Raw genomic sequence first — 144,179 nt, 5'->3', positions numbered from 1 at the left:
TTCAGCCTACAACGTCTAAACCAAGAAACCGAAGCCACGCAGTCACGTTCAACCGGCGCACGCCTATGCTGACAAAGCAAGAGACACCCAAGCAGACTCGCACTGGTCGAGCGGTCATACCTCCAACTCGTGTGGACTTGTGATTGCTTTATCTTGTCGGGTCACAATTGTTCTCGAACAAAGGGGGGGTGTCAGGATCGAGAGATGGCGCGCCGACCGTGCTCGCGTGTTTGACAAGAGCGCGGGAGAACTGCGGAGAGCGCAAGAGACGCACGGTGCGTGTAGTCCTATCCGGGACAACTCGCGTTATGTAATCAGTTCTGCTATTAAAACTGTGTGAAACTACGACAGCAATCGCTGCCTAATCACGATTGCGCGCGATGTGGATCCTGCGTCAGTGCGTTTTGGATATTATACAACAATATTGTGGGCTGTATTTATTTAACGTGCTTTTGCATTCCAGTGATACCGGAGCGGTATCTGAAAAGTGCCACCACTGCATTGCTTGGAGGACACCTAGACAGGGTAGTGCAAGAAAAAATGCCATGTGATGGTTGTCTGCGAGACCTGCAAGCTGAACGTTCAGCATCCTTGCTAACCAGCTTAATCTTTCATATTGACCGTGGTGGATTGAGCTATCCAACACACACGCATCTGTGGGGTTTCTTGTCACGCTTGAAGAAGTTGCCCACAAGCTGCTTACAGATGTCATGCAACATCCACAGCCACTGAAAAACTTCTTGAGGTACTCAACTTTGGTTTGGTTTTGGTGGTTTGGTGAGGACTTGCAAGCAGCATTTGTAACAGCACTTCCTTTTCTTTTAGACTTGTGCTTATTTTAGCCTCTCATTCAGACTCCCCAACCAAACTCCTGGCCTTCATCACTAGTCCAACTTTGTGCTTGGAGTACGGCCGTACTGACCCGAAAGCACTGCTATCAATGGATCCCAAGGCCGCGAAGTAAGGTATGATCAAGTCCGTCTTGAGCTCTGCTGTTAAAAAATCCTGTATCCACAAAGTCTCCATGACTATGTCCCGACAAAGCTTCCACCTCAAAGAAGCTGGCTTACAGACGGAAACAATGTATGCACACCTACAAAATCACCTCAATCCTCCAAAACCTGTGAACCCTGAATGACCAGTTAGCCGCTGCATTGTCCTACCCTTTTACCACGGTATTTCGCATGCCTTGGTAAAATTTGCAACCTCTAAAGGAATCAGGATAGCGTAATCTGCTCACAACAAGCTATCCACCCTCACGCCCTTCATGAAATCTGATCAAAGCCAGCAGTGCATCAAATCCCACACAAAGAAGTTCATAGACTGCAAGAAGTTGTGCATGTACCATATTTTCACAAATTTAGAATTACCTTTTTTCTGTTCTTTTTTTTTTTTCAAAATCCTGCGTTCCAATGTCGGGGGTCGTCTCAGATTCGAATATCCGTGCAAGGGGTGGGAGCGGGTAACAGGATTGGCACAATGGCACAGTGTGACCGATACCACGTGCTGTAGTTGTCGGCACCAGTCAGCACGAAACAAATGAAGCTGAGCAATGGGCACGGACCGTCAAGGAGTCATCACCTCTGCATTCAAACACAAAGTTATCCCTTTGGCCACTCAAGGTGGCAACCATTTAGCGGCAGCAAGGTGCTTTCAAGTATCAGAAGTAAATGTTAGAAGGTGGGTGAAGCAACAGGGAGAGACAAAGAACTGCGCCATTGCAGTGAATTGTGGATGCTTGGTGCAACGTGCCTAACAGCACTGTCGTGCACACTTTTAACAAATGTGGTTTGTTTAAAGCTTTGAATGGAATGGAGCACAACGAGCTGTGAGCAGACAGTGACAAAGAAAACAGTGGTGAAGAAAGTGGTGATGAAGAAATGGTATCGTGCATCGTTTCCAACTGTTATAGTTCCTGCCAATCTCTGTTTACTTTTTTTTCAAAGATTGTGTACCTTGAAGTCGGGGGGTCATCTTAAATTCCAGGTCGTCTTACATTCGAGAAAATACAGTACCTTGTACCACTTGTGGGGGCAGTGTGGGGGTTCCTATATTCGCTAGATTTGCCGGCGCCTGAACAATAGGCTTCGGGGACACGTTAAGAAAGTCAAAAACAAACCAAGTACTTCTGAACGTTTTAAACATCTGGAGGCCTGCTCAGGTTGTTCGGCAGACCTTACCAGAACCAAGTATATAATCTCATGCAAAGGCACACGGTCCCACACTCTACTAGAATCCTCCCTAATAGCAAACACAAAAGGATGTGTGAGCCAACCTGGCACTGTCCTCACAAAAGGTTTGGTCACGCTCCTTAGCGCCGTTACCCCGGGATAACTTCTCTGATCTTGGCTAATCCCACAGGAGAGACTCAAACACATTTTGCTTCATTACCTTGTAATCTCGTCAGTGTTATTGCGTATTTTTATACGTGTATTTCTTATTTACTATTAGTTACTGTTATTTACTTTTTACTCTTTATCTTTTTTTTTTCAAGTTTTGTTTCCTTGGAATACCTTTCCATTCTTTGCAGCCACACATGCTCCCTCGTGCAGTTTTCGATGCTACCACCGACCGTTAAGTGGTTTGTGTTCACATTCACATACGCCGATTTGCCAAAGTGTACACTTTCTTTTGACCCTGTCTCCCTGGAACACTGTGTATTAAAGCTTCATTGCTTGCTCATGAGTCTGTCGTGTGTTCTTCTCGTCCTGCGTTTTCCTTCAAACTCAAGGCAACTATAACATCATGTAAACTCCAGCTGGCTTGCCTGCTCCTGTTATGTTCAATAACAGCATGTGCACTGAAAAACTGTGCATGCCTTCCGACGACCATCTCTTTCTTTTTTTCTTTTCCTGTTCCAAAGTTACGCATGACGTTTTAGTCTCAGAGAAAGGTCAACTCTTGCTCTCCATAATTAAAATGCCACCACACGTGGAATGGTTTCCCTGCACCCAAAGGATATGCAGCAGCTATTGGAATACAACACAAATATGAGAATGGTTATGCCTGAGACACGATCAACGCGCAAAACTTATCGAGCAATCTTGTAGAAATACTTTGTTTCTTCAGCGGACACTTTTGACGGGCACCGACGTCTGTATCTGCAAGCGAACAGCAACCAATGAAGCGATAGTGCAAGCCGTCCAGGACCGTGAGGCGTGCATGCCAAAAAACTACTCTATGATGATCAGGACTTTGCGGCAGCAGAGATTTCTTGGTGTGCGCACAAACTAAGGAACTTCTGTACCCAGAACGGATTGAGCGACGAGGCATTCAGCTGCTGCACCGTTGTTGGGGACGCACATACAAGACACGATCAGGCAACTATGTCGGACAAAAATCACAGCGTTTCTACAGGCTCCGTGAGAATGTTGAATAAATTATTTTCTCTTCAAGGAATCACTGCGCTGTGCAGTCCGGTACACAACATTGTATAACAGAAAAGTGGATGCTCAATCTCGGGCATGTATTGGCCTAAAAATGTGACATTTGGTCATACTACGGATTTTCGGACGTCTCGTGACATATGTTGTAAGTAGGGCTGTGCGAGTAGCAAAATTTTCAGTTCGAGTCGAGTAGTTGGCGTCCCATTAAATGATAGGTAATGTGTAGAAGCAGGAAGATAGATATAAAATTTCAAGATGCTTTAGCTCCGCTTTTTGGATAACTTCCCCTTAAAAATGTTCTTTTGTGCCACAGTTGACAACAAAAAATGAAATGAATGAAGACTATAAGAGCTTTATAAAAACAATATGGCACCTAAGGACAACATTGCTAAATGAATCACTTAGAATGAATATTGCAACCTTTGCAGATTTATAAGTTATGGGTAGGAAAACTGGTCTTTCTACAATGTGCGGTTTAACACTTTCCTTACCGCCACAAAAATAGCCATTTTTGGGTGGTTTTACAAATGTACTTTTTGTGACTGACAGTATCACTTCAAAATATGTTGCTATATGGAAAAATGTAGCCGACTCAATGCCCTATCTAATGATGCAAGTTTCATAAACAAAGCTATCAATATATTTCCAAAAATGATTTTGGGACATCAAAAGATTGGTGCGAACAGCAGAAACCCTCATGAATATACGCCTGTATCTTGAACAAAAATATCAATCTACAAGTCCTAAATTTACAAAATGTGGCAACCTTTGTCAGAAATAATATCTAAAATATCAACCCTCCGGATCAAGAAGCTCATTTGTTGTGGCAAATAACGTGAACACTGCATGTTGTACATGTTACTGAGTGACAGAGTTCATTGAAGGAGTAAAACGGAAATTAACGTCGTAATTTCCGCTGAAAACATTAGTTTCAGGCTTAACTTTGCTGTTGTACCACCATATTGCTATTTCATTACTCTTCCATTCCTCCCGGTTAGTTTTGGAACAGAAAAAACAGCAATAGTGCAAGTTATATATGCCTACACATGCAGGACAAAAATCTGATTGTCTAACGCCTTCAGAGTCGTTATTTGTGTTGTAATAAACGAAATCGAATCAGAATATACTTAAAATGGGAGTACAGTCAACCCTCGATTTATGAACACCCTCGGTTCCCCGAAAAATCGTTCATAAATCGAGGGATTCATAAACCGAAAATTCAGTTAACTGAGTACTATCGAGCAAATGCAACAGTATTTCCGAGTTGGGATTGTGTTTATAATGCCATATATTGTGTAATTTTGCTTTTGACCATGCCTTCTGCTGTATCAATCTCACCAAGAACAGACGTTAGCGCATTCACACTCTGTTTATTATGCAATACTAAATTGTTTAATTTTGCCTTCCGCTGTGTCAATCTTGGAAATAAGGGATGTCCCCACATTCGCACTGGACTGGTCTCGGATTTCCTCCGGGATTTTTAACCTCAGTTTATTAATCTCCGGATGACCACCTTATTCATCAACTGAGGTCAGGAACACTTCGCACCTTGTGCGACCCCAGAAAACCCGTTTGTTGTTCGGATTTCGAGGGGTTAAGAACCGAGGGTGCAATACCTGGAAAACGTTTTGTCCGTTCAGGCGTCGTTGATAAGACCACAGAATTATCCCTTTGAAGGTTTCTGTTGACCTCAGAACGATCCGTTCATAAATTGAGGGCAAAAACGCTGAACCCAGAAATTCTGTTCATTATTCGAATATCGAGGCTCATAAAACGAGGGAAAAATGAATGGAAAAAGTTTGGTTCCCTGTGCTCGTGTTCATAAAACGAGGGAATTCATAAATCGAAGGTTCATAAATCGAGGGTTGACTGTATTGCGCATTTGTGAAAGACGAGGTCCATGTTTAGTTTAGCGGCGCCACTCGATTTGAGCCGTGAAATTTACATACCTGAATAAATTATCCAAGGTTCATCGTAATCCATAATAAATAAGTGGCGGTCGGTTTCAGAAATTCTTCCAGAGAGCATTCCCCAACGGAAACTTTAGGCGTCTGAGCCCACGACCATCCACATACGCCCATTGTTTACAAATGTGACGTTAGCCCGTCTTATTAGCGAGTCTTAGTAAGCCATTGCACCGGCTATCGTGCCTACCGGAGCCAGTCACAGTCGTGTGTGACTCAGAATCTTGTCCACTGATTGGTTCCCGTTGGTACAGTACCCGTCGAGTCGCATTACCAACAGTTTGCTGAAGACGGGCTGACGTCACATGGACGAGCTTATCAGGGACTTCAGTTCAACCAATGTCTGTCGTCATTCAAATTATGAGAAGTGTATTTCAGCCTCTGGAACCAGTTGCTTTCTTTCGCATCTTGTTCTGCGATGGCTGCGAGTAGAAGATGGACGAGCTTCGAACTCCATGATTCAATGAGCAACCAGGCAACAATACATTTTCTACAGTCCCTCGGGCTCCAGGCGACTTCACGAACGTGCCCACTGTGCGGCACTCAAAAGAACCTGAACAGTGATAGTGAGATCATTGACGGCTATATGTGGAGATGTCCGGCATCCACCAGCGAAGAACGGCCCAAAAAGAAGGCACGGCGGTCAAGATGCCAAGGAAAGACCTCCGTGCGCAAGTGGTCGTTCTTCGACAAATCGCATCTTCCCCTACGTACGATAGCCTTGTTCTCCCACTCCTGGGCTCTCAATTATCCAAGCCATATAATCGAGAGAGAGCTCAGAGTAGCGCATCAGACCGTCACCGACTGGGCCAGCTTTTGCCGTGAGGTAGTTATCAATGCTATGGTAACTCACGGCAAGACCACAGGTGGCGAAGGCAAAGTGGTCGAACTAGATGAAACCAAGTTCGGCCACAAGAAGTACAAGCGGGGCAGAGAAGTGGGTCTTCGGTGCCATTGAGCGTGGCTCAAACAAGTGCTTCCTGGTGCCTGTGCCTTCACGCGGCTCCGATGTACTCATCCCCATCATCCAACAATGGGTAAGGCCATTCGCTTGCTCATGTAATTTTCTTTGTTGTTGTATAATGGGTTCCCAGAAGGTTATATTTATCCATATGTGCAGGTCCTTAGGGACACGGTGGTGATGACGGATTGTTGGGTGGCCTATCGAGAACTTAGCAGGTCGCCCGACTACACTAATCTCACCGTGAACCACCGTATTCACTTCAAGGACCCAGAGACCGGAGCCTGCACCAACACCATTGAGGGCACATGGACATATGCAAAGCGCTATATCCCGGCAGGTAGGCATATAACTTTCAGATGCTCTAATATGTTTGAATAACCGTAAATTATACACACAGGGCGCAGAAACAGAGAACATTTCGTGGGCTACCTGGCGAAGTTCATGTTTGCCAGGTAGGCCGTTGCGCACCCCGTCTGGGACGAATTCAACGCCTTTGCCGCTGCCGCCGCTGAGCTGTACAATCCCAAACCAGAACCAGCTCAGCTGTCAATACAAGGCAGGGATTCCGACAGCGAAGAAGGCGATTAGGCGTGTACCGGAAGCCAAAGGCCACCAAGATCCACAACAGCGAAGGAGAGGGCTTGTTTTTAGTGTTTTAGTTTTTAATTTCACTGGCATCCCACCCCCCACTGCCTATTGCGGTTTTTATTTCACTGTCGTCCCACCCCACACTGCCTATTGCGGTTTTTATTTCACTGTCGTCCCACCCCTCCACTGCATATTGCGGTTTTTATTTCGCTGTCGTCCCACCCCCCACTGCCTATTGCGGTTTTTATTTCACTGTCGTCCCACCCCCCAATGCCTATTGCGGTTTTTATTTCACTGTCGTCCCACCCCCCACTGCCAATTGCGGTTTTTATTTCACTGGCTGGGACGAATTCAACGCCTTCGTCGCCGCCGCCGCTGAGCTGTACAATCCCGAACCAGAACGAGCTCAGCTGTCAATACAAGGCAGGGATTCCGACAGCGAAGAAAGCGATTAGGCGTGTACCGGAAGCCAAAGGCCACCAAGATTCACAACAGCGAAGGAGAGGGCTTGTTTTTAGTGTTTTAGTTTTTAATTTCACTGGCATCCCACACCCCACTGCCTATTGCGGTTTTTATTTCACTGTCGTCCCACCCCCTCTGCCGATTGCGGTTTTTATTTCACTGTCATCCCACCCCCCACTGCCTATTGCGGTTTTTATTTCACTGTCGTCCCACCCCCCACTGCCTATTGCGGTTTTTATTTCACTGTCGTCCCACCCCCACTGCCTATTATGGTTTTTATTTCACTGTCGTCCCACCCCCCACTGCCAATTGCGGTTTTTATTTCACTGGCTGGGACGAATTCAACGCCTTCGTCGCCGCCGCCGCTGAGCTGTGCAATCCCGAACCAGAACCAGCTCAGGTGTCAATACAAGGCAGGGATTCCGACAGCGAAGAAGGCGATTAGGCGCGTACAGGAAGCCAAAGGCCACCAAGATCCACAACAGCGAAGGAGAGGGTTGTTTTTAGTGTTTTAGTTTTTAATTTCACTGACATCCCACACCCCACTGCCTATTGCTGTTTTTATTTCACTGTCGTCCCACCCCCCACTGCCTATTGCGGTTTTTATTTCACTGTCGTCCCACCCCCACTGCATATTGCGGTTTTTATTTCACTGTCGTCCCACCCCCCACTGCCTATTGCAGTTTTTATTTCACTATCGTCCCACCCCCACTGCCTATTGCGGTTTTTATTTCACTGTCGTCCCACCCCCCACTGCCAATTGCGGTTTTTATTTCACTGGCTGGGACGAATTCAACGCCTTCGTCGCTGCCGCCGCTGAGCTGTGCAATCCCGAACCAGAACCAGCTCAGCTGTCAATACAAGGCAGGGATTCCGACAGCGAAGAGGGCGATTAGGCGCGTACAGGAAGCCAAAGGCCACCAAGATCCACAACAGCGAAGGAGAGGGCTTGTTTTTAGTGTTTTAGTTTTTAATTTCACTGGCATCCCACACCCCACTGCCTATTGCGGTTTTTATTTCACTGTCGTCTTACCCCCCACTGCCTATTGCGGTTTTTATTTCACTGTCGTCCCACCCCCACTGCTTATTGCGGTTTTTATTTCACTGTCGTCCCACCCCCCACTGCCAATTGCGGTTTGTATTTCACTGGCTGGGACGAATTCAACGCCTTCGTCACTGCCGCCGCTGAGCTGTGCAATCCCGAACCAGAACCAGCTCAGGTGTCAATACAAGGCAGGGATTCCGACAGCGAAGAAGGCGATTAGGCGCGTACAGGAAGCCAAAGGCCACCAAGATCCACAACAGCGAAGGAGAGGGCTTGTTTTTAGTGTTTTAGTTTTTAATTTCACTGGCATCCCACACCGCACTGCCTATTGCAGTTTTTATTTCACTGTCGTCCCACCCCCACTGCCTATTGCGGTTTTCATTTCACTGTCGTCCCACCCCCCACTGCCTATTGCGGTTTTTATTTCACTGTCGTCCCACCCCCCACTGCCTATTGTGGTTTTTATTTCACTGTCGTCCCACCCCCCACTGCCTATTGCGGTTTTTATTTCACTGTCGTCCCACCCGCCCTGCCTATTGCAGTTTTTATTTCATTGGCATCCCACCCCCACTGCCTATTGCAGTTTTTATGTCACCCCACTGCTTTTATTTCATTTGGTAATTTCTTTTTGCCCTCTCCTAGAAACAATCTCCGTATATAGCCATCACTTCTCTGACTATCACTGTTCAGTGACAATTGAGTGCTAAAAAGTGTACATGTTAGTGAACTTGCTAAGAGCCCAAAAGACTCTAGAAAATGTATTGTTGCCAGGTCATTGCTCATTAAATCATGGAGTTTGAATGGTTTGTGCATCTGCATTCTTTTCTTTCTTTGCTGGATTGGAGGGAGAACTCTACTGGTACACCTGTGAGCTATGGCAAGAAACCAAAAGATCATGGCATCATGGTTATAAATAAGAAAAAAAAGGAATCAACAGAAAACGAACGACGCTCATTTGGCTGACCGTAAACACAAGCAGTTATGGTTTGGCAGAAGTGGGTTTGCACACCTTATATACACGTGTTAAGTTGAATGGGAAGTACGAAACTATGTGTAAAATATAAGTGCCCATGGATACGCAAAAGGCTTCAAAAAAGACCTAGGCATTCCGCTGAACAAATAAAAGAAAACAACAGGAACTGCGCGATGAAAACACGCTTGTGCTGTATTCCTTTGCATAAACGACTTTAATGATCGTATCAGTCTGGCGTCTTAACGCGTCCCCTCCTTTTAATTTCTGCAGAATGTATCAAATTAGTAATCACTGCCTCACACACAACTTGGTTACCAGAAAGGCACCCCCACCTCCCCCCCTGCCCCACTCAAGAAATAAATAAAAATAAAATAAGTAACCACAGCCGTTACAAAAAAAAAAAAACATTCAAAGACGGGTAGCAGGCTTTTGTAAAAGATTACTCGTATCTGTTATCGAATTCCATCATCACAACCGTGTTATCGCCATGGAAATAATCCTTCGTTCTCGGAACACCAGTCACAAGATATTTAGAAAGTCTGCCCCTTGGATATGTAGAGCAGTAGAGCGACCACTCCATGTCCTTTGCAACACGGAAAACGTGTCACCTGCAGCGCCACCATGAACACCCTGAAAAGTAACACGGTTCGCAGCGAACTCGAGAAATGTGCACCAAGGAACGTGGTGGCTGTTATCACATGTTCCTTCCCTAGCCGGTAGCCAAACGAATTCCCTGGAAAAGGGCAAGGGGGTACAGGAGAGGGAGACAACAGAAGGAGTGCGAAGGCACACGTTTGTAAACAATGGGCGTATGTGGATGATCGTGGGCTCCGACGCCAAAAATTTCCGTTGGGGAATGCTCTCTGGAAGAATTTCTGAAACCGACGCCGCTTATTTATGATGGATTAAGATGCACCTTGGATAATTTATTCAGGTATGTAAATTTCAAGGCTCAAATCGAGTGGCGCCGCTAAACTAGACATGGACCAAAGAGGATTGCCGCGGGAACGCCATGCCGCAACCAAGATGACATCTCCACACTGCCTCCTTGGCGCAGGGCCAACTTGATAAATCGCTACCACAAAGAAAAGATAAAAGTGAAAATGGAACCCATTCTGTAGTGTTTATAGTATCCAACAAATGTGGCCGTTTGTCTAAATCTACTTTAGGATCCGAGCAGCGCCGCTCATAAAACGTCGATCACCGGTGATCGACTCTCTATGGGCACGGTAAGGAAGCGTTTGTACCGGAAATTTCTGTAAAGTAGTCCTACACAAGGCTTCCAGCCCTTTTCGGTTGTGTGCAGATGCACTTTCTTCACTCTTGTCAGACATCTCCAAGTTTTGCGAACCAGCAGAACCGAAATAGACTCTGCCGCCGAAGAAACGGAACTACGAAATGCGATGCTCCCATGTCGGATACGCCGATACGCTTCCGCGTGCGCGACACCTCCATGGCCAGCAGTAGCCAGTTGACGCCAGTTTGTCATTCATAGACACTACTCAGTAGCCAAGTCGAGGTTAGCCGAAGCTAATAGTGAAAACAAGATGGCAGAACTATGACAGCGATCACGGCTGCGCAAAATGCGTGTTTCCAAACGGTGGAACCGTTGTGACAGGTTATATCTTACATGTGATGGATTTTAATGTGGATCTAACGCGAGCTCGAAACGATATCGAGTACTCGAAAGTTGCGAGTCATCATTTGTCGAGTTGAGTTCGAGTCGAGTATGAGATGGACTCGACTCGAACTCAAAATTTCGGGTACTCGCACAGCCACTCCACTGTATTCAATTCGTATTCAATTCTAACCAAAATATCACTATACGGGCACTCGACTCAGCACAAAGCACACTTGTTGCTAGTCCAGTGTGCGTTTGTATAGTTCTATATTTCTTTTGTCTTTTCTTTAGAGCTAGTTAACCTTGCAGTTAGGTATGTACCAACAGGCCCAAATATTTATTTCTCTACAAAGCACACCACACATAACGTCAGTCACAGAAGACTGCATGTCTAAATGGCCCGTACCTGACCAATAAGTTGCAGGCGTGCTCGGCTGGGTTCAAACCCACAACAGAACATATCTTATTGGCCACGCTGCCATATAACATGCAGGTGGTGCCCCAGAAGCCAAATTTCGGAGTATACATAACATGCACATTATACGCGAAAAGCTATGGCACACAAATACACTAAGTTCACTGTTAGCATTTTTTAAATGTTATGTCAAAAATATACTCTCTACCCCTCGGGGCAGTAGCAAACATCAAGGTGAAGCCGAACATTCCACATAAGGCAGGTATAGTGGAACATTGATACAACTGGAACACGTAACGGGGTAGCTGATCCTGTCATCATTTGCATTAATGAGGCAATTGTGTTGGTGGTAGTATTTGTAGCCCAGTCATTTACTAGAACTGTACGGGGCTAAAAACATATTCCTGAGGACTCCTAAACAGAGTTAAGGTGCATCAGAGTTAAGGTACCAATCGGTCAATCGTGTGTAATATGTGTGTGCCAGCTTACAAAGCTGGCTCAATGTTGCTTGCAGCATAGAGGAAAAGCCCAAGCACTTACCTCTGCGCTTTGATCACTTACCTTCAATCTCCTGGTCTTGCATAGAGCCACATGCACAGAGCTTTAAGAGGAATATTCCACAGTGCATGTCAATGATCTCCATTGCACTGTGCTGCACACAGTCTGACACCACAGCTGAAAGAAACAGAACAAAATTGGACAAGCAAGAAAAGATATTAGGCACGAAATATGGTTTAACAAGGACACTGACATTAGACAGGGGCAAAGGTATCTCACAGAAAACATCCGATGAAGGTAATAAAGAACCTCAATGCACATCAAGGTTTGTAGAAACTACTGTTGCTACTGTAGTGCGCATAAGGCTATGGTTTGACAAAATTGAGGTGGCACCTAGAACACTGTTTTGAAACTGCAGCTGAATGTACATATATCAGGGTACGACTATGGTGATGGAAACGGTACGTTACTGACTGAAATTTGTAGCTGAAAATGGCAACAAAACTAAAACTCTTAGCACCATTCTCCATTACCAAAAATTTGGAATGAAAGAAAAATGTCTGGCCATTATTGAATTCAGCTAAGGGCTACTGCTATGCACTGGTAACAATTACCTTTTCTTCCTGTCTGACAAGTCTATGCCCTACAATATACATTCCCTAAGCACCCCAACATAGCAGGGGAAACACAGCATGAGATCCTTAGGACACACATAACTCGCCTTATCAAGATCACTGGCACAAACAGATGCAAAAAGGTCCGCCCATGAATAACACCATGACCCAACATTGAGGATACACGCTAGCAACCTTTTCCTTTGACCTTGGCATGAGTGCACTGCATTTGCAGAGTCCATTAGCTGCTACTAGCTATGGGGGAGACACTGGAGAGACGTCTTGTTGCTTCCGTGGAGAGTTGCTGGAAATTTCAGCAGAGCAGAGCAGAGCAGAAAACATTATCTAGGCACGCCACTACAGATGCGCTTTTAAATCCCAGCAGATGTACTGCACTTATGTGACGGGTGCACATTTTGGTACTTTACGGTAGTGCTTAGGCCAAGAGTCAGGAACCCACGGCCCAGCGCAGACAGGCACTCGACAAAAATTCACTAGTGCCTAGTTGTCGTTGGTTATGGGCTTGAGGAGAGGTTATCCAAGACTGGGCTGGTTTGGTAGAGGATGCAGCACGACAGGCTAATTCCTCAGGCAAAAGCGTGCGTGCTCTGTATCGCCTTTCCCGCTCTTAAAGTAGCACAGAAGTCATTTTTAACACCCAGTTTTCTTCCTATAAAACTGTTAAGTGTGCCAGTAAGATGCACCATACGAAGTAATTTACACCACAGAGTCATAATTATCGCAGAAACTGAATTTAAAATATGCCGCAAAAAGGCGACCGTGCGCAACGGTGGTGAAGAGCGGTACCAGCCTGTGATCTGCCTGGAACCTCGCCCTGACGCTATAAGGAGAACGCTCGCTGATTGGCCTAGAGAAATGTTGTCTGCTACTCCGCTGTCGTCTGCTACTCCGCTGTTCGGGGTTCTGATAAAGCCTTTCTCCTTGCTCGGTAATGCTTCGGCCGCTCTTTCTATCCCCAATCCTCCGGGAGAACTGGCAAAACAGGTTTACGGCGGCAAAGGGACAATGCGCTGACCCCCACTAACCGGCAAACCAGAACGAGTCTCCTTATGCCGTCATCGGTGACGTGCCATCATACCTCCTCATCCTCGTTATAGCTGGAGTGGCGAGTTAAGGGTGAAGGCGCGGAGCTATGTTTATGTGAGTTTTTTTCTGGGAAACAAATTGCACACATCAAAACCTTTCGCGCTATTCGGTATAATGACACACACACTTTCATCAGATGTCTTAATCTGAAATTTTTTTGGATGGCCCTCTGTACTCCTTTAATGAAGTTAACAAAACGTGCTTGGTGTACTCTCTTATTATAACTTTGTGAATGCAAAAAGCCACAGAAAATCCAAGCTTTCAGTACAGTACAGTACAGCTTAGAAAGTAATAGTTGAAGGAATTTTCAGCTGGTTTGACAGCTTAATAATTGCGGAAGGCTAATTTCGACTTCCTCTGAAATGGTTTCAAATATGTTGTGCAGCCCAGGGGAAAAAAAATCTATGACAGGGGGGATGAAATGTGGTGCTTACGATTGCAGAGGTTCCTGACCCCTGGCTCTCTAAGTTTGTTTCTCGTCCAAAGTTATTACGCCTCAACAGTTACTTCAATTTTGTAACAATTAATACTGTGCAAAATCAGACAAGAGCTGTGTGTACACCAGTTGTAGGGGCATCTCACTATGCTCCCTGGTTGTTGTGCGGTGCATGTTGCAGCTTATGTTCTCATGTAAATGGAGGTTCAGGTGATGTTCACCAGAGTGACAAGGAGTGTATTTATAATGGCAGAGGGCAAGAGTAAAACATGGCACAGTTCCACGAAATAGACATTGAGAACAACTTATGGAAACTAAAATTTCGATTCCAGCTTTGTTCAAAATAATATTATAAAATCAAAGTCGTCGAATGCCAGCCAAAGGAGTGGTACGATGTATCAAAACTAGTCAAGCACATCTTGGACATTGTGACATCAATATCTGTATTAATTATAGAAAGGTTAGGAACCCAAAAGTGCACGATTAGGTAAGAAGCAACCAGTTACTTCTCCAAAGCAACTTAGGAACATAAAGTTCATTATCCTTACCTCTAACTTTGCACATGAACTCAGTTCCTTTTGCTAACTAACTGCCTCATCACTGCCAGTCACATGCTTATGTCCTGCAAAATTGACACACAATTAGGAGAAGAGTGTGCAACAGGAAGTTCAAACCTAGCCTCAGCCATGGCAGGATGGCAGCTAGAAAAATATTCAGTGGGTTCTATATATGGTTACATGGGGGAGGAGGATTTCCTTCCCCCAAATGCACTAGCAAAGGTACAATTTTGGAGGGTTGAACCCCATAATTCCCCTGGCTACGCCCCAAAGTCAAAATTGGTTTCAGAAAAGTAACAGAGCTAGAGATAGCCTGTTTCGAAATTGAAAAGGGGAGGTAGCTATGGCTTAACCATTCACTTATTTATATCCTGTTCCACGTTTGAAGTGCCCCACTGGTGGAATTGTTGATTTGTTTTCCGAAGTGGCTTGCATTACAACAACAGGCACATATGTCAGCAGAGTCATCAAGTGCTGACGCACGTCCACAGTGCTCTGTGATCACCAGGTGGCGTGACGGCTAATACCAACACATGCAATGTGATAACCACGTTATTTGGTCGGATTGTTTTGAACATGTTGCGATGAAACCTAGTGACAAGTTTCGAACTTTCTAGGAGCGATTTTAAAACTCAGCTAGCCATGTTCATACTACACTGCTGTTCATAACCTCATGCAGTCAGTTTACGCACACCAGCCACACCCCTGATGGGAAGGAAGTGGAAGACTGCACTGGACAGCCTTCAACAGGAGAAGTTTCACCCAGTAAAATTCTTAGACTTGCCACTAACAACCAGACAGCTTTGAATGCTACAAGAGCTTGTAGCAGAATCTAAAGCAAAAGTGGCATTGTTTGAAAAGACCTTCCTAGGTGGTGAGTATCTTGTCTCGATCATGACAGATTTATGTTTCACACATAACAATCAGACTTATGTTTCAGTTATTCTTAACTCTTACAGAAGACGACATGGAGGTCTTTCCCAATAGGGCATCCTGAGAAGGCAGTTGACGACACAGTGTTGATGCATGGGCTGCTGCTCGCAATGCAGCAGAAACAATGGCTAATGTGACATGGAAACGCAACTTGTGAAGGGAAATACTGGATAAAGAGTGTGTAGCCTGTGAATCATGTCTCCACTGGTATGATGTCATCTGTTCATGTGTGCCAAAGTCAAGGCTCACAAGTGCAACCTTGTGGTTCTGTGAAAGTGCTAGGTTGTTCATTCGGTTTTGCTACGTGTGCACTCGTGATTGTCAATGTGGATGGACATATGTGTAGTGCAGGCCCTGTTCTGTACTACAGTACTACTCAGTTCTGTACGACTCCCTGTTCTGTTGCTGCTTAAGTCTGCCTCATGCGAATGAATTTCATTGTTGGACAATAAAACCTTGTTGAGTATACATATTCTGTTTTCAATGAGTAGTCTTGATCAATGAGATCACTGAGTGAATGTTGTTGAATGAGTAACTCCTTCTAAAGCACAAGTCTTAGAAAAACTGCAAAATTAATCAGCTACACTTGCTCAGCATTCGTAGAACTAGGTACAACAATTAATTACTCTGGAAATAACTAACTGCAGAAAGTTAATTATTTGTTAGTTACAGCACGGCTCTGGTTGCAATCACTGCAGCTTCTCGCATAGATTTGTTTAGCGTCAAAGGGCCATTCTCATTGCAACTTCAGTCACTAAATCATCGTGCATCACCTTTTGCAATCACGCGCTAAATGACTACTGCGAGTACCCTCACACAGGTTCGCATTCAATCACACAACGTGACGATAGTTTGGGCAAGTTGCTTGTTCCAAACACCGTAGCCCGTACTGCTGTAGTTCATAGGCCGTTCTCGATGTTGCAACGCAAACCATTGTTTACTTTTTCCGATACTTGTGAAATAATGATTATCAGAAAATCTTTCTGCCTCATTCTTTCATTTCGTGCGCCACATGCACTTTACATTTCAATGTCGTTTTGATTTCTTCTTTTAGCACGTGCCTGTGGGCGCATGCCCCTGCGAGATGCTTTCCAGGCATTAGTGGAACACAACAACGTGACCTAACTCGCAATATAGCCTTATACATCGATAAAACGCACTCTTTTTACAAACAGTATAACTGACAACTTGTAAAAACAAATAAAACAGTACCTTTTTACAGCGTCGCCAAAAAATTCCATTCTCAAAGCACGCCGCTGCAGCCGTCATGGTTGCCAACACCTTTCCCGCTATAAAGCTAACCGAAGTGCCGAAACAGCCAAAACCAAACAGATAACAGAGGCAATCGGTTGCCCCACGACCTACTTAATAGGTCGTGGGTTGCCCAGGGCCGACCTTCTTGGGAGAGGGGCAGTAAAGGCAATTGCCACCCCTATTGCCAATTGCCCGCACAAAAGGCGCGCCAAAAAGACACAGTTCGGGAAGCAAGATTGCGGGGGTCGGGGCGCAAATTTCCCACTGTTTCTTTCTTTAATTTTTTTTTTTCATCCTTAACGATGTGCTCCATCTTTCAATGTGCTCTCGTTCACACTCACGAGGCTTCCCATGCATTTTAATCAAACTGTCATCCCAAGTCATGCACGTCCCACGGAGATTGCGGATTAATGGTTTTACTATGCATTAGCATGAATGTCAATTTAAAAAATCCCGTCTCGCAACTTAAACAAATAACGAGATAGCACTTGATCGGCTGACCCGTTCCCTCAGCTGTTCAAAATGGTGCTCCTGTAATATCCGGCATAGGCGCCGACTGCGGGGGGGCGCGGGGGCCCTTGCCCCCCCGGAACATGAACTAGGGGGGGCGCCGCCTCCCCCGGGAAGTCCCGCTAAGAGGCTGACGCCAACCTTTGGGGCTCGGCGCGCCCGGGTCAAAAGAGCGAAGAGGCACAAACCCAAAAATGCATCTTGCAATTTGTAAAATATGTATCCGCCCACCATACTCATTATCACAGTAGAAGGTGAGGCGAAGAAACACAGAGGATGACACAACACATTGCCTGAATTTCGTCCAAATCAATATGATCAATTAAACGAAGCAGTCGAAAAGGTACCAGCAGCTGCCAGTGAGGTGTAACGGTAGGATCTTCGGAACGCATATTCGCTGGGAGCGGGTTCAACTCCCGCTGCTCCATTTTTGATTGACCATATTCATTGACCATATTCATTATATTGCGCGCATTTGGGGTCAAACACCTAGGATTCAATACATTTTGTTCTTTTTGCACTCAGTTTTCAAAGGCGTAATGCTTTCAGTTGTGCACATGTTCACTGTTTACGTTCTCTGTTTTTTCTTTTGTTTTGTCTTTTCTGTTCTTCCTTCCTCATATTTCTATACCAGTTGCGCATACATCATAGGATCCCGCCAGAGTGTCTGATTCTTCAGCTTTAGTTTTGTGTTCTTCATTTTTCTTTCCTTTACTTTCCTTCTTTTTGTTTTCTTATTTTCTTTGCCTCTTTTGACTTCCCCCTTTCACTTTTTTTTTGAATAACAAGCCGACATCCATCTTGCTTACCTTTCCTTTCTCCTTTTTTCTTAATAAACATATCCCCCCCCCCCCCCCCCCGCCAGAGTACTTATTTCGCGGTGCGCCCTTGCCCCCTCCGGGAAAATGAAAACTCTCCGCCTCTGATATCCGGGATACGAAAACATCGTCCCCGGAGAAATCGTCCCGGGTTGGGAACCTAGGTTAGAACCGGGTCCTAGGTTAGTTTTCAGGGGGTAGGTTAGCAGTGATGGCTAGTAGTTAACTACATGTAGTTAAACTACTAGGTAAACTACTATTTTAAGTAGTTAACTACAGTAGTAGGTTACTGAAGGTGCCAACTACACTTCCGATTTTGCCGCGAGCTTTACGGCACGATTGTGCTTCCGACTTTTACCTTGAGCTACTTGTTTGATGAGAACGGAGGTGCAGAGCAATTGTGTCGTGCACGTGTACTAAATCTTCACTTTTAATGCTTGTCTAATGTAGCCTCATTTGCTGTGAAATAATTCGGCGACTTAGTTTATTGCGTAGGCACAGAAAGAATTCCGCCGCAAGCTTTGTATTTGACGATCGTAGCAATGGCTTGAGCCAAAGTTTATTATTGCTTGTGATTCATATTTAGGTGTCGAAGAACACTACAAGAGATTGGTGTTGGTGGACGACGTTAAGTAGTTATAGATGTAGTTAAACTACATTGCAGTAGTTAAAAAAGTAGTTTTAACTACTGCCCGAAAAGTAGTTGAACTAATAGTTAAACTACTCAATCACAAAGTAGTTAGTAGTTGTAGTTAAACTACTGTAGAAGTAGTTAGTGGCCATCACTGTAGGTTAGTTTAGGCTTGTTTTTGAGAGTCCTCAGTCCATCGCATCGTCCTCATCGCATTATAACTGGATATTCCGAAATCCTAAGCTGTTATTTGAAGAAAGTAAGTGATAGCAGTACAAACATGAGTAAGAAACATCTACTCTGTGTCCTTTTATATTTCGTCGAATCGTTCCTCTTGGCATCCAGAAAGAAAAAAGTCTATGTTGGGAATATCGCGACTCCCGCTGCGAGGCCTCGCCACTCGACCTTTCAGTATCTTCCTTGGTTGGTTTGTTGTGTGTCGACCCGAAGCCTTTACCGCCCTTCACCTTCTTTGTACGGTTTTGCGATCTAGCACACCAAGGCGAGAAGAAAGGGAGTCCCCTGTCACTGGGGGTTATCGACTGGCATCATTTTTCTGAGCTGATGTAATGTGAAAGAAAAAAAAGGGGGGAACATGGGGGAAAGGAGTCTTTCAAATATCTTACTGAAGTTTCCGGGTAAGAAGTCTATTCTGCGACGAAAATTTTGAAAAGTATTTTGCACCAACGCCTTGTAAATGAATTCAAATATTTGATAATGCTTACTTACCAGAAATACATATACCAAAATGTCATTTTTGCATGAGTAATATAGGTTTTATCAATGTAAATTGCATGTAAACGAGGGCAGAAAAAAAAAGGGAATACAGTTTCGAGCACTAGTTTTTCCTCTCTGGCATTGTAAGCGCTGTGTGTCTATAGCCTAATTTACAGCCGCTGGGACATCCAGTTAAGAGTCTCCGAGATACCGACATCTCAGGCGAGCTTTGATAGCATATGAAGTTACCTTTCCCTGGCCATTTCCTGATTTCTTAATTGGCAATCGCCTTGTGCTCAGACTCACTGCTGGCAACATTCGTTTATAATACCATCTGTGTGTGTACTGCACATATTGCCATCCGTACTATCCGATCACACTTGTACGTCGGCATACTGTAAGTATGCACTAGTACGACAATAGGAAGAGCAACTAAAAATTCCATAATCAGTCAGTACAGACACCAGTGACTCGTGAAAACAATAATTGTAGCATAAATATATAACAACAAAATAAAAATAATAAAGTACTCATACAGCAATAGGAGACAAGCAAAAAGACGTGAATGTCTTGAATCGAATTGCGGACCTTTCCTGTCAAAGTCCGACACTTTACAGCGCAGAGGGTACGTCAACCATGCACAGTGGGGATTATTTCGGAGTCGGAGGCGAACGGCGTGATAAGGACAGCGAGCCTGGCGCCATCTAGAATCGGGAAAATTTCCGTGTTTTTCTTTACCGCTTCTCGCATATTACAAATTGGCTTCATATGGGGCTGCGATAACTGCCGTTGCTTGCTAGTTGAAGCCTCTTAGTTCAGGTTATCAACAGCAAGCGCATAAAAGCAAGCCACGTTCAGGCAAGCCACGTTCTGAACGGTTTGCTAAAATTTTCTATCATGTTCACCCCATTTCACAATAAAGCGAATTAGACGCCCGCAAAACTTCCAGAAGAATGGCGATTATCTGCCGGAAACATCACGGATGTTTGCGCGACTCTACTCTTGGTGCGATGAAAGGAAACTTTGATATGACGTCCGTTGCTCCCTACCATCTTATCACCACAGTTTGCGATTGCACCTTTCTTCTTTTTTCTCGATTTCTCGGACTTATTTGAGCAGAGTTTACCGAACACCTCCAAGATAAGGAGAAGCCCTACGTCACACAGGAAGGGCCGCAGTTACTATTGTGGATACTGCTATGAAGTAAATGAAAGAGTGAACGAGAAGAAAGCTCGAAGCAGATCGCAAAGCAGGAAAGGCCCCCATAGTTGACGTAAGCGCGCAGGCCCGACGCTATCTATAGGAGGTGTTGGTTTACCAATAACTTTTTGCGTCGAACGTGACTCCGCTGCCACCTATAGATGTTCTGAAAATAAGCACTCTTCTGCTTGTTTGTTTGCTTATTTTCATTTTTTTTTTAGGGAGGGTGTTGGTAACTGACAAACCTTCTTGATGGTGGCGGGAAGAGACTGTAACACGCAAAATTTGGAATTAAGCATTGAAATGTCCTCATGATATGGCCAAGAACAAACTGAAGTGTATGATACAGTGATAACGGAGTAACGAGGTACAAGTAACAAAGTGTAGTGCAGTTACTGAATTCGTCTTCGTAGCCTATGGAGTTTACTTTTTTTTCATCATAATGTAGGTAATTTCTGAGGTATTCTTCCGACGCTGTCACACATAAACCGGCACAGTCCCCTTAGAAGTCGCCCCAGGACGCACATTTCACATCGTAGACGGCGTCCCCATTTCCCACAGAGAGAACAAAAATGGATATTAACCAGCCTTACGAGTGCCGGTTATCCCGTTCCATACGCTACGAGTAGCAGCTCAGCATTCTGAGCAGCAGTACAGCAAAGAAAGGCTTGGCAAAAGTTATCAGCGGTGATCACGGTTTCATTCTGCGTGATAGCCAGGCTCCGCGCGTAATATCTTATGTACAATCCATAACTTAAAAATCCGAGACTAGGGGACAAAAAACGACAAACACAGACAAGGTCTCAATGAGACCTTGAGAGGGGCTCCGGAACAGGGGGAGCAGGGAGAGCGACGGCTCCCCCACATTTACGAATGGGGGAGCACGGCTCCCCCAGTGTCAGCCCAGCGTCGTATTCTTCTACGGTCTAACGGAAAGGCCCGTGCATGTGTTCTTTCGGCGGCCATAAATTTATAGAGCAATAAACAGAGAGCCTACCACTGTCACTGTGCGGAGACCGTTTGAGAAGAGCTACATACCAAAGGTGTCAGGTTCACAGGGTCCTGGAGTTGACCATGGCAAGGTTTGTGGTACGAAGTGCACTGTCGAGGTTTCGAAGTGCAATAAATCAGTTCGAAAGTGTGTACCGGGAGGCGCGAGCATTACCAGACTCAATCCACGGGGTGGGGTGGGGGGACAGAGGCGCAAACGGGAATCGCGAAAGGCACGCAAGACACAAGACATCTGGGGGAAATAATTACAAAGATACCGCCCGGTTGAAGGTTGTTCTAGGGGCGGTTTGCGAGGCTCAGCCACAGATTTCAGTCGGTTGTGGCCAGGGTGCCCACTTCGAGCTGGCGTGTAAGACCTGTAGTACGACAATAGATGGGTAGAAATCCAGCGAACCGGTAGAGATGTAGGAAGGGAGTTGCCTCAGGACAGAAGCGGCTTCTGTCCTGAGGCAACTCCCTTCCTACTCCTGTAGTACGACAAGTGCGATTGACTGAGACGAAACGTCGTGCCGGTGTTGTGTTCACCTGTCGGCAACTGCAACGTCGAGGGAGCGCCATCAAGTTGTCGCCTGCAGAAGCGTTATATGATTATCAAACGCCATAGACATCGGAGAAGCCCACACCTCTGGTAAGAGATATGTTTCGCAGCTTGTTTGTTGTCTTCATATTATGTATATGTTCACTTGTCATAGTAAAATATTCTAGCTGTTAACCTGATTGCTGGCTCCTCACTTTCCACCGTACTGATGTCTCAAACAACCCGCTGTTGTCATTTACCCGGCTTTTCTTATTGAGTCGCCCTGGACTGATAACGACAGCGTGACACCCAGTCAAAGAGCTGGGTGTCAAAGGGACACATTCTTGCTGAGCTCCAGACCGCCCCAGGAAAGTCTGGTTTCTTCGCAGAAGGCTTGAGGATCAGACGGTATTCGCTTCCAGTCGCGGCACGCGTTCATGCCGCGACGACGATTCCCGGGGACAAGTCCCGGAAGTTCCTTACACATTACTTGTCATAGAGGTCTAGGCACTGCGCAGAAGCAAAAAAAGCCGGACGCACTGAACTCATACCAACTAGCCCACCATCAAGCGCTATTTAATTACAATACTTCTACAATGCTATTTTAGATCTACTGTACAAATATGCAGATGTCGTTTGCCTGGAGCACGTTTACAGTTTGTCTAGCAACCCTGTATAACACCAGCATGAGCCTCAAGGAAAATAAGTGATGATGATGATGTTTACGGTAGCACTTTTTTTCGCTCCCCCACTGGAAAAATAGTTCCGACGCCACTGGCGATCCAAGTAATAGGGCAATTGTAGTTTCCATAGAAAGCAGAATTTTAATGAGCTCCTAAAATTATAGTTTTGTAGTAGTTTTTCTAAACTGCAATGCAAGGTAGAAAATCATTAATATGGTAGGAATGCCATCATGTTCCCGTAAAGGCGTTCTGTCTTGTGCTTTGGCGTGCGCGAATAGAACTTTGCTCCCCGGCTTTCCCGCCTTTTTGCTCGCAATGCGCGAATGGAACTTTGCCCCTCGGCTTCCGCGCCTTTTTGCTCGCAGGTGTAGCCTCAGACAACGAATGTATGAGCATAGAAAGGGTCATGTATTACATAAGCCTGGAGGTGATGTGGAGTGGACTTACTTATTATTTTAAAGAGCCGTGGTAGTTTACTGTAATTCTAATGACCATGATGAGCCTTTGGGGTGAAAATCGTTAATATGCAGGGTGCTTTTTTGTTGAATTTTAATGAGAGAATGAATGTCATTAAGAGTAGAACAAAGGAAATAATCTTGCGATTCAATAAATAATAGGAGTCTTTGCCGCTATCTTCTTTTTCAGACAGGATGTTATGACGTCACGCAGTCTGTACCAATGCATTGACCGTTACTGGAAAAAAGTGTAGCAATAGAAAAATGGTGTGTATTGCCCTGGACAGATTTATGATGAGCACTGTTTTTGAATAAAATAAGAGGAGTGCGTGTGCTTAGAAATAGTTTGATACTGGTCGTCTTCTTTGTTTCTTTTCGCTTTTCCCCCCTTGTTGTCTGACAAACATGCGCTGACATGCTCCGACCTGTTCTGACATGCTTTCCTTCTACATGTAGTTTTTTTCTTTTTGTACGAGGAATATTCTTGACGATGACGATAGTGCTGCCTTGAATGGGAGTAGAGCTATTCTTAATAATTTTGCGATTCATTTAGTTCAGAGAGTAACCGCAAGGGGGAGAGGTGCATTGCTTTATCCAGTCGAGGAACGAAGCGACATTATTCAGTTAGCTGGCAGACTCTCGGAAGGGATGGACATGTCTCGATTAGCTCGTTGTATGCAGGCATTGAAGGTGTTAGGATATTTTGTTCTTTTGAAAGTCTAATTTAGTAAGACTTTGGGAATGAAATGCTTAATTCCTACAATCTTCTCTCATGTATGGTGCTCTTCTGCAATAGTTTCCTATGCAATCATTATAGTAGAATAAAGGAAATAATCTTGGGATAGTGATTCAATAAGTAACAGGTCCCCTGTCTAGAGCGTAAGCGTCCTTGAGCCGCGCACCTGCATGGTGACGTCATACCGCGACACTATTGTTTCAGGTTGACCTTGTCTAGAGGAGCATTAGTGGAAAAAAACAGTGTAGCATTGAGACTTCTCTCTTGGACACTGGCGGGTGTAGACACCGTAATTATGATCCTAGCAATTGCGTTGATCGTCAGTGGAAGAGCGCAGCTTAGGTGGGGTTCTGTCTGCCCCTGATGGGGTGCGGATGTGTGGTTCGTCACTGGTGAATGGTGTTCGACCATGCAGGTGGATTTTGTGACGAGCGGATTTACAATGAGGGAATGCTGTGAACGTGAAAAATGATGGTGAGTGTCTTTTCACTCTGTTCAAGTGTTTGTTGTCCTCTGTTGCCCATCAGTCGTGCAATTTGTCCTGACATCTTCTGATATGCCCCGATATGCATGCTTTCCTTTGTTGACGCTTTGTATTTTTTCTTTTTTGACAAGGAACATTGTTGTCTTGACGATAGTGCTGCCCTGAGTTCTGCACTCCTGGTTACCCGTACTCTGTGTTGATTTGTTGAGTGCCTAGTCCTCTTATTAGCCGTTGATGGAGTTACGTGTTAGGATATTTTGTTCTTTTGCAAGTCTCATTTAGTAGGACTTTGGAATTCCTATGATCAGCTTTCATGCATGGTGCTCTTCTGCAATAGTTTCCTATTCAATCGTTACAGAAGAATAAAGGAAATAATCTTGGGATAGTGATTCAATAAACAATAGGTCCCCTGTCTAGAGCGCACGCGTCCTTGAGCCACGCAGGTGCATGATGACGTCATGCCATGGCTTCATTGTAGATTGACCTTGTCCAAAGGAGCATTAGTGGAAAAAAACAGTGTATCCCTGAGACAATAGGATGACGTGGCGCTAGGAGCGCGCATGCGTAGCGGCCGCGGAGCGGCGTCCCAGTCAGTTTCTCGCTGGCTGTCACGGAGAGCAGTCGCATCGGTCTGCGCTCCTGCTGTGGTGAGCTGATTTGTTGTGTAACTAATGCTTTCGCCAACTTTGTTCCCGCTTTGTTTGCGATTTTCGTGCCAGTGCACGTCGGGTGCTGGCTGCTGTTGTCCCAAAGGAGCATTAGTGGAAAAAAACAGGGTAGCCTTGAGACAATAGGATGACGTCACGACCAATGAGAACGGCCAGCAGGGGGCGCAGGAATGCTCTTCTCTCTTAGCCTCTCGGAGGTGGTCGCCCCACAGGGCGCTAGGAGCGCGCATGCGTAGCGGCCGCGGAGCGACGTCCCACTCAGTTTCTCGCTGGCTGTCGCGGAGAGCAGTCGCTCCTTCTGTGGTGAGCTGATTTGCTGTGTAACTAATACTTACGCCAATTTTCTCCCCACTTTGTTTGCGATTTTCGTGCCAGTGCGCGTCGGGTGCTGGTTGCTGTTGTCCGGGCATCCCCGCCATTTTCTCTCTTCTTCTGCCTTGGGAACGGGAGTAGCGCTGGCGTGATTCTTAATAATTTTGTTGTGAGATTAGTTGAGAAAGTAACCGCTAGGGGGTGCAGCTGTGGGGCTTTATACAGGAGAAAAAGACTATTACGAGTCAGTTCTCTGCCTGGCTGTCGGATAGAGCAGTCGCATCGTTCTGCGCTCCTGTTGTGGTGGGATCGTTTGTTGTGTAACTAGTTCTATTTTCTTGTTAGCTATTGATGGTTTGCATATTTACCCTTGCTTTCCCAGCCTCTGTATTGCGAGTGTTTTTCTCCTTGCATGTCCAGAGCTGTCCTAACTTGCCCAGACATGCCATGATGACGTCACAGGATGTCCGGAACTGGTGGTCATAGCTGCGATGCTTTGCAACCTGCCTCCGTGCTCCGTCTCCACTCTCCAAACTCCTTCTCTCCACTCTATCTCTATCTTTTTATTTTATTTTCTACCTATTTTTTATTTTTTATCAGCTCAACTAGCCCACAACTCACACAGTGGTCTGGACACGTTCTAGATGCTCCCCAATTAGTGTAATGACTCCCTGAATTATCCTAATTACTATGGGGGTCCCAAATTTCTCTAATTGCTCATTAATGGCGTCCAGGCCACTGTGTGAGTTGTGGGCCAGTTGAGCTGACTATATACTACTAGAGTGCACTCCTTCCTGCTGTCTTCTCTCCATCTGTCCACATCGATACGCCGCTCATAGCCACAGTTGCTTCGCGACGCTAAAACGAAAATAATTGTAATCGTACCAGGACACTGCCCACGGAGAGAAAGGGGAGCGCGTCTCGAAGATTCCAGAAATATATCTGGTTGCATAAAGGTGTGATGAGAAAATGCAATTTGCTATTAAAATAGCCTAATAAAAATTGTATATTTCAGAAGCAGGCATTTAGCGGACTATTGCCGTGTCCGATTTGTAACGATAGCGGTAGTGGTTCTTCATTCATGTTATTTACAGTTTTGCTCGTTTCTCTTCACGTTAGGGCTTCTGTAGCGATCAGAAAGCGTACAAGGCATTCCCGTGACTTCCTATTGAAGCATCCACCCCCTTTAATGTGTGACGCAACCAGCTGAAATACAAAACTTGTAATGAAGATTCGGCTTGGTGCCCGATGAAGTGCCAGAAATGAATTTGAGGAGTTCGATGTTGCATTGCACTGAATAACCTAACAAGCTTCTAATCCGTTGTAGGGCCTGATTGACTCTTGTAACAGAGACGCATATCCGTAGCGCCAGCTGGAACGACGGTTTGACGAAATAAAACTAACCTGTTTTTAAAGTTCTGAATTGGTATTTGATCCCTCCTTTATTGGTATTTAATTTTCTGTTGTAGCTGTGACTTTCCCGCGGTTCGAAACATTCTGTGCCTCGAGTACACTTGGGGAAGAAAGATCCAACGGGAAAAAAGATCCATCAGGAAAGAACACCCAAGGGGGCACGTGACAAATGGAAAAAAGATCCATGCCGGAAGAACCATCCATAGGGGAAGAAGATCCACGCGGCAAGAAGGTCAATAGGGAAAGGGAATCCAAGCGAGGAAGCGCGTGAATGTGTATATCGGATCGAAAAGGATGCTTAGCGGGCCATCGTATCATACTGCCAGTTTGTATTAAGTTTAACTCGATATTTCCACGAAGACCGCAGGACCAGGGAACCGTTGAATCCCACTCGGTTGAAGGGCGCGACCTGTCAAACACACCAAACCGCCACGCGAAATAAAGACACTGCGGAATGTTCTGTGTCAACTGGTGTGTAACGTGTATTACACAGAGGAATCCCAGGAATTACACCTGATTCAATTAGATTCCACCAGAACTGGGTTGAGTCAGCTGAACCAGATTACACCCGTGACCCGAGTTATTGAGGAAATAAATAACCCTACTTGCTTCCCCCCCCCCCCCATGCTGCTGAAAACTATAACAAAAAATGTCAGGCCGTACGGCATATATATGCCTTCTGTCAGATTCGCAAAATTTGGAGCCACGCACATTAGAGTTTTGCAATAGTCCCCAGCTTCCTCTTCTTAAGAGAAGAAAATGCTCCATTGTGAATCGCCACTATTCGGACATGATTTGAGCAGTCTCTCGTTTTTCAGCAAGGTGTCATTGCATTCCGACAGCCACAAAGACATTTCAAAATATCCTTAACTTGCACACTGATATCAATAATTGAGTCAAAGTAGTTCACAACATCAGGAAACGTGGGGACGTGCTCTGCTACATACGTTGCTAATCTGTCCATCTCGGAAAGCAACAGACTGTTCCTCCGAAGCACGGTTGGGCACTGTGGTCCAGACTTGTACAAAATACTGCGCAAAAGTATTTAAAATAAGATACTAAATACTCTACAGAAAAAGTATTTAAAATAGAGTACAAAATACTCAAAGCTGAAAGTAATTTGAGTAGAGTACTAAATACTCTAAGAAGTATTTAAGATACTCTTTAAAATACTTTAGTATTAGCAGTAAGTGAAACGCGTATTCTGAACGTGGCCTTGCAAATTAAAGGAATAAACTTCATGAGCCATGCATATCTTTCATTTGCAACGTCTTGATGTCAAGTAATGTTTGGTGAACTTTGGTGAACCCAAGTAAACTTTGTTGATATATTCTGACCCAAAACTTCGTAATCCCTCCTGTATGTCGGTTCGGGTCTTTCACCATCTGGTACGTGTTTATTGCTTTGATGACCAAGGAAATAAATGCCGGGATTATCTTGTACCTAATCCCCTGGTGATTCACCTGGCAATATGAATAGGAACGGTTTTCTGACGAAGTTGGTTATTGACAAGCAAGGCCAGGCTTGGGACCAGCCTATTGTACAAGAGGATAAATGACAGATTCGCGAATTCCCGAAAAAAAGAAAAAGAAGAAAAAGCGGGTTAAATTCCAGTGAGCTGAAAATCTCGGCACGGCGGGCAGCGTGCTGGATATGGCTTGACGAGGAAGGAAATTATTTTGAGTACTGAGTAGCAAATACCGAAAAAAGTATTTTAAATACATTAAAAATACTTGTCGCAGAAAGTATTGAGTAGAGCACCAAAATACCGGAAAAGTATTTAAAATACTGTATTTTCAGTACGTACTCAAGATACGTACAAGTCTGCTGCGGTCTTCCTATGGCGAGGGGATCAAGCCCCAGAGCATGCATCTGACTCTGAGTGACATGCTGCGAGGTTCGAAGCCACTGCAACCACTCTGCCAAACTGGGGTGCCCCTGTCGGTTCGACTCAGTAGGCCGTTGTGTCAGTCTTCTACCATGTTCTTGATTCGAGGCTCGGTATCTTGAATTGACCCCACATGTCTTTGATGATAGCATTTTCGATCCAGAAGCTCTCGAAGTACCAGGAGAAGTATCGAGTGATGGAAATCGTTTCGACTGAAGTGACGGATTGTCATTCGGACAGGGAACGGCTTGTTGGCGGTATTAGCGACCAATTTTTTATAATTTCTTCCTTGTAATTTACATATTAAGGATATATTATTACTTATTATTATATGCTTGTTCTAAAAATATTGATTGTGAAGAATTCATGAAGTACAGTAAGCAACAACAATAACAACGAGTGCTTAGGGTACTTCGTTTTCTGGTTAGACCCAATTTTTCACGATAGTTCCGTCCCGAACAAGTTTTCAAGAATTCAGATAAAACCCGATATCTACCTGAAATTCTTGTGGTCCTTTAACTTGTCGTTCTCTGTAAACTGTCGCAAAAGTAAATAATAATATCAGCAAAGACAGCTATTTGTGACAACCTATTTCTCCTCTATTTATGATCACCTCCTGCAGGAGTCAAAGACAAGCTTTCGTGGAGCTCGGGCAAGTGTTTGAATACCTCGGGCATTCACTACCCTAGTTCCAGGCGGAAATATAAATATTCTTGCTTCTCGTCCCCGTGTCACAGCAGCGGCTTGTTTCATATGCCTTTTGTTTCACCCGAAACTTCCCTGGTGATATATCAAACAGAGATCATGGCGCCCGATTTCTCACCGAATTCTCGGTTGTAAATAACACTGGAGCACCTCGCCTCAACACACCGACCAAGTCGCCATATATACACCGATGGCTCAGTAACCCCAAGATAGTTCGAGCGCGGCTTTCTACGTTCCGGATGAAGACCTGGGGCACTGTTTCAAACTCCCCTATACAGTGTGCTCGACAGAAGCCGAACTGTTTGGTATCCTGGCACCCCTGGAGCATATTACCGAATCCTGGCACGGAACGTGGGTCATTCTTACCGACAGCAAGGCATCACTAGATATGTTGTCGTCATCTCGCCCCAGCATAATAAGCGATCTGCATACCATGACGCTGTTCAATTAACTCTTCGCCACTGGTTACAACATCACGTTTCAATGGGTCCCTGGCCACGTAGGCGTGTATGGAAATACCCGAGCAGACGCAGCAGCGAGACGCGCTGGGTCTGATGACTCTTCGGCCCTGGCACCTCTGCCGCTGACAGCCTCCACATGCCGTCTATACATACGCCGTCGGTGTGCCACATGTACTCCGCAGTTCCGTGCCAAAACTACGAGTTACAACTCATTCCTACGGTCTATCGACCCATTGATGGAGTTCGTCATCACTTGCCCCCCAGCCGTAAAGAAGAATCCCTTCTCCACCGCCTACGACTCAATGTTGCCCGTACACCCTCACTTCTCTTCAAGATGAGTCGGCTAAATTCACCAAACTGTAAGGTAACATCTCATTACGGCTGAAGTCTCATTACGGCCGAAAATCCTTTAATCCCCAAGTGTCTCGTTACGGCCAAAGTCTCAATACGGCCGAAGGTAGTCTCATTACGGCCGAAGATGTCTCATAACGGCCAAAAAGCAAAAAGAAGCATCCACCATATTAGCTGTGTATATACTGTGTTTTATGCTTCCCAAAATGTGTCCGAGGCGGTGTGCCCCCACGGCTTGTGTCACACACAATGGTTCATGCATACAATATTGCGACAGTGTTTCATGCATCCCTCGTGAAAAATGTTTTTATTGTCATATGTGTCACACGATATTTGTATTTGTTACGCCATTTTCTCTCAGTATTCGAGCAACATCCTACTCGTTGGTTCTGTGAGCAAACTGTGTGTGTGTGTGTTCTGAAAAGTACTCCACAAGGGAGCCCACTGGGAGCTCCAGGAGCCATATGACCTATGACCATGATCTTCTCCCCCACTAGCTGCCTTCTACAATTTACGTCCACCTGAAATTTAAAAAAAGTACATAAGGCACTGAACAAAATGACATATGCTCTTGTTTGATGATGGCCATAAGACATATGCTGTCAAGCAGACTTTTTCCCATATATTCAAAACATATTCAAGGATTATGGACAACAATGACAATTACGTCATAATGATGCAGTGCAGCTGCATAGCCAGGAAAATATTTCAGGAGGTGTTTTATGAGGTTTGACATGGGGTGGAGGAGTCCCCCTCGTCAGTGCTTTATCCAGACCCCCCTACACCCCGCTAACTTTTTTGCCTGTGCACCCCGTACAGGGGGTGCCCTTGCGATTTCAGCTTCAGATACGTCTGTAATGATATGTTAAGCTGTAATGACGTAACTATAATGATGACCTCCCCCCACAATTTTTTCCAACACCCCTCTCGTGCTTGGGATTCTGGATAAACCACTGCCCCTTGTTCATTTTCGTGGGGTACTACATTAGAGCTTATGCCACTGCACTGATGTCATAATGTTATAAGTGTGTGTCACTCTGGGCATTCGAAATTCCTCTAAGCTACAATATGTAAATTCAGAATATCCGAAGGGTACGCATCAGATGTTACCTGCAGGCTTCATGCTGAAACGCGTCTACGCAAAACACTTCCGCCGTGGTGGGCGACGTCGTTAGTCTAATCATACACGCAAGACAATTTCGGGCACATGGAGTAGTGGCAGCAACCTGAAAACTATACATTTTCTTGTTATATATGAGTAACCAAAAATATACATTCCCACATGTTTCGTTTTGTCGTTTGTAGGAAGCGCTAGTACGGGAACAGCACTTGCTTGGTCACATGCAAGCCATAGTGCGAGAGGTGCCGATATTTCGATTACGCGATCAAAAATTAAAAGTCTAGAACCATGCACACTTCCCCATGCAACTACTTCCCCGGCATCGTGAGACATGACAGCCATGACATGACACCATGTATTCACGTATAGACCGTTTACAGCAGAATTATCTGGGCGCCGCCATCTTAGCGCACGTGACCTTGCGCGCCACTGCTTGCCTTCTCTTTCGGCTGCCTGTTGGCACGACGCACGTAGTACGGCGGTGCAACTCAGAGACGCTTTCTCCGAGTTTAAATTTTTTGCAATGAATTTCGGATGGAAGGATGACACGAGGCTTTGGCCGAAGCTTCAACGGTCAGGTAAGTGCATTTGCTTGATTTAGAGTGATATTTCTGTCCTCGTGCGTCCCAGATGATCGGCCCCACTATGCTCAAGTTACTACATATTTCGGCGGGGTTTTTTTTTTTCCTCTTCTTTTGTTGCGCGTACGTTACGTTGTGGGTACGTTCATAATGCAATATCGTGAGATGGTGATTTCTTGCTTTTTCCATCCATCTGAGTGTTAGCGATCAGTTGTAGTTTACGACGCAATAATATTATCTATCGATTTGTAGTGCTGTAACGTGCAAATTAGCGGACTTAAGCAGCACTTTATTTTCCGTCGTTGTCTTTCGAGCAGCGCGTATTGTTCCGGTGAAAATTGAGTTGAATGAATCGTCATAGTCCCAACGTATATCGCGAGCGCTGTGTTGACCAAGACCGAGAACAAAGAATTCTGGTGAGTTATGCTTTCGTAGACTGTCTGGCTTAGTAGTGTGTTATCCACACATAGTTGCATTCTCATACGAGTAATTTGACTGAATCAAAACAGCCGAAGTGTCTGTAATAGATGTAGGTGGGTATGTGTTAGTAGATTTGCACCGTTTGTGGTTCGTTGCGCGTTTAGGAACAACAAATTCATTCGAAGTTAAGACACCGATAATGCCGCACCGTACAGCAGCATTTATCATTGTGAGCCATATTTCATTTGTTAAAATTTGTCGTCATATTTGTTCAAAAATAAAAGCACAAGTCGGCATACTTGATCTCCTCGAATTGCTTACCGCGAACATCTGCAAATGTTGCGCAGGCTTTTGCACTGTACTAAGCGCAAAAGCATATATGATTACAATAAATATTTCAAGAGGAAGTCATTTAAGTACATTGTTATTTATAGCTATTTTCCATTTCAGTCATGTTATGTGGGTACGCGAAGGATTCCGAAAAAAACAACGTGGCTAACAGGATGTTGCTGCCGAGGGAGTCTTGGCTGAATTGAGCTGTTAAGATTACCAATTGTATCATACGGTTCTGTTGTGAAGTGAAAAATTGTGTATAGTAGTGCACGAGAGTTAATTCGTGCACTACTTTTATAAGAAGAGAGGAGAAAAGGAAAGTCATGCATGCATCATTTTATGAATTGTAATGTATCACTGTTTCATATTCACATGTTTCCATTAAGTGAATGAACTAATGCAACTAAATTTATCTCATGGTTATGCATTGTGTTTACCTGGAAGTCACTTTTTTTTTGTCTAGATGAAGGTTTATGTTAGCCTTGTATGAAATAACAGACACATATCAACATGTATGCAGATTGTGCACATTAAAACCAGTCATGTAGAGTCAAATGCCTGTTTGTTTTTAATATTCTATCCTATTCACGGTTGCTCTTTGCTTATTGCAGGTCTACTCATTCCAGAAGCAAGAATTGTACCATTGTAAAGCGAATGGAAATAAACTGACGTCGACTGAGATAGGTGTTCCTTCTTGGCCAATGACTGTAGGATGTCTCAAAAAAACGTCACAACAAAGCCGATGTTCATCTAGCGCTCCACGAGCAGCTAACTCCACCTAGTAGCCTGCTACTTCACAGCAACATCAACACTACCTTTGGGGTGTACACATTGCACAATATGCTGCATTGTGCTGTGGTATGATAACATACTGATTGTCACACAATATGTTAATATATATGATAAGGGCCCTAAGGGCACACTGCATGGCTTATATCCTCTGGAATGTATATCCATACCTGGCAGCAACATTGCATGTCAATGCACGTTACAATGCACATTTTGACTTTTGGCCGTTATGAGACATCTTCGGCTATAATGAGACACTTGAGGATTAAAGGATTATCGGCCGTATTGAGACATCGGCCGTAATGAGTAATGTAATGCCCGTGGAGTGGAAGCTGACATTCCACACCAACTCCTGTATTGCCAGCAGCACCTTCAACATAGGGACACCCTCCGCTGCCGTCTACTCCAGATTGGCTGTAACGACTTTTCGTTGGCCGCTCTTCTTGGCCCCGTCTTGCACACCAACCGAGTGGGCTCAGAGCTATAAACAGCTCTGAGTGGGCTGTCACTGGAGCTCTCCTCGGTTTTCTTCGAGTCTCAGGGCCAGAGGTGGGGAGTAATGCATTACAAAGTAATGCATTACCGGTAATGCATTGCTGTTGAGTAATGAGTATGGTAATGAATTACATTTTGCCAGCAAGTAATGAGTAACGGTAATGCATTACATTGCGACTGAGTAATGCAGGGTGGCATTACTCATTACTTTTGTCGAATGTTCATTGAGCTACGTGAAGATTGGGAACATCCAGGTTTTCTTCAACCCGCCTTTAACAATGAGCACAGGGCAACAAGGAAACAGAAAGCAGGGTGTCGAACCGAACCCGAACCCGAACCAAAAGCCGTACCTGAACCGTTATTTTTGCCGGAACCGAACCCGAACCCGAACCGAAATTTTCATGACACTGTTGAACCCGAACCGGAGCAGAACCGTAAAAAATAATAGCGGTAACCGGTTCGCAACAAAACGGTTCGGAAATAAAAGAAGTCAGCATAAGAGTTCCTCTCTATCCCCGAACGAAGAAACATTGGTATCATCATCACGCGCCTATATCATAAATTTCAGAAATGTTCACCTAGCAGTCAGACGACGACGTATAGTAAGTATACTTTCAGCGTCTTTTTAACATGTTGAAGCGCAGTTGTCCTTGTGAGTGCCGCGGCTAGCGCCCCACGCACGCGGTGCGGCGTCTACTCTTCAGAGACCAGGTGCCACGCGGACGAATGAAACACGAATGGAGTAGGCCAGTTATATAGCTCTACAGGACGAATATGTGATCAAATAAGCGCCCAAGATTTCCCTTTACACGTGAGCAGCACAAATTAAACAAGTCAGAAACACGAGAACTGGAGAAGGAGCTTACGCAGAACGGTGCCTGTTTGATTGGTGGTGCTTTGAAAAGTAAATGTGGTTCTGCTTATTGGTAGCGCAGTTGTGTCGTCGTGACACATTGCCGTTGTGTTGTGGATTAACAAGTACACTGCTGTGAGCTCGGACAGAGTAAGGCTAGCAGGCTTATTTTCGACATGCTTCAGTACGGTTTCAGATCGATTCACGCTGCGAAGGCAGTGTGCCGGCAAGTACTGTCGTCTATGTTACGCTGTCCATCTTATTAGGCTTCCTTTAAGTGTATCTTGCTGGCACTGTGCGCGTGAAAAAAGATATTTTGGGAACAGAAAGTAGCAGGACTACACCGCTTCAACAGCGTGAACTCTAGTTGCAATAAGTGTTCATCCATTTCTCATTTCTCTCACTAAAGGGCTACCTCACTGCTAGAGACGTCAATGCAGACAACAGCAGTATGCTATTAGCCACGCATTTCCTGATAAAAGCAGTTTTATGGAACATATATAACGGAAGCGTTGAACCGGTTCGCGAACCGGTTCGGGGCTGCGAACCGGTTCGATTTCTGGCCTGGCCGAACCGGAACTGAACCGGAACGAAATCAAAACAACGCGAACCCGAACCCGAACCGAACCCGTATTTTTTGCGGTTCGACACCCTGACAGAAAGGCGTAGCCTGGGGAATTCTGCAAGGGTTGAACAGTCGCCGGCGTGTGTCACAAGTGTCTACATGATGATATCACCGATTTTCTCCTGTGTGCATTTGGAGTAAAGGATAATCAGTGAAATAGAAACATGGCCTCTATGAAGGTATCACGTAACATTTGCTGCAGTGATTCACTGTTTTGGTATGGTACCGTGTTAGTTTCTCTTGTGCTGTCAGAGGTAGTTTTTCTGCCAGTTTTTCTGTAGGCTGGGCTTCATCCGCCGGCTCCATAATGCTAGAAAAGGCATCTGCAATAAATCTTATCTATAGTTTTTGCCTATCAGACTTGCTTCTGCAGGGATTTACTGGTACCAATTTGCGGATACTCGGGTGGCTATTACCTATAGCAAAAAAAGCAAAGGGAAAAACTTATGCATAGCATCTTTGAGGCTTATACCCTAAAACGTAAATGTAATGCCACAGTAATGCCATTACTTTGTTAAAGTAATGACATTACTAATGCATTACTAATATCCAAAAAGTAATGAGTAATGTAATGCATTAGTTTGTTATGCAAGTAATGAGTAATGGTAATGCATTACAAAATAAAAGTAATTTCCCCACCTCTGCTCAGTCAGGGCTCGTGAACTGCACGTAACGTTGTGCTAGTGTTTATTCTCTTCTTTCTTTATTTCCTTTTCCTTTCGTTTTGTTTCTTGTTTTCTTTCCCTTTCTTTTCTTTTTGTTGCTTTTTGTTTTTCTTTCCTTCCTTTTTTTATTCCCCCGTGTTTCTTTTTTCTTTCCTTCCTTTGTTTCGATTCCCCCTTTTTTCTTCTTCCTTCCTTTTCTTTTTTGATTCCCCTTTTTGTTTTTTTCTTTCTCCTTCCTTTTCTTTTTCGTTTTCCCCTTCTCCCTTTTTTCCTTTTTTTCGGAATAGCAAGCCGGCTCTTTGCCTGGCTAACCTTTTCTTTCTTTTTTCTTAATAAACATATCCCCCCCCCCCCCCCAAGCGGGAGCGGGAGCAGTTCCGCACATCCATGCAGCCAAGCATGTATCGTGGTTAAATATGCTGCCTTTCAGATTGCCAACGCACGGCAAACCACAACACAAATCGGGAACACAGTACTGTTGCGTCGTTGGCTACCATAACAGATTCCAAAACGTCAAAAAATAAGGTTTTATCGCTTCCTCGAAAAACCTTGGGAGACAGAAAGGCGGAAAGCGTTAATTGCGTCTGTACAGCATAAAAACGCCGCGAAGTTTCCGCTCTGCATTCCACCTCGAGATAATGTTGAGTTATACCCAAACAACTTGTAGTAGCAATTTATTTGGATATATCACAAATTCTGCCAAACAGTTATTACTTTCTAGCATACCGCATGCAGATTAGAGGGAAATATGAAAGGCTTACTGTGGGCATCGACTCGCGCCGGTTCTTCTTACTGCTATGTTCGAGGGTCTTCGTGCAGTGTTTACTTCGCAAAAAGCAATGACGTTACTTACTTATTACTTACTTACTTATGTTATCCAAGAGACACGCTATGAAGCTACCCCCTGGTATTTTTGTAGGAATGATATATTGGAACACCGTGTGTGTCCCTCTCATGACCTTTAGGAGATCACTTGCTCTCCCGTTACTCCCACGACCATCTCTATAATACACGACCATAACAGTCGCACCTAGCCCCAGCGCCACTGATGTAGTTTCGCCAAGCGGCCGCCGCGCGTTTGTGGCGCTGAATACGGGACCCTCGGCAGACGACGCATGCTATGCGGATACCGTTGCTGCCGTCATTCGCGTTAGGTTTTTGCTATTTTCACGCGGTGGACAGTGTTTGTCTCCAGTGCATGGTTTGTGATGGTTTGTGCATGGTGCAGACGTGATGGTGTACGGCATCGTCCCGCTTTGCAAACCGAAGAAAGCAGTGTCGAACACAAGTATTTCATTCCACGAGTTCCCCTCAAATGCTGTCATTTGAGGGGAAACTTCATTGGGAATTGCGATTGTTTCGTTTCATATATGGTGCCCTTTATGGATGGCAGTGTGTACCATAAATAGTTTTATCTAATATAGCTGTGTACTTTTTACGCATCTCTCTCCGAAAAAACGAATAATGAACCGTGGCCTCCGACCAGGGGTGGACATAAATGAATTTTTAACTATTTAAATATAATACTTTCTTGAAAGGGGTGTTTAAATACTTTTCCATGGGAGTATTTAAATATACAATATACAGTATTTAAATGCCCTAACTGGTACCATAAATACTGTGATGAAGATGTCAGCAATAACTATGATCATGACAACGAGTCAGCAAGGAAAAATAGCATTTATTTGTTAGATTATCACGGTAATTTTATTATTAGAAGTTTTTGACTGCATCACTTAGGATTCTTGTGTTCGGCCGTATAATCAGATTCGCAAAGGAGAACAGCATCTTCACTGGTGCCAATCAGCAAAGGCTTGCATTAAATTTGATGAAGATGCTTCGCACAACAAAGTAATCAGCCGCGACCATTGTCTGCAACAACAGCGAAAAACTCTCCATCTAAAATCGTTTTTCGCCTGCATGGTAGCTCGAACTCTGCGTGTTCTCGGCATTTCAAGGCCGAAGACTTTAGCATCGGCGCAAAGCGCAATATTCTCAGACGTGGCACCGTGGCTACGGTACCTACGTGTAGTGATCACGAAGTTTACACAGCCTTGCATCTCCCGGGAATGCAAAACGAACACAAAACAGGCACCAAAAGATAGCGTCGCAGAAAAGCCACCATCAAGAAAAATTCTCAGAGTGGCTTCTATCCGAACAGCATAATAAAGGTTAGCAGAGCATCGTAATGCAAACCGCAAAAGAAGAAAAAAAGTGTCAAAGTAAAATAAAAAGGGAACAATAAGTAGGAAAACAAAACAAGCAACTGCTGATTTAAAACTGAAGTGCTTGCTTATACAACGAATTCTGTTGGACATCGTAACAGGTGTCAGTCATCTCTTTGCCAAGAACAGTTTCTTCTTACGGTCGCATTCACCCATTCTCTGTAACTGCCCTGTATGTTAACACGGAACGCCTCTCACGTGAAACGTAAAGTCTGAACGCGCTTGCGGCAATCATAAACGCATGATAACTGGCCCAACACACAAGGTGCTGCTCCCAAGTTTATGTGTACGATGTACGGCACATAGTGCGCGAGTTTCACAGTTTTACATGCCACCTACGCTTCAGAGCACAGCCTATTTCTGAGTATTTAGTTTCAGAACTCTTAGCTCTACATGAACAGAGAACCTGCGACAATACACAAACGTGTACGCACGAAGAATTAACCACAAGGACCGCTCATATTCCACACAGCTGAGCTACAACAGGCGCTCTTCTGGGTCCCGCAAGTAGCGCCCCTAGCGGGCGCTCCGCGCGTAAATATGGCACTTCCGCTCCTCGAGGCGCGGACGGAAGTCCCATAGGCGAACGGGCGAGTGTTATGGTCGTGTATGATAGAGATGGTCGTGGTTACTACATTGTGGAAAATGCCATTCAGAACCTCTTTACAGTCCCACTGTAAGGCCCCCCTCTGTTCAGACTCCAGGCGTTCCTTTTGCAGAGGGGAGACATTTGGTTGATACCACTGATCTCGATTGTAAAAGGCTGGATCGCGGATAGGGAGCGCGAGCGTGAAGAAACCGGCCGCCATCTTACTGTACCCACAACAGTCGCCGCAGCGATCATGGCAACTTCTTGCAATTACGGTCGTACCAACCGTACTGGCATACAGGGCCTAAATTTATACAGGTGAGTCACTCTTTATCGAGGAATAAATAGGCGTCCATTCTGTATATTTAGTTGACCATTATGAAGTGTTTTTTTGCCCAAAACGAGCACTGGATGCAGGTTGCTTGATCATTCTTCCGAGGTTCAATCGAACACACTTGCATTTTACCAGGCGGCAAAAGCAGTTTGAGTGCATAATATGCTTGGGAGAACGTGGTACACTACACTGGTGATGTTGTCGTCAATATATGTGCGAACACTCGAGCGCTTTTCTGCATGCATTGGCTACCCTGCTGGAAATAGTCCAATTCAAAATAGCCCAGAAATCTCATTCGGTTTAAGTGGATATCACATTTACAATTCCTATTGAAAGGAGCCAAAATTTCCCATTCCGAATCGACAATTTTGGACAAATACCATATTGAAAACTACTGGAATTTAATGGGTTTCAAAGAGAAATCACTGTAATTGTCAATGGGGATGAAGTGGAACCACGCTTAATCACAACCATTGGAGGCCAGTCTAGTTTACCATTGGCCAATGTGCCGTAGCCCAGATTTTCCCATTAAAGTCACGTGGAAATTCTCATTGACGATTCACCTTTTGAATGTGTAATAACATTCGATTCTGCTGCATCGAATGAGCAGAACGCATGTTTTTGTTGTAGAAAGGAGTTACACTGGATGCCGTTTCTGCGTGCACATTTATTTCTTCACACATCACAATACAGTAGATATTAAAATATTACAAGTGGGACATATAAAGGTGAAAGTTATTTCAAATGTTCAAAAGTGTGAATATTCACCAATCAGTTAAAAATCGCTAGCAAGACAGTGAACAACAAGAGTAAAAACTCGATTCAGCACTTACATGTTTTGAAAGCATACAGTCCATCACCAACACACACAAAATAAATCCACAATCAGTATCTTCATAGTGGTGTGTCCCCAACGTCCGTACAGCGTCGACGAACAAAACAGAAGGACTTGAAGCACTCAACCATCATGGTCTTCTGTGCTTCGTAGGTGATTCGCGATGTCCCGTCCAGCTTGCGTTTCATGCGTGAAAACTAATCTCATCCAACTTCGGTAAGATTCCGTTCTGGCCACCTGCTGACAAATGCCTATGCCAGCTGCGTCGCACCAGCCTAACCTTCGAGAAACACAATTTTTAAAAGATACAAGAACAGCAGCATGTCAGTGTGAGTGGGTGTCAAATATATTACATACCGTTGCTCACAGCGCGGGAGGTAACACTGACTGCACATTTCGCTCTCCTCCCATCACCGGTTGTAATGCCTACGAACAGGGATAAAAACATGCGAGCCTGTGTAGAAAGAACGGGTATGTTTCTAACATCGATTACATACCTTACAAAGGGGAAAAAAATCCTCAAAATGACGCCCGAAATACGCCAACTGCTTGTGAACCACGGCGGGACAAGGCGCGCATCCGAACACGTCGGCATTCCGTAACAGACTGACTAATCCGTTGAAGGTTTGAGGAAACGCATGGACTTCCGTGCACTGGAATGTTATAAGAATGCAGAAACAATAGCTTAAAGTGATTGGTGCGTATGAACTTACCGCGGCACATGTGCTTTTGAGTATATGTTCACGAACATTTGAAATAACGTAGCGAACTATTTTCAACGCGGACGAGCCACTATGCGGTGCGGCACGGAAACGTGTTACAACGCGCCCACTTCGGACTCTGCCTCTGCGAGCGGCGACATCGGCGAACGGCTTGCTCAGTTGATTTGTTCGGAATAAATTTTCATTTGCTTCATTAATTAATTTATACTATGTCTGATTGTCGTTCAATTTTCGCTTGCAATATATGTCGATACGGTGCGTATTCTGGAGTTTCATTTGTTTGAATCGGACGCGTTCCTCCAATTAGTTCATGTTCTACACGGACGTACGGCGTTCTTCCTAATTATATTATTACTTAATTTGAGAGTGATGATGTACTATTGGTCACCATTACGCTCGTTCCTTCAGCAACTGGCTTCTCACCTATTGTATTGGCGGCCATGCAACATGTTGGATCCCACTAAATCAATTGGAAAGCAGTTTCTCATTGGTACACATTAGCCCAATTCCTCATTCCTTCTATTGGTGCAGACTGTAATGCACAACATGTTGGATCTCATTAAATCAATTGGAAGTCAAAGTTTCTCACTGACGACCATTAAACCATTTCGTTCAATTGGTTCCTTGCTTCGTGACGTGGTCTTCGCCACACAACACGGCAGAGCCCGGTTTCGCGAAGACAGCTTCCCTGCTTAACTTCGACTTCAGTCAATGAGAAATAGTCGGCTTTTACACGTTGAACGAATTCGCAGTCTGATTTCTCATTGAATCTCATTAAAATTGCGGGGAGAATTCAATGAGATCATGCCGAGTATTTCCAGCAGGGTAGCATGGTACACGGTGTTCTCTGCAGAAGCAAGTGCCACATTCATTTCTTTGAATTACCTTTACGCACAAGTTCGGTATTACGTCATAATGAGACCACGATTGTGCTGTGTGTGCCCATAGAAAACAATGGGAGGCAACAGAGATTGTGAGTATTTATTGCGCTGCAGGCGTTGATCGTTGTTTGTCGTCACACAATTTTGTAAGGTGCCAGTATACTGATGTATCCAAACAGTGTTTCACAGGTGTCCTGCCGTTCGATTCTTAATTACGTTATGTTTTGCATTCCGAAACTAGACCGTCACCGCAGTGCAGCGCTGGGGATTGTACTACAGCACGTTTCCCAGCCAATATTTCAATAAGAAACGACTTGAGGTTAACAACAACTATGTATATAATATCCCGTACTGCGTTCTGGACAAAAATTGTTCCATAAAGAACGATCCGGAAAAAGATATACTCGCATGGCAGAAATATATAATTCTGTAGAATCACAGCCGTTGTTTTAGCCGTGTATGCGTTTAGTATGATTTATATCAAGCATCGCCTTAGAAAGAGTCTTTTAGTAAACGACAGCGGTGCTTTGCCTCGCAAATATGGACACACCGAAGCAGCCCAAATAATTAGTTCACGCAATTAGATCACACTCGTTAGGACAGTTAATCAGGTAGTGATGTAAGCTTAATCAATTAAGTTACTTAGAAAGTGGTAACACCTCCTTGAGACACAGGACTTATCTCTTTTTGAAGTACAGCCCTTCTATGTTTGTTTGCTTCTTCCTTTATTTGTTCTGATTATTTGCAGGCGCGGTTGAGCCAAACTGAATGTCCTTCTCCAGCACTCACATGCTTTTGTTGAATACAACTGCAGCGTGAGAAAAGCTGCTTGGGGACAGGGTCCTGCTATCCAGTGCTGACTTTGTCATGCTTGTTATGTGGAGCATGTTCCAAAAAATGCAGCTCCACGTATGGTCTTCAAATTTGCAACAGGACTATTTGGAGCTTGAAACAGCTGTGATTTTGTCATTTTGGCCCTCGTGTACCCAGTCTGTGAAACGCAAACAAAAACGTCTAACACGTTGTGCTTTTGTAATGAAGATCACTGATGATGAGTAAAGAGAATATACGAGTTCAAGTTTATTCAATATTTTATATCATTCATTATATTATTGAACATTTTATGTCAAGTTTATACAACATCAAGTTTATTCAAGTTCAAGATTTATTTCTTGCACTTATGCGTTTCAGGATACAATAAACGTGCAGGGAGGTCGCAAAAGACTACATTTATTGTTTTGTGACCTTGCTACAATGGCAATATATATTTTAGGAATGACAATGGTCAGGTACGCTCTCTAAATTTGTAGCACTCAATTTTAGGTTGGAATGAGCAATGAATAGCAACTTCACTCCTGATATTTTCTCATATATGCTAAATTTTAAATTTAATGTGATCGAATATGTGATAATATAATATTAATATATAAGAATATAATATGTGATAAATGAATGTGATCAACAGTAGATGTAAACAACATGAGTAGCCAGAGAAGTGCATTCTCAATAAATAATTTTCTTCTTATAGCGTATATGTGCATGCCTATTAACTGAAACAATTATCACATTTCCCTGACAAGTTTTAATTTCTGAGAGTGTACTGTAGTAGCTGCTTAGATCTACAACAGTTCATACTAGGTATTATATACTGTGAACGCGTTTAAAAATCCCATGTGACACATATGCCTTTACTTTCTGGAGGTGCTGTGGTAGTCAAAGTTTGTGGGCATTACGCAGGTTCTGCACCCATTTCTTGAGTATGTCGAGGCAGCTGTGAAGTAACCTGCATTGATGATGATTATTCTAATTTTTATGGTGCATCAACAAGAAAGGAAATAATACATCAGAACATTGGTTTGGGTGCAACCAGTTAAAAATGAATATGTTGTTTTATAAATGCATTGGACAAATGTTAAAACATCAGTTTAAAACATGGTTTACAATCCCTGTATCTTCTAATAATTAAAAAGATTAAAAACTATTCTAAAAAGAATATGGGGAACTCTTCTAAAAAGAATTATAATCTCTAATTATTATATTGCTGGGTTAAGGAGCCTAAAGTGTAAGGTGTGTTTCTGATGTGAACATGTAAGAAAATATGCAAAACTGAGAGAGGCTAACCACAGTGCGTGCACTGAGGTTGTTCCTTCCTGTAAAGTAGAAACCAGTGGATGAGGAACGTGATACTTACCTGTACACCCAGCCGTATCACACTGCACAGATTATTCACTGGGTAGCCCTCATGACGAAACCTGTATTGAGAGACGACTTTGCCTTAAAAACTGCTACAAATAGCACGACACGCTACAAATTATTACTATCGTAACAAGCTGACGATACAGCTCAGACACAAAGGCGTTATTCAAGTCGCGCCACACCACCGTTACGTAGGATTCTTTGTCACAAATCAAACCAAGGCACAAAAAAATACCAATACATGAAAAAAGGTAACAATCGTGGTCTCATTATGACGTAATACCGAGCTTGTGCGTGAAGGTAATTCAAAGAAATGAATGTGACACTTGCTTCCGCAGAGAACACGGTGTACCATGCTAGCAATGCATGCAAAAAAGCGCTCGAGTGCTCGCACATATATTGATGACAACACTACCTGTGTAGTGTAACGTGTTCTTTCAAGCATATTATGCACTCAAACTGTATTTGCCGCCGGGTAAAATGCAAGTGTGCTCGATTGAACGTCGGAAGAGCGATCAAGCAACCTGCATCCAGTGCTCGTTTTGGGCAAAAAAAAACACTTCATAATGGTCAACTAAATATACAGAATGGACGCCTATTTATTCCTCGATAAAGAGTGACTCACCTGTATAAATTTAGGCCCTGTATCCTTGCCAGTACGGTTGGTACGACCGTAATTGCAAGAAGTTGCCATGATCGCTGAGGCGACTGTTGTGGGTACAGTAAGATGGCGGCCGGTTTTTTCACGCTCGCGCTCCCTATCCGCGATCCAGCCTTTTACAATCGAGATCAGTGGTATCAACCAAATGTCTCCCCTCTGCAAAAGGAACGCCTGGAGTCTGAACAGAGGGGGGCTTACAGTGGGACTGTAAAGAGGTTCTGAACGGCATTTTCCACAATGTAGTAACCACGACCATCTCTATAATACACGACCATAACACTCGCCCGTTCGCCTATGGGACTCCGCGCCTCGAGGAGCGGAAGTGCCGTATTTACGCGCGGAGCGCCCGCCAGGGGCGCCACTTGCGGGACCCAGAAGAGCGCCTGTTGTAGCTCAGCTGTGTGGAATATGAGTGGTCCATGTGGTTAATTCTTCGTGCGTACACGTTTGTGTATTGTCGCAGGTTCTCTGTTCATGTAGAGCTAAGAGTTCTGAAACTAAATACTCAGAAATAGGCTGTGCTCTGAAGCGTAGGTGGCATGTAAAACTGTGAAACTCGCGCACTATGTGCCGTACATCGTACACATACACTTGGGAGCAGCACCTTGTGTGTTGGGCCAGTTATCATGCGTTTATGATTGTCGCAAGCGCGTTCAGACTTTACGTTTCACGTGAGAGGCGTTCCGTGTTAACATACAGGGCAGTTACAGAGAATGGGTGAATGCGACCGTAAGAAGAAACTGTTCTTGGCAAAGAGGTGACTGACACCAGTTACGACGTCCAACAGAATTTGTTGTATAAGCAAGCACTTCAGTTTTAAATCAGCAGTTGCTTGTTTTGTTTTCCTACTTATTGTTCCCATTTTATTTTACTTTGACACTTTTTTTTTCTTTAGCGGTTTGCATTACGATGCTCTGCTAACCTTTATTATGCTGTTCGGATAGAAGCCACTCTGAGAATTTTTCTTGATGGTGGCTTTTCTGCGACGCTACCTTTTGGTGCCTGTTTTGTGTTCGTCTGGCACTTCTGGGAGATGCAAGGCTGTGTAAACTTCGTGATCACTAAACGTCGGTACCGTAGCCACGGTGCCACGTCTGAGAATTTTGCGCTTTGCGCCGATGCTAAAGTCTTCGGCCTTGAAATGCCGAGAACACGCAGAGTTCGAGCTAGCATGCAGGCGAAAAACGATTTTACATGGAGAGTTTTTCGCTGTTGTTGGAGACAATGGTCGCGGCTGATTATTTTGTTGTACGAAGCATCTTCATCAAATTTAATGCAAGCCTTTGCTGATCGGCTCCAGTGAAGATGCTGTTCTCCTTTGCGAATCTGATTATACGGCCGAACACAAGAATCCTACGTTATGCAGACAAAAACTTCTAATAATAAAATTACCGTGATAATCTAACAAATAAATTCTATTTTTCCTTGCTGACTTGTTGTCATGATCATAGTTATCTCTGTCATTCCAGATGACATCTTCATCACAGTATTTATGGTACCAGTTACGGCATTTAAATACTGTATGTTGTATATTTAAATACTCCCATGGAAAAGTATTTAAACACCCCTTTCAACAAAGTATTTTGTATTTATATTTAAATACTTGAAAAATCATTCATGTCCACCCCTGGTCGGAGGCCACGGTTCATTATTCGTTTTTTCAGAGAGAGATGCGTAAAAGGTACACAGCTATAGTAGATAAAACTATTTATGGTACACACTGCCATCCATAAAGTGCACCCTATATGAAACGAAACAATCGCAATTCGCAATGAAGTTACTTGTGTCAAGACGCCGCGGTATATTTCGAGCCACTTCTCCTGTAAGACAGCATTTGAGCGGAACTCGTGGAATGAAATACTTGTGTTCGACACTGCTTTCTTCGACTTGCAAAGCGGGACGATGCAGTACACCATCACGTCTGCACCATGCACAAACCATCACAAACCATGCACTGGAGACAAACACTGTCCACCGCGTGAAAAATAGCAAAAACCAAACGCGAATGACGGCAGCAACGGTATCCGCATAGCATGCGTCGTCTGCCGAGGGTCCCGTATTCAGCGCCACAAACGCGCGGCGGCCGCTTGGCGAAACTACATCAGTGGCGCTGGGGCTAGGTGCGATTGTTATAGTCGTGAATTATAGATATGGTCGTGGTTAGTTGGCCCGCTGTACGTATTTGGGACACCGTCAGGAGTGAGGACGCCATGGCGAGTGAGGGCATGGCCCAGTACGTAATGTCCGTGGGGGAGGCTATAGGGCTGTTGCGCTAAAGTATGAGGAGGGCGACTGGAGCGCCACTCTGACCCCTACCGTCGGAATGCTACGACACGCGGCCGCTCTCGCCCCGTTTACATAACTGATAGCAACGGGTAGGTCGGTAGGACGCGTCAAAGAGTGCGGGGTTATTTTTTTATTTTCTCCGAAATCGAACTCTACTCGAATGGAATCGAACTCTGCTAAAAATCGCAAACTGCTGCTGTGACGTACGCATAGCAGCAAGAAGATGGCTACGGCAAAAACTTGCCGCCCAAGAAAAGTCCCCGGAACAGATGTCCCCGAAAGAAATGTCCCCGACTGGCAGCGCTATTCCGGCTGCCGGCGATATGCAGACGGCTGTATTATTTTTTGTACTCCAGAACTAGCTAATTCTTAAAATATGAAGCCCTGAAATAATTATTCCTGACTGCTGCCGCCGTTTACCGTTTTCAGTCATGGACTTACATTGCGGCTATGTAATATCCACGTATAATTATTGCAGTATACAAATATCGGCATTCATTCTAATGAAATAGAACACAAAAACTTTGACCAGATATACTTTTTGTTTTCTTGTATCTGCTTTGCAGTTTTCTGCTTTTTATATTAAAAGTCGACTGTGCAGCCGATGCTTCGGATAATTGTCGCTGTGTGACCGTAAGATCTCGAATCTAGGGACGACGAAAACAGACACACACAGACAGAGTTTGGAGACATCTGTATGTGTCTGTTTTCGTTGTCCCTAGTCTCCGGGTCTTACTGTCATGAATTACACTCACCAACTGACTTGTTTTTATCAATTCTTTCACTGGGTCGTCGTCACCAGAAACTCCATATATACATATACAAGGAAAAAATATAGCCGCAGCTCTTTCGAGCTCTTACAAACATATACATACACAATATGTAGCCTCGTGTATATGTGCACAACCTTTGTTTCCGTACGCATTCAGAAAAAGTTAGACCTCTGTTTGAACGAGGTGGACATATGATAGCTGATTCCAAATCTAAATAGTCGAGAAGTTCGCTCAGAGGTCCCAGGAAAGAGCAACTATTTGGGTGTTGAACCACAAAACAGTTTGTGTTTCTTTTAGATGTCCCGTTAATATTGTTCAACACTCTTCAATTATAACGCCGAGCGTTTTGTTAAGTCCCCATTGAATTCGATGAGCACCCTGAGCCACGCACTTTGCCACGGAAAATCTTTGCCACGCACTTGTTAAGCCTGATTTTTCTCAGAATGAAATTTATACTTTTACTGGTGCACCCCCAGTGCACCAGAGAAGAACACTAAACACCCTAACAAACAGCGTCATTCGCGACATACACGCGTTATGCATATGTACATCGTGCAGCGCATTGTACACATGTTTCAGCGACTTTTTTAGAAAGAATTTGTCGATCCTTTTGACTTTTTTTCTATCCGGAAAACAGACTATAGACGACAACGCCACACCAAGTTAGCCAGCGTAGACTGAGTGTCGTCTGCTAGGGAGCGGCCGTGTGTTGAAAAGGTCGCCACTAGCGGCGCTGACACACAAGGTTTGCTGCGCCACCTGGCCCAGCGCAACAAGCCTATAGGTCACTCATACCGTGTGTTCGGGGATTTTTGTCCTTCTAGAAAACAGCACAATGTGCGAATGAGGGCATCACCACCCCCGTTACTTCAGTCTTGGAAGCCAAGAGAGAAATGAGAACACAAATTTGAAAAAAAAGTGATTTGTGACCCTCTTGCGTCACTTGACAAAGCCTGGTGTCTAAAGGGAACCCTTCAAATGCACCTTTAGCGGCAATTCTACTCCGTCATTCATTGGGAACTCGGGACAATGACTGCAGCGCACCAGACAGTTTTTAACGCGGAGTTTTTCACTGTCGTCGCTGAAGATGGAAAGTCGACGAACACAAGTAGAGGAGGCAAGCAAGCTGGTGTATACGATTGAACGGAAACATCTCCTTGAGTCCACTGATCTCTATGTATAAAGGCTGGATCGCGCATGGGAGAGGGGCTCGTGGGGGAGAGGCGTGCATTCGGGCCGCCATGTTGGGAGGCCCTAAAACGCAGTGTGCGCCCATAGAAAACAATGGGAGGCAACGGAGATTGTGAGTATTTATGGCGCTGCAGGCGTTGATCGTTGTTTGTCATCACACAATTTTGTAAGGTGCCAGTATACTGATGTATCCTAACAGTGTTTCACAGGTGTCCTGTCGTTCGATTCTTAATTACGTTATGTTTTGCATTCCGAAACTAGACCGTCACGGCAGTGCAGCGCTGGGGATTGTACTACAGTACGTTTCCCAGCCAATATTTCAATAAGAAACGATGTGAGGTTAACAACAACCATGTATGTAATATCCCGTGCTTCGTTCTGGACAAAAATTGTTCCATAAAGAACGGTCCGGGATGATATATACTCGCATGGCAGAAAAAGATCGTACTGTAGAATCACAGCCGTTGTCCTATAGTCGTGTATGGGTTTAGTATGATTTATATCAAGCATTGCCGCAGAAACAGTCTTTTAGTAAACGACAGCGGTGCTTTGCCTCGCAAATATGGACACACCGAAGCAGCCCTAAATACTTCACGCAATTAGATCACGCTCGTTAGGACAGTTAATCAGGTAGTGATGTAAGCTTAATCAATTAAGTTACTTAGAAAGTGGTAACACCTCCTTGAGACACAGGACTTATCTCTTTTTGAAGTACAGCCCTTCTATGTTTGTTTGCTTCTTCCTTTATTTGTTCTGATTATTTGCAGGCGCGGTTGTGCCAAACTGAATGTCCTTCTCCAGCACTCACATGCTTTTGTTGAATACAACTGCAGCGTGAGAAAAGCTGCTTGGGGACGGGGTCCTGTGCTGACTTTGTCATGCTTGTTATGTGGAGCATGTTCCAAACAATGCAGCTCCACGTATGGTCTTCAAATTGCAACAGGACTATTTGGAGGTTGAAACAGTTGTGATTTTGTCATTTTGGCCCTCGTGTACCCAGTCTGTGAAACGCAAACAAAAAAGTCTAACACGATATGCTTTTGTAATGAAGATCACTGATGATGAGTAAAGAGAATATACGAGTTCAAGTTTATTCAATATTATATATCATTCATTATATTATTCAACATTTTATGTCAAGTTTATACAACATCAAGTTTATTCAAGTTCAAGATTTATTTCTTGCACTTATGTGTTTCAGGATACAATGAACGTGCAGGGAGGTCGCAAAAGGCTACATTTATTGTTTTGTGACCTACAATGGCAATGTATATTTTAGTAATGACAATGGTCAGGTACGCTCTCTAAATTTGTAGCACTCAATTTTAGGTTGGAATGAGCAATGAATAGCAACTTCCCTCCTGATATTTTCTCATATATGCTAAATTTTAAATTTAATGTGATCGAATATGTGATAATATAATAATAATATATAAGAATATAATATGTGATAAATGAATGTGATCAACAGTAGATGTAAACAACATGAGTAGCCAGAGAAGTGCATTCTCAATAAATAATTGTCTTCTTATAGCGTATATGTGCATGCCTATTAACTGAAACAATTATCACAGTTCCCTGACAAGTTTTAATTTCTGAGAGTGTACTGTAGAAGCTGCTTAGATCTACAACAGTTCATACAAGGTATTATATATTGTGAATGCCTTTAAAAATCCCATGTGACACATATCCCTTTACTTTCTGGAGATGCTGTGGTAGTCAAAGTTTGTGGGCATTACGCAGGTTCTGCACCCATTTCATGAGTATGTCGAGGCAGCTGTGAAGTAACCTGCATTGATGATGATTATTCCAATTTTTATGGTGCATCGACAACAAAGGAAATAATACATCAGAACATTGGTTTGGGTGCAACCAGTTAAAAATGAATATGTTGTTTAATAAATGCATTGGACAAATGTTAAAACATCAGTTTAAAACATGGTTTACAATCCCTGTATCTTCTAATAATTAAAAAGATTAAAAACTATTCTAAAAAGAATATGGGGAACTCTTCTAAAAAGAATTATAATCTCTAATTATTATATTGCTGGGTTAAGGAGCCTAAAGTGTAAGGTGTGTTTCTGATGTGAACATGTAAGAAAATATGCAAAACTGAGAGAGGCTAACCACAGTGCCTGCACTGAGGTTGTTCCTTCCTGTAAAGTGGAAACCAGTGGATGAGGAACGTGATACTTACCTGTACACCCAGCCGTATCACACTGCACAGATTATTCACTGGGCAGCCCTCATGACGAAACCTGTATTGAGAGACCACTTTTGCCTTAAAACTGCTACAAATAGCACGACACGCTACAAATTATTACTATCGTAACAAGCTGACGATACAGCTCAGACACAAAGGCGTTATTCAAGTCGCGCCACACCACCGTTACGTAGGATTCTTTGTCACAAATCAAACCAAGGCACAAAACAATACCAATACATGAAAAAATGTGACAATCGTGGTCTTATTATGACGTAATACCGAACTTGTGCGCGAAGGTAATTCAACGAAATGAATGTGGCACTTGCTTCCGCAGAGAACACTACGTAGCATGCTAGCAATGCATGCAAAAAAGCGCTCGAGTGTTCGCACATATATTGATGACAACACTACCTGTGTAGTGTAACATGTTCTTTCAAGCATATTATGCACTCAAACTGTATTTGCCGCCGGGTAAAATGCACGTGTGCTCGATTGAACGTCGGAAGAGCGATCAAGCAACCTGCATCCAGTGCTCGTTTTGGGCAAAAAAACACTTCACAATGGTCCAATAAATGTACAGAATGGACGCCTATTTATTCCTTGATGAAGAGTGACTCACCTGAATAAGTTTAGGCCCTGTAACCTTGCCAGTGCGGTTGGTACGACCGTAATCGCAAGAAGTTGCCATGACCGCTGCGGCGGCTGTTGTGGGCACCGTAAGATGGCGGCCGGTTTCTTCACGCTCGCGCTCCCTATCCGCGATCCAGCCTTTTACAATCGAGATCAGTGCTTGAGTCCGAGGAGCAGCGGGGAGGGGGGGGGGGGACTGGACAGGACAGACAGGGGACAAGAATCGAAACCAGCAAATGAACAAATGAACACTTTATTCAACATAGAGTAAATGGAAGAGGCGATAATGTGTTCATTAGTTGGTTTTGAGTCATCGTCGGTTCTTGTCCCGTGTCCGTCCTGTCTAGACGGCTGGTGCGCTAAAGTTTGAGGAGGGCGACTGGAGCGCCACTCCAATCCCTACCGTCTAAATGCTACGACACGCGGCCGCTCTCGCCACGTATGCATAACTGATAGCAACGGGTAGGACGCGCCAAAGAGTGCGCCGATTTTTTTTTTCTCGAAATCGAACTCTACTCGAATGGAATCGAACTCTACTAAAAATCGCAAGCTGCTGTTGTATCGTACGCATAGCGGCAAGAAGATGGCTACGGCAAAAACTTGCCCGCCCAAGAAAAGTCTCCGGAAAAGATGTCCCCGAAAGAAATGTCCCTGACTGGCAGCGCTATTTTGTCTGCCGGAGTTATGCAGGCGGCTGTATTATCTTTTGTACTCCAGAACTAGCTAATTCTTAAGGCTACCGTCTCACGGCAGCCATCTTGAATTTACTGTGAGTGAGTGAGTGAGAGCACCTCTTCCCTTTCGATTCAGGGCAGACGTCTACGCGTCACAGGTGCAAAAATGAAATGAAAACAATAAAAATAGCAGTGATGGCCGCAAACTACTTCTACAGTAGTTTAACTTTAACTACTAACTACTTCGTGATGGAGTAGTTTAACTAGTAGTTCAACTACTTTTCAGGGGAGTAGTTAAAACTACTTCTTTAACTACTTCAATGTAGTTTAACTACACCTATAACTACTTAACGTTGTCCATCAACACCAATCCCTTGTAGTGTTCTTGGACTCCTAAATATAAATCACAAGCAATGATAAACTTTGGCTCAAGCCACTGCTACGACCGTGAAATACAAAGCTTGCGGGGGGATTCTTTCTGTGCTTCCGCGATAAACTGAGTTGCATAATTATTTCACAGCAAATGAGGCTTCACTGGACAACGGTGTTGCGGATTTAAATCCGGGGATTTGATTTAAATCCATCAAAGGGCTCGTGGATTTGATTTGGGATTTGGTTTACGGGGAAAATATGACGACGATTTGGATTTGGATTGAATCACATTTTTGACACATGATTTGGATTTGGATTGAATCACAATTTTGGCAGATGATTTGGATTTGGATTGAATCACGTTTTTTTTTTTTTTTTTCCCCGACGGAATTGGATGTGTATTTGGTCAAGCTTCTGAAGGGAAATGTTGGATTTTGACTGCTACAAAATTTGACGTTGACGGGCGGGCAGATTCTTTGTCAGTCGTATCTGAGGCCGTCTCTGTAATTACGTTTTTACAAGAGATTTGACTGCATTGCATTTCACATATGTTTACACATGATGCAATGCAACTCTTAATGAGGAGAAGGTCTAAAAAGTGCTTGGATTTGAGATGGCTTGCCTTGCATCCCGCCATCTGGGTTCCCAATGTCCCGCTAAAAGTTGTGTTTCGTTTGAAAAGAAATGCCACGATTTTTTGATTGCGTGAAGCAGTCTACGGATACTGTTTGTAGACTGCTTCAAGTTTAAGAGGTGGTTTGTCTGTCAGACAGACCACCTCTAAGGCATATAGCCATCTTCCCTTCCGAGCGCTAAAGGTACGTCATGCAATACTCTCACATGCACACATGCAATACTCTCACATATAATCACATGGGCAGTTCGATGTCTAATTCACAACGGTATCACAGCTTTCTATAATTTCTCAGAAATGGAACGCATTGGAGAAAGCGCACCACTGGTCCACTGAGCTCAAACAATGTACGTTCGAGAAAAGGACTACCATACACGTATTTTGCCTGTTTTAGTGGCTCTGAACTGCGACTGATGTCGCGTTCTGGTGTCCCAGAGATTGATAAAATAAGTCCCGAAATGTCCACATGAGAACCACTCGTATGAGGTCATTGTGTCCAGGAACAGGAATGTGAATGTTGGTTGCCCTTTTTCATAGAGGCTTGCTTATGGTCAACTCGGTGCCACCGCAGAACTCTTACCGCAAAAACGAACGACGAAATCCTCTATTTAAGCGTGTGTACAGTAAAGGATGATGTTGTTTCCCCTCTCTGCTATTGGATGTCCGCAGTGGCCCGCTACCCGCTGCTTTCGGAAGTAGCGAAACATGTATCTGCAGTACCTGCAAGTTCTGGAGCAGTCGTACGAGTGCTCTCTGCAGCCAGCCTGATCAAGACCGCGAAAAGAAACAGGCTGCACCAAGCTACATTGGAGCAGCTGGTCTTAAACAAGAACTTGAGAGAATAAGACTGCTTACGCGTGTTGGGCGGATGCACTACTGGGTTTGTGCGGTGCGGTGTGCGGTGTGCAGCACGCAGCCGTCACATTTAACACAACATAATTCCCGGCAGTTGGCTTTATCTTATGTGCCGAGTAAGCGTATTTGACAAATATGTTACTCCGATATCCACGTGAAAATAAATAAAATGTCAGTGTCAACCTTCGCATCGCTATGTTGGCTGTTCATACTCTTCGCTGCAGGTGAGATTTATATATGTTTATACCATGTCACGGGTATTATCCAGCGAATGCATTCAGTAACTGTACCTTGTAGACATGGTCAGCTGCATGCTACAGTTATTTCGGGAACTTTAGCCCCCGGATTCGTTGACGGATTTGATGAATCCTGATTTAAAACCGGATTTGATTTAGCACACCAAAAACAAATCCGAATTTAAAATGATATTTGTCGCCTCAAGTTCAAATCCAGACTTGATTTGGATTTGATTTGCGCTGTTCCGAAAAACATGGATTTGATTTAAATCCGATTTGACTCGTTAAATCCGCAACACTGCTGGACAAGCATTAAAAGTGAAGATTTAGTACACATGCACGACACCGTTCTCATCAAACAAGTAGCTCAAGGTAAAAGTCGGAAGCACAATCGTACCGTAAAGCTTGCGGCCAAATCGGAAGTATAGTTCGCGCCTTCAGTAACCTAACTACTGTAGTTAACTACTTAAAATAGTAGTTTAACTAGTAGTTGCCACTACATTTCTGCAAGTAGTTGATAACTACTTTTTAACTACAGTCTGGTAGTTTAACTAGTAGTTTAACTACATGTAGTTAACTACTGGCCATCACTGAAAAATAGCACAAAACAAGAAGAAGATATGTACAAATATTCACAAGAGTCACTGATTGTTCAAGGTCACCATCCGGTCCCACTCCAACAGGCGTCGCTTCACTTGCGTGATGACTTCTGTTTCGGTTTCGGTCTGGGCGAGTATGTCGGCGATGACGTTTTCCTCACTTGTTTGAAGAGTCCCGGGGTACGTTACGTCCATATTTAGGTCCTTGCACTCCAGGAGTACGTGGTACAGTGATTCGCGGGCGGACCCACATAGCTGACAATTCGGGTCGACGTCTTCGAATAAATGGCTTCTTCTGTGGTTGGTTATCAGGGATCCCGTCCGGGCTTGGAACAGCAGTGCGCTTCCCCTATCCCCTTTGTACGCGAAATATGGGGCCGGTTCCTTTTTGTATATGCTGTAGTGCTGGAGGCTTTGCTTTTTGTTTACAGCCCTTCTCCAGTCGGCCGTTTCAATCTCGTTGATTTCTTTTGCGATAATTTTTGTCCACTCTTTCTCATTTCGCGCTGTATGTCTTTTTGTTCCTGGGCTGTACTTTCGGTCATATTGGTTGATTTTGTTGATGAATCCCGATTTTAGGCCACAGTATCTCGCATGTTGGAACACTCTTCTTGTTATGGACGTGTCTTTTTGATGTATTAACCTTCCGAGGTAATGCGTCTTCGACTTGGCATCTCGCGCAGAAAAAGTGGACCAACCCATTTCTCCCTGTACGGCAGCATTGGCCGTGGCAAAATTTCCGCCAAGTAGCCACTTCCCTAGTTCATGTTGATGTCGATCAAGGCTTTTTAGTGTGGACGACGAGAATGGTAAAGCATCGTTTGCATACGTAAGGGCCGGCACCGCAGTTGTCTTCCACAATAATCTCCCCACGCTGTACTGATTATAGGAATGTCTCGCCAGGTTCCATATGTGGCCTTTTAGTCTATTAGACTTCCTTACGATGCTCGACTCGTGCTTTTCTAAGTAGTTTTCTTCGCATGTTAGGGTAACACCAAGGTACTTATATTCTTGTGTTCGGGCGATTGGGCAGTCCTGCAGTTTGAAGGCTGTGCTGTCCGCTTCTTTGTTACTGAAAGTCATCCACCTCGTCTTTGATGGGTTGAACTTGAACCCGTCTTTTTCTGCTTCTTCGGAGCATATGTTCAAAGTACGTTGTAGCGTTTCCCTTGTCGGCGCCAGTAAAACGACGTCATCTGCAAACGCTAGTGCGGGCACGTTTGTTTCAATTAATTGTCCAGTTGTTGCAATTGTTCTTAAGTTTATCCCTTGCGCTTCGCTTTGTATTCGTAGTAGTATATCATTGATGTAGATATTGAAAAGCGTAGGGGAGAGGGGGCAGCCTTGCCTCAAGCCTACCCTGATGGGCACCGAGTCAGATGCGTTCTTTTCCAGGGAGTAAACTGTGTGACATTCCTCGTATAATCTTTTAATAATTGTAATTTCATTTTGGTGTAGTCCTATTGAGCGGAGCTTATCATACATAATGTTGTGATCAACAGCGTCGTATGCCTTTTCAAGGTCTAGAAATGCGGCGATCATTTCTTCATGTCTTTGACTTGTTATTTCGATGAGCTGCGTTAATATGAAAAGGTTGTCACTTGCTCGTCGATTTCTTCTAAAGCCGCTTTGCACGTCACTATATATATTATGATGTTCGCAGTAGCTCTGTAGCCGGCTGTTGAGGATTGAGGCGAAAAGTTTGTACACATTGCTCTGGATTGCTATCGGGCGGTACGAGTCGATATGTGAACATGGTTTGCCTGGCTTGCAGACTAGCTTCGTTCTTGACATCTTCCAGTCCTGGGGTATTTCTTTGGACGACATGATGTCGTTATAGCATTTCCTGAGTGTCTCGAGAGCGTTGTCGTCCAGCGCCTTTAGCAATTCATTGGGGATATCGTCGGGTCCCGCGGCTTTTTTTGTTTTGAATTTTTTTATGTGTGATTTGAGCTCTCGGACTGTGATCGCGTCGTCCAGTTGGAAGGCATAGTTCTCATCCCGTTTCACTGTGGGGGTCTTGTTGTTCTGCTCTCTGTCCAGACAGGTCAAACTCCTCTTCCTTCTGCTGTCAAGTATCGCTTGTTGCTCGTTGAAGTAGTTTGTTAAGCGCACTTTTGCTTTACCGTTTCTTCCGGGAATTTGAACGTTTATGCAGTGTTCACCTGCGTCGTCGTCTTGTAGGGATTTGACGTACTGCCAGAAGTACTCGGCTACCTTTCGCCCCGATTTTTGTACACTGTCTTCGATGCGCTTGTTGTAGGCTTCAATTTTGCTTACCACGAGTCATAGGCGCCGACTGCGGGGGGGCGCGGGGGCCCTTGCCCCCCCGGAACATGAACTAGGGGGGGCGCCGCCTCCCCCGGGAAGTCCCGCTAAGAGGCTGACGCCAACCTTTGGGGCTCGGCGCGCCCGGGTCAAAAGAGCGAAGAGGCACAAACCCAAAAATGCATCTTGCAATTTGTAAAATATGTATCCGCCCACCATACTCATTATCACAGTAGAAGGTGAGGCGAAGAAACACAGAGGATGACACAACACATTGCGTGAATTTCGTCCAAATCAATATGATCAATTAAACGAAGCAGTCGAAAAGGTACCAGCAGCTGCCAGTGAGGTGTAACGGTAGGATCTTCGGAACGCATATTCGCTGGGAGCGGGTTCAACTCCCGCTGCTCCATTTTTGATTGACCATATTCATTGACCATATTCATTATATTGCGCGCATTTGGGGTCAAACACCTAGGATTCAATACATTTTGTTCTTTTTGCACTCAGTTTTCAAAGGCGTAATGCTTTCAGTTGTGCACATGTTCACTGTTTACGTTCTCTGTTTTTTCTTTTGTTTTGTCTTTTCTGTTCTTCCTTCCTCATATTTCTATACCAGTTGCGCATACATCATAGGATCCCGCCAGAGTGTGTGATTCTTCAGCTTTAGTTTTGTGTTCTTCATTTTTCTTTCCTTTACTTTCCTTCTTTTTGTTTTCTTATTTTCTTTGCCTCTTTTGACTTCCCCCTTTCACTTTTTTTTGGAATAACAAGCCGACATCCATCTTGCTTACCTTTCCTTTCTCCTTTTTTCTTAATAAACATATCCCCCCCCCCCCCCCAGAGTACTTATTTCGCGGTGCGCCCTTGCCCCCTCCGGGAAAATGAAAACTCTCCGCCTCTGCCACGAGTTCTTTTACTTTTTTCTTTTGTTCCACGTATTTTCTCCAAGCTATTTGATGTTCCTCTTGCTTGTCTCCGTCTCGAGTTGTCTTCCTTTGTTCTCTATTTAAAATCTTCCGCTTTCTTATCTCCTCCCGTATTTCTTCGTCGAACCAGGGGTGTTTGGTTTTCTTGGGTTCGCACCATATATGTCCTATTGCCGTCTCCGCCGTTTCCCTCAAGTCTTTTACGAGTTGTTCGTACTTGATTTCATCCTCTGCATCTAATATTTTTTCTAAAATCGCAGTGTAGGTCTTGACATTTTCTTCTGAGTCGAAATTCCACATTTTCCTTACTTTCCCAGAAGAGCGGCAGTGCCGCTGGGGCTTTGCTTTGTACTCTATTACTAGCTTAAGTCTGTTGTGATCACTGGTGCAGCTATATTGTTTTGATTCATCGATATGAAGGTGCCCAACTGCATAGTTTTTCTGGTTAGACGCGTCGTTTACTAATATGTAGTCGATTACAGTTTGTTGTGTGCCTCTGCTCCATGTGTATTTGCCTGTGCAGATATCCATCAAGTTGACCATGTGCAGGTTATTCTTCGAGCATAGTTTTTTCACGTAGCACACTTTTTCTTCGCGTCCATCCAGCTCCATTACGTGTTGGTTGAAATCTCCGGCGATGGTTATTGGGTGCGATGTTTCTATTGTGGCAAGATCCCTATTTACGCAGTGATAGATAGCTTGATTCCATCCTGCTGTCTCTTTCTGTGTGGCCATGTAGAGCACACACAAATGAAATTCCTGGTTGTTTACCGTCGCTATTGCCCATAAGTGCTCTTTGCAGTCATGGTTGACTTTTGTCAGTTTCACTCTGTCCTTCCGGTACATGATCCCTATGCCTCCTCTTTTCTTCTCCCCTGTGTGTCGGTTTGCGTATATCCATCCCCACTTGTTCTCCAGGAGCGGCGCTTCTTCATTTCTCATGTGTGTTTCAGTTAGCATATAGATGTCTATATTTTCTTCCTCTGCATTTGCTTGCAGTTCTTGCCATTTTAAGGGGCTCGATCCCTGCAGATTTAACAATCCGACAATGATGTTTTGGGGGAGGTGGGACTGATCGTTCCTCTTGCGTTTTTGACGTCGTTTGTTTCTGATGCGTCCGTGCTTCTTCAGGCATTCTACCACATCCAGGCCGGAGGCCTTAGCGGGTACAGGGGGCACGGGGGGTAGGCCATCATCGGTGAGGTCCACTGTTGAAGATTGTTCACATGCTGTTGCCAGGCCTGTCGATGTGGCGGACGTGGCGGACGTGTGATGTCCCAGCCGTTGTATGACGGTTCCCAGTTGCGTCGCGCACGGCTCGCTGTTTCGCGTGTCCGGTGTCTTTCCGTCGGTACCATGTCGGTTCTGCGGCCTTTCCTTAAAAAAGCTGACGTCCTTTTCGCTAGTTGTGTTGCTCCCGCATCACTCGCTGTCTTTGTGTAGTGCACGACATTGAACGGGTACCTGATCTTTTCTGGTATCCAGTGCATGTCAACAATCTCGGCGTTCGCGTTTCTTGCGGCTACGTCGATGAGCATTTCGTTTAGGGTCTTGAGGTCTTCGTGTGCTGCCTCCCCCAACTGTCTAGTCTCCGGTTGCGTACATAGTTTACTTACGGACTTGCTACGGCGGGGCGCCACCGTCGCGGTTTCCGTGGATGACCCGGTTAGGGAGAATCGCGCGTGGGACAGCTGTCCCACGCGCGATTCTCCCGACTGGACCCTTTGACCTTGAGTCTCTTCTGTATGCCATTGCCATTGTACCCGGTGTTTATACGTGTGTAGAAGGGAGGATTGTCTTGTAAAAGTTTTCTGAAACTGTCGTGCAAGACGGCGAGTTGATTTTCGTGTTTTCGTGGTTTGAGTAGCACCGGGGGAGCTGCCGCGCGCGTAGCGTGTGACGAAGACTGTGCAAAATATAATATATTTGAGATATATAAAAATATATATCTCAAATGCAAAATGGTCAAACAACCGTCATAAAAATGGACGCAAATACTAAATAATTGCAGTCAGCTGTGAAGAGTCTGTTCACGTGCCGATCGGTAGCACTTTTATCTCAATACAGGTTACAGAAACAGGATTTCTTGAAATGAATTATGAAAGTACCACTTCTGTTGAAACTAGAAGTTCAACTCACAGTACGCACACAAAATGATAAGAATCAAAGGAATGGCATAACCGAAGTAAAATAGGGAAGTCGACAATTATACGCTATGTAACCTGTCCGTATTCCGCATAGTAGCGGCCGTGACTAGTAGGTGAAGATAATTTTTTTTTTTTGTGCTGCGATTCGTGTTAGCGCTTTGCGAGATGACGAGAGGTGTGATCTTTCGCCACGAAATGTGGTCATTTCACTAGTTTATTTCAGTCGTCTCCATCGCATTACGCGGCGCTGATTGCCCACAGTTTGCCGTGAGACGATCGTTGTATTTGCGAGTAAACGGAGGATCCGTCTACAGATTTCAGAGTTCAATCCAAGAAATTGCATTTGCATTGCAAGATCGTTATCGTGCGACAAAAATTCCTCGTAGCAAAATGGATGCGACAGCACTCCTTCCCCTTGCCTACATAATAAACATGTACCCTGGTGCCCCTCCTTCCATGCTCCGGTTCTTCGTTCAGTTCCCCCACATGTAGAAAACAAAGAAACTAGTTAGAAAGAAAAAGGAACGAGACAAAGACGCGCGTGCTCTGGGGGAACCAGAAAAAATGTTCCCGGAAAAAATGTCCACGGAAGAAATGTCCCCTGGAAAATATGTCCCCCGGAAAAAATGTGCCACCGGGAAACATCCACTTTTGGTACGCGTGGAATTTTTGCGAAATCCCCGGTTGCGATATTGCAGGTCTTGAAGTCCTCCGGCTCAAAATAAATACTAAAATTCCTAACAACTTACTAAGGGTTTTTACTTTGAAAGCTCAACCTACTTTCACTTGCGATTTCTCGTAGGGAATACACTGCAATCAATTTCACGTTCGTTGATACAACGTGACACGGGTTCGAATCCTGTCACCAGGTGTGCTCTCTGAGGTTTTCCTTGGGTTTTCCGTCGGAATTTCCTGACGAATGTCGGCTCACTTAGCCCTGAAGTCAACCCAGGACGCATACTAGCCCCCTGTGACCCTCCCTCCTGCTGTCCTCTGTCCACGCCTGTACACCGCGTACAGCAATAGCTGCTTCGCAGCGCTAACACGGAAAAACATTTTCTCTGCTAATTAGCACAAATGTGAAGTGTCACAGAAAGTAGTACGACGTCGAGTTTCAACAAATCAGGAGAGAAGACGTCATTCGGACCAGGAGCATGTCAAGTTCTTTTTTAGAAGTGCGCAGATCGACGTGCACGGTGATGTGTAAAGAGGGAAATAAAAAGCGGGGGGAAAGCATCAAAATTGACAGACAAAAATATATTTCAATATGTCTAGCGGTGTCACATATCGGGAGCCCCATGACTGTGCAGGCCGCATTGTTGCAAGACACAAGGAAGTAAATTCACTAAAACTGACCCACAGCGACTACCTAGGCAAAGAAATGCTATGTGTGAATAGTCATTTTAAAATGGAATTGAATACGAATAAATTAAGCTACTCGTTGAATAACCGTAATTGGATATATATACAACATGTATTAGAATACAAACATGTACGGTACGTATATGTATGCGTAAGCATAGCGCTTACTCTTTTTTTGTTCTCCATGTACCGAGTCTCTTCAAATATATTCAAGTTAGTAGAAGCATCAATTCGATTTGGAATTCGAACATTGAATTCCATATTTGATTAGGAAATGGAATAGGATATACGATTACTCGCTTCGGTGCTCAAAAATCCAAACATTCACACCGTCCTGTATAGTAAAAAGTCAACGTCCGAAGTCAACCAGTCCACGCGTACCAAAAGTGAATTTTCCTCAGGGGACATTTTTTCCGGGGACGTTTCTTCCAGGGAACATTTCTTCCGGAGACAATTTTTTCCGGGGACATTTCTTCGTGGACCCGTGCTCTGGGGAAGGGGATTGGCTTATATTCTTTTCTCTCTGAGCAATAGTATTCACGCCTAGCGCTGACAATTATTTTGTAACAGCCTGCTTTCCGCCCCTAACAGGCTTCGCTGTCATAGAAGTTGTCAGGGGCACTGGGAGACCGAAGTTGATTCGTCATGCGCAGCGAAGGGCGCAGTTGTTATGATTCGAGCCTATTGTGATAATTGCAGTTTCATTGTGATACGTATTATAATAATAACGAATACAGTTCTATGACATTTGACAGCAGGCATGCTTGTCCGTCGCGTAGCGAAAAGATTGCAACGAGATAACTGTTGCAACGAAATGTAGCAACGAAATGCCGCAAGCGTTCATTGTACACGCACGCATTGCTTACTAGGGGCAAAAATAGGATGCTACGATTTTTAGTTCTGTACACAACAGTTGTTTCGATCCAAAGCCAATATGTTACTCTGTGGAAACCTTGCAAGAATGTCAGAAATACAAGCGAAGAGACACTCACGAGCCAAGCTCTAAACAACAGCTTTGTTGCGTTCCCCTGTGATTCTCTCTTACAATGAGAAATGAGATACAACAACCGAAGTAATGTCAGCGCGTGCGCATTCTCGTTGTTTTTCCTCGGTCGTTCGTCCTATGGCCATGTGTCACGTTGACCCGGTTGCAGCAGCACAGTGGATGCCAATCTCCCGTGAGGTGGTCTATTTCCAGGTCTCGTGTAACGGACTGTTACACTGGTTACACACTGGTCATTTCAGATCTATCCGCTGCGCCGTGGAGCACTACGTAGAAGGTAAAGAGCATGTTGGTTGGAACTCATCAAAGGAAGACGTCACCTTTGGCGAGAAACACGCTCCCGGGTAGCGGTAGGGAGGATTTGTGTCAAATAAACCTGGGTTGCTAGTTGAACGCCGTCCGTGTCTGTCGTGTTTGTGTTCGTCCACCACGATGCGTCGCCGAGAAAGCACGAATTCAGCAGAAATCGCCCGCAGAGCGCTGTCCTCGCTTCCGCACTTCGTTCGCAGACTATGGCGCAGACGATATCCCCAGGGTTCAACTGATTTCGGTATTATCGCTGCTGAGTAGACTTTTCATGCTGCTCTCATTTGTTTTGAGCAACGACCGCTCGTCAAAAACGCTTAGGAAACGTTCCTGGGTGGGTTTCCGCGAATCTGCAGTTGTGAATGTAGAAAGGCGCGTGTAAAAAAGGGAAAAATAGATTTCCCCCACTTCCTGTCTTTTTGCTTTTTTTCGCTAACAGAAAAATCGAGAACTCAGACTCCGTGAAAAGCATGGCGGCAAATGATGCGCAATGGTTCGTTGTGCTTTGTTTCTATGATGTTGTTTTACGCTTGATACACATAACCAACCAGCCAAGCAAATACAGTCGACACTACAGTACGAGAATACAGTAGCATTTTAGTAGTCATATTATTTTTCTCTTTTGAATACAGCGTACTGAGGAACGGACCGGGACAACGTCACACGCGAAATTGATACATTAGGGAAACGGCACCAGGAAATGTGACGGGGTTTTCATTTTGTCATTTCGACTGGGACATTTTACCCAACGCCGTTTCATCGAACGCCGATTTATCATCCCTTGCCTTTCGTCGTCCCTCGTCTCGGGATTTTGCTATCACGCAAAGACAATTCTCCAAAGCATCGCGGTGCACAACCGGTTATGAAAAGCAGAAAAGCGTGAACGCAAATACAAGAAAACGTACATCTGGTAAAAACGTCTGTGATCTTGCCAGCCTGCTGGCCGGCATGAGCCCCACGCCATCATCATGTCTTCGTGTGCGTGTGTTGTTGTGATCTTGTATTTTCGTTTCGTTAGAACGGATGCGGAAATGTTTTCTTCCCTGTCCCGCAATAATTATACTTGAGCCACTACTTGAGGGGTTCCTCGTGGCATTCGCACTTTAGGAATTGGCTAACTGTGAAATTAGCCGCAGGAATACCGCTGGTAGCCTGAATAACGCGGTCAGTCGGGGACATTTCTGGAGCTGGAACGGGACATTTCGGTGTGGAAGTTTCGGTGTACGGACTTTTTTTTTTTCCGGTGATATTGTTTCCTACAACCATTCTTCGCTGTTTGCGAAGGCAACGCCGATAGCTACTGTCATAATAATACTAATTCGAGGCTTTACGTCGCGAGACAACTGCGATCAGTTACTGTCATGAAACAGGTTCTCCCCTTTACTATATACTGAGCCTATACTGATATTATGACCATAACGTGAAGGTAATGGCAAATGCTATGAGCACGATATGGAGAAATGCAACGAAATCAAAGCAAGTTTCTCACAGACACGTAGCTGATTGACGTACTGTCAGTGTGACTTCCCTGAGAGAAACATGCGACGCATATGACACGCTACTGCTATTTCCTTTTCATGTTCACTCCCAAAATCGAAAATTCTCTTTCCACACCCAAGGTCATCGAGTATAGCTTTAGAACAGGTTTGCTAGCCAATTTTAGATAGCTTTTAATTGTGACACCCAAGTACTCATAACGTTGTACTCGCGCGCTTTAGGCGGCAACCGCATGGAGCAACTTTTGCCAACTGGATCGCGTCAACGGAGCGCCAACTCAGCGTGAACGGAACTTGTATCGAAGCTTGCAACCGCATGGAGCAGAATGTCCACGTTGGGGTTGTCATGGTGAAGCGTCAGCCTAGCGTTTACCACCGCTTGTTGCACGCGATGTAGCAATGCTTATTGTAGTAAACTGCTGTACGCATTGTGTAGTAACATAAATGGTATTTTAGCGGTTCTTGAAAAAGTACGGTGCTAATAACATCTAGAAATCAGGTGTTTACAAGAAATTTTGAGATACGAAGAGAATGTTGGCTTATGAGTGTTTCTAGCAATGCTCACTAAAGAAATATCAGAGTGCATTTTTAGTACCGTTATCTCCTCACACATTTCCGATTTGGCATGTGCCACAAATAACATTTTGATGTTTCATTTAGTCACCTTCGCCTTGCACACTCCTTGCCACCTCCTGCGGAAGGGTATATTTTAAGTTGATGTCCTTATACTGCACAGGTTTAACGTTCCAAAGGGGTGGCGTCTTTGAAACCTGCGATATCCACGTCGAAGTCCGCGCGTGTCCTTCTAGGAGGCAGGGCGAAGAAGGCAAAGCCCGAAAAAAAAAAAAAAAAAAAGAGCGGTCATAGGCATGAATACAGGTGACTTTGTCATGTGCGTGTGGCATTTCCTGTGAAGCGTGTTTTCATTGGCGCACACGGTTCCATCGGGTGGCGTCACTTCCTCTCCTCAGACTAAATATCTATCCTTGGCAGAAACCGGCTCATCGGTCCGTCGTTGGCAAAAGTGCTCCATGCGGTTAGGCCAATTGAAGCGCTATGTGTCGACCGAAATTCATTGAGGGGGACGAGGCCATAACCCACCCCCTAGATGCATGCCTGATTCGTGCATGAACCAATTCAGAAATGTGAGAATCGAAGCGGTGTACCATTATTGCCCCATACAGTCGTTTTAGCTGATTGTTCCGGTCACGTGTCCATGAACTCCCTCTTCTCAAATGCGTACTTTTTATTACGCTATCTAAATGAAAAACAAAACAAAAAAGAAAAATTCTCTTACACCACTTTACGGAATCCTGTATAATTATGAAATATTCCGTTCGCGTTTCTCTCTCTTCTCCATTCGCGTTTCTCAGGTTAGACTCACCTCACCTAACCAACCTAACCTAAACTGTCACCGGAAATCGCGAATGTTCTATGGGCATTCCCACTGACATGTTTGTCTTGCTTCCGCTTTTTATGCCGTGCTTGTCCAATGTAATCTTCGAAGTTTCTCATCTTTTGCGTGTTAGACAACTGGCGGTACCACTCCCGTTACTGTTCATTGCTCAGGTTTCCATCCTGTCATCTTCTCAGGAAAATCCGCAGGAAAAAATTAAAATGTCGTTCACCGACAGCGGCGCGCCGATCAGCAGAATAGGCGGCGAGCCAAAATTGCCGGTGTGTGCCGTGCGGCGGCGCGGCGCACAACTATAAGCTGTAAGCCGAGCACACGTCCATCCAATCCAAGCCGTGTTGTTGGAAGTTTGTTGTGATTGTGCGGGAATGTTCGTTCGCTGACTGCCGGTGCAAGAAAGGTATAGTATGTGTCATATTCTTGAGAAGTTGTGCTATTAACTGAAATCCTGAACTTAGATTTCTTCAAAATCTAATTCGGCTGTACCCAAGGCGAAGACAACGTAGCTTTTGCGACTTTGACGCAGCGCCTGTTGTTGCTTTGGTGTGGTTCTTGTGGGGGAAATGCTAGTTTAGAAATAGTCAAGCTACAACTAAATGTGTTTAATATCGTTACAGTTCATTTTTTCGGTTTTCGTGCTTTCATTCCGAATTTTGCGCGAGGTTGGCGTGTACGGTACATGTTTCACAAAGTTTGCGTCAGTGTCCATTCAGCTTCTATGCACACGATGCAACTTTGTTTGCATCACTCTTTCATACGGTACCACATGATTGCGTAACGTAATTGCGTACCACTAAAGTTGCATTGTGTGAATTTATTTATTTATATATACCACAAGGGCGATGGGGGAAGGGCGCGTAGGAGAAAGAGAAGTATAGGCAGCGTGTGCGTGTGCTAGTGTTTTTCCACACGCGTGTCAACTTGTATTCTTCGAAATCCGAAGTATTCCTCATATATATTCTTGATACCTTTAACTTTTTACTGCAGAACCGGTTCTGAAGCGTTGCGTGCCTGTACATTAGAAAATTAAAGGAAAAGCGAAAAACAAAAAAGCTAGGAAAGTGTACAGTTTGGTGGAAGATGCCAGAAAACTGTAATTGCGGGAAGACATTACATAAGAAATAGTTGTTGTACACGTATATTTTTCCTTTTATTAAATCGGTTGGACGTTTGTCGTCGTGGTGTATATCTCTCTCTTTCTTTGTGCTGTTTTTACACCGTACCAACTACCCCAAGTGTCTGCCTTACTTTGGATGCATTTGTAAATTTGAAACTGCGTGTGTTTTATTATTCGTCTCCGGCTAACCTGACACGATATACTTTCAGTGAATAGCAGCACGACGCTCTTAAGTTGACCACCTGGCCATGTTTTCTACCAAATTCTCCAAATTTCTGGATTCTGCAGAGGATTTGACAAACCCGGATTTGAAATGGGATTTGATTTGGCATGAAAAAAGGCAAATAAGCAAGAAAGATGCTTCACTTTGTTTTCCATAATATTAAACGGGCTAGTACTCGAGCTAAAAGGGATGCATACATTACTATGGTTCGCCCTACGTTGGATTGTGCATGTACAGTATGGGATCCGCCTGAAATGTTTTTAATTCAGGAGAGGGTTCAGAATATTGCGGCCAGATGAGTTGCATCACGACCGTGGTATAAGCGAGATAAAGTCAAGATTAGGTTGGGATAGTTTGTCGACAAGGAGACAACAATTTGCAATTGAACGTTTGCAATTTTCAGATAATATTATTCATGATAAAATTAGTATATGACAAAGGAACCTCCATCGTACATATCGAGATCGATCATTGCAGGAAAATTCAGCCCAACGGATGTATAGAGCTTATTTTTTCGGGATCTGAGTACCTGTTGTCTAAGAAATGTGTGATTTTTAATTTTTCTTTTTGTATGCTGCACTTATTGCTTACTTTTATTTGTATGTATCCCCGCCACAGTAATGTCGTAAGGCGTTGTTGCGTAAGAGCAGAAATAAATAAATACAGAAAAAAAAATAATTCTGGATACATAATGACTTCATTAGCTTCTCGAAAATAAAGACTTGACTTGAATCCGATTTGTTCCATCAAATCCATATCACTGGCGTGAGGTGCCTCATGATGACCCATGACAAACATAGCGGTGATACAACTGCTGACAAATTACAAAGTGCTTCGCATGCTTCAGATACACTTTCAACGTTTCGAATATGAGCGGGCTTCTATAGCCATGACGGCTTCAACCGGTTTCAACGACTTCAACCTTCAACACACAAACCCGGCCAACACACTACAAAGCAGGCAAAAAGTTCCCAGTATTTCAACAACGCGAAAAAGATCGTCCGTGAAACATTCGTGTGAAAGAACAGGCCTATTAATAAACAGTACAACAAAAATATATGAAATTGAAATAATGGCTTCATCTTTCCCGCGGAGGCAACTAGAATGCAAGGCATCCCACGCAGCAGCCAATGAAAAATAGGAGCTACATTTTTGCGCGGAAGCACCTGGAAGAGTGAGTGACGCGGCAATGATACCCCTCAGGATCTACCGTCTTGTCGTTGCATCAAATGCGTCGAGGTAAAACTTCTGTACAAACGTCAACTGCTGTGCATAATGTTCGCAACAAGTTTCTTCATAGCAGAAAATAACTGGTATTGAAAGCAGCAAAGCTTCTCTTCCATTCGAAATTAGAACTTATCACCACCACTGTGGCAAATCGGTGACAAATGCAAATTTGTACCGATAAAGGAATATCGGTTCGTATGCTTTGTCCAGAACTGAAAGGTACATTCATCAAAGGGGTAGGATATGCAGCCCAAAATGTGGCTGAGAAATGGAAGCAAAGTTTAGCCGATGTCGTTATTGAAATGGAGTAGACAAAAGAATTCAACGCCAAACTAGAAGGGTATGATGTTAGTGATTGCCTTTGAAACCATTTGCGAATTCCTAACATCACTATACCTCTTTGACATGACAACAGATCAGGAATGTTCGGAATTCCTAACTGGCGTTGATGTGATATAAAGTCGATGACTGACCTCCCAACCATGCTGAGGTCATCCTTCTATAAGTGCTAAGTACAAGGAAGCAAGGTCTGTGTCTCAAGATAGTGCCTGGCATGACCTATGGTCCATAAATGGGGCATTCCAACGGGAATTTTCTGTTTGAGGAATGGCAGCTGACATGACACCAAATCTACGGATTTTTTTCAGAATATGCCGAATTAAAAAAAAAAATTCGGTATGGTCTTTTTCTGACATTTTTCGGAAAATGTCGAAAGCCACAGAACCTACGTCTGAGGTATGCATGAACCTGAAACTAGAAGACTAGCTGAGAAAAGGCATGTTGCTATTACCGCACTGTCCCATCCCGGGTGTTCGGAGATATCTTCCACTTCAGAAACGTGTCCGGACTCATAAAGCCGTCCTTGGTCTGCAGTTGTACATTAAAAAAAGAAAAGGAAAAGCCCTGCTTCTTTAGGAGGTCGGAAGCCGCACCTCACTTTGACGCTGGCTGCATCGTTTGTCATTGTGCAACACAAAGAGCAGGCAGCACTCAGTTCAGTCGTGCCGATTTTCTCCGCAAGTGGCGCGTCAAATTTTTCCACGCACCCTCTGGTTAGCGCACGGAGCCTATACAAAGGCAATAGCAACTAACTAAAACAAAATCACTGTAATACAGCAAAACTGTTACAACATTAATTGCATGACTCAGCACAAAATACCTTGTGTCATTGCGTTATGGAACTGTTCGGGGTTGGTTACGGTTACAATGGATCCGGACAAGGAATTCCAGAGCACTGTGGATGTTAGGAAGGAAGATAATTAGAAAGATGTTCTTGCAGTGATGTGAGCTACCTTAAGAGAATGTTCAAGCCTGGTGGATGTGCGATTGGCTGGAATGACACAGGGTGGTCGCAGCGTGGTTGAATGATAGGTTTCGTGAACAAGAGTAAGGCAAGATACTTGCTTAATGGAGGAAATGCTAGAATAAGGGGAGTAGTCTGATGTGATGAAATGTGCTGTACATTTTTGTACTCTTTCGAGGTCGTTGATTAGATATCTTGTATTAGGGTCCCATACAGGCAGAAGCACGTTCAAGTTGTAGCTGAACTGAGGTTATGTAAGCGAGGCATTTAACATATTTAGGTGCGAATATACTTCAAGTTTGTCCCACAACATTCCTACCCTCGTTGAACAACTGCTTAACTGTTGCATGGTACCATATATTATACCAACACTTGTCAAGCTGTTGCAAAAAAAGAAGGAAAAATACAATGGGCTTTCCTGGTGAAAATAAAGTTCTACCATCTATCTATCTATATTTACCAACTTACGTAGGGCCCTAAATAAAATAAATAATTACTGCATTTTGACTGCCATCTACCAAATTCTGCAGTTCATAATGCCATATCAGGTGTCAAGTTGCCAAACAAAGTAGCCATTGTCGCAAAACACAATTGTTTCTGAATAACTGTATTCGTTTGTGAATATCTATTTCTCCAGAACTGCAGACAGTTACATGAGCCAGGAGTGCCGGTCGGACGGCAACAGGTAGTGAGAGGAAATGTAAATAGTCTACAAAATTGTAGAGAGAAAAAATGAGGTTTTGAGGAAAAGTAGATACTGTTACTAATTACTGATGCAGGTAACCACGTATGTTTAAAAGCTAGTCTCTCAGTGAGAGTAATTACTTTGTGTAGCTGGCTACTAAAGTTACTTCTCAAGACCGCTTCAGAACACTGCTTATTGTGTCTAATATGAGAAAAACATACATGTTTAGAAGATCAAAAGCCTGCATTTAGGTGTGCATGTTTAATTTAGGTCTGCCATTTGATTGTAACATCGAAGTCCACGTACATGAATGAAAATAGGAACACGTGGATCGGTATATGCCTTGAGCATTTTGAGCTCTGTTCCCGAAACTGTTCCAGGGACCATTCTCACACCGAACATGTTGGTAGCGGTGGTCATGTCACCTTTAAGCACACACTGTTTTTCTATTGTCTATTCACGAGGTCATTTCGTGGCATAACCGCCTAGCTTTCTGAAATTGCTAGCCTGTGCCTGCGCTATGTCCTGTGAGCGTTGCCACCCGAACGTGAGTGCCAAGAATCTAGCAGTTTTAGGGCCGGTTTGTCTAACACCAGTTAACTTTGAACCGAGGTCAAGGGTTGCTTAAACTAGGTTGACACTAAACTATTTTTTACCAAAGTTAGTCAGCGACGTGATGAAAGTTTCAATGCCAATAGCTCACGTCAATCAAGCAGACGTTTGCGTTAAATTGATGTTAAGGGACCGTTGATCTCTGTTCAAATGTTAAAGGGCACTAAACAGTTCCACGAATATTCTCCAATTATTATGCTCTATGAAAGAACGTGGTTCATGATATCCAACTATGAAATTTATTTACCTCTACAAGCATTTCTACCACAAAACAATGCCTTTCAAAGTGCATAATCCGCATGAGTCTCTCCTTCACTCCTACTTCACTCCTACTTGGTGACGCTCCTCTTGTGACGTTTGAGAATGTCATCCAATTTTTGACCATATGTGGGTTACTTAGTCAGATGTAGATGTTCAGCATTGTTCAGCTTTTATCCTTTATCACCGAACTCCTCATGTAAATATCTCATCCTGGATCACCTGATCGCTCACACTTGTAGATAGCTTTTAACTGCAATATTCACTTGTTATCATCATCCTCCTCCTCTCTCTCTTATCCTGGTCCATCTCATCGCTCATACCTGTAGAATGCTTTTAACTACCACACACACTCTCTCTCTCACATCATCATCTCTCCCATAATCATCTCTCACATACTCACCGTAGTTTTGGCGTTCTATGGCCTTTGTTGCCTTTGTGCCATTAAACCCATAATCTCTCTCTCTCCTTCACACCTACGTCACACGTCTCTCACGTGTAGCAAAGCTGCATTCCAGTCACTGGTGATGGGGGAGATTTTGGACTCCTAGCCAGTGATGAGCCTCGTTGACACAAGCAGCTGCATGTGGGGAGAACCGCTTCTGGAAACATCGCTGTGACCTTGCGGAGCAAGTGCAACATAGTGCAAGCAACATAGTGTGCACGTGAATTGCAATATTGTGGGGGTGGTGTTTGTTACCTTGTAAATATGTTTAGAACTGACCTCACTTCCCGATATTGCAACAAAATCAGTGTATATGCGTCCCGCGTTTTGACTGGTTGATGGTGTGGGACGTCAAAATGGTGTGTGGTTATTGTTGACAGGGCATTGCAGGACGGGGCATGAGCGCGAAAGCGTGCAGTGAATGTTCGATCAGTTTGGAGCTATCATTTACATTTTTGTGACAAAAATATTAGCTAAATGTCACTGTAGGAAACGAATCACACTGCATTAGAAAAAAGTGCACCTTGCATACCCGTTTATTGCCCCTTTAATCGGCATTGGTGAAACCGGCCTTAGTCGCTTGGATCATGCAAGGGGCATTGCGGGTGCTAGTGTCTTGGTTGCATCGTCTGCTAACCCATGTTACCTTCGGCATGCGGGTATAAGGCGAGCCAACCAGAGCCAATGTGGGCCCTTGCAGTGCAGATGTAAGAACACCGGATACAGTTGGGCAACGCGCTGCCTGGCCAGATTGGGAACACCATATGAGTCCCTTCGCACACATCACCCTCTTCTGCATATTTTTCGCCTGTCAGTCAACATCTGTCGTTGGCACACACAGCACAATATTGAAACACATGAGGGCCTACATACACTGTATATTCTGTTTTTGCTGAACTCTTATTTCTAAAGATTTGCCACATATCTATCTGAGGTCCTGTAAAACTTCCCATACTCCATGTTACACACGGTGACTATTTTTTTCCTTTACAGAATTTTTATAAAAAGTTACGAGGGCAGCACAGATGTCATTTTTACAGTTGAGTACAGTATTAGGCATATCTCTAACAAAATTTCTTAGGCATTAGTGAACTTGTCAGGACACGACAACGCTTTCCTCGTTCAGTGCTCCTAAGCTTATATTTTTTTTTGGCCATTCCCATATCGCTTACTGTGCCCCAGTCTGGGGTCTTATTTATAATTCTCACTTACGGGCAGTGCAGGGGTTGCAAAATTGTGCTATAAAAATTATATTTAGTTTACCATATCAGTTCCCTGTTTCCCCAGTGAAGAGTAATTACAGAATATTAAGTATGCAGCAAGTAATTTCCCATAATGTCTTACTGATCGTGCGGTCGTTACTGGCTGTTTAGAATCAGAAATGCTTAGTTATAACCATCTGATGGCAAAACGTCAAAGCAGGGCAGGAGCGGAGGGTCTGCTCAATCTACCACTAACAAAAACTAATTACGGTAAGCACTCATTTCTTTTCTGCAGTGTATGCGAGTGGAATCATTTACCACCTGAAATAAGGAGGATTGCTAGCCCCAGAGCGTTTAAACTACAAACTAAAAGCTTCTTGCTATCTTCTTTACCTATGTAATTGAGTTGTTATACGGATTGCTTTTTTGTGTACATTTAACTGTGTTACTGCTGCCGTTAGTGCCTTCTATCCGGTCTTCAGAAGCCTTCTAGAAGTGCGATGCCGAATTAATCTGATTTAATGCTTGGTGAACTGTCTTTGACGTATTTCTTATTCACTGGGGAGAACCCTTTAACAGTGATTTTGTTTCCTACTGGGTTCTCCACCTGTATGTAAATATGTATGTATTTTCCAATGGAGATGACTAATAATAAATACAATACAATTGGGGGATTTCAGGCAAGAGCGAGATGCAGAATGAGAAGATATCCTTCTTGAAAGCCGTTCCACGTCTAGCAAATCCTGAAACACGCATGTGCATGAAGATATCCACCCCCAAATTTTGAAAGGGAAATGAGGCAAAGTTGAACTGCTGCGACCTGGAACGCAGGGGGTACAGCCCTCATTTCATGTCAGAGGGCCACGTGATTTGAAGGAATGGAGATAATTAATAATGGTGTGGGCCGATCTGCTGGCCAGATAAGCCGCATTCCGACCCACATAAGTATCCGACAGCATGGTGGTAGTGGTGGTGGCGTGGTTTTTTGGTTTCAACTAATTTGTGTACTGAAATTCAGTGGTTAATATTTTATGGCACACATTGTTTTCTGGATTTTCAAAAGATAGTATGGCTTTCAACATGGATAGTCTCCCGTTCTATCTCGCTTTTACCCAACATTCCCTAATTAAAGAGTAAGTAATGGATTTTAGGTAACTAGTCAACTTGAAGTTCCACACTGTCTTCCACAGGGTGTTGGCCTGGCCATATAACTATATTGCAGAAGTGACATCTGTGCTGCTCTCATAGCTTTTTTACAAAAAAATTTGTAGTGGGTAGGAATAAACATCCTGTATGTTTACTTTACTCGCTGACCATTTGGTGTACCTACTATAACTGCGAAATGCAACAATATTCGCCTTGTAGGCAAGGCTGAGAGATGGGCGACGACACATAAACAAAGCATAACATGAGCCCTCGTGTTGTGTTTAGTTTATATTTGTCCCTTTTGCCAGAGTCAGCTGAGTTCCTTAATTTCTGGACATCGGAGGCTTACATGTCTGTAGTTCATATTTGTGGCTGCCCCCGCCAGTTCCTGTTGTTTATGTTGAACACATCTACAAACAACAACTTTATTTTGGATAAGGGCCACACATCTACAAGGGCTAACACATCTACTGTTGCAGGCATGTCATACATTTTCTTATCTGTACATAATATGAGTGCACACGCTGAATATAAAATTGAGGATGGCCCCATTCTTCTTCTTTTTTTGAAAGACTGTTCAGTGACCTTATCCTCATAAATACACGTTTAGCTTATACATGTAATTACATCATCTTGAAAAGTTAAGGAAAAAGTAAGAAACTAGCATGGATTTGAGCGCTCCTCTCTGTTTTCGTAGCATAGCTGCTGAGCTACATTACCAGTTTTGAAATTTTATACGGAAGCTAGTAGCAGAGTTGTACGTAACACGTTACTAGTAATTGCATTACTAGTAATCAATTACTTTTTTAGTAATTTTTAACATAATCAATTAATTTTTTGAGCAAGTAATTTTTCAAGTAATCTGATTACAATTTTCGGTAATCAATTACTAGTAATCTAGTAGTAAACTAGTAACTAGTAATTGATTACTTTTTTAACTTTCTGTCAACAATGGCAACCCTTTTCAGCAAGCCAGTCTGTTCTTCTGTTCCACCACGAGTTCAACTGAAGCAATGATGCTGAGGTCACGGTGATGGCTGTCTCTAGTCCACATGTATTTCATGCACATCACAGTAATATGATAATCCCTTACAACTGCGACCTACTGGAGCAACAGTAAAATAGGTGACCGTATTGACAAATTGTGCGGACTGAACATAACAACAGTAACAAAACGAAGCGGATGTTTCGACGCCTATTCGGACGTCCGTGTTGTGTACATATGTATATAAATCTGTAAGAAACGCCTGTATGTGTTTTGTATGTTGCTTTCAAATGTATTTGTCAATTTCACTTATCATATACGTTGGTATCTCATTAGAATTTGCAACAAGAGCTGCATGGTTGCGTTCACTGCAGGCTTGTTGGCTTTGATATGGCCCACAATATAAAAGTAACGGAAAAAGTAACGCTTTACATTTTTAATCAGTAACGTATTACATTTTTGATGAAGTAATTTGTAACAGTAAAGAATTACTTTTCACCCCGTAGTAACGGTAATTGTAATCAATCACTTTTTTCGAGTAACGTGTACAACTCTTGCTAGCAGGCATACTTTTACAATTCCACAAGTGCAGCGTTGTAATCTTGATATCAGAGTTGACCGGAGCTCATCAGCAATTGCACAGCCGACATACCTATACAATTGTTTTGAACTACTGAAGTGTTTTATTAATAGCATATATCTTAGCTTGTGTTTTATCCCAATATTTTCGAGTGACACACTGACTACTTGTCTTTTTCAGTGCTCTGCAAGGTGCATTTTAAAGTGGTCAGTGTTGTGTGAGGCGTCATTGAAAATTGTTCGGCTGGGACAGTTCACCACAACATTGGCCTGTCATCACTGTGTTGTGCTACTTGGACATCGAAAGGGCCTTGCCAGGTAGAGGTTAGCCAAGAAGCTATCAGGTAAGTGGAGAGGCATGCCTCATGTTCTCTTCCCACATGCATTATTGTGAAATGATGGCTCCTTCAGCGAGATCAACGCTTTTAGGAAAGGTTTATCTATTCTGCAAGATAGCAAATTACTGCATGGGGCATGATCAAAAAGCAAATAGTAGTGTCGTTTCCATGATAGCTTTATCTTGAAGGGGCTATGATATTTCTGGAACCTCCTTTCTTTTTTTTTTTTTTTTTTCGCTGCAAATAGTTCTTCCTATTGAGAAACTAATGCACCAGAAAATTGTTTTGGCAAAATTGCTCCACTCTGTGAGAAGTGCGCACTTCAAGCTTCTCTTCCGCATTCCTCCTCTCCCATGCTCTTATGATTCGAGCAACTTTGTGCGCTGCTGTCACCCGTTATGTCACTAGTGTTGCACAATGCCAAGCAATGCTTGCAGACAGAAGTGTGGCTCCCGCATGTCACACCCGCAAGGTCACAAGGTCTCTTGTGTTTCTAATATTGAGGCGCTGAGGCATATATATTTCTCTTCGTTGCAGGCGTTCAGATAACACGCAATAATGAACAGCTTTTTGTGTTTGAACCATTTGCTGCCCTCATGCTGGCAGGTATGACATGTGAGCTGTACTCTTTTGTGGAATGTAATCGGCTTCTGCTCGGCGGCCGATCACAACAAGGAACGCGAGCACCCAGCCTCGTGGCTATGAGGGTTTTGCTGACGAGATACGTGGGCCTCTAGCAATTCACCACAACGTTGTATTGGTTGTATTGCCGTCACCAGTGGAAAGTGTCTGGTGTTTGCCTGGCCTTGCAGTTACATTTACGTGTTGGCAATCGGACAACAAAGCAAGTGCGTTGTGAAGTGCGGCTGTGACCTTTGGAAGCTGTCCCCCTTTGTTGCTCGATTTGTTTGTACGCATTATAAATGTAAGAGACTGGGTGGGTTTTGCCTTGTTTCAACTTGTGTTCTTCAAAGCAGCTTCACGCTTTCAAGAGATTCTGATTTACACTGCCTTTCGTGGTCTATGGTCGCAACAGTCTGGCCGTATTTCCTTGAGTCAAAGGGCTCATTGTTTGCCTAAGAGTGGGTTTGTTTCACCCAAGAATTTGTGTTTTATGAGGTATTCAGTGTTCAGCATTTCGTAAATGTGAATACTTCACATTAGCAGCAACCATGCCAACAGAAACTCAACTGTGGCGCATCTGATACACACAATAATAGGAATAATAGCAATTTAGAGTTCAGTACAGAAAACTGCATATCGTATCTATTTCTGGTAACTGTTTGTTGCTTAACACATTTATTGTTCAACCAGGTTTACAGCACTGTGTAATACATCTATTATCAATCTCCGGGACTGAGGGACACAAACAAACGACACGGCACCTTATACTATGGTGTTACATAGGCTTGAAGTCACCAGTTGAGGTACCTGAAAAGACGTAAAAGTTTCAGCAGTCACGCAACATGCCCTATTTTGCAATACAAGAAAAAGAAAGAGAACTAAATGGTGCTATTTCAAATGAAATGCTTTTTCGTCTACTGGCGGAAATCTCCCATCCTCATAAAACAGCTGTCCTATTCGCCGCCTGGACAGAGCGTCCCTGGCTGTGCTGGCTCCACCGAGGACGTGGGCCCTCTTGCATACGTGTCAGGGACAATGGCACCGTGCTCAAACAGCTGAAATGTTGGCATTTAGCTCTAACTGTCATGATCTGCACCTTCTAGTATTACTGTCATTATCGAGTATACACTAATGTAACAACAACAACAACTTTATTTTGAGTTGGAGAGTGGGGAGGTTCATTGCCAGAGGCGATACTCTACCCCATTGCTGGTGGGGATGTGGAGAATAAAATAATGAGCCCCTTTACAATAACGATCAAAGACCAGAGTGCATGATCGAAGTCCGATGGTGTCGAGAAATGTCAAAACACTAATGTAAAACAGTCACTCACTAGTTGTTTCTCCTGTTCCTTCGTAAGTCCTCCTTCAAAGCGCTCAAGCTCCTCAACAGTGCTCAGTGGACTTTCAAGTATTTTTGGCTTCTCGGATAAGGATGTCTGAAGTGGCACAAGATTCATCGGCACCTCGTTCTGTTGTTGTAGTGCCATACGGATTATGTTGAAGTTCTTCACAACCAGATGCTGAAAATCTGGAAAATAAAAATAATGTAAATGTTGCGATGTGCAAATAGCCAAAATTCTGCATGCACAGAGAATATCTTCAATGCTTGATATCTATTTACAATTTCGATATTAGCAATTATTTAATATCTCCTCTTTCTTCAAATGCTAATCCTGTGAAGGGTACTCAAAATGTTATTTGATATTCAGGGGACTATTCTGCGTGCTTTCTGTTATCCGTATATGCCCCTCATCTAAAAACTACATAATATATGCTGTAACTACATTGTGTGCACTTTCTCCCGCATCACATACCATAATCCCTCATTGGCAGACGTTCAGTCCTTGTAGTACGTATCGTAGCACTGGAAGTTCCTGCAAAAGCAGCGTATCTGTCAGCAATTTCTTTTTATCTATGGCATGCACACACTTCCATTCAGGTGTAACATCACTAATGTGTACAAAAGAGGTGGTTATTAATTTATCGAAAATAGCTTGCATTTTGCGCATGCTGGTTACCTGATTAATCATCCATGATATCTGCTGACACCACTGTAATAAAAAAGTTAACACGAATGAGCGGTGTAAGGTTGAACATCTTATAATGTACAGGTCATAGTTCTTTTCTTGTACAAAATGTACACTTTTAACTTTGCCATTAGGTCTCTCAGGTTACCTGGCTTGGCAGCAACTGGGAATAAGGTTGCCTCTATGATCAAGTAGATCAACTAACACACATATATTAGTTCGCCGTTGAACACCTGATAGAGTCACGTCGCATTTCCCAAAACTAAACCCAACTTCCAAGTGTTCCAGGTGTTTCTGCCACATGCTGAAATGAACACAATAACAACTGCTGCTGCTACCAGAATAACTACTTTACTTATGTAGGCTATTTCAAATCAAAACTAGTCAGAAAAAAAAGGAACCTCACATGATCTTTTCCCATCCCCACCTTATGTCGCTGTAATGCACACACAAATGGTACTGGGGTAGAGGCTCCAAACCAAGTGTTATCATTATGTATTTTATAAAAAGACACCACACAAAGGGTAAAACTAAATCAAATGAGGAAGCGAAAAGCATATTATGTACTATGATGCTGGCAAGACGCATACAAAAGCAGTTATAAATCCCTGTGACGCTATGAAGCAGATAAGATTGAAATGTCACTGTTGCAGGTTCACGATTTGCTTTGACTTTTGCACAACCTGTTTAGGTGAAATACTTAGGCCGGTCACGCAGGCAGCGAATGTCAGTTCAGCGTGCTGTTGGAGTTTACAGTGTTGGACTTAGATTTCGCAAATGCAGTACGCCTCCGCATTGATAAAACGTCAATTTTGAAACCCCAACACACAAAAAAAGAGAAAGGTCTGTTCATAGTGGCCAAAAAATGACCAACCTATTGGCAGAGATAAAGGTGTTGCAATGATAAGTTATCTGTTTTTTTTTTTTTTTTTTCTTTTTAAAAGGTGTGACACGGCTAAAAAATGCTGCGTATGCCTGTCTGAGAGGGGCACAGCAAACAGTCGACTAGGCGGGTTGCACATCTAATGTTATGTTCACGCTACATCATCGAAAGCCGCGAACGACGGCACGCTGATTGGTTCAGACTCGCATCTTTCACAGCACTCCTGTCAATAGTAGAAGCAATCTCTACTCTCGCGCTCCGGCTTTTGGCACCTTCGCGGGATTCACGGATTGCTATGTGAATGTGACAAGTTCACCGGCATCTCCGTCGTTCACCACATTTGCGGCATTCACTGACGTAGTGTGAATGTAGCATTATGTTTCAACAACGGTCCGCAAATGTGGTACCTGAATCTGTCTGCTGTGGCTGAGGTTCATTCAATAGAGGACACGACATGGAAGTTCTTGCAGGTGGCCTCACTGCAATACATGCGTGCAACAGCAAAGATGAACAGCATTGGCTTGGGGTGCCAGCTGCTTGCTATCAGAAGCTGCAGAGCGCTGTCATACCCTCGGGCCAACAATTACCTGGCTTTGTTGTGCTTCTATCCTCCTGACGTAGCATCGGCTGCAATGAAGAAGTAGTGCTAGCACATCCATCTTGGGAACTCGCTGGAATTGGTGTTTAAAATATTAAGCAATGCATTTAAGCATGTAGTGCTAGGCAAAAGTTTACAGAACAGGCTCCGGCACATTTCTTCTTAAGGCTGACATCCTAGTAGCGAATGGGACCGTACAGACTTACATACATGTGCCTAGGCACCAGAGTTGTGGAATTAAAATTCCGGAATTGGAATGATTCCGGAGTGATGCCCCATTTTTAGGTGCACCGGAACGGAATGGGAATGGAGTTAAGTCACCAGCTGCTGGGAATGGCACTGGAATGGAATAAGACCTGTTTGGGGCCGGAATGAAATGGCCAATGAATGGTGTTAAATTGCTGGCCTCCAGCATGCTGAGTTCTGAGAAGAGGCCACTCAAAGTAAGCGTCTGGCAACCATTCAAGATCGTCGAAGGTCGTCTATAGTTGCGGATTACAACGCAAGAAAAAAGTCTGCGCCTCGGACGCTGTACGTGCAGGCAATCTTGCTCGTAAACGCTCGTTGCGGCGCTGTTTCTTGTTTTAAAATGTTAATGTTGGAAACAGAAGAACATAAAATTCATCAAAATGAAGCAATATACGATTTTTTGTGTGTTGGCTGTTGGTGGTTCTATTATCCCGTTACATGTTTTCTTTTCTTTGCACTGATGAGTGCACCAGTTAATAACTTATAGCACATCACGTTAGCCCCGGAATGGGAATGTCCTTTTCTTGGCTGTAATGAGAATGAGCCCAGCGTCTTCATTCCGAGGAATTAAAAGGAATGGAATTTCGGCTCTCGACCACTCCTCGGAATGGAATTGGAAATCAATGGATCGACCCATTCCGCAACACTGCTAGGTACCCCAGTTACCTGTTTGCAGGTCCGTACAGTCCCATTCGCTGCTTGCGTGTCAACCCTGAGGGAGGGATATGTCGGAGCGTGTTCCATAAACTTTTGTCCATCACAGTAGCACAGAACACGCTTTGAAGCCAAGTACTCCCCCAATGCTTCACATTAGATTATTCTAAAACACTAACCATCTGTGAACACAGCAACACAAGGCAAGCAAGCTGGTGTACCCAAGCAGACAGCAACATTTCCATGAGTCTGTGGTACACTTAGAGAGAACAACCAGAAACGAACGAAGTGGTCCTGGAAAGAAGTGCCCACTTCGTCCGTTGGTTTCTCTAATTGTCTGCCAGACACAAGGAAATGTTGCCGTCATCTTGAATAACTGTCTTACACCAGCTACGTACCTCTAGAAACAAGTCTGTGTGGTACAGGGGGAAAGCCATCATCATCGTCATAGTTACTGAGTATCCTAGGATGTCTTATTCTCTTGGGGGGGCAAGGTGTCTCAATCATTTAGGTCCGACTCGAATTCTGCCACAGGGAGCATCTTCCTTGCTTCTTCCCAGTTCACTGTACATATAAAATCGGAACACATGTCATCAAATACATATGTGTTAATGTTAAAGGGGCACTAAAATGCAAAAACAACTCTCTCTCAAATGAAGGTCCGTGCTTCAGTTAGAAAAAATGAAACAAAATTAGTTCACACTGTGCTACTGCTTAGAAGAAAAACGCTGTGTAAACAGAGATGTCTTTGCAGGCGAAGCATGTGGTCCTCGGGAGGCAAAGATGGGTGGCAGCCAATGAGACAGCAGGAGAAATGTGCACATACCTATCATGGGCATATGGATTTGGAACGGGTGTGGTCGTAGTGTTCCGTGAATGCGTGGCATGATGAACACATCTGCATTTTTCAATACCGATTCACTGAAATGTAGCCCACAACAGTTCTTGTGAATGTTCCACAGACAACAATTATCTTCACATCCTTCAGCCAGCGACGCCAGTTTCCTTTGCAACACGCACTATGTAGTGGTGGTGAACCGGGAAAGTTGGTATCAACGCATCGAGGTAAACTAGCAGTTCAAATGACGACGGACAGGGGAGAGAACACTCTAGCACCGTGTTTGTCCTCTACCCTTTCTGTCCTCGTTTGAAGTGCTAGTGTGTCGCGCACTATGCTTTTCACCGGGATGTGCACTATGTTTTTCAACGGGACTGCTGCGCAGCATTTCACGTGCGTGCACGCGTACCATGTACTGAAAATACTGATGCACAAGCTGAAGCGTCGTTCACATGCTTAGCGCAGAAGCAAGAAAGGGTCCAGCATAATTTTATTGTAGCTTCATAACGAAATCAAAGCATGGAATTATATGTATGGAATTAACATTCCGTTTAATGCAGTTTGAAGTAAACTTGTTTTTGCATTCAAGTGCCCCCTTAACAAGAGTTCAACTTACAGAACACTCCCTTCACTTGAACTTCGAGGCTTGAACAGTCCGTGCCAGGTGGTGATGCTCTCTTCACCATTTTGTCAGCTACGTGGGTGGGAAGGTTGGGCCATTTGTGTGTTGCCAGTGAGCCATCCACATGGTACAATTCCAACTTCATCCCTAGTGGTAAAGTGGACGATTGCATAGGGAGTCTACGATGACATGTTGTGAGATAGCTTTCTCAAATATTCATGTAGTGCTTGCTATATTCATTGAAGAAAAAAATACAAAGATCTGTTTACTGCAGGTGTACCATCGGCATAGCCACCATTTCTTTGCCGTAAGGCAGTACAATTACTTTGGCGACATCAGCCAGGGGCCATACCCTTAGGTCATTTTCTTTGGACACAACATAAGTCCCAATTAGCGATGACGCGAGAGGCTTGTCAAACAGATCTCGCCTGTGTGTCATCTCGTATCCAACTACACAAGCCTGTCCTGTCTGTCGTAACGTTGTAAAGTTCATTATCTCAATGATTTGACTGTTCTGCATGCAGTATTGGTCAGGAGAACTTATTGTTAGGGTGAAGCACTTTGCAACAAAAACGGCGTACTGTGGTGGCCCGCATGCTGGATGTAGTGGGCCTCTGTTGTGGAGTTTCTAAGTCATTCTACTCTGGGCTTCGAAGCAACCTTGGTGTGAGCTTGCTGTCTTTCACTGAACCTATTGAACAGTTGTGCTATGGTCGATGCTCGCTTTCTCAACAACCGTTTAAGGTATTGCATATTGCTCTCAAAAACGAAAGTGCTAAAAGAATCCAGCGGACCATGATTCCTTACATCCTAAGCAGGTGCAGTAGACCATGAACATTGTACGAGATAAGGTGATGTCCATAGAGTTCAGCGAACTTTACTACAAAATGTGACAACAACTGCTTGGCAGAGTCGCTTTCAGTTCGGCACAGGTCATGACGTGCAAGAATAGTACATGCACAGTGAAGGGTTAAGAAATGTATGAACAGTGAGTCAGTTAGAAAACCCTCAAGGATGACAGGCCCTGTGTAGAACACAAAGAGACGGAATTCTGTCGCCTTCCATCTTTCTATGTCGTCTGCACCTCTAGGTTTCCTCGCAAGCTCCCTTGGAATGTGCTTTTGCAGTGCGATACTTTTCATAGTGAAAGTGCTTCGTTCTGCTGGGCCAAGTCTCACGGCCAGGGGACCAGATATCCAAAGCAAAATTATTTTTTTGACCGCCCCGAGACATACAAGATGCATGTAGTCCAGGGGTGCTGTTTTCACAATATCTATTGTAAGTTCTGCCAATATGGACACACTCCGATGGTGGTCTGGGTCTTGCTGTTGTCGGAAACTTTCATCAGTCCTCAACGTTGACACGTCTGTGGCATAATGCAGTCTATTCACGTCGTAACTGCCTTCATCTGTGCATTTTGCACATCCCGAAGAGCCTGTGTGCCCCTTTGTGCAATATATATATGCTCGCGCAGGTGCATCACATATCATGCTATCAAATGTCACGACCCTTACCCTGCCCTGCAGATCGATTCCATCTGACAGTAGGACGAGTAGCTCGTCAACAAACTTTCTGAGGTAGTAATTCGAGGACGACGGCTTTGATGCCCCAGCGTAGGCACCAACTACGAATGGTGATATATCTGTACGTCCCTTTATTCTACACTGAATGGGCCAGAGCTTAATTTTTGAGCTTTTAGAAAGTGGTAGGCCGTCTATGTTAAATATCAGGACAATCTCATCGGGAACGTCAGGAACGCTTTCCAAGACATCCATAAGGCAATTCCTTAGACCAAAATGGCAGTATTCGCCTGGAGGTTGGATGCAATGTAGTTCTTCCTAACCTTTGGGGTTTGCAATAGTGTGCGGCTATCACTTGGAAGTTCTTGAAAGCAAGAGTGGTTGCGGAGAATTTTTAGAAGCTTCGACATCGCCTCTCGGGTTATATTTCCACGCGTCGCCCACATCCTTAACTGGTTTGATAAATCGCTAGTGCTCAGAACACGAATCTTCTGGTTCCGAAGATATCTGGTGAGCTACCGCTGCCCGATGAACTGTCAGTGCCAACACTGCCTCCTGTGCTCACGCCACTTTCGTTCACCTGCAGTCCGGGTATAGCTGAAACGTCCTCGAGCAAGTTTTCACTACTGTCAGCCCCATGCTGACACATCGCGTTCGACTGGTACTCCCGATATGTAGAGCTATGTGTACTAGAGTATGGCTGAGTCAAATCTCTCTCAAAGCATTCTGGTTCGTCGCGCCGAGCTTCAATTTCATTGCGAGCTTGTTGTGCTGCTTTGGAATACAAGTACTTTTGCTTGAGCTTCGGCATGGTGAGACGCGTTCGACAGACGCAACTCGTGTTCTCAAGCTTTACCAACTGCGAACGCTGAATGCACTGCATGTACAACTTAAACACGGACAGGAAGCTTAGTGTTTACGTTTCGATCCGCTTTCTTCATGCTGTCGCACAGTTGCAGCCGTGACCAAACTCCAAACCAAACCTCAGAGCTTCAGAACGCCACACTACAACAGCTGCCGCCAAAACGGTCACTTGCGCGGCTCTAGAGATTTGGATTTGGATCGCGTCCATGTAGCATCTGTGCGACACCTTGCGGATTGTTTGCCCCTTTACGCTTAATTTTAAAAATAAATCGTAACAAAACTGCTACAAAAACTTCATACACAAAATATCATGAAAAGTATAAAACCACTGTTTATGCGTGGTATAACCAGTACATGCTTTCCCGAACTAAAATATATTTATTTCTGCTGTGAGAAGTGTTATGTGCTTCTCTCATCGTATAAAGTGACTCCTTATGAAATCTAGTTGACAGTTGAAGTACTTTGGGCCAAAGCACAAAGGACATAAAGTCGGGGGGCGTATGTAAACGGCATTCCAGTTTGTTGAGATGAGCAGAGCTTGATATCTAGCGGATGTCCCTGGATGTATGAGTTGGGACAAACTGTAACGTCGTATTTCGAATGTCTGTGCGACATGTGTGACTTTTCTGTGACGTCTCAGGGATATATCGTGCCTACTGGGATAGCTCCGCGACTTCAAGTAAATCATCAGGTTTACACCAGTGAACAAATTATCGAAATAAAATCTCAGTGGCAGATCTTGTGTATCTTCAGGGAGCCTGTCAATCATCTGCACCATTGGAGAAGCAGCTTTACCAAACTGGTCCAGAAACTGCAGACATTTTTTTTAAATGTGTGGCAACACTGGATGAAGCCCCAGTGCAGGGGACACGAAAGGACGACACACACACGAAGCACTGACTGACAAACAAACCTTTAATGTAACCGACACATGCTTACGTACACTACTGCTCTCACTGACCCCTAGTGGAAGGCAAGGCCAACATCATCACAAACACTTATCACTGAACAAGAGCAACCAAGCAAACGTCCCCCGAGAACCCATCCTGCTGTTAGTTTTCAATGAATTGATGAATTTTATCAGTCAACAACATCGCTGTTTATTGCTCTTTCTCTTTACCTTCTAATAAGCCTGCCTACCACTAGAAAATTTAGCAGGTAGAGACATCACATTTCAGGAAGGTTGCTGGTGTTATTAGCAGTAAGGCGGGATGTTTTGTCAGGAATTACATCAGCAGCAGAAAGAAGCTTTGTCTGGAAGTCATGAGGCAAGGCTGTGTAAATATCAGTTCCCTTGTACCCATTATGGAAGTAGTTTTTCTCGTGGAAGCCACATACATGTTTGGGACCATTTAAAGGTATGTCTGAAGTTGTCTGATGAGCTGGTGTTGAAATGCTGCCCTCTCCTTGGATGTGCTCCTGAAAGCACTCATGCATAGTGAGAGATTGCTTTTCGGGCACTATTAAAAATTCGTTTCAGTCGTGGAATGGTGAGGAGCTTCAGGTGTTCTGAATCATCTCCCACGCAGTTTGTACAACCTACTTGTGTAGTTCTTCACAACATGATTTGCACACTGATCCTTCTGTACTAAGTACCAGACCTGTAAAAATTACTTTTTGAAAGTAATTGCATTACGATTACAATTACATGTTCACAAAAGTAATTAAATTAGTTACAATTACTCACTTTCTATTGTAATTCAATTACGATTACAATTACTGAGAAAAGTAATTGCATTACACTGAATTACATTCACAAAGTTGACTGCAACGGGCAAACGACGTGCAAACTGCAAGATTTGAGTGTACACATTTAGTGCACATGTTCTGAAAGATGGTGGTAGTTGTGCTTGTGGTAGAAAAACATGTTAGAGAAGTCTTACACAAGGACAAGTCTCTTACCATGTTAAAGAAACACGAACATCACAGCCAAAGGCTTTCTTTCTTCAGGTATGTGAAGAAAGTGCAGATCATGAGTACAGCTTGTAACGTCCATTGGCTTTCAAGAGTAAGGTATTCACAAAGTTCTTGTCTGTAAGGCTGCCACGTCTCCTTGTCATAACAAGACCACCAACCGAAAACAGACGCTGCACTGGTGCACTGCTGGGCAGTCCAACATTGTACTTCATGAACACCTCGAGCACACAAGGAATGTCTTTCAAGCACTCTAACGACTCTGAAATGCGGGTCGACACCCACAATTCGTACTCCTTCTCCCATGGCGCAAGAGTTTTTCTCCTTCCACATTCAAATGTAAAAATCAATACAAAAAAATGTACCGATCTGAATCGAGTCTTTGGGTAATCACTGTGAAAAAAAAACGAAAAAAAAAAAACGGTGTGGAACTGACCCAAACTTTAAACATTGGGCCTTCCCAGATAGCGTTCAAAGTAGTTCCAAAGTAATTCAAAATGCGTTATGCAGTACTTGTAAAAGTAATTCAATTACAGTTACAATTACATAAAACCTAGTGTAATTCCAGAATTAATTAATTACTAAAAGTAATTAATTACAGTAATTCAATTACTTGTAATTAATTACTTTACAGGTCTGCTAAGTACCCATGTGGTACAGAGTAATTTTATGGTAAACAGGGGTATTGCTGTCTTGACAGCAGTCCAGTACCTGAAGGCCATGAAGATCTTAACTCGTCTGATATCGTTGAACGATGATGTTTGCCTACCTAGCAGTTGATGCTATTTCGCAGTTCTTGTAGAACCTGTGGGCGGGTGAGTCTATACCCTTTGACTTGTAAAACTCACAGCAGCTGCAGAACTTGCTGCGGACACCCAAGTGGAGAAGTTTGTTGGTTCTTGCTCCAATGATCACAGCAACACCTGAGGTGCAGAATATCTGGACCAGTGGCTCCTCTGCGACCAGCCCCCATCAACAATAACATTTATACGGGCTGTTGCGATCTTCATGAACATTTCCAGCTTCTTTTACAAGTGCTTTTTCCTCCCTTCCAGCAAGAGGGATGGGCTTTATGGAGACAGCTTCCCAGTGCTGTCATGCATGAAAAGGAAGAAAGAAGCAACTCAAGGGGATCATGCAAAAGCAGCAAATGACAACGAAGAAATATGGGCTTTTTGGTACATGATGCCACTGCAACGCGCCGAAAAACAAAGACACAGCTGAAGTTAGACAGAACACAAGGCGCACTTCCAACACGTCATTACTACACAAAAACACAAACAAGGATCAGAAGCTCTGCTCTTCGCAACGCCCACTATGAATAAGGCGAAACCACCCCCAAAAAGACAAATGCAAATGATGCAGCAAATGACACTGTGGAATTCTTGAAGGGATACTGCACTTGTAGGACAGTACATGAGAATTGCTTCTTAGATTTATACATGCATGACATAAGATGAAACCTCTGCCCCTTCACCATTTTCTGAACATAGGCAGGACACTCAAACCATTTTATCATCTGATCCCTTGTGTGTTGTACGGAAATTGAGACTGTAACCAAAGGACAGTGAAAAGAACAGAAAAAAATAGAAGTTTACGTGAGCAAATATTTCCCAATATTAAATTGTGGGACTTTTCAACATAGCCAACAGAGCCCTTTTTCACAAAATGGACTCAGCCATCCTGAGCCAGCTCACCTCAGCCACCTCATCCACAACTCAGCCACCCTGATACGACGCTGGCTTCCCTTCGAAATGGGGCTTCTAATTTATAACACGTCCTACGTGCACCCGTGCCCTTGCAATTTTAGATGTCCTAATGGAATCTCCAGCACATAGCAGGCTCTTCTGCCTCAAAAAAGGTGTCTCGATAATGCTAATACCTCGAGCACTGCAGATATTATCAATGCGGAACCCTGTGTCGACCGTGACATGGTCAACATGGGGCTCAAGAAGGTCCACGACATTTGAAAGCTCAACAATTGCTTTATCATAAGCCCGTCCACCGAAGCCACTGTTTACAAATGTAATGAGGCCTGCTGGAGAAACCCCAATAATGTTTTTGACAGTGTTTTTGCGTTGGCATGATGATTTCTCCACTATTTCTCCGTATTACATTGCTTAGTCTGCACACCATCGTTATGGACTGCTGTCACACATGCTGAGCAGTGTTATGTCGTGCTATCAAGGACAATTCGCACTCGTTGACAATCTTCAAAACATTTTGGCATATTTTTGACGATGTCATCCTTAGATGTGATGGCCATGTGATGGCAGATTTTAAAAAACTGCGGATAACACAGGTAGCGTTCAGGTAAAATACCTGTGCACAGAAGTCGGGCTCACTTCAAAGAGTTTCACTATGCAGCTGAAAGAAAGCCCAGTCCTTACTTTCACCAAAACTATGAACTTACAGACAGTTAAGTGTTATTTTGTCATGCTCCTCGACCACGGCCTCACCTAAATATTTCACCTAATTTTTTATCACATTAGGCGAAATGTCCTGTATACAGGGTGTTTCAGGAGGAAGTGTACCGCCTCTTATTTTACCCTCCTTGCCCCGGCTTTAACCTTTATGATGACCTTTTGGTGACTACCGTCTCATCACAAAGAGAGCAAAGCAAATGAAGGCTGGGATACTTCCTCATCTCGCTGCGCATTTCATGTGCGCTCTTTTGCGATAATATAGCAGGCTGTGTTAAAGCAGTCCTTTTACTATTTTTTTCTCAACTGTTTCTGTTGCTATACTGTGCATAGTTGTTGTTGGGTCAGCGGTTATTCATGGAGAACTTCATATGTCTCTCAAAAAAATAAGAGTGATTGAAAAAAATAAATTTCCCTGAATTAAAAATTGTCAAAGCCTTCCCAAATGGCTGGAAAAGATTCCAGAAGGTAATTGCTGAAAGTCCCACAATACTCCGGCGAGTATGTTTCCAGTTAGAATTTTTTATCACTTTAGGTGAAACATCCTGTATGCAGTATACGGGGTGGTCTACCAACCATGTTAAGCTTATAGCAGGTGTGTACAAATTTTGTAGGCAGTAATAAATGACGTAGGCAACCGAGCGAATGCGGTCAAGGGATTTTTTTTAATAGCAGCATTTATCACATACTGGTACCATTTTTATGAATTTCAGTTGATGGAAACTTAATTTCTTGAATTGAGCTACACAATTTCCCAAGTCAACCTAACGTTTTCTTTGCGGAAATGGGTTCCTCATGGCCATTTTACTCAGTATGGTACCTGTAATGCACTGAGAATTGCCGAAATAAATTGGCTGAAAATCTGCAAAAATTAGTCCTTGGCTCCACCTCATTTTTGTCGCATCTAGTTTTAGCGTCAAAGTGCATGTGCCGAAAATGTTTTCCCTTACCCGTCTGTCCAAACGCTGGGTGACTTCGTTTTTGATATACTGTGCCTCCTATATACAGACTGTGCCCGCCTTATCTCCAGGAGAACAATGAGGTGCCACCATCGGCAATGTTTCAGCTTTCCACCGCTGCTCTACCACGCGGCGCTGGACAGAGAGCCGGAGGATTGTAACTCAATACGGCCGATAATCCTTTAATCCCCAAGTGTCTCATTACGGCCAAAGTCTCAATACGGCCAAAGATGTCTCATAACGGCCAAATGTCAAAATGTGTATTGTAACCTGCATTGATATGCAATGTCGCAGCCAGGTATGGATATATATTCAGCAGGGTATAAGCCATGCACTGTGCCCTTAGGGCCCTTATCATATTTATATACACATAGTGCGAGACAAACGGTATGTTATCATACCACAGCACAATGCAACATATTGTGTAATGTGTACTCCCACAAGGTAGTGTTGATGTTGCTGTGAAGCAGGCTACTATGTGGAGTTAGCTACTTGTGGAGAGCTAGATGAATATTGGCTTTGTTGTGACGCTTTTGGAGTCATCCTACAGTCACTGTCCAAGAAAAAACACCTATCGCAGTCGATGTCAGTTTATTTCCATTCGCCATACAATGGTACAATTCGTGCTTCTGGAATGAGTAAACCTGCAAGAAGCGAAGAGCAACCATGAATAGGCTAGAATATTAAAAAAACAACGAGCATTTGTCTCTACATGGCTGGTTTTAATGTGCACAAGCTGCACACGTGTTGATATGTGTCTGTTATTTCATACAAGGTTAACATAAATCTTCATCTAGACAAAAGAATGACAAGCCTTAAAAATGTGACTTCCAGGTAAACACAGAGCATGACCATGAGATGAATTTAGGTTCATTAGTTCATTCCCTTAATGGAAACATGTGAATATCAAATAGTGATACATTACAATTCATGAAATGATGCATGCATAACTTTCCATTTCTGGTTTCTTTTTTATAAAAGTAGTGCACGAATTAACATTCGTGCACTACTACAAAATTTCTCACTTCACAACAGAACCTTATGATGATCTTAACAGCTCACCTCTTCGGCCAGGACTCCCTGGGCAGCAACATCCTATTAGCCATGTTGTTTTTCTTTTTTGGAATCCTCCGTGCAGCCACATACCATGCCTGGAGTGGAAAACCAGCTATAAATAACGCTGTATTTGAATGACTTCCTCTTGAAGTATTTATTCTAATCAGATATGCTTCTGTGCCTAGTATGGTGCTCGAAGGCACATAAGTACAACATTTGCAGACGTTCGACGTAAGCAGTTCAAGGAGATCAATTCAAATACGCCGACTTGCGCTTTTATTTTTGAACAAATACAACGACAAATTTTAACAAATTAAATATGTCTCACAATGATACGAGCAAATGCTGCTGTACGGTGATGCGTTATCGGTATCTTATCGTGTTCGAATAAATTTGTTGTTCCTAAACGTGCAACCAACTGGAAACGGCGCAAACCTACGAACAGATACCGAGTTACATCTATTACAGGCACTTCGGCTGTTTTGATTCATTTAAATTACTCGTATGAGAATGCAACCATGTGTGGACAGCACACTACTAAGCCAGACAGTCTACGAAAGCATAACTCACAAGAATTCCTGCTTGACTTGGTCAACATTGCATGATATACGTTGGGACTTTTTCTTTTTTTTTTGATTGGGTGTTAGCGCCGCGAAGCAACTGTGGCTATGAGCGACGTACAGATGTGGACAGGCGGAGAGAGGATAGCAGGAAGGAGTGGGGGACAGGGGGGTTAGTATGCGTCCTGGGCCGACTTCAGGGGGAACTGTGCCGACATTCGTCTGGAAAGTCTTCGGAAAACCCAGGGAAAACCTCAGACAGCACGGCCGGCGGTAGGATTCGAACCCACCACCTCCCAGTCTTCAGCACGACCTTGGTTACCACCAACGAGCAGACGCCTTAGCCCACTCGGCCATGCCGCTGGTATATACGTTGGGACTGTGGCGATTCATTCAACTCTGTTTTCACCGGAACAACAGGCGCTGCTCGAAAGACAGGGACGAAAAATAGAGAGCCGCTATAAAGTCCGCTAATTTGCACATTACAGCACTACAAATCGATATGTGAACACGTCGTAAACAGCAACCACTCGCTCACACATGGATGGATGGATGCAGTGCCGTGTATACCAAAGGGAGTCTGGCCATTAATGGGACCTGCCTATACCTGGAGCTCCACCCACTCTTTGAGCTCTCTGGCCAATCACGATCCAAAATGCAGTTTGCTAATAATCCCAAGCTATATATTACGTGTATTTACTGGGTGCCGACATTTTCGGTAAACTGGATTGGATTAGATTGAATAGGATATTCCCTGACGATCTACCAACATAATGGATTTTGCGTCCACTTTTAAAGGCGCCATCTGGATGGAGAGGGGCATGTCGGGAAGACTCAGAATAGCAGAAATGCTTGCTTGCTAGCGGAACTGATTGGCCGAAGAACCGCCTGTTGGAACAGACTGCCGATATTATACATATTTTAACAAAGATTGAATCAAGAACGATCAAAGGTGTGTATATGAATAAAAGTATGTCATAAAATGCAAAATTTTGGCCATCCGTAGCGTTTTTCTTGCTATGTGCCTGTGATCGCTGTCTTTACTAGGCCTAACAAGGACGACGAAACACATTATTTTCAGGTAAACATCAACGGTGGAGCGTAATTTAAAGGTGATTTGCGAGATAATTGCAACAGAATGTACACTTACGGAATAAAATTGAAGTAATTTGTGAAAAAAAAATTGTCATGAAATCCTCGCTTCGCCGTTCCAAGCTACGCCGCCATTTTCGGGAACATTTTGGTGTCATTTCGGCCCGCATAGGAAACAGCAGCCAATGAAAAACGCTCAATTTGATTGACAGGTCGAGCCTCTTCTTTAGGCTCCTCCTGATGGCCAGACTCCCTTTGGCATACACGGCACTGGATAGATGGAGTGTAGGGGCACCCGTGGTGGGCCTCTTTGGAACGAGGGTCCAGCTTTAAATGTGCGGACGTGCCGGATATTCTTTGCTTCGTTTCTCTTCTGTCATTAATTAGTTGCAGTGGTAGACGTGTCCTTTCTTTTGTTTAGCAGGCGTGCCCTTTCAACTCTATCCCCGCTGGTGGTGCTGATGTTGCGTCCGTCTTTTCCTCTGGTATGAGGGGTCCCGTTGTATCGTCTGCTTTTGCATCGTCTGTATTCCTCCGGTTCTGTCTGCTATGCTCCTGACGGTTTTCTACCGACCATTGTTTCAATCGGCGTTTGGTTGTTGCCACCTCTGTATTTTCTCAGTTGCCCGTCGTAAATCCGAGGGCGTCCTCTAGCGAGCATGTTCTTTTGCCACCAAGGACCTCGCACTCCAGTATCACATGTCGTGTGTTTTCTACTATTCCTTTCTTACACAGCTGGCAATGCTTATCTATGTCCTCGAACTTGCTCCGCCATTCTCTCGTTTGTAGAACCCCTCCTCTTGCTCGAACAGATGGCCACTTTCTTGGGAATAGACGAGTTCAGAAAATCCTAGTGCTCCTTGTGCAGGCATTGCATCCTGGGCACTTGCTGAGCGGAGGAACGAAGAATAATCCTTCACATTTCGCTTTCGATGACCTTGACACGTCGTGGACAATAGACCAGCAGGGGAGAACTCGGAACAGTTTGGAGGTCACCCGTTTCTTTCGTACTAGTAAACTCCCACAGTTCAAAGCGACGCTAAGCACTCTGGGATTTTCTGAACTCGTCCATTATTGTACAGCCCGATTGCATTTGCTATTGTAGTTTTCCCCTTTCTGTATGTCTCAAGTGCTGGTTTTTCTTCCATTCTCTTTCTCCAAGCCTCTGTCTCCACTGCCACAATTCGTTCCCGTATTTCTTTGTCTGATAATTTTGGTGATGAGCGTTCTATAAGCATGACTGGTATGTTGTATTTTTCTTCCAATGTCCGAGTTCTCAGATTCCACCTAGACGGCATTCCCATTGGCCATATCTGTGTTCTTCCATATCTATTAACCGGCTTTCATATGTTAGTTTGCTATATGCTTCTCTGGCTTCGAAAGTGGAGATTCCTACGTCACCCATTACTTTTTCGTTTGGTATGGATCTGTGGCCTCTTAGGGCCATTCTTCCTATCTCTCGTTGTTTGCGTTCTAGAAATTCTCTTGTGTTTGAGTATATGCTCCATTGGCATATGTAACTGTGGGGACTACCACCGTTTTCCATAGTTCTCGTACCACCAATGGATACAGAAACGAGATACCAAACGTTGCTAGACACCATCCGAACTCCGAAGTGAGAGTAGCAAAACAACAAGTTATCAAAACACGAAAGGAATAGTATTGATCCCCCCTCCTTTTATAGCATGCAAAACGTGATTTGCGCTGAGATGAACATATATGTTTATGACGCGAGTAATTTTCACTTTTTACTGATCCAAAGGAGGTCACGTGGGATTACTTGACGCTTGTGAAATGTACAGCAATGAAAATGGCGAAACGAAACTTGTGAATCGTGCATTTGCTCTGCATGGTAGCTGCCAGAAAATTGAATCAAACTTATGGAACACTGGATTACAGGTGTGTTGGCATCTTTTTCATTCCTGCACCTGATTTACGTGGATACATGGGTACGACGTCTCGCGATGCTGGGGAAATATTTGCATGGGAAGTGTGCATGGTGTGCATGGTTCTAGACTTTTTATTTTTGATCGCGTAATCGAAATATGGGCACCTCGCGTGTTGTAGCTTGCATGTGACCAACCAAGAGCTGTTCCCATACTAGCGCTTCCTACAAACGACAAAACCAAACATGTGGGAAGGTATATTTTTTATTGCTCATATATAACGAGAAAATGTACCGTATTCAGGTTGCTACCACTGCTCCATGTGCCCGCAATTGTCCTGCGTGTATGTTTAAACTAACGACGTCGCCCACCACGACGAAAGTGTTTTGCGCACAAGCGTTTCAGCGTGAAGCCTGCAGGTAACATTTGCTGCTTACCCTTCTGATATATTGATTCTGAATTTACATATTCTAGCTTAGAGTAATTCCGAATGCCCAGGGTGACACACGCTTACAACATTGTGACATCAGTGCAGTGGCACATAAGCACTAATGTAGTGCCCCTCACAGATGAACGAGGGGGACTCTTCCACCCCATGTAAAGCCTCATAAAACACCTTCTGAAATATTTTTCTGACTATGCAACTGCATCATGATGACATAATTGTCATTGTTTACTGTAGTTTCTTGAATATGTTTTGAATATATGAAAAAAAAAAGTCTGGTTGACAACATATGTCTTCTTTTTTCTTTTTGGCCGTAATGAAACATCTTCGGACGAAATGAGACTACCATCAGCCGTATTGAGACTTTGGCCATAATGAGACACTTGGGGATTAAAGGATTTTTGGTCATAATGAGACTTTCGGCCGTATTGAGACTTCAGCAGTAATGAGACTTCGGCTGTAATGAGATGTTACCGAGCCGGAAAGCCACATAGGGTACCGTGTGCTAATGTGTGTGGCTCCGCTGGCTGTTCGTACTTGATTTTCTCTTTATATAAACACACCTTGTAATCTAGGCATCGAAATCATATAGCAATGGTCATGATAAGAGCGTCTTCATGAAATTACTACTATTATCGACGACTCTGTGTATCTCGGTGATGCTGCACAGAACCATGAAAGAACATATCACCGGCACTGTTCTATGGAGGCTGTGTGACGCAAGGCTGTGGTAAAGCATTTACCCTGTGAAATACGAATCCTACCAGAATGTAATGTAGGCATTGATTGTCAGCATGGCTACCGGACATGGCTTTCGACAATGATTCTAGAGGATGATATTCACCGCGAGCTCTCACTTCACTTGCAAGGAGCTGTGTCCTTCCCTTCGAAAAAGCAGGGGTGATAAGCTGCACACTGCGGAGCAAAAACTCCTCATGCAGCAAGAATCCCCGATTGGCCAATATCTGGTCACCTGGCTCAAACTTTTCTAGAAAGCCTAGGTAAGGAAAATTAAGCTTAGTACTCCTTTTAACGCCAGGTTGTGATTCTTACCGCTTTCAATTGTGATCTCTTTGTGGGATATCCTTCCGCCAAAGGCTCTGGATATAAACGTTACAGTCCCATGTGGGTTTACGCATACCAAGAACTTCAGTGTGCAGTCCTGCTTATAGTTGCTCCAGACTTCTTGTTGTGTTGACTTGTTGGTTAAAAGGCCTGTGTCGCAATATGTATGTTGCGATTCGCGAAGTCATAACTCATTCCTGCATGATATACTACAAAACACAGAATTCGAAAAGCTCCTACCTGGACACTGGTACTTCTCTACAGTCGATTATTCCCCTTAAGTTCGGGAAGTGTAAGCACTCTTTGCTTGTTAGCGAGCTTCTAGCAACGTCAGGACTGGGGAAGGCAGTGAGATGTCGACAAATGAATGACACAGGTCCTAGCCAATGTTTAAAGATGCGACCTCCAGTGACAGTTGAGACATTAAACCGATAGGCCAGATCTGTCATTTGTAAGCCAAGTCTCAGTCTCATTAAAAATAGGAGAAGCTGACATGCACGGGGGAAATTCTTCCGTTGCTGCGGCACAACAGCTGCGAGAATTGCAAGAAAGGTTTCTTTCGTAAGCCCTGGAAGTAAATGGGCAGGATCTGAGGTGACCTCGCAAGAGTAATGCAGATGCACAAATGAAAAAAGATTAGCCACGTACCAGTGTAAAAGGCCACCTTCTTTTCACTCAATTCTGCCAACTTTGTGCTGGGCAGCTATTTGACCTCTCAGCTTTTGGCACTGCCTTTCTGATGCTTCGAGTTTCACCTTCCATTTCTCACATTCTGCTGTTAGGCTGTTACAGTTTTACAAGAACTTTCCAAGTTCACTGTCTGTGCTTCTATAAATAACACAATTGAACTTTGCTTTAACATCACATTGACACCACTGGGAACACTTTCTTTTTTTTCTTAAAAAACATAATCCCCATCAGAGAAGTGTGGAAACGGTAAATACAAAGGTACAAAGAAATTACCTGCGTCCACAGTTGTTGCAGTGCTGGAAGCATGTGTCGTGGATATTTCATCGTACTCCTCCGCTTCTGACGTAGCTGATATTTCCATGTCGACATTTGTTTGGTTCATGGTGTCATCATAGTCAAAGACTGACGGTACATAATCATTGGGTCATCGCTTCTTGCCCCTGTTTGGAAAAGCGTGTATGGTGACACTGGCCGAGCATATACAGGCATTGGACTTCTTCTTTTTTACCTTCAGCAAAATGCGCGGAGCACATGTGGGCTCCCACTCCAGGAATCCATACGTCACCGTTTGCCTTCCTGCGGCGGATTGCAATGGCCCACTGCATTTTGCGTGCGGGGTCCCACAGCCCACAATACATTTTGTACTCCTTTTCAGCAGAATTAGTGCATTTGAGCGCTGAACACCTGCCCATTTTCCGCGGAACAGCCTTAAAAGACGTTCGTACAGTTCGTGCCATACAGCTTCAAAAGAATTTCTGACCGGCAGCTCAAAGTCACGTGATTTGGAGACTTCCGCTATGTCATTTTTGCAGGAAGTTGAAAACCACCTATTGGCAGACAGAACTGAACGTTGACGATATAAGCGCACTTCGAAGGGAGGTATCTGGCGGTCACGCTCTGCTATTTTTGCCTGGTAACTGCGCCCCCGGGGCACTGAATATGGTTAAGAGTAAAAAATAAAAATATGGTTACGTATGATAGTGAGGGATCGTGAGAACCATTTCCGGCAGAGTACTCGGAATAAACCTGTACCCGAGAAACGTCATCATGACATTGGTAGACATACTGAAACCAAAACAGATACGAAGGGGAGAGCTGGGTTCCACGAATGGGCATTTGTTCGCTGCCTCCTATTGAAACAAAAGTAGGACCGAAGGTCGCGTCCCTTTCAGAGACCATCGTAATCCCTCCAAGACCGTGGCTTTCGGGCGCGACCTTGTTTGCCACTAGCTTTGAACGTAGTTCAATTCTACCAAATTCGTGGCGCTGTCGAACACAATGACGTCATTTGTTTACAAACAGGTAGAGGTCAATTCGCGAAAATAATTTCATGGTCCCTTTAAGTATTATGGCACTCCTGCAGATGAATCGTCAGCAGCTTCATGGCTTTGTTCTTCACCCATTCTGTTTAGGTGACAGCTTTTTAGACAGTTTAGGTTAGGCAGCTTTCCGTTGTTCAGTTCCCATTACGGACCCTTTCTACATTCTTGCACATTTGGTGTTTCATTGAAATGCAACAGCATTTATGAGCTCATCGTGGGCATTCTCTGACGATGGACAGTAGAGACCTATGGAGACTGAAATAGCTGATGTACTTTGCAACCACTAGCTTGTTTATGCCCCTGACAAAGATGCAGTCTATAACACTTCTCGTACATGCTGCTGGAATTTATAGTGGGTTACTTGTTGGTCATTAACTTAGTCTTCTGTTCTTGCGTTGACATTGCACTATGATACTAATGCAGTTTCTACCATATTGTCCTGTGTATAAGGTGCACCCCTGAAAATGAGCAAAACACGCACCATGGAGGTGGAAGTATCGGTGCCAGTACTTAAGAGAAACTGTAAACCCCACATCACGGTTAGTGCCGAGAATAATGAAAGCCTGTAAGTCAAGTGTGAGTACTTTTTGTTGTATCTATCGGAGACGTAATGTTTACTTGAAGCCATCGAAGTTGATCCAACAGAGTCAATGTTGTACTGGACTTCAGTCTTCTCGCTGCACTCTGTCTCGCATTTCTTCTCGACAACACTGGCCTTCTGCAATAAATTCAGAATCACTGACACCTTGAAGATGCCCTTTGCTTCTTGGACCCACCTCAGCATGGTCATCACCTGTCTCTACTCATGATGCAGTCTATCATTCATAATTACTCATCTTTCCTGAACACTACACTTAAATGAATGATTCACGTCTCAGCCGAGCAGCTGGACAAGGGCCAGATGCTAGGGTTTGCAGGGCACCTATCTGGAAACAGCTCTCTCAGGAAAAACTGCTGTGCATAACGTGTGCTACCTCTGAGAGACACTTTTTACAATGTATAACATGTGTGTTATACGCAGGAAAATATGGTAGTGCGTCTTCTACCTTCATCTCGTGATCATTGTCGTAGGTGATAAGAGAGCACTTTTGATCTTCTTGAAGGGAATAATTTTTGGAGCAGCGATTATGCTCTTATTCGGTTTGAAATGCACGTCCTTGAATATTGAAGATGTTATTCATTCCTCTCTTCTGGAGTATCCAGTATACATTCGTAACTGAATGATCTAACGACAGCACTAGTGTCATATCGCCAGTTGACTTGTGTGTGGTAAAAAGCCATGCGACATCCGCCAAAGAAGCCACGTTCACGGGGAAGGCTGGGATTAGAGAGGCAGACCACCATTATGTCCTCAAAGCTGAGGAGAGGCCCGGCCCTTCTTTGATTTACCCACCCGGTCCAGACAGCCTAACCCTTTGAGTGAGCCCGAGCTCTCAAAGGAGGGGCACACAAATGTAAATGTTAGAGCGTACATCTTTCCTCCAGGATGTTGTTGTTCCAAGGCAGTAGATAGCACTATTTTATGTAAGACAGTGCATGACCGCTCTGACATCAACATCAAATAGATATACATGCTTCATAATTTAATCGTAGGACTACCCTCAACCAGTCCCCAGAACCACCTGGAGTGACTGTCCCAGATATGACTCAGGGGAAACCAGTAGTTCAGGTAAGGCTGAAAAACTAAAATGTGGATGCAATAGCTAGCCTAATGTGGGCGCATGCTTTTCAAGTATAAAAAGTTTTGAGTGAGAAAGTTCTTGAAAAAGTTTGGAATATGCCAACAAAAAATTTCTCACGGTTGTGTAGATTACCTACAAGATGTAATAAGGCACTAAACTGTGTGCACTTCCTCCATGGTTAAGATGCAGGCTGATGCAAGCCACAAGGTGGTCCTTGACTATGATTACTTCGGTACTGGAGCCTCGAGGGAAGAGAGCACTGGACTGTCCTTGGATCCACCACCAGACGTGACCCCGGACCAGGAGGGAGAGGATGCTTCACTTCCGACAGCAAGTGCTGCGATGATGTCGCAAACGCGTCACGATGTCCTCCGGGATGCTCTCCAGGCACTCATGATAGAGCTGCAGAACTCTGACACTGCACTGGAAGCTGCTGAGTTTGGGAATCTTGTCAATGCCCTACTAATGGAGGTGCCTCCAGGCCTACGGGACCAGTGTGAGCTGGCGATCTTGCAAGTCGTGCACCTCTTTAAGGAACGGAATAATGTGCACATTGTAACACAGGACGACCTTGAGTAATCACTTCTTGCTTTGTTACGTAAGAGGTGCTGCTCTTCTCTGTATCTGGCTCTCAAATTTTTCTTTTTAATTCTGACATGAATATAAGTTTTTCCAAACCTCTTTAGAGATTCCTTTATGGTTGCTCATTCACACCAGCCTTCTTCCATTGCCAGTCATTGCACATGTCGAGCTCAAAAATATTCTTGTTTGCTGCCTCACGCAAGAAATTCCTTGCAAGTACAGGGGGCTAGGTCTTTCAGGCAGTGCCTCCATTGGCCTTCCTCTGCATCTTCAGCATGTGCATTACTGTCTGCAAAGTCTTTGAGGACAGTATGTGAACTTGAGATCCACAGAGAATAGGGTCCGTGGTCTTGGGAGCAAACAGCACTTCTTGAACAAATCACTCTTTATCATCATAATGTTCTCTTGTACCTGATCTGCACAGCATAATTGGTGTAAAACAGTGGAGCTATATTGACATATTTATGCGAATGTAGCAAAACAAACGAAATTATACAGAATACTACTTTGAATGATGAATAATAAAGGTCTGAAATGACATTTTTATTAATGCATGCTTTGGAATGGCAAATGTGTGGTGTAACGTTTTAGCAACACAAGACAGTTTTGTAACACAAGACAGTTTTGTAGTGACTGCGGTGAACCCTCATTAATGTGACCACCACCGTTCCTGCAGGTTTTGGTCATAAAGCGAATGTTCATACTAATGAGGAACCTGCCCTCTGTCGACTGGATAGACTGGTACGCAGAATGAAAGCGTCCGTAATAATGATGATTTATTTTTTGGGAACGTCCGATACGAATGTTTGCTTGGGGCAGTTTTCAGCAGTAAAGTTCTCTAAGTGGACAGTATCACCACCTTGGTGGTGATACTGTCGTGCCCCATCTTCATTCCGGTTGTCAACTCAATCCTCTTCCACTTGGCTCTGGCTGTTCTTACTTGCACAACAGCAGCAGCAGCACGGTGTAACCTGGTCCTGTGGTCACTACCTTCTTAAGCACTTAGAGGGGCACTAAACAGCTCGATGAACATTCTCCCATTATTATGCTCCATGTAAGAACGTGGCTCGCGATATCCAAGTATGAAATTCATTTACTTCAGGTGAGCATTTATTACCACGAAACAATGTCCTTCAAAGACCATAATCCGCACGAGTCTCTCCATCATCCTTGGAATGGGGTCACGTCACAACGTTCCAGGTTCTGGAGTGGAGGGAGATTTTGCTCTCCTAGCCAATGACTGGCCTCACTGAGACAAGCAGCTTGCGAAGGAACTAGTTGCTGGAGCATTGCAGTGACCTCACGCAGCAATACAGCACTGAAAACATAGTGCACACATGAATAGATCTGTTTGAGCTCCCTACTTTGGTATTGACAGGTGAAAAGAAGTTTAGAATTGACGTCACTTCCTGATATTACAGCAAAAACAATGTATAGGTGTCACACATTTCTAATGTTTGATGGTGCGCAACATCAAAATGATGTGGGGCCATTGCTCCCCAGGACATCGCAGAGCGGAGCATTAGCGTAAGAGAGTCCAGTGAATATTTGGTTGATTTGGTGCCATCATTCACTTTTTTGCTACAACAATTTTCGGAAAATGTTCACTGTCTGCAACATATATCACTGTGCATTAAAAAGTACTGCTTTGTATACCTGTTTATTGCCCCATTAAGCACTTTGGTGGTCTGAAAAGCGCTATAAGTAATCTGGAAGTCAACAACATCAGGAGCCGTCCCAAAGCTTGGTGCTCTACTTTAACATGTGTCGCACTCTTCCTAAGGTATGTGGTAGCCTCTCCCTGGGGCTGTTCTGAGGCTCATGTGATGCGATCATGACGAGAAGTCAATACCTGTGTTTGACCCTACTTGTGACAAAAGTCTCGGTCAATGTCAGATAAGCAGGTTGTCGTACTGACGAGGTGGATTTACATGGCGGTGAAAAGGTTCCAAGAAAGAGCCCATAAAGCAAGTTTGTCAGACCCTTAATATTATTAATGACGATCATATTGATGAAGGTTCAGTGTATTGCGTATTTATTTTTTGCATCACCCTGCAGAAAAGAAAGTTTCATGGTGTGTCCGTGTGAAAGTGCTAGAAGCAGTTCTCTGTCTTGTAAAGGCACAGGAGGCACAGCGTATCTGACAGTAACTAGCAGTAGATGGTTGGTATCATGGAATCTTACATCGGCCTATGTTCTCTTTGATAATCGGCAACTGCCCAACATCATCTCTCTGGAAGTTCTTTTTGGAAAGGGGCTTTGAAGTGTGACCCTGCTACTTCTCGTACTCTACTTCAAGAGAGGGACGGATCTCTGGCAGCAGTTCTGGCCTGAAGTGCCTGAGTGTAGCCAGAGCGATGCTTACATCAGTGGCAGTGTGGGTGGCCTCGGTGTGGAACTGGTGAAAGTGGTCCTGGTGGTGTGTGGCCCTATGCAGCTCTGACACAAGGCAAGCGGGGCATAACATCCTTCTTTCTTTGGCGGTTAGTGGATGGAGAAGCTGAGCCAGGTGTCTTGAGACCAGCGTGAAGCCTCCGAATGGAGCAGGCATATGAGTCATCTCCCCGAAAGGGACGAGGCTGATCGTTCCAATTGGACCGTGAAGCCCATGTCATCGCGAGGCCATCTGCCCCTACAGCGCAGGTTGAATCAGAGTGTGAATGGCAGATGGGGTGGCTCTGGGTGACCCACCGCATGATTGAACAATCTACTCGACGTAGGGGCCGACCTTGTGATCCAGAGGGCTCAGGTGGCTGCTCCACACATGGTATATCTGAGAGAACAGCCCCACGACCTGAGTGCCTGAAAGGGCACTCCCCCTAAAAATAGCGGAAGGTTGTGGAACAGAAACTGCATTATGGCCGACTAAACTGTGAGCACTAGGTAGTAGTGGCCGTAATAGTCTCTGCTTTTTCTGCTGCCTGCAGGGTCGCAGACTGTAGCGACTGGAAGCAGGTCTGGAAGGTTCCTGGGGAGGAGAAGGCAGAGGACCATTGGTCTCCTCTCCATTAGTGTCCCAGAGGTGGTTAGCCTTCAGGTCCGAGATGTGTACTGGTCCAGATTCTTCGGCTGTGTCACAACGGCGAAGCCTGAAAGTGAGGCCGCAAGAGCAAGCACTTACCTCGAAGGGGACATTCCACCTATCTGCGAGCGAAGCTGCAAAACCCGATGACATGTCGCAATGTGGGTGGGTCCGTCTGAGGACGAAGTCGCCGACGGTGTTGGTGAGACTCCGTTGGCTTCGGTTGTACTGGCAAGCCTGGCCCAACCTTGTGATGTCCAGATTCTCCAGAGCCCTTCGAGCTGCAACATCCCGTCGGCTCCGGAAGTCCTCAGCAAACCTTGAATAAGGAGGCCAGTACTGCCATCCTGGAGGCCCACGGGCTCCTCACAGCCAGCACAACAGCAAAGGGGCCCCTCGTCCCAAGTTGAGAAACTCCGGGGTGAAGCCATTAGATCTGTTCACTGTCCGTCTAGTGAACGCAAGCTCAGCGAAGTGAAGCTTCCAGTTACGGCTGTACGTGCTGGCTGGTAGGAACTAACATCATTTTTATTTTCTGGTTAACTTGCTCGGTAATATGCCTGAAAGTGATATGGGGACGTCTTCTTGTGCTGAGTGCCGAATAGAGCACATGAATGTAAGATCATCTTACCTGCGAAGTATTTTGCATTGTTTGTGATGCGTTGAGCGGGAAACCCAAACCGGCGAGAGATGTTGAGTAGTCTCTCCCACACTCTCTAGGAAGCCAGCATTGTGAGAGGAAATAGCTGAAACTACATTACAAAATTATCGGTAGCCACAAATAAATACTGCTTGCCTCTAGGATAGTGAGGAAGGGATTCATCACATCACAAACAACAATTTCTCAGGGCCCATTACTCCGAACAGGCCGTAAGCGCCCAGAGGGCTCTTGGGTCGACAAAGAATGCAGCCAGCTTTGAAACTTGGTGTGAATTGATGGGGGGAAGACAAACACCAACCAAGCGAGTGCGCTGGTCGCAACACACCACAGTAGTGTCAGTGTCGCTTGATTGTGCTCTAAACGTGGCTTGAATAGGAGCACTTGGTGCCAGGAATGGTTGGATGCTCCTATTGGTTAGAGAGTGAGACATCACAGTGGAGCTGTAGGGGGATGTTTGTTGTTTGTGACGTAGTGCAAGTCGGGCATGAAAGGGATTTTCGGAAATTTATCAAAATTGGCATATGGGCTTGAGAGATTACCGCTTTGCAATGCTACGTGGGAAGACAAGGTCTCTGGAAACACGCATGTGAGAACTCTGAGCGTCGTATATGCATATCTTACATGCATATATCATATACAGGGTGTTCAAAATTAAGCTTTCACTAGCACTTTATAAATAGGCAAACAAAAGAAAACTGGTGCTATTTTTTCTGTTCCTTGAGCAAGAAACAGGTGCTACATAATTAGCAGCACCTGTTTCTTACACAAGTAGCGTAAAGTTATCTTCCGGTTTCCTGTCATCGCTGTGGTTGCGAAGCGCTAGTGAAAGCTTAATTTTGAACACCCTGTATAATATACAGTGTGTCCCAGTCAACTGCGAATGTATTTTAAAAAAAATATATAGGACACTTTTTGCAAGATGAAATCAATTGCAATATAGCATATGCTGAAGGGCACTCCTTAGGAGGGCATTAGCAAGGTCCAAAGGCAATGTGTCATTTAACTTTCATTAATTAACTTTTTAATTATAAAAGCTACGAAGTTATCCAAACGAGAACATCGGTTCCTTTTGGTCACCTGATATCGTAGCAGTTTTCAGAACAAAAATCAGTTCGATAGATCGCTCGGCAAAAATTCGTGAAGGAACACCATTTTTTCTTTATTTTGTTCATTGCGCATCTTCGGAGACGCGTATTTCCTTCATTCGCAACATGAGACGGGGAAGGAGCACAGTGTCGGCCTCATGCGTCGAAGATGAGCTTTAACTTGTGGAAACAAAATAAACACAAATGTATCGGGTGACTCTATCGGAATTGCATTATCTTGGATTGCATTTTCTGTTTCCTTTTAATCTTTTTCCAGGACGCTAGAGGCGATAGTGTGCTCTTTCTCCCTCTCACATTGGGGATGAAGGAAAGACGCGTCTTCTAAGAAGCGCAATGAACAAAATAAAGAATACGTGCATGACAGCAGCAGCACGGTGTAACCTGATCCCGTGGTCACTACCTTCTTAAGCACTTAGGGGGGCACTAAACAGCTCGATGAACATTCTCCCATTATTATGCTCCATGTAGAACGTGGCTCGCGATATCAAGTATGAAATTCATTTACTTCAGGCGAGCATCTTTACCACGAAACAATTTGTGGTACAATAGATCATTAAACACAGAGGTGGACAAATTTATTACTAGGTTTGCATCTCGATCTTTAAGGCGTACACACTCCAAACGGTAAGACCCTTAACAGCACGAGTAGGCTGTTTTAAATATACAAGAGGGACAAAGGTAGTGGTAGGAGGGGTAGTTGGTACAAGTTCATGTCAGTTCACTGCATGAATAGACGTGGACAAGGAGTTAGAAACACAAATGGGACAAACCGCCTGCAGACTCTCAACTAAGTGAAGTTTATTCAAAGAGGAAGTATTTATAGAACTAACATTGTACGTCATCATAGGGCCTATCAGTGCCAGAATACATAATCAACTTCACAGATTCACCACGTGGTAGTCTAGAAAGTGTTGCAGTCATACTCCTGACCTTGAGGGTTCACCTAGATTCAACAAATTACGTGCACCGTTAACAAATTCCTTTTCCTGGTTAGTAAGTGATAAGGAAAGGGAGCTAACACATTTTTCACCAAACATGTGGACAGCAAAGGCCTCCGTTATCTCACGCACAGTTTGATCTCTATGTGTTGATAGCACTGAATCCTGGTGAAACATAGGTGTACATGAGCATTGCCTACAGTTGAGTGCAAGATTACTACTAGACCGGGAAAAAAGTTTACTAGCTGGCGATTACATTGGGGACAAGATTACTAGTTGGGGCTCGACCTATGGAAGTCGCTTATGTTTCTAACTCCTTGTCCGCATCTATTGCTGCAGTAAACTGATATGTTTTAAATATCCATTTTTTTCCAGAAATCATAGCCAAATGGAATTAACTGCCTTCTGATGTAGTTGAATGTAACACTGTCACTGAGTTTTTCAGTGTTTTGTCACAGTGTGACATACTGCAAGTACCTGTATATATGTATCACTTCTCTATGTAATTATTTCCTCTCCTGTTTAGGTCCCATAAGGGACTGACAGTATGTACAAACAAAAAATCTTAGTGATACGTACACATGTATGTTAATTGACAGCTAATATCAGTTGCCCCACTTGTAAAAACGTTTTTATCAATAGTTCTGTTGCACTTTTACACGAAACATGGACAGTAAATGTGTGAGAAAGCATGACACTCGTATGTTTACGTTGTGTTTGAATTGTCATCTGCCTGACAATGGGCAGAAGACACCCTATGCAGAAATTGCTGTTGGATAAGTTACAGTGAGTCCAGAAGAAATGTATTCTGGTTTTGTTCCCTCCAGTTAATACCATTATTGGCAAATGATAGAGTATATGATTGATACTCTTGATATGAGTAATGAAATATTATCACCCCGACGAAATGTTTTTGCTATGTACAATCACTATGTATACTCATGCAGATATTCAAGCAAATTCACATGACAGAAAAAGAAACAAAAACTGGCACACGCATATATGCTATATTAAAATGAAAATATATGCTCAAAGTGGTGCATGTTTATGCTGTCATGAGCACTCAAAACAACTGCGAGCACTGATACACACCACAAAATTGGAGCATTACGTTAACAACAAGTGGTCGTTCACTGTATGTATGTCTTCTCCTTCATCGTGAGAACCTAAACTGTTCAGCAAACGAATTTTCTCAGCTACTGGTGGCTTTCTCAATACAGCCTGAATATCTTTTTTGGTGCTCCTTTTCTTTGTTGACACAAATCTAGTCTGTGGCTCAATATGCTGGTTTGGTGCGCAGAGTCGAGACACCTCTGTGGGGCGTTCCTTCTCTACAGTTTCGAGTAAGTTTGCGAAGGAAGTATTTATCTTTTCTGTTTGGTCTTCTGGAACGACATCCATTGTCAAGTGTCCAAGCAGGGCCTCACCCATTGTGATAGCTCTCTGAACATAGAATGTTTCTGATACATGTTTGTGAACATGTGATCTCTGACCAGGTCTAACACATGCTCAGCTTCTATGGTGGTATTTTCAGCTTCTGCACTGTAACTGTTCTGTTGAGTTTTCAGAAGCTGTGCTACCACATGAACGTGCTTGCACGTATTCAGCTTCACAAGATGGTCACGGCATGTGCAAGTCAAGTTGTGCACGCAGATGGCACAGTCCTGGCACGCAAGCTTGCACTCACATACTCCTTGTTCGAGAGTCACTCTGTATACCATGCCAAGGGTCGTCTGTGCCTGAACTTTGTATTCGGTGTCTTTTAGATATGGCACGGCAGATGCAGGTATGCAGAGGGATTCTCTGTGGCGGCTTGTGATTGCTTGAATTCGGTATGTTTTCTTTCCTTTGCGCAGCTTGATCAATCGGTCGTACAACTTGTTGTGTGTCGGTTGCGCCGGGAAGGGGATGAGACTGTCAACTCTTCTATTCTGCGTTCCCTTGAAGTACGCGTTCTTGCTCGTTCAGTGAAGGCTTTCGAAGTACATGTTGGTATTTATTCCTGCACCTCTCCTGTAGCATAGAGCCCACTGCTTTGGCCTGTTTTTACAATACTGTCCAAATAGGTCACAAATGCTTTGGTTTCTTTGGCACCAGACACTTTTTTTTCAGAAATCCATTGCAAAGTTCTTTCAACTTTTACCTCATCGTTACATTCTAACAGAAGTCTCCAGGTTTAGCATACAGTCACATTGAGAACACTGCCTTGGACGTAGCACATAATGTTCTTCCTCCAGTTTTTGTCGACGTGCCAAGCACACAGCAGTCGGACTGCTGTCGCTCCCATGACTGACTCCCAAGCATTATGGTGCTGAGGGACATCATCTGACACGAAACACACTAGTTGTATGACACCTGCCCTTTCCTTGATACAGGAAAAGAAGTGACTCACACACTGCTGTGTCGACCCTCGTGCTTATGCAAAGCCACATGGCACGCCACCACCAAATTCATCGACAGTGATTAATGTTGTCAAAAGAAAGTTGTGCATCGTGGTAACGTGCGTCGTATCCACACATACTTTCTCCTTTCCAAATCTTTGTAGCAATTTAACCTGCCGTTCCGTCATAATGAAGGGCGCAAAATCTTCATGCTCATAGCAAGCTTAGCTTAGAGAAGAATGACGTTGACGGGCTTTTATTTACGCATACAACAGCTCCAGCTACTTCGCTCCAGTGGTTTATTACTGAAAAAGTTTTGTAGTAACCGAATGCTCTCTGCAAAAAGTTCCCTGGGTAAGTGTGGCTGTGACAAGGTCCACTCCTCTGACACTTCGTCAAAAGAAATTGCCCAAGTGTATTGCCAGGCATGATGGCACAAAAGAGTGTTCCTGTTCTTCATGGTACTGAACTGTCACTTGCACTCAACATTGCTCTGTGGTATGGATAGAATGACAAGCACTTCCTCGGCAATGCTGCTGAACTGAGACTTCTGGGCTTCCCACAGGGCATAAACCGAGCAGTTGGCTCGCAATCAAGCCTGACTGCTCCACATAATATGTCAAAAAGATCGCGTGCAATAGTGCCCGGATATCTCGACTGCCGCCAACAGCAACCCCAAAACATTCCATTTCAGCGCACTCACCATGTGCTCTTGTGCATAGTTCCCCATTTCACAGACAATTGCAGTCGGCATAGTTCGAGCAAATGCGTACCGCTTTGCAACGTTTTGAATCTATCAGTCATTCATCATTACGTTGCGCAGGTCTCACGGCTCGTGATATTTTAGAGCACATCGCGGCTGGTGATGACATCAGCGATGTCAGCGAACTGTCCGCAGATGACGACGAAGAGTTTACACCGGATCCAAAGTCTCCTCAAGCTACTTTTGATGCCGCAGAGGAATCGTCGGATAATGAAGGCGGTGAAGAAGCTGATGAGCAAGACAGCATCGCCAGAGGTGGTGCATCATGTGCCTCTTCGGTGGACAATGGAACATGGAAAAAAGAACTGCTCAGGGGCAACCCAGGGACTTTCTCAGATGAGTTTTCTGAGCCTGATGACATGGACACACCCATTGGGTTCTTCAGGAGGTTTGTGACCACAGATATGCTGGATCGTCTTAGTGAGCAGACAAACATTTACAGTACACAGAAAAATGGTGACTGTGTGGCCACAACAAAGGAGGAGCTGGAACAATACCTGGGAATTTATTTGCAGATGGGGTTAGTTCAGATGCCTACTACGCGATGCTACTGGGAAGGTGGTACACGGTACGCTCCTGTTTGTGATGTCAAGGAACAGGTTTCAAAAACTGATGCAGTGCATTCACATAGTGAACAACATCGATGTCACGGATGATGACAAAAAGGACGACAAACTTTGGAAGCTCCGTCCGTGGATCTCAAGCCTCCAACAAAACTGTGCTTCCATTGAACAGGAAGAATTCAATGCTGTGGACGAGATCATGGTGCCTTTCACAGGCCGCAGCAACTTGAAACAATACATTCCCAATAAGCCAACCCCCTGGGGTTTCAAACTCTGGGGCCGTGCAGGAGTCACTGGAATCCTCTACCAATTTGAAGTGTACCAGGGTCACAGCAACAAAAAGTACGACTTTGGTCTTGGTGGAGACACAGTCCTGGAAATGTGCTCAGGAGTTCCACGGAACCGAGGGTTCAAAGTTGCTGCCGATAACTTTTTCAGTAATGTAGGCCTGGTTGCAGAAATGAAGAAAAGAGGCATCGAATATGTTGGTACATTGCGCCAAAACAGACTGGCTGGATGCAGACTGAAGTCTGAGAATGAGCTAAGGAAGGAAGGAAGGGAGGGGCTCATTTGACTACCGTGTTGACAACACTCGTTCGCTTTCGGTTGTGAGGTGGTTTGACAACCGTGCTGTCACACTTATTTCGAACTACGTCTCTGTTGACCCTCTCGAAACAGTAAGAAGGTGGGACCGAAAGAAGGAGGAGCATGTTGAGGTCCCACGCCCACATGTTGTTGGGGCTTACAACAGTTTTATGGGGGGAATAGACCTACATAACTACCTGGTCTCCCTGTACAAGTACTGCATAAAGTCACGACGTTGGTACGTCTACATATTTTACCACACGATTATGATTGCTGTTGTAAATGCGTGGAACTTGTATAGGAGGCACTGTGCGCAGCTACAGATGAGACCAATGAAGCTCCGTGTATTCATTGCCCATGTGTCGAACAGCCTAATGAAGGGTGGGAAAAGCATAAGGGGACGCCCATCATCTCTGTCAAGCCCCAAAACCAAGAAACGGAAGTTCACAGGTACAAGCAAGGCCCTTGTGAGTGATATTCGAAAGGATGATGTCGGACATCTTCCAGTTTTCTCCAACAGCAGGCAACGGTGTAAGAACTGTCCCCCGAGTGCCAACAAGTTCAGCTTTGTGACATGTTGTAAATGTAATGTGAGCCTGTGCTTTACGAAAGAACGAAATTGCTTTTATGAATTTCACAGAGCTTAGTGCCCGTTGTATCACATATGCTACATCTCATAATTGCTGTGTGAATAAAGTTCAGTTTTTTTGCACTTCTCTTGTCTAGGAGGCATACTGGACTGAATGCTGAAATCTCAGATTTTTCCTATGATTATTTTGTGATGTGGGCTTTACAGGGATAAAGTTGTTGTTGTTGGAAATCCAGAATACAGAGCAGGGGCCATGTGGCCAAAACGGTTAGCGGGAGGCTGTGCTCTGGTAGAAATCTGGTGTCAATCCACACTCGTTAACGTTAAAAGTTAACTTTAGAGTAGATTCAATTCTACTTCGCAGCGGCTCCTCTTTGGTTTCGTATGACGACATCGTTCCAATTCTTCTGAGTGCAGAGCGTGATACTCACGACACATTGTTTTAATGCATCAAGTCCACTTCGGACGTGGAGGACTTCTGCCCAGAAGTCACCTGTTGATTCCATAGATTCCTCCACTTCCTCAAGTTTAACTGTGCCTCACACGCAGTCACGTGCTTGTCGGTAAGAAACTGAGATGCGTACTCGGTGATTGGCTCCTGGACCCTCTTCAATGCATTCTGTGCAAAGAAAAGAGAAGCTTTTTTGCAGGTGCTGGATATTTTTAGGGACCCTACACTGAAACGTCGCGTCCGAATCAGGCGAAAACCTTTCAATTTCCACCGATAAACATCGGCGTTTCAAACTGATAGCCGAAGTACAGAGGGTCGAGATGTTCCTCCTCAAGACGTCTTACCGTGACGTTGGCAACGATATCTTGGAAGCCCTTGACTTTACGAGGCCCAATAAGTCCCAGAAGAGCTTTGTTTGGTCCTTCCTTATCTGCTTGATGATTCCTTACTGCCACTGTTGAGCCTCTGCCGGTAGAGACTCAAGCAGAGACAGGTCATTGTACATTTCTGAAAGGACCATTGCTGTATAGCAACTTTTCTCCGCCTGTGCCTTGTTGAATACCTCACTTAGTGCTCCCCACCGGGCAAGTATCCTACTGATTGCTGTATAAATGGACAGCCAGCGGGTGTCACAAGCACAGGGTATGGCCAGTGGAGTCTCGCCGTCGTTCATTTCTCGGTAGAGGTCCCTATATTCCTGCTGTCTTGGTGCGGAGTGGGAAAACCACCGATACATTTCTTAAACGAGAAATTCTACGTTCCGAGGCAGGCACGAAGAGGCATGGGAAATGGCAAGTTGCACAGAGCGACATACACATCGGATCATGACGAGATGAGGAAGATCTTGTCTTAACCAAGCGTAGACGCTGTTTACCCCTGCCGTGACGCTTGCTTTGTCCACATCGATGCTTACAAGATTCTCAATTTAGAACCCCTTAGCTCAAAGCCCGTCAAGAAGAGCTAATGGAATGGGTTCAGCATTGCACTGCTTTAAGTCTTGTAGGCTTAGATAAGTTCACACAGTCGCGGAGCTTGACATGGGAAAAGTATTTGATGACAATTCCCTGTACTTTGACAACGCCGGTGTCCGTGGACTCATCAATCAGCACGCTGTACTTCTGCTCGCCCAGGTCTTCACACAACGACGACACGAAATGTGATCCTAAAATGTTTTTGATGACGTTGGTGCATTTCGAACGATGCATCCTGATTTTTGACGAGACCTTGCAATCTTCAAAGATTTCCCGGCAGACTCCTACAAAGTGATCTACGCTGTTCATTGAACAGTGTTCGGCAACAAACAAAGCCAGTGTAGCTTCGGCTTGCTGTACAGGGGCTGGCATAACTGGTAATGACAGCTCAGCAAGACTTGGCTGAGCTGACTGAAGACATCTATGTGGCACGCCTGCTAGGTGTTCCGTCGACGTGGCGTGCTTTTCGAGGCTGACCTTTTCGATTCAATTGCGCATTTGCAAAACTCCTTGAATGAGTCACCAGTCATCTGCATCAACCACTGCTTGTAGTTTTCTTCTTTGAGCCAAGAGTCGCAAAAGCGCTGCTTGTAAGAGCCTCTTTTGTCTTCCATCCATCAGGGTCAGTCATGCTTAGAAAGGCAAATTTTCATAGCTGCTTGCCACCAAAAGTAGCTAAATCTAGCAAAAAAAAACAAAAAAAGAACGAACGAATCCCCCCCCCTTCTTCCGCTAAATTGGCAGCACTAATACACACTCTATATCACGACCTACTATATAGATACTCGACCTTCACACCCCGCGCAGGCCTATGGGACTTTCGTCCACGCCGAAGTCGCGTGTTTTGACGGATATGTCCACGAGAGGCACTCATAGCGTGCTATCGAACGTGGGTGAGGTATTGCTGGGCTGTATGAAGCACGTCAGGTAATTTAGCAGTAAGAATAATGTTTTTCTCGCAGTCTGTATGCTTGTGGCAGCTTGTGGTCATTCCTTATTGTGCTTGGGGTAGCGGTAAGCCACAGAACGTGAGGGAGCGACACATAAACGTACGTTTGAGGGCCGGTCTTGGGCATAATTTCGCGTTGGGGACATGGGTCTCTGACAATCTTTAAGGCAAGTCAACACTCTCCAAATGTACAAGCTTGGAGAGTGTGGACTTGCCTTAAAGATTGTCAGAGCCCCATGTCATCGTCACCATGTATTATTGTTGTTGTTTGTGTGGCAGAGCTACGTTCGATCGGATGCGGAACACATGTGAAGCACAACGAAGAGGGTATGCCCCCTCCTCGCCCCAGTTGTTTTCGCTAAACAAAAATGTGCAGATGCTTACGAGGTAATTAAGATTAAGATATGTAGACAGTTTCTCTCACGGTTGTGTAGATCGCGAACACACATCTGCTCGCGAGCATCTTTTTTGCCGACTGCCTCTCCCCTTTCTAGGATGTACAGGGTATTGGCTTACAGAAACATCAGTCAGGTGTTGGAAATGTGATTATATATGCACTATAACTCATATTGGTGCTGGTACATATTAACATTAGTGTTATCCCTGTGGTCTAATGTTCATGATAATATGGCAGTAATCAAATGAGACGAATAACTGTCGGATGTTGGATGCTGCTTGTCTAGTGGACGTTCAGTGACCGGGGCAATTTTTCCTCCTGCTAGCCGTGCAAATGCATATTTGCAGACAGATTGTCTGCAACCGGTCTGCACACCCCGAATCCAGCTTTCTCTACAGCGTCCATCACTTTGAGTATTAGGTCGTGTATCTGATCACTAGTTAATGACTTCGTGAAATAGTAGCTGACTGGAACGCTGAAATGGTTGGTGGGCAAAAAATGGGAAATGTGACAGGAATGCATGCAATAGAGCCAGATCAACATAAAAGAAATATGCTTGTGATGGAGACACACTAACATGCAATTCAGGTTTATAGCATACCGATAAGATGTGGAGAGCCCAACCAGCACAAAGCACAGAAGGTGTGTTACCAGTTGTCCGTCCATGCCATACTATTTCCCGAGGCCACCGAGCTTAACCAGCCCATGCACAACATCGCCTTGGCGTTGGTTCTGTTCAGACTTCTGTTCAGACAGACAGCCCATTACCAGTGAGCAGTGTAGCCCTTCTGGATCGTGCTTCTTCGCTTCTTCTGTCAGCCTTTATTGAATTAATGACGACATAGCTTGATCTGTGCAAGGACCAACATAGCGTTTCAGTGTCATGTGGCAGGGCAGGGACAGCCACCCGCATTCCCGAATGAAACGGTACGCTGTAGGTGATCGAGCCTAATTGCAATGAAATTGGCACATGAGCAATGCAAAGGCGATTGAGATGAGAACGTCAAATCAAGCTATAGCTCTCCATCACTTACTTGCCACAAGACACATTTTCTAATATTCTCTTCTGTCCACCTTAGCTTGACCTTATGGAGGCAGTCAAGTTGCTCTTTGAGGAAAACTGCTTTTGGTTCCTCCTCCAAACAGGTGATAAGCATGCATAGAAACAATAGTGTGGCTACATTTCTTCACAGTTAGAGCATTCAGTACAGTAAAGATGCCCCTTTTTGTTATAAACGTAGCATCCAAACTCGTTTACTTGAGCTACAGCAATGTGACTTACTATCAACACCATGCTGCCCCTTACTTCTACTATCTGCACTAACCTTGCGCTCCAAAACAAGTACATTAAAGTCCTCAAGCCTGCTTTGACTTGTTTGCAGCCCCTCTTTGGTTGTTGCCATGCCAGGTGACACTTCAGTTCAGAAATTTATGCAGCCTGGCATCTGAACTTCCGTTGGGCAGTTTGAAGCTGGGTTTCTAACTTAAAAATTTTTGCAGTGCAGTTTGGCAACAGCCGGATGTTCCCACTTTCACGTTGTCCTGCAATATTATGCAGACCATAATCATAATTTGCTGCATGATATTAAACATGGCAATGCAAGGTTTCCATAGTGACACCGAAAGCACACTTCATTAATCTACTCACAGTGAGCTGTGGTTCCTCTTCATTGCTCGTTGTGCAGCTGAATTCTGTGTTTGTCTCCAACGTGCCGCAGTCCTCTATGGCACTCTCAGGTGCTGGTGTCACCACTTCAGTTCGCTGAGTTGCCTGCGCTCGATCTTTGTCAGGAGGCAAGGTAGACGGCTGTGAAGCGGTAACAGATGGGTTTGTGCGGTTTGGCGTCCGGACGTCCAGAGGGTGCTTCTTGATAGTACGACGTCACTTTGGTTGCACTCCTGTTTGGGCTGTTTGAATGCCTGACAGTGATGGGCAGTACTTCAAGTACCAAGTACTCAAGTAGTACTTTAAAGGAGCATGGAAATGATCGGAATAAAATATGACGGGGAGAAGCAGAAATTATGATTCTGAGCCCTGTGATACATATTCGCACAAAAAGTTTGAGCGTAGCACGCAATCCTGGAGCGCGAGGGAGCTTTGAATCTCGCGGCAGAAATGCCCCCTCACTCGGCTGCCAGCCGCTGACGTCATATGGCTGCGCGGTCTTTTTCTTTCTTCTTTTGCGATTTCTCCCGCGTCGCGGCGCCGGCAAGCCGACCGAGCTAGAGTCCCGGGTACAGTGACTCTAGACCGAGCAAGAAGCGTTGTTATTCATCGGATGTCGTGGAAAGGACAGGTGATGAACTGAACACTCTTTAGGCGACACGTCTGCTCTTCTTGACGAAACGTTTTATGGAGTTGGAGCCTAAGCTCCGCCAGCTTCGATTTCGTCACACGAATGTACCGGATGCTGATAAGTGATGCTGCTAAGTGTGAACAAACATTCGGATCGAAATATAGTGCTTCTTCTTGGTTACAAATGCATAGTCATGAAGACGCGGCGCAGTGACCAGTGTTTTCACTTGAAGAGGTCGTCGACCATCATGACTTCTCCGTGTTGTGGTCAACACTATGGGCTCTGATCCGCATGGACACTGGCATCTCTGAGGCGAAAGAGCGGACTGATGAATGCATAGCTGTGTAACATTGCGCTTACCATATCTTACTGATACCAGGAGCGCAACGTCTCCACAAGCACAACAACATGGATACCACAATAAAGACAGTAGAGTTCATCTGCCTGCGATCTGTGGGAAACCCCAAAAACACATGGCCAAATAAGCATTTTCTTTTTTGAATGGTCATACGCAGCATACAACAATGGCACATGGAATAAATCTCCAACTGACAGTAATGTGTTTAGTCGTATCATATATATGCTGCACACACAGGCACAATACTGTTCACAATTAACGACACCTCAGGACAATCGGAACAGAAACCACAACCGCGTACGATCCACCTCAACCCGGGCCGTCACGCCAACACAGAGGCCTACCCGCACCTTTTACACTGCCCGCAGTCTTGTTGTTCTATGCAAAACGTACCAGACAAATCATGTGAGAACGCAAGTGAATGTCAAACGCAAATAAATAGCAACAGCGTCTCAGTCGGTAAGTCGCCACGATTCCGGAGCTAGCAGACGATTCTGGCGGGGAGCGGACGCTTCCGGCAGCCAATCAGGTGATCGGCTGCCTGACGTCACCACACGCCAGACTCGGCTTCGGGGAGACTGTCGCCGCGGAGCGCATTCTTGCAAACTAATTTTCTCAGGAAATTCGCGCTTTTCGAAGGAAATTTTTTGCGCGACAGTTTATGTCTATATCATGCGGTGAAAAAATATATGTTCCAAATTATTTCCATGCTCCTTTAAGCACATTTCTGAGTACTTGTACTTTATTTTAAGTACAATTCAAATCGTATACTTTGTACTGTACTTAAAGTACTTCTTCCCAGTACTTCCCCATCAAGTACTCAAGTACCCAAACTTGGACTCCAGAGAAAAAATAAAAAAAAAGTATAAAAGATGCACCCTACTAAAAGGACTAAAATAGTAACAAGAAAACGAAAACACACATATATGTGTGATGTCGTCTTCTTGTCATCATTTTAGCGCTTTTAGTGGGACGCAGTACCCACTGTCCCATTATAACAATCTACCAAAAACGTCTTCTTGTCATCATTTTAGCGCTTTTAGTGGGACGCAGTACCCACTGTCCCATTATAACAATCTACCAAAAACGTCTTCTTGTCATCATTTTAGCGCTTTTAGTGGGACGCAGTACCCACTGTGCCATTGTAACAATCTACCAAAAACGATTATTGTGTTTTTAAAGAGCATATTTGTTGAGGCATATCCATTGTTGAGAGGCTTTAAATGTTGAAAAAGTAACAGCGCTTCTATGTTTATGTAAAACGAATACAGTCGAACCCGCATATATCGAACCCGAAGGGGATCGCAAAATAGTTCGATATATCCATAATTCGATGTATCAGGCACGCTGAATTCGCGGCGACTTAAGCACCCGCGAGCGACACTAACCCCCAACCCCCACTCCCTCGGTGATAGAAAAGACGAAAGTAGCGAAAATACTTTATTTCACAACAAAAAAATCTGTCACCTTGGCTTGTGTCTTGTTGTGGGCCAGGAAGTTAAGCACACGCGTCTCAATTTTTTCAAGATGCTCCATGTTTGTAAGGCCGGAGCCTTCCATGTCCACACAGCAGCGATGAATTACTTGGAACGCCGAAATGAGCTCAGTAGCTGTCGGCAATGGTTGTGGTTCTTCGTCGTCGGTGCTATCCCCTTCATCGGCACCTGCAATGTCGGCCACAATGTCTGCATCAGTGAGCTCTGCCACAGCTTCCGCAGCATCGTCGACACCGGCGTAGTCTGTCGCACTCACAGACGGGGCAACGACGCCCGGAAACACCGACAGTTCTCGAAGCGTCGCGTCCAAACAACTCACATCATCGTCGTCCTCCGTCACAGCACACACATTCTCGGCGGCCGCAACTAGTCCTGCTTTTCCGAAGCAGTTTACGATGGTGCTTTGTTTTACATCAGCCCATGCTCCGGCTATCATTTGCATTGCACCGAGCAGATCTACTTTCAGTTCCAGGCCCACTCGAAGGTTCACGAGGAGCCTCTGCACAAGTCGTCGCCTGTATGCTACCTTGAATGCTTTTATAACTCCCTGGTCAAGTGGCTGCAATTTCGACGTGGTGTTTGGTGGCAGGAACTTGATCGTAATGTTCTTCAGCTTCACAGAGGTACTATGCGCTGAACAATTGTCCAGAAGTAGACAAATCTTGCGGCTAGACCTGGCTAGCTGCGCGTCCCATTCCTTCAGCCATTCGACGAAAATGTCCCGCGTCATCCACGCTTTCTTGTTAAATCCGTAACGAACTGGCAGGCTTTTGCAGTTCTTTAGGCAACGTGGCGATTTACTTTTGCCAATCACAAACGGCCGTAGCTTCACTGATCCGTCCATATTCGCAGCAAGAAGGATGGAGACACGCACCTTGCTCATTTTTCCTCCGTGGCACGTGCTGCCCCGTAAATCCAGCGTCTTGTTGGGAAGCATTTGCCAGAAGAGTGCTGTCTCATCAGCATTGAAGACATCTGCCGGAGAAAACGCTGCACAAATTTCTGGCCACTCTTCTGCCAGCCACTTCTCTATGTCACCGTTGTTGGCGCACTCACTTTCGCCAGACACAGCTTTTCCGACAATTCCATACCGGTTCTTGAAGCGCTGCAGCCAGCCAGAACCACCACAAAAGTTTTGCTCTTCAAACATCATGGCGAAACATTTTGCTTTTTCCATCAACATTCGGCCGTCCACCGGAATGTTCCTCGAGCGGATGTCCAAAAACCAACTGTACAAAGCTTTTTCGACTTTATCGTAGGCTGGAGCACGTACACGGCAAGTTCCGGAACGATTCTGTTCCGATGCCTTCACTTTTATCTCGGCCTTGTTCTTGAGAATTGTACTCAACGTGCTTCGGGGAATGCTGAATGCATCTGCTACGGACGATTTCTTCTCACCGTGTTCGACCCGTCGTATGATCCCCAGCTTTGACGAAAAGTCCAGATTTTTTCTCTTCTTGACATCCATGCTCGAACCACGAGGTCCTTTGTTGCTCCACACTTCGCCTTCTCACGTACTCCACGCCAACTGCTTCCACACGGAGGAGAGGAGATGAGGGGCTCAAAAAGCCTTATCATTGGTTGCTTTACGTCACACTGCACTATGGGCGCCTCCTCTCCTCCTTTCCTCCGTGTTGTCCAGGCAGCCCTTCCCTCCCACCCTCCGCTCCGACGGCGCGAGATTGCCGGTACGAGCGCTTGGAACAGGCCGCCTTTTCAGGAGCTCGATGTTCGATGTATGGAGGTTCCGAGGTACGGAAGTTCGATAAAGCCGAAACTTTGTGCTATACTTTACATGTAATTTTCAAGGGGATATGTTTACTGTTCGATATACACAATAATTCTAAATATGCGGGTTCGAAATATGCGGGTTCGACTGTAGAAGGCAAATACACACCGAAGTCCTTTCTCTCCGGGTCGAAAGTGGGAGCCTGAAGGGAGGCGATCCCCAGCTCTGGGAACGTGTCCTTGGCCACCTTGGATCATTCAAGGCGACCATCCTCCCTCCAGAGCTCTTCGACAAAGCTAATGACCGCTGGCGGGTATAGCTGCACTGGAGGTCGCGTGGTGGCCTGTAGAAAGGCGATCCCTGGTTCCTCTGTGGACCCGTCGGCAGTGTTTGTGGCCTCCTCGTCCCAGGGGACGTTACTTGGCTGTTTATTGCCGGTTTGAGGGCACTCCTCCTCTTCTACCACCTCCTCGATCACGTCGCCCGGGCCCGCCTTTGAAGGCCCAGACACGGGAGGTGCTAGACCGCCCTGAAGGGGCACGTGCACCTGGGAGCTGGCCTTTTCTGCCAGGAGCTCCTGGAGGAACGCCGACATATTGGAGATGTCCACTTGTATGGACTTGACCGTCCCACCCATGGTTTTCACGGTCCCTTCAAGGAAAGTCAGCCGGGAAGGGCTACGCTGTGCCATGCCTGCAAAGGAAAGCGAACTTCGTTATCGGGTGTGTCGACCAGGGAGATCAGGGTTCGACAACCAATTCTCCGCTCAATCCTGCCCGCAAATTGCTGGAAGCAGAGGTTGGAAGTTGCTGTTAATCAACAATGTCAAACTTCTTGAACAGATTAGTTCCTCCTTTGGGTTGCGGGTAAGCCCAAACTGCAATCTTGAAGGTGAAAAGCTTCCCCTCGTTGCTGGGTGTCAGGCGTTGCTGTTTTCCATTGACCTAGTTATTGTGTGGGGTTTATCCCTCAGCATGTCCACAAAACAGGGGCAGGGGGGAAGACAGAAGTCTCTAGAAAATGCCCAATGTTCATCTCCTCGGAGTGACCCTATGTGGCTTCCCGAGTGCTTGCCTTTAAAGAGGCACCTACTCCCATAACCGTAAGAGAGAGTTCGCTTCTCTGTCCTGCTCACCTCTGTCCCTTGCGTGCCTGCTTTAGGGAAACGCCTGCTCCCACGAACCGCAAGGGACGTGTAATGTTAATGACATTAACAACAAATCTCTTGCTTGCTTAAAGGAAGCACTTGCTTGTACGAACCACACGGGAAGTGTAACTATAAATGAATCACTTATGTGCCCTGCACATGACTGTTGTTTGCGTGGTACAACGTTAGTGAAATTTGAAGCGAGTCGTCAACTGTGCTTAGCACATTACCACCTCTTGCGTGTTTGCTTAAAGGAACCGCTTCTTCCACAGGCTGCAAATGCAAGTGTAACGTCATTGTCAGTGTAAGCGAATCGCTTACGCGCGTATAATCGCGCGGAAGCGATAAGCGCGCTTTATCGCGTGTATAGTGCCCCCATTCCCAAGCCGAAACTGACGTGGTGTCGGAGTAAAATGTACAGTACAATCTAAAATAGAGCCCGCATTAACTCTTCCCCCCCCCCCCCCCCCCCCACACACACACACCTTCGACGTGAGCCATAAAACTTCTAGATGTCAGCAGTGTCTCTCAGTATGAAGGTTGGCCTCTGCTCTTTTTTGACAATGCTGTTGGTCCCAATAAAGTGACGGTCGCGGCTTTCTCATGAAATCGATGTAACAAACTTCTCGAGTTTTTTTTAGATCAAGGAGCCAGCGGCAGTCAGTCGACTGCCGGTACAGTCGACAGTCGGCAGTACAGTCGAGTGTCGGTACGTCGACCCGCATTTATCCGGACGGCTTCGTTTCCTGTGAAAATATCCGGATAGCGGGGAACCAGATAAGTGAAACAGGAAAATCCAGAGTGATCCTAAAAGGACATCTTTATTGACCATTACACAGAAAACTGTGCATTGTCATCTGTTTCATTCTAATACACGCATCAAGTTCTTGCAAACCTTTGCGAATGGCATTGACTTGCGAAACATTGTTCTGTTGCTCGAAAAATAATTGCGTTGTTCTCAGTGCCGCCCGCGCATTTTCTACCGTCACAGCTGGTGCCCATCCACGTTTTCATCATCAGATTCTTCTTGAACACTTTCGGAAGCGACGACACTGACGATGTCGCCATTTCAGGTGTTGTTGGGAGTGCACCAGGCACTAAACCACTATCATCATAAAAGGAGGGCCCAGATGACGTTGGGCCACAGGTCAAAAGCGTTCCCTGCATGTAGTCAGAGGTACCGTTAACGCAAGCCCTACGGACAGTTCACAAACGCAATCACTCTATTTTGATTTACACATTCGCTCGAGGCAGAAATCTTTCCTTCCCTCCTGAAAGTTAATAAAAGGAATAAGAACTAAATTTTACCATTCAGAGCTTACTGAGACTTTACGCCCCAACCCAGCGGCCACTCGTTGATTCTTAGCAGGGGTTCGGGTTCGAACTTTACCTCCCATTCAGTCCCGGCGTGGTACGAATTACTTTCCGCCCGTGTGCTTTATCCATTTGCTAGCTTACGGGGCGTTACGCCCCGCCACTGGCCGATTCCACGTCAAAAGCTCCAACGCGTCAAAAGCTCCAACGAGTCAGAAGATCCAACAGTGGATCTTTTGACCCGTTGGATCTTTTGACGCGTTGGAGCTTTCGACCCGGTTGGAGCTTTTGACGCGTTGGAGCTTTTGACCCGGTTGGATCTTTTGACGCCCCGTGGTTATACAATTGGTCAGGGAAAATGACCGAACAGAGATGTGGAAATGAAAGCAACTATTTAATTGGAATATAACAATATTTACATTAGATACAAAATGTGCGGACGCTAACTTTCCGACGGCAGGACACCAACCAAGGCGATTCTGTCTAGGTACGTGGTCAGGTCCATAAAAGATACCGGACTTGTGCTCAAGTACCACGAGAAGGAGTCCATTTCTTGCAATAGGCTCGCGTTTCTCTCCCGTACTGCAGCTGACGTCGGGGTTGGCACTGCCAACGGGTCCAACAGAAGGGCCTGGACTCTGTTTTGCACGGCGTGCTGACTGACTCGCAGGAACTCCAGGAACTCGGCCAGGTTTGGGTGACGACACGTGAACCGACTGTGCAGGCCATTGTGCCAGCCTTCTACGTGGTTTGTGGTCCTCGGTCCTCGGTTCCCAAATTGTCCCCAGCGGTCCTTCAGCAGGCTGTTCGTGAGCCAGTACGCTCGGTAGTACCGGTCAAACAGCGCCAGACGCGCCGCATGTAGTGGAGGCAGGTCTGGCTTCACAGAAAGGATGTCGTCGGCGAAGGCCAGGCGGAAGTCGTCAGGAACGAACGGCAGATGCCTCACTCGAACAAACCATCGGTTGACTTCGGCGTTCTCTCTGCACAACACCTTCAGACCGAGCTCGTCTCGCTTCTTGTTGATGGCCTTGGCATAGTGAAAGGCGCAGCCTCGCACCTGCGTAATCAATGAAGAAGAAAGGAAAGGAATAAGGAATAAGAAGAAACATTTATATACGTTGCAGCAAGAACAATATAGCCAATAAGATGAGAACACTACTCTGATCTCGTACTCACGTTGGGTTCACCCGTCGCTGTCTGGAACACATTGAGTGCTGCCCGTATTGCTGCAGACTCATAGTCAAATAGCCAGGTCGCCGTAGTGGATAGGCTCCCGACGTGACCAAATCGTCGCACCATGGACTCCTTCAAGGTGTGGAACACCGCTTGGTACGCTCTCACATCTGTTGCCTGCATCAATGCGTACACTATGGGGTGCGCTTCGCCTTTGACAATTGCATGTATTGTGTACAGCTGTCCAGGGCTGTGAAATTCGGATGGATTATACTTGAAGTTGCCATCCCCCAGGATGTACTCCGTGTTTGCGAAGGCGTCCAGGTCCTTCTCGGCGTAAAATACGAGCAGTCTCCTCCCTTCAGTCTTGTCTTCCAGTTGAAGAAATTGCTGGCCATCCTTCGTAATTCGCAGCTCCGGAAGTATGGCGTCAATGGAGTTTCCCTTCGGAATGTTTGCGTGTCGATTGCGCGACAACGCACGTCTTTTGGAGACAAAACCGTAGCTGGTGCTCATCTGGCGTTTGATGTCATTTTGAAGACTCGCGTCGTCATCTTGAAACCTGACCTGTACAGCAGACACTGCTTCGTCGAATGCCTGCCGAGGTCTCTTTCTGCTGGTCCGTACGTCTGTTCGGACTTCATACATGTAACGCCTGGAAAGGACTGTGGCCGCCTCTGCATCCTCGGCGGGGTCACAGCTGTGCGGTGTCGATGGATGATCCGGGTCTGTCCTCATGACGCCGTTTTGCAGCGTGACGTGGGCAACAGACCAGGTTTCGTTGGTTCCCCTCGCCAACCTGCTCAGGCGATAACAGCTCGTGCATCTGTAAAAGAAGCATTCACGAATCGTCCGGCATTAATATGAATTCACTCTGCGGTCCGACATTCTAAGAAAAAGAAAAAAAATATAGGTAACCAACTTTTAAACACCGAGTACTGCTGCTATCGAACTTAGTATAACGGTATCAGAATGTCCACTTAAAAGTTATACATACCTGTAGTACTGGATACTGGGGTCCTTCTTGTTTGTAGATTTGAATGCAAACTCTAACACTGCATTTGGCCATCGTTTGCTTCGGTACTGAATCACTTGATGCTTCGAGCGATAACTGGATGGGACAAAAGTCGGGGCACCGAAGTCGAGGTCCATTCAACCAGGCAATCAAGGTGGATGTATGCTTGCAGTTCGGACAGCGAGAACCGTGAAGATGACCTCTGCTCCCGAATGTTTTCGGACCGCCCAGTCCAGGTTTTATACCCCTTCGTTCAACCCCAAGTTTGCACACGACGTCCTGCTTCCCAGAATAAGCCCATTCCTGTCTTTCAGGGGTCATGATAATATTGAACAATACGGTATTACTGACTTCAACTCCAAGTTTGCACACGACGTCCTGCTTCCCAGAATAAGCCCATTCCTGTCGTTCAGGGGTTACGGTCATTGACCATGTCCAAGGTTAACACGTTTACATACATGGCAGGGGACACGAAAACACTGAAGAGTACGTTACCCTTTCGACTTGAGTTTCACTGGATGTTGTTCTTCGAAAAAAAAAAAAAAAACTTTCTGGTACAAGGCATCGCTAGAAAGTTGGTTAGAGGACGAGATAATATTGAATAATCCGGAACCCGTGTGGATCTTTTGACGCGGTTGGAGCATTTGACGCTCAGAGGACGAGATAATATTGAACAATACGGAACCCGTGTGGATCTTTTGACGCGGTTGGAGCATTTGACGCTTTGGAGCTTTTGACTCGCCTGTCACGTGACTTTTTGGAGCTTATGACCTGTTGGAACATTTGACTCGTTGGATCATTTGACCATAAGCGCCACTGGCCCCCAACTTCATGCACGGCGTACCTGCGAGCGTTCCTCTGGCGTGACCTGTTTTTCCATTTGTTGCATTGATGCTGCCCGTACGCAGACTGATGGCATGATGGTAGTATGTGAAAATGTGACAAATGGTGATGAATGATTATGGTCGTGAAAAGGAACGGCTGTTGCCATTAAAGGGTGAGGTTTATATCCCCACTTTCTGGGTCAAAAATAGTCGTGGAGTCCACTTTTTGGTGAACTCTGTTTTATTCAACCGCTGCCTTTCTCTCCTGAGGACCCATTTTATTTCGTTACAGCATTTGGCTATAACATTGTCTTTTGACTGCAGCATTTTTTGGTAGTCCTTCCAGGTACCTCACGTTGGAGTAGGTCAGGGTGTTCAGTTTAAAAGTGTTTACGACCCTGGTTTTGATTGGTGTCATGATAGGACAAGTAAAAAAGAAGTGCTGCAGGGATACTCCCTGCCCACAGAAATCACATTTGTTGAAGGAGTGACGTTTTTTGCTGTGATAGTTCAGCCTTGGGAGTATTCCGTGGGCAAGTCGCCACGCGAAGCTTTTTCGGGTGCTTTCCAAAAACTCGGAGTGGGTATTTGCCCATATAGGTTTCTTTCCTATAATGGGATTCCTAACCTCTCGTTCTTTGTTATCTGCAAGGATATTTCCATCTCATCTATTTTTAACGACCTGATATCAACTTCAGGCTTCCGTTTCTTTGGTTCTTTGCAGTCTTTTATTACGTTTTGATAGAAGGGGCGAACTTGTGCCATGCGGGGCTTGTTATTGTCGATTTTGCCTTCGAATACAGATAGGCCGGTGCCAAAGGAGTACCTCGCAAAATTGTTTATTGTTTCTGAGTCGCTATCAATGGTGCGAAGGGCCCATCGGATGTGTTTAGGGTCACCACTTTCGTAGTGAAAAATACCGGCTGAGGGAGAGGAGGTCGATTAGATGGAAAGGAGGAAAGGCTCGTGGAAAAGGGAAAGTGAGTGAGGGGTGGACGAGCACACACACACACACACATATGAGAGAGAGAGAGCGTGCTCGCTCAAGATAATACGAGGAAACATATGTAATTATGTGTGGCTGTATCACTGATGCTAGAAATAACAATGAATAATTACAAGAATGAATAACTAAGAAAAATGACTGGTGACTACGGAGCTGGGTCTGTGTTCCAGATTTATTCAAGCTGTAGTGGAATGTTGAAGGGAAAATCCCGTAAAAGCCCTTATGAAAGGTCTTGAGCCACAAATACCGGCAAAAGGCTGCAGGTATCACCTTCCTACCGGCAACCCTAGATGTGTTTCGCACGGCTTATCAGGTCGATGTTTCCGACGTTGTACCCACCCTTTTCTTTTTATTCTTACATCCATTCTCTTGAAATTCCTTCGACACGGCTGCCCCAAATGAATGGGAACACGGCTTTATCTGGCTCAGTTATCTGGCGTCTTTATCTGGCGTCGGTTATCTGGCGTCGGTTATCTGGCGTCAGTTATCTGGATTCTTTCAAACATGTTGCTTTTAACTCTTTCTAAGCTCGTAATCATGTCTTTTGTTTTTATGTCTTTATCCCCGTTTTGCTTAGTTGGTCCGTGTTTACCTAAAACGATTCCCAGGATTTTAACGTTCGATTTGATGGGCAGCCCGTAAAGCACCTCTGTGGTTAATCGGGTTTGTCCCAGAAGGAGGATCTCGCTTTTATTTTTATTAACCTTAGCGCCGCTCATTCGTTCATATTTGCTGCAGGCCTCGAGCACATTCGTGATGTGTTCAGCTTTCTCGACGATTACTGTCACATCGTCGGCAAAAGCAAATGCCGACACAATCTTCCCCAATGTAGGTATGCTCATTGGCGGCGTTATCTTCCTAATCAGCTGTAGAAATGGTTCCATGCTGATAATGAAAAGTGCTGCCGACAAGGGGCACCCTTGCCTAGTGCCTCTTTCGATTTTAATAATTAATAATTGGGTGTTTACGTCGGGAGACAACTCAGATCATGAGCGACGCCACAGCGGTCGGTCTGTGGATTGCTTTTGCCCACCTGAGGGTTCTTTAACGTGCGAGGAAAGCTCATCACACGGCTCCCCGTATTTAACGTCCCTCGCGGAAGACGGCCTGTCTAAGCAACTTGTACCCTGCCACTAAGTTGTTGGCGTCCTCGGCCGGGTTTGAACCCGCGATCTCGGGATCAGAAGGCGAACACGCTAAACGACTTAGCCAACGCGGCCGGTCTCTTTCGATTTTAAATTCCCCTGTAGGAAGGCCATTTATGGTTAGCCGTGCAGGGTTTTAATTACGCTAATTAATTGCCTATCGATGTTAACCTTTCCCAAGCAGTGGAATATGTAGCCGTGGTCCACACGGTCAAACGCTTTTTCGCTATCGATAGTAATTAATGCCCCCGAGTTCGACGATACATTAATCCCATGTGTAATATCCGAAAGTGTAATTATACTTGACTGGACTGAACACATAGCTATATTTGCTGCCTGCGTATCACTCACTATCTCAAACAAAGAGTCGTGTATACGGTTAGCTATGGCTTACGTTATAATTTTATAATCAGTGTTTAGTAGAGAAATGGGGCGCCAGGCTTTAATGTCTGCTTTCCTGCTCATGTCCTTACAGATTAGAGTAATGCGGCTTTGCCCAAAGGATTTAGGCACGTCTCCTTCGTCGAGACATTTATTTATCACGTCCGTGAAGGGCTTGGCTATTATTCCCCAAAATTGCGTGTAAAAGGCCGGTCCAAGGCCGTCTTCAGCTGGGGTTTTCTTGTTGTTCAGGGTAGATAACGCGTCTTTGTCGCTCCGCCTTGGAAAGCCACGCCGCATTCAGATAAGTTTGTTGCTTCTTTCGTTTCTTCAGTCGTTCGTAAAAGTCAGCAGCATAGTCTTTTCTACCTTTATCTTTTATCTCTTCGTCAGTCTTTTCGTTTAACAGCGTTAGCATTTCGTGTTTACATTCATCAAGCTTTCTGGTGATTAAAAGCTTCGTCGCCCAGTTTTCCCTTTCCCATTTTTCTGTCTTACGTCTTAGCTTCACATTTTCCCATTTCTCCTTCATTAAGGACTTATGAGTTAAGGCGGAGACTTGGGCAAGTGGTACATAACTACGTAGAAACAGCGCAGAGACGGGACACGAGAAATAACAGAAAGAAGAAACAAGTGCGCACACACGGGGCTAGTTCCATCTCAAATCGAACAATCCGGTACACTTGATGTCTCGAATGAACGGGAAAAAATATATGTTGAAGCCATCGGTGAGTTAGGAGAAATAAACGCTTTCCGAATTCTCTGTGGTGGGCGGTTCGGGAAATCGGAGAGGAGGAAAAAACTGCCTCTCATAAGGCGACGTCGTCGGGAGCGGTAAAAAATTGTAGCGGTAAAAAACACTGTAAAAAATTTCACCATAATAAAAAACGGGCAAATACAAGGAAAGTTGGCTGCCAAACATTGGCCGTTTTTTTTACGGTGGCCCCATATAAGTTGTGCCCGTGAAAAATACTGCATTGGCCAGTAATTTTAACTGGCATACGCCGTGTACATTATCGTGCTGTGCCCAACCCTGGAACCCCTCTTTTTTTTTCTACATATAGTCGTAGCAAGAACAGTTTAAGTAATGACCATGCGTAACACATTGTGATGTTTGTCAGATTGGGATGTATTTTGTATGTACATAGTGATGAAAATGCGTCAATCACCTCTGGCGTCAAAACCCTGCAAAGAGAAAGGAAACTGTTACAGGGAGCAGGGCAATTGACATGCAGTTATACTCACCGTTTTCTTCAAAGGAAGAACATTCGAAGGAACCATGCGCACCCATCAGTCAGCTCCGGCATCAAAACACTGCAAAGAGAAAGGAAACTGTTACAGGGAGCAGGGCAGTTGACATGCATTTATACTCACCGTTTTTTTTCGAAGGAAGAACATCCGAAGGAACAATGTGCACCTATCAGTCAGCTCTGGCATCAAAACACTGCAAAGAGAAAGGATATTATACTCACAGTTGTACTTTTTCAAAGGAAAAACATATGAAGGTGCACACAAAACGCAGAGACGGCACGGAACTTCTTCTGGCAGCGTTCATAAGGACATCTGATCATGACCCTCTCGTATGTGCTGCTTCATATGTGACACTATCTCTATATTCGTAGTGAACTGACGCGTGGACGTGACATACTTTCGTGGTTTCGGAGAGCAAATCAATTCGCGGCGACCGTCCTGGTGTGTTCTTGTAGGTCGCAAAATGTGACATCTGAGTGTTGCATAGTTCGCCGCCGTGTACACACATAATGCATGACAGTACGGTATTCTGCTCGCTTCATGTACATGTCTACAGTGGTCAACGTAGCCCATCAGAGTGTTAAAAACACAAGGGCACCTTCCGCAACCATACATTACAATAAGAGTGCCTTGATCACCCTAGCCAGGACGCATGACACACGGAGACGCGTCACAGCAAACGCGAGCCAGGATTTACTGGTGTCCCATAAGTTCAACAAAAACAAGGCATACGGTGCACCACCCTCAAATCGCAAAGAACAAGATGTGCGAACAGAAATGTGCTTACCTGGCTACGTGCATTCACGAGATTTGCAACGACTACTGCGTCCTCCTTCCTCAACGATCGTCCGCGCACGATGTTCGGCGTCCGGCGGTTGTGAAGTGCATGACGGCAATGACCCGTACATGGCTTGGCCTTGCCTCCGCATTGAAGTTTTTGGCCGGCACATGATGACGGCGCCACCGTTTTACGTAGTTTTCGCAGTATTTTTGATTACGGTAACGCGCCGCCGTCAGATACTAGGCAGTTTTAGCAGACCGTTGGTAAGGTTATTGTGTATATCGGAACCAGTCACAGTCGCGTGTGACTCAGATTCCTATCAACTGATTGGCTCCGCTTGACGCAAGCCACGTTATCAACGGTTTGCTAAAACTCTCTATAGACCTCTACCTGCTTGTAAACAAATGACGTCATAATGTTCGACAGCGCCACGAGTTTGGTAGAGTTGAACTACGTTCAAATCCAGTGGCGAACAGGGTCGCGCCCGAAAGCCACGGCCTTGAGGGGATTACGATGGTCTTTGAAAGTTACGCGACCTTCGCTCCGACTTTTCTTTCAATAGGAGGCAGCGAACAATTGTCCATTCGTGGAATCCATCTCTCCCCTTCCGATCTGTTTTGGTTTCGGTCTGTCTACCAACGTCATGATGACGTTTGTCAGGTAGAGGTTTATTATTAAACGCCCCTAGAAGTCTCAGTACTTTTTTTACATTGTATCTGACAGTTCTGTGGCTGTTGTATCTGATATCATGCTTCTGTTTGCCGACGCAGCCTCGATGCTATCTGACGCATCTGAGCTAGTTTTCAGCTCCGTATTTGGTGACGTCAAGAGTGAAAATGTGTCATTGCTAGTCTTAGGCTGGGCTCTTGGCATTGAAGAATGTTGTACAAACCACAACATCCGGAAAACTGAGCAAAATATCACCAATTCGTGACCAGCACCTTACAACATTGAAGTAGCCCAAAACTAGCCAAATAGCGAAGCTCAAATATTTCCCGCCAGCCGCACAAGAACGTAGCCCTGTTTGGAGGTTTATAGCCCCATCTGGTAACCCTGCATATGCCTTGGCGCCTTCGTCTTTCGACTCCCAACGCATATTGCGAAACGCCTCTCCGTTTGCCAGCGTCATGCACATATTTGTTTTTCACGCTAGCAATCATTAACAACGCCAGGCATTTTGCCGAAAGAAAATGCTTGCTTTTGTGTAATTTATGAAATAATTAAAGGGCGCATACTACCGAGTGGCTTTATGTAAGCTTTGATTGCTCTTGTGCTAAGACAATGCGAGCCAGGGTACGCATTTCATGGGTGAATCAGTTGTGGCGATCTCATTACCCGGAAAATGTCATTCAGACGAATGCCATTAAATATCTGCATGTAGCATGGCACGAATGACATTACCATTACATTACGTGCCAGTGTGGCAGGGGTATTAGATGGACCATTCTTTTCTTTTCGCTGAGGGCTGGGAACGCGAATGAAGACACCAAAGCGACGAAAAACGTGACCTCATTTGTGTGTGCAACTAATACAAAGAAGCAACCCATGACCTTCAGAAGGAATAGGCTTTGTGAAACTGAGGTGTTCTCTGCCGGCACTGGTTAGGTTTCGTTATGTCTACCACCGTCATGATTACGTTGCGTACGGTGATGTTTCTTCGGTACAGGTCTATTCCAGCCGTGCAAGTGCACGAAGCTGCCTGCACCGTTCGACGCCATTTGGAGACCTGCGTTTGAACCGAAAACGTGTTACATCGCAGCTCGCAATGCAAATGAAACATACGTGCGAAGCTTTTATCATCAGACATCTTGTTTTGACTATACAGCTTGTATACATGGTGTTTGCTCTAACGTGTCCAGAAATTTTATTTCGAGTTTCGAAATTTTTTTTCGAATTTTATTTCGAGTTCGAGGTAACTCGTTACTGTAACTAAGTTCCTTTTGTTTTGGTAACTTGTAACTTAACTCTGTACTTTTGCGCCGTGGTAACTTTCAGCAGAACTCGTTCCTTTTTCAGGTAACTTTGCCAACGTAACTTAGGTTAATTTCCAAGTTACTTTTAACTCGCTTTTCACTCACGTCCACATATTTTCTTGCTTTCCCTCCGGTTCCTTCATGGCATTTTTTGCCATAAAACGTGATATTCAATCAATGACAGTATTTTATTCAGGAAGTAAGAACCGCTGCCATTGAAATGAAGCTGCATCATTGTGCGCCCACAGGGAGTAAGATGCAAAGCGTTGGAATAGACCTCTACCAGAGAAACGTCATCATGACATTGATAAACAGACTGAAACCGAAACAAATCTGAAGGAGAGGGCTGGATTCCACGAACCGGCACTTGTTCGCTGCCTCCCATTGAAAGAAAAGCAGGACCGAGGGTCGCGTCCCTTTAAGGGACCATATCGTAATCCCCTCAAGACCGTGGCTTTCGGCCGCGACCTTGCTCACCTCTAGCTTCGAGTGTAGTTCAATTCTACCAAATTTGTGGCGCTGTCGAACACTATGACGTCATTTGTTTACAAGCAGGGAGACTTCTATTGTTGGACATAAACGAAAACGATCTAAGCGTATTGCTCTCCTCCGCAGGCAACTCAACTGCTCACGCGCGCTGCACCTGCGTAATGCTATTTTGTGTCCGAAGTAACTTGGAAGTAGCTCGTTCTTTTTTTTAAGTAACTCAGTAACTACGAGTTACATTTCGGGCTTAAGAACTTTGTTATTAACTTAGTTACATTTTGCACACGGTAACTTAACTTGTAACGAGTTGTTTTTGACGGGTAACTTCTCAATCTATGCAGAAAAGTACCACTTGCTTTTCTTTTATCGCTCGCTTTAAATAATTTCTGGACACGTTAGAGCAAGCACCCTGTATATGCGTAAGATCATGTGGCTACTCGCCTCAATTCGGACATCATACACCATGGTGTCCTCAACTTGGAAGCTGCACTTTGCTTTCACAAAAGTTTTGCCGCCGATTAGGCAGGCAGACATCACTCGGTTTCCACCCACGCTACTACCACGGCTTGCTTGCTTCGGACAGTTTGTCGTTAACCTCTCTAACGTCAACATGTCAGGTTGAGGAAAGGGTGGCAAAGCCAACGGAAGAGCAAGACCTGGTCCGACAGAAAATGGCTCCAGTTCCCCGTCGGTCTTATTCATCGTCTACAGTGCAATTGCACCTATGCCCTATTGAAATTACCCTATTGAAAATCTATCCTGAGGTTACCTCAGCCTTTGAGGTCTTGAGGCATTCTGGGACGTCTGAGGTTCTGATGTTATCAGGGTTTGAGGTTCTGAGGTTGCCTCAGGTCCTGTGGTCTCGAGGTTGCCTGAGATTGAGGGGGTCTGGGGCAACCTCAGAATTCTGAGGTCAAAAGGTGGGCCCCGAAACACGTGCAGCATACTCTAGGCCACTACAAACCCAACCGTTTGAAGACATCAGACAGGGTGTGCTTCTTCAAATTTTTTAATTTGTCATTCAGCGTGCTGCGGATTTTAGCCATCTACTTTGTGATATCGTCCTGAGACTCGGAACGCCTCTTCACCGCTCCATAGGCACCTGTTAGTGAATTACGTTGTGGATGTGAGTAAAAACTACACTGATAATGGTCGCACAAACACATCTTGTACCTTTCAAGGCATCCAGTTTCCTTGGAGTGAGTGCAGGGCTCACTTCTGTCTGCCCGTTGGCTTTTGCCTTGTTCGACAGCTTGCCCGCTACTGTGCGATTGTTGAGGATAGCTGTTCCCCAAATGGCCACCATGCCTTCTTTGAGGAACATGCTGTCCTCCTCCTGTGCTAGAACCCTGTCCCGCTTCATTTTTCCTACTTGGACTTGGTATCTTATATCCACCTGCTAGTAAAGAGACATGCGCTCAGACTGATTGAGCTGCACAGAGGGAGACAGATGTGAAACGGCATGATAGTCACAGATCAATCACTGTAGTGCAACAAGAAAGAAGGTTGTTCTGATGCAAGGAGGAATACAGCAAGCATTTTGGATGCAAACACCAAGTGACCACGGAAAAAGTTTTAAAATTGGGTCTACCAAAAGCCTCTGTGCGTTCCTGTATGTAAAAAAAAGCCTGGTATGTCACGAGGGAAGCGAAGTTTTGACGATATATGCGACACTGCTATCCCTTTTTCCAACTTTGAGAAGAAACTGCAAAAATTCGTAAACTGTAATACTGTTAAAACCTATCTGTGGTGATAACGCATTCATTTAGCTACATTGTCATGTGCAGCATCATGTATAAAAGCCTCACTGAGAGACAGAATACTTTTTTTTTCTGATAGCATGGGAAATGCATCCAAGAGTTAAAGGGATTGTGAGAGCGTGACGAACTTCCATAGTTACATGCTGACGTGGTAACTAAGGTGAGAGATAATACACTTGTACACACTATGTCCTACCTGGAACATTTTTCCACTGTTGAATTCTGAAAGAAGTGACTATTTCTTGCAACCGTCGATGGTGGCTCTGGACAATAACAAGGATTGGAGGGCAAAGACAAATAAACAAGAGAGGTATGACGTTAGTTAGGGCTTTTGCTTCCCGAACAGGATTGGCCGTGAACATGATTATCCTCTCATGACAACTCTCCCTCCATGTCCCGCTCTGCGTCACCTCTCATCATGGGAAGGACATCCCCCTTCAAATACCAGGAAATGGTGGGCAAGGAAATTGCTAGTTTTTGAGGGCGACATGGGGTCTGATGCGGCACATTATCTTAGCGGCGCAGTAACTTGTAACTGTGACAGGGGCCCGCTAATGCATCGTGTTTTGATCAGCATTTTCAGTGCCCACAGGTGAACAACTACAGTCACTTTTCTCGTAAACTTTATGTATGGTTTCCTAACCACTTTCACAGTTCATAACGGAACAGTGTTCTTCCGGCATCACAAAATGTTTAAATGTTTGTGGCACATGCTTTAATGTATATATGAAAAACTGAGATCACTAGCATAATTGCTTGCACAGGGTGCCCTTTCCCTCTTGGAAAGATATTTTATTAAAAAGTGAAAAGCAGACAACGGATACTGTTTCGGTTTATCACGTACTCGGCAGGGCAGAAGCTTTGTTGTCAACATTACATATCTGTCAGACAACCAATTACCTACAGCTTGTTAATGTTTGAGAAGAACAGTGGGCTAACATGCAGAATCTTATAAATCACAAATCGGATGGAGAAATACACCGCACTGCATCCTGGCCCTTAACCACCCAGTAACCATAACAGTGTCTGCTGGTAACCTGGAGCCTCAAGATGGCAACTGGAACTTTTATGGTTCGCAGTATTCCTAAATAAATAGACAAATAAAAAAAAAAACATACCACGTTCCCTTGAGTACTGCACACGAACAGAGAAAGAACGTCAGTCGGTACGTTACCAGTAGCGTGCCAACTTGGGTGCTAGCAATCACACTAAACAAACTATGACTATTATTAGCTTTTGCAAAATGTGTTTCCTTCATACTCGACAAACTGCATAGGAGAGGAAAATAAAATCCCATCCAGGTATGTAGATTAGAAGTTTGAAATCGAGTGGCGCCGCTAAACTAGACATGGACCTTGCATGTACGCGGGATTATATCACATCTCTTCAGAATAGTATGCTGTGGTAAATGTGGCTACCTGCAAAGCGCCCGCGGGTAGTGCGGGCGTATATACCTGCAATTTTTGTCACGCAGTGCAGCGCGGGCGGCACATGAGCGGGTTGCAGGCGAGTGCGTGTTCGGCTATGAATACCCGCGCGTGCGACACGCGACTGTTATATAATAATTACAGTGTGACTTTTTTAATGAAGGCACATCGCCTTACAAAGACAGCGATCGAGAAATTAAAGAAAACCGGGAACCTTTCGCGGCATTACTTATGAGGTATAAGCAGGCGATGCTCCATGTAACGTGAGTTTTGGGCAAATTAAAAACAAGTGCTGCAACACCTGTTTATAACTCAGTTAGCTCGAAACTAGCACGCGAGTTGCTTTTATCGCTCTCTCTTTCTGAAGCGATCTGCGTCCAGACTTACCAAATCGTGCCCGTTACCAAAAAATAGGAACTAAATACCGTTACCCGTTACTTCAGAAAAAAGTAACTAAATACGTTACTCGTTACCAACATACAAAAGTAACGAGTTCTTTTTTCGTTACTGCCGTATTAAGGAGCCAACAAACATGCCGTCACTTGCCGTCAACTCATTATTAATGAGAAATTGCACTTCACAAGAAGCTGGTACTCGAAATTTACATCAGTGATCTTCGTTCTCTTTCATGTGATGACATCTGCTGCCGAAGTGGGGGTGATCGGAGGTTATGAAAACACAAGAAAAGACACCGGTTTTCGTGCCACCGATCACCAACCGTTCCCCAAAACAGACGATGGGCTGCGTCATATTTTAGGGCTCTCAGGAGCTTAGCAAAGACAAGAAAGGCTAGAAGTCGAAACGCGTTTTTTGTAGCCATAGCACAATTGGTACCCATCCTTGGGAAGGAGTGATGGTCGGAGATTACGGAAACAAGGGAAAACACAAGGGCCTTCGTTTACGACGATTCAGCACGTCAACAACACATCCAACGAAGGACTGCAATAATACTTTGAGTCACACGTGGTCGTAGGTCACGCAGGTCCACGCATTGCGCCACACGGAGTGCCGAAATGTGCTCCCCCGCGCTGTAGAAAAGGAACGAGTAACGTCAGTAACGAGTTGCCAATTTTTGTAACTGATTCCGTTACTATTACCATTTTTTAAAAAGTAACTGAATCGTTATTTCGTTACCAAAAAAAGTAATCGTTACCGAGTAACGAGTTACTTGTAACGAGTTAGGCACAACTCTGTCTGCGTCCATTAAAAGACGACATCCCATTTATTTTTTATTATTTGTTATAGGGACCGTGTGACCAGAGCCGTATATTAAAAGGGAGTCTGGCCATTAATGGGTCATGCCTATACCTGAAGCTCCACCCACTTTTTCAGCTTTCTGACCAATGGAGTCTTGAAATATGGGGCGCTATCAATCAACCCATCCTCACTATTTGTCCCGCTATCCAACATGGGCAGCGCCATTTTGGGTGGCAAGTGGATTGGATGGGATTGAAATGGATACTTCTCGCAATCCGCAGAACTAGTGGATTTTTGGTGCAAATTTGATGAGCGCCACCTAGGGAGCGTATTGCACGTCGGGAGTTGTCGTCTGCTTCCGTCGTTGCACCGCTGCCGGCAGAACCACCTGCTGGGACACATTCTGTCGTCGGAAGGATTTTTAAACGAATCTACATGAACAGTTAGAATATAAAAGGCAAGAATGTTTATATCCATGAAATCCAGCAATTAAATATAAGATTGTACAGCACAGTGCCGTTTTTGTTATGATTTCGCTGTGATCGCCGCGATCGCCGTGTTCACTAGGCCTAACATCGGCGACAAAACGTATTTTCGATTAGATATCGATGGATGAGCGTAAGTTGAAACTGATTTCCGAGAAACGTATATGACAATGTGCATTTGCAGCGTAAAATCAGAGTAGCCTGTAAAAATTTTTTGTCACGAAATCCCCGCTTCACTGTGTTTGTTTTCGACGCCGTATGGTGTCATGGCGACCCCGTTGGTAAAAAGCAAACCAATCAGAGGAGCGAGACTGTGATCGACAGGTCGAGCTTTGTGACTCCTGCCAATGGCCACACTCCCTTTTAATATACGGCTCTGCGTGCGACAAACTAGTGGCGCCGCGATGCGGCCTCCGGAGAAAGTACCTTGCGTGATAGCCGCCGTGTAGCCAGCTTTGTTTACATAGTGAAGTGCGGGAGTCTTTTTTTGCCACACCGGAACTGTTGCGTCGCTAACTGTGCCAGCACCGAAAAGAACTCTCCATTAGGGACCAGATGTTTCATTTCTCGTGATTTGTATGCTTCCAATACCACGAGGGCACTAGACTCGCAGCGAATAGCGTTTGTGACGTGCGTTCGCCCATTGCATGAGGTGTGCACAACATGAGCGAATATATTCTATTTCTTTTGTTCTAGTTTAAATGAAACTGAATGAGGACCTGCAAATGACCAATAATTTACAGTTGCCACTTTCGTGACGGTGAAACGCCGCTGGATACTGTATCACCGTCAAATGCACCGACCAAACGGCAACTTATTTCGAGATAATGATTGAGGTGTTTCATCGCCAGTGCCCAGAGCCGATATTGCTCCTGGTAATCTGGTTGACGAGTCTCACAATGAGAACGGATGTTCTACGTTATCCAAAAGGTTTAGTATTTACGCACCGACCATTTCACAGCTGTCGTGCCGCAAGCCTACGGCGGTAGCCGAGGTAAAAGCCCATAATTTCTTCTTTGAGGATTTCTTTAGCGTTATTGTATCTGAAGGTACTGGAAAAACTGCAGTACAATTTCAGACAATAAGTTATGACCTTACGTGTTTATTTGTATGGATAAAATGGACTCACGATGTAGATTTCAGTGACGAAGCTATGTGTGTGCAAAGAGGACGAAAGAAATACAAGACTCAGTCAAAAACATGATATTACAAATGGCTGGAGTCAGAGAAATACACGTATATAGCCTTCACGAGCAAGCCAGGATATTGTGAGGTGTCAAATAACCATCCTCTCGACGTATCACTTACAGGTGTTTTGACCACAGACGCGAGTGACTGTTCTCCTTCCGCAGTGTTAGATACATTATAGCATCCTTTTTAGTAGAGTTTTCAATTCTTTAAAAGACATTGGAATTGTGCATCTTTTGTACTCCGATGCTTTCATTTTATCAGTTCTTCTTTTATCTTATCAGTATTCTTTCTCTCTTTTTTAAACATCCCACCTATTTTTAACTAGTCACTTTTGAATCACAGTGTTGGCGCATTATGACCTCTGTTGTCGATGCGCCATTAAAACTCCAACCATCATCGTCATCATCATCAGATACATTATAACTACGGTGGTTGCTTCTGTGCAGTTTGCCTCCATTCCCTTCGTTCGCGCCGCAGAAAGGTTCCACACTATTTCCACTTCTCAGTTGTCTCGCGACGTAAACACCCAATTATTATTAATTATTACTATTTCCACTTCGAAAATTAGCCCTTCTAATTACGGCGGTCGCCACGCAAGCTACGGTTCCACTTGAGAATGCATAGAACGGGCGGCGTGGTATCACGTCGAATACTTCCAAGACCGCCACTGGCGGCGCTGTCGCGACGGAGCAGCGCGCCCCCTTTTGGTGTCGCACGGTCCCTATTACAGAGATAGGCAGGCCCGCGCCCACATCTCCTGTGATATACTGGACTGTTTACTAAAATTATTACTATTATATAGTATCTCCAGGCCTTCACAGTAGGTCTGAAGAGCTGGGGGAGAACCTCAAGGAATTTTGTGGCCCATCCTCAGCACATGCTGGTGGTTTGAGGTCCGTCCTCAGAGCACCAGCCATTGGTCTGAGGGCCTGACAGAACCTCAGAGTTTCTTGAGGTCCTACCCCAGAGCCTCAAGCCTAGGTCTGAGGTCCTGACGGTAATCCTCAGGGCGCTCTGAGGTAACCTCAAGAGTGCCTCAGGCGACCTCGAAATAGCCTCAGACGACCTCAGGAAGGCCTGAGGTAACCTCAGGATTTTTTAGGTAACCTCGGAGCCTTTTTCCGATAGGGAAGGGACTCTCGTCCAAAATTTCCTGTGACTTCCTCAAACATGTGGCTGACTGGAGTCTGAGCTTTTGAAGGATTTGATTCCCTGAGAAAATCCCCAAGGAATCCAATTTTTCGAAGACGTAAAACATCTGATACATTGTTATCCTGTCTTAGATCTGAAACTTGGAATAACGAGCGTTTCAATTTTCTTCGGCACTGGGCTTTCGCGACCACCGATCGCAACGGCGCCTTGCCGGGAGCTACAGGCTAGTAGGGTCAATACAATGTGCTCCCACATGTTACCTAAAACAAGGATGCACTACGCTCTCAAGCTTGCACGGTCCTCCGGAATAAAGGACCACACTGACAAGTCGGCGTATCTGCAGGGCAGCTGGTGGGTGAACTCCAAAGCTTAAAAGCCTGAGTGTGGGCACACAGAGGGACGACACGAACACACAGCTCCAGTGTGTGTTCATGTCGTCCCTCTGTGTGCCCAGCCTCAAGCTTCTACATTATGAAGAACCACACAAACAGGTGTGCACAGTCTCGTACTGTGCAAACAAAAAATGTGCACCTCAAATAGGGGTTTATTGCCTGTGTCCATATGGAATGAAACCAAAAGAAAGTTTCATAATAGTGTATGCTACTTATACTTCTCATCAGCAAAGCATGCTTCTTGAAGTCCATCACCGACCGACATATTGTACCCGTGACCGCTGCCATCTACATGGCGATTCTCGCCTGAGTAGAGCCGTTTATAGAGAGTTTGGCTATTAACGGAAGTTGGAGCCCAGCTTGAACAGCGTCATGCAACATCATGGCTGAACGACGTCCCTCGCCACACTCTATTGTTGTTCAGTCGTCAACCAGTCGCCGATGCCATGTTGATGCAAAGCGTTGTTCACAATGCAAAGGGGAAGACATGTACATATCGCGTCCTTCGAGAACCCTTCGTCTTTGAAATCTTTCAATTTGGTAGCAAAACCCCCGTATCACTGGTGCCTGTGGATCATAAGCCGGCGATTCTGGTAGAATACATTGAGTTTGACAAAAGTACCTATCGACTAGCCGGTAGACTGCATCAAAGTGCCGCCTACCTGCTGGCTGATAAGCGGATTTCACTTGGATTCAAGCTTTTTGGGCTGTGCAACAGCGACTCCGATGTCAAAACAGGCTCTGCCCATGAAGTGGCAAAAGATCAAAAGATGACCAAACTGTCTATATACGGCTCTGCGCCTGAGGAATCAGCAGCGCCCCTAAGATCGCTTCCAGTACTGACTTGAAACAGAATACACATCATGCTGTGCGATGCAGTGTGAATGTTCCTTGTTGCAGAGATCTGCTACTTCGGCCAGCTGCCCACAGCAGACATACTACCCAAGCAGCACAATGTACTGAAGGTCGAGTGCAATAGGGGTAGACGGGTAGGTTGAAGGCCTTGAACACACTCGTGAAACTAAAGAACATCGATAAGACACATACCGTTCACCCCTATTGCACTCGACTTTCAGTACATTGTGCTGCTTGGGTAGTCAAGGCACTGGCAGCAGCAACACCTGTGACATGCACACAAGTAAAAAAGTGTCATACATGGATTGTGGGTGCCCTGGAAAGCCTATCATTACCACGCTGTTATGTTCGAGCAGTATGGACGTCATTGTTGTTTCACTCATCTTCGCAGCGTTCGTTTTTCTTCTTTATGTTCACAGCTGGACGTGGATTGATTAAACACAGATAACTCTCTTCCGTAGCAAATATGGATCGAACATACACAGCCGGAAAACCTTTTTAAAATATACAGAAATCGGCATTCATCGTAGAAACTGATAGCCCCCCCCCCCCACCAAAAAAAAAAGAAAGAAAGAAAAGAAAACACAACAACAGATGTTTTGATCCATGGAGCTGACCTACTACACTGTAAAAAATCTACCGTAAAATTTACGTATATTTTAATGGCAGCTATGTTGCCAGCTTTTTCCCGTAATAATTACGGCCACTTCAGGAGAAGAAAGACCGTAAAATTTACAGGAATGTAGCATGTTACCGAGTTCTTCCCGTAAAAATTACAGCCTCCTCGTGAAATTTACATGAATTTTAATGTTGCCTGTTGCCAGATTTCTCCCGTAAAAATTACGGCATCTTAGTAACTGGTGCAGCCGTAAAATTTACGGCCGCCTGAGGAGTGCTGCATTCTGTTGGGAAAGCACCGTATGGTGCATGCCCGCATAGCCTGAGTGTGAGGTGTACTGGATAATCATGCACACTGGATATGCCACGCAATGTATTTTGGTTTTCCATGTAGTGATGTGTATCATGCTATAAAATGGGAGTACTTACTCATAAGTTAAGAAGTCAAACATTTATTCTGCAGCAAGAAGTACAAATTTTCAAAGCAGTCTTAAACCATCAAGCTTCACAGAATCTGAAACAATCAAAACGCATCTCTGAGTTATTATGTTCTCCACCTCAGACGGTAATCTGTCAGCTTACCAGTTTATATGTTCCACTGTACCTCCGCGATCTTCCCAACAATGTCCAGAACTTTCTTGTTGACGGCGGACCTCCTCCTCTTCGTTTTACTTCCTCTGTCTGGGTTAATCCCTAGTATGCCCCTGAATAAGCGAATATAAAAAAATGTAGCAATATAACAAACAGTTACGAAACACTGTACAGATGCATGCAATGTGAATGAATTACACAGTGTGCCACAAATGAAGTGACGCTCCGTAGTGGTGCCTCCTAGGGGTGAATAGCTTAGCTTTGGGCTGGCAGCTTGACCTCGTGACCATGCTATTCTTTCGTCCGGCTTCCTGACCTAGAATGGTTTTCCGTGCATAAGTGTTTTTTGTATTTTCTCAGACTCTATTATGGCAGTGTTGTATATGGCACAGCAGGGCAATCTGCGCTGAAGAGTCTTGATCCTGTACACAATCTAGGTCTGCGTCTTGTACTTGGGCCTTTCAGAGAATCAGCAGTTGAAAGTCTTTACGTCGAGTGCTATGAATGGTCACTCACGTGAAGAAGATTCTATCTTTCCATTTTGTATTCATTGAGCGTAAGGGGTTGCCCACATAACCAGCCATTCCTTGTATTGGATACATACACTCTAAACAAGTATAGAAAGAAGTAACATTTCCTTGAGTACACCAGCTCGCTTGCACCATTCTAATTGGCACTCCAAACAACTTTTCTTAACAAGCCTAGTGCCATCCCCCATTCAGCCTACGCGTCCAAGATGAGGCCGAGGCATATAACTTATCTCACCTTAACACCAAGGTCGTACAGGCTGGTGCACTAGTACCTCCGTGGCTGCCTCCTACAGATAGCAATTTTTCTTTAACTAAGACAACAAACCAGATACATCACCCATGGTTTTTCAACGGGAATTTGCACACCTAACAGAAACCTTTAGAGAGCATGTTGCCTTCTTTACTGACGGGTCAAAAACAAACACAAGGGGTCTTCTGTGCAATGATAACAAGACTACACAATTATCACATCGTTTAGCAAACTGTATCTCAGTCTTTACCGCGGAAATCTATGGAGTGATCCTGGTAATCAACTATGTCTTACGACATAGAAATAAGTCTTGAGTTGTCTACACCGATTCGCCTACGGCAGAGCCGTTTATAGGGAGTGGCCATTAGGAGGAGCCTAACTTGAACCGCGTCATGCGACGTCACGGCTAAGTGACCTCCCTCTCCGTGCTCTATTGTCCCGTCGTCAACCGGTCGCCGACGCCATATTGATGCTGATCGTTGTTTACAATCCAAGGAGAGAAGATACGTGCGTACTTCTTGCTTCGAAAGCCTTTCGTCCTTGAACTCTTTCAGTTCGGCAGCAAAGCCCCCCTTATCACTGGCGCCAGTGGGTCATAAGCCGGTTGTTCCTGTTGATTACATTCAACGCGACCACGAAGCTGTCGACCAGCTGGCGGACAACATCAATATGGCGCGGACTAGATGGCTGATAAGCGGATTCCGCTCGAATTCAGGCTTTTTGGGCGGCGCAACGACGACTCTGACGTCAAAATAAGCTCCTCCCATGAGGCGGCAAAAGATCAAAGAATGGCCAAACTCTCCCTATAAATGGCTCTGGCCTACGGGCAATCTGTAGCTTGCAAAAGCAATGCATCTTCTTGTACCAAGAGTAGTACAACATCTAGCCAGCAAGCTAGCAAAGGTTCTCGTTTAAAGGGGTACTAAAATGCAAAAACAAGTTCCTCAAATTACGTTACACGTTATGTTAATTTCGTAGTTGCTATTATAACTCGAAACTTTGATCACATTACGTAGCTACAATTGAAATTGTCTAAAAGCGATAAAACCCCGGTGCAGGGGACACAGAGACAACACAGACGAAGCACTGACTGACAAACAACTTTAATGGCAGGGACACATCTTAAATACACCAACTGCACACCCGACCCCTAGTGGCAGCCAAGGCCGTCATGCTGTAATCACAAAATTATCACAAAGTTATCAAAAAGATATCAC

The 144,179-nt window shown here is 44.7% G+C and overlaps 3 protein-coding genes and 1 long non-coding RNA gene across 8 annotated transcripts; 1 reads left to right on the top strand and 3 right to left on the bottom strand.

The window, feature by feature from the left end:
- The first annotated feature begins 31,961 nt into the window (after nucleotides 1–31,961).
- On the top strand, nucleotides 31,962–100,858 carry LOC135372343 (uncharacterized). 3 transcript variants are annotated; one of them, XM_064605975.1, is made up of 4 exons: nucleotides 31,962–32,075; nucleotides 76,046–76,208; nucleotides 100,089–100,164; nucleotides 100,361–100,858. In XM_064605975.1, exons 3-4 carry the CDS (start codon nucleotides 100,138–100,140, stop codon nucleotides 100,754–100,756), a joined length of 423 nt encoding a protein of 140 aa, XP_064462045.1. In that variant the 5' UTR covers nucleotides 31,962–32,075; nucleotides 76,046–76,208; nucleotides 100,089–100,137; the 3' UTR covers nucleotides 100,757–100,858. The 3 variants fall into 3 exon arrangements, with proteins under 3 accessions (XP_064462045.1, XP_064462044.1, XP_064462046.1); XM_064605974.1 differs by lacking the exon at nucleotides 31,962–32,075 and adding an exon at nucleotides 66,376–66,482; XM_064605976.1 differs by lacking the exon at nucleotides 31,962–32,075 and adding an exon at nucleotides 66,401–66,487.
- LOC135372353 (uncharacterized) lies at nucleotides 40,408–40,827 on the bottom strand. Of its 2 annotated transcripts, none has more exons than XR_010415965.1 (3): nucleotides 40,739–40,827; nucleotides 40,599–40,667; nucleotides 40,408–40,521 (listed from the first exon to the last, which is right to left on the bottom strand). It is a non-coding gene; the product is annotated as an uncharacterized LOC135372353 (long non-coding RNA). The 2 variants fall into 2 exon arrangements; XR_010415964.1 differs by having other exon boundaries at nucleotides 40,408–40,516.
- Nucleotides 100,859–111,809: 10,951 nt separating the features above from the next.
- Nucleotides 111,810–119,754, bottom strand: LOC135372310 (tigger transposable element-derived protein 6-like). The gene is made up of 3 exons (XM_064605954.1): nucleotides 118,258–119,754; nucleotides 115,784–115,942; nucleotides 111,810–111,986 (listed from the first exon to the last, which is right to left on the bottom strand). The coding sequence occupies exons 1-3, from the start codon at nucleotides 119,752–119,754 to the stop codon at nucleotides 111,810–111,812; spliced, it is 1,833 nt and encodes a 610-aa protein (XP_064462024.1).
- Nucleotides 119,755–133,505: 13,751 nt separating this feature from the next.
- Nucleotides 133,506–135,555, bottom strand: LOC135372286 (BEN domain-containing protein 5-like). 2 transcript variants are annotated; one of them, XM_064605932.1, is made up of 4 exons: nucleotides 135,393–135,555; nucleotides 134,471–134,537; nucleotides 133,688–133,913; nucleotides 133,506–133,616 (listed from the first exon to the last, which is right to left on the bottom strand). In XM_064605932.1, the coding sequence occupies exons 2-4, from the start codon at nucleotides 134,477–134,479 to the stop codon at nucleotides 133,561–133,563; spliced, it is 291 nt and encodes a 96-aa protein (XP_064462002.1). In that variant the 5' UTR covers nucleotides 134,480–134,537; nucleotides 135,393–135,555; the 3' UTR covers nucleotides 133,506–133,560. The 2 variants fall into 2 exon arrangements, with proteins under 2 accessions (XP_064462002.1, XP_064462003.1); XM_064605933.1 differs by lacking the exon at nucleotides 135,393–135,555 and having other exon boundaries at nucleotides 133,688–133,910; nucleotides 134,471–135,027.
- Nucleotides 135,556–144,179: the final 8,624 nt, after the last annotated feature.

The sequence above is a fragment of the Ornithodoros turicata genome, unplaced genomic scaffold (assembly GCF_037126465.1).
Source record: "Ornithodoros turicata isolate Travis unplaced genomic scaffold, ASM3712646v1 Chromosome14, whole genome shotgun sequence".
Classification (NCBI taxonomy): Eukaryota; Metazoa; Arthropoda; class Arachnida; order Ixodida; family Argasidae; genus Ornithodoros; species Ornithodoros turicata.
This window is presented reverse-complemented; position numbering and strand designations above follow the sequence as displayed.

What these genes read in the sequence shown, in the direction of transcription:
- LOC135372286 (XM_064605932.1), bottom strand. An exon ending in GAAACTGGATGCCTTGAAAG is followed by an intron (nt 133,617 to 133,687) that starts GTACAAGATGTG and finishes ATTCACTAACAG; the next exon opens with GTGCCTATGGAGCGGTGAAG.
- LOC135372343 (XM_064605975.1), top strand. Translation starts at nt 100,138, where the DNA reads ATGACTCAGGGGAAACCAGTAGTTCAG. An exon ending in AGGGGAAACCAGTAGTTCAG is followed by an intron (nt 100,165 to 100,360) that starts GTAAGGCTGAAA and finishes TCCATGGTTAAG; the next exon opens with ATGCAGGCTGATGCAAGCCA.
- LOC135372310 (XM_064605954.1), bottom strand. Translation starts at nt 119,754, where the DNA reads ATGGATGTCAAGAAGAGAAAAAATCTGGACTTTTCGTCAAAGCTGGGG. An exon ending in ACAACAAGACACAAGCCAAG is followed by an intron (nt 115,943 to 118,257) that starts GTGACAGATTTT and finishes ACCGCTTCACAG; the next exon opens with CCGTCTACCTTGCCTCCTGA. An exon ending in AAGAGGAACCACAGCTCACT is followed by an intron (nt 111,987 to 115,783) that starts GTGAGTAGATTA and finishes TTCTTTGCACAG; the next exon opens with AATGCATTGAAGAGGGTCCA.